Source organism: Scomber scombrus, chromosome 19 (assembly GCF_963691925.1).
Source record: "Scomber scombrus chromosome 19, fScoSco1.1, whole genome shotgun sequence".
In the NCBI taxonomy this organism is placed as follows: Eukaryota; Metazoa; Chordata; class Actinopteri; order Scombriformes; family Scombridae; genus Scomber; species Scomber scombrus.
Window position 1 is genome coordinate 26597363 of NC_084988.1, and position 144179 is coordinate 26741541.

General features: G+C 39.2%; 1 protein-coding gene and 1 pseudogene across 1 annotated transcript; both read right to left on the minus strand.

Annotated features, from left to right (window-relative positions):
• Nucleotides 1–4606: 4606 nt before the first annotated feature.
• gabrr2a (gamma-aminobutyric acid type A receptor subunit rho2a) lies at nucleotides 4607–79361 on the minus strand. Its single transcript, XM_062440949.1, is given in 10 exon segments — nucleotides 4607–4942; nucleotides 13698–13906; nucleotides 19279–19431; nucleotides 22844–22984; nucleotides 27902–27984; nucleotides 46411–46634; nucleotides 49977–50044; nucleotides 75527–75633; nucleotides 79190–79307; nucleotides 79310–79361. Coding segments are annotated over 10 exon segments (1491 nt in total).
• A 13359-nt stretch (nucleotides 79362–92720) lies between these two features.
• Nucleotides 92721–94528, minus strand: LOC134000476 (uncharacterized protein K02A2.6-like; annotated as a pseudogene).
• Between the last annotated feature and the right edge of the window lie 49651 nt (nucleotides 94529–144179).

Sequence of the window (144179 nt, forward strand, 5' to 3'; positions counted from 1 at the left end):
GTGCTGGTTGGTTTAATTATAAATGGCTAAACTACAACGTAATATACAAAATCATTATATTTTTTGTAAAGCGTATAAAACCTTCATCATTACAATATATTGTTTAACACAACCGGTATGTTTCAAATGTCACTTTAATAAAATATGAATAAATCAAAAAAAGTCTAAAAGAACTGTGTACACATGTTACTCCAAATAAATTGTACGGTTATTTACAATTTAAAGGAATCATTTCACAATGATTCTACGAAAGTAACTGAAAGTGGAAGTAACTGATCGGACCTGTAGTACCGATCAGTTACTTGTCAGGCTTTACCTGATATTTCGCTTTGATAGAACTGTTCTGGTGTTAAAGTGCAAAACAAAATATCAAAGAACAAGTCAACACAGCTAAGTAGTACAGTGGCTCACTGTTGCCTCACAGTAGTAAGTTCCAAGGTAAGGCTGCAACTTATGATTATATTATATTATTATTTTCATTTTCAATTAACCTGTCAAATATTTTCTTGATGAATCAGTTATTCTATGAATTGTTGTAAAAAAAAAATGACAATGAAAAAAAATCATAATGACAAAAATTCCCAATTGCCTAAATGGTACTGCCTTCAACTTCCAAAACATTAAAAAAACATTCAATTTACTCATGTGTGACAAAGAAAAACAGCATTTCAACAGCAACTCAAGTGTGTTTGACAGTTTCACTATTAAAAAAAAATTTCTGTCAATTAAATGCCTCTATCTGGATACGTATGTGGCAATAAAAAAATGAATGGACAGAAATAAATTAAACATGACAGAAGACACAACAACCTTTCAGAAAGCGTGACACTTCAGAAACCAGACGATGCTCTCTTTTTCATCCTTAATTCTGACTGAACTTGTTTTCATATTGTTTAAGACATCATCGTCAAATGCTGTAAGCTCTTCGGGTCTATGTCAGAGCCTTTTTCAAAGGGAATTAATAACCAGTATGTTAAATCTGGCAGCGCATGAAACTTTAAATACACCATACATAACTTCTTTCTGTTATCAGTCTGAACATTCATGCTACAGGTTTTCTGTCCAAACGTTCAGATAACTGGATATCTATCACTGTAGTGTTTCTCAAAACTTGAACACCTCACCCTTTTTAAACAGAGTGGTCGTTATTTCAAATATGTAGTAGCTTATTAGTCTTCACATGTTTCATAAGGTGTCCTGTAAAAGCCTCTAAGGAGCAGCGGATGAATGATATGTTCAAATTGTACTAAACAGTACAGTAGTAGATACTCATGGACAGAAAACCGCAGTAACAGTTTCAGCTTTTCAGAAATAAGCCATAAATAAAAAAATAAATAAATACATAAATAAATCAGTAACTGAATGCCTAGCTGACTCTGAGTGGGCAGACACGGACAGAACGTGGTTTATTTGTCTGGGGAATTGTGTTCATTACCACTTATTTAGATTCATTTGAACAAATCTGAAATGTAGACAAATTGGGTCACATTGTTTCAGTAAGTGTTCAAAAGGTCTCTGTTTTAATGAGAAGTTTGTTTTAAGTTTTTTCTTTTCATGAGATTAAATCTGTCAAAAATATTAATGACGGTGAAAGTTCAGATCAATATCCAGAATAGAAAAAAAACATACTTTGAACTATCTTTTGAAGTGAACAACTGCGGATGTACAATCAAAGAGAATTCAAATAGAGACTTCAAGTGTGAAAGAATGTTCACAGTATTAGAAGTGCAATCAACATATCACCAGGCATCTTCGTTTCTGTTGAAGTTCAGAAACAAAAACTCCACATTCTGTGTGGTAAATGTAACATATCCAATGTCTATGTATACTTAATGTTCAATCAATCTGAAATGATATGAATGTCTGCACTCATCAACGATTATACTGTAACTTCCCAACTTCTACAATAAATGACTACAATGACCTTAACAGAAAATGTCTCACTAGCCAACAAACCTTTTAGATATTACAGTATAATATCATATCATAGTCATCATTAATACATCTGTCATTAGTACATATCTCTGTCACATGCTAAGGCGACTAGCAATACATAAGACTGTCCTTTAACCTTTGTGTAGTCCTCCCGGGTCAAATTGACCCCCGTCTGTTTTCACTGTTCCTTCTTTCCTCCCTTCCTTCTGTCTGTCCTCCCTCCCTCGCTCCTTCTCTTTTTTTCCTTCCTCTCTCTTTCCTCCCTTCCTTCTTTCCTTCCTCCATCCCCCTTTCTTCCTTGCTTCTGTACTTCTTTCCTTCCTCCTTCCCTCCTTCTTTTCTTCCTTCCTTTCCTCCCTCCTTTCCTTCCCGTCCTCCCTCCTTCTCTCTTTCTTTCCTCCCCGTACCTTCCTTCCTTCCTCCCTCCCTCCTTTCCTTCCTTCTTCCTCCCTTCCTTCCTCCTTTCCTTCCTTCTTCCTTCCTTACTTCTTTCATTCCTCCTTTCCTTCCGTCTTCCTTCCTCCCTCCCTCCTTTCCTTCCTTCTTCCTCCCTTCCTACCTTGACTCAAGGACAACAGGAGGGTTAATGAATCCAGTGTTATGTTATGTGCACATTACCTTTGCTATGAATGTTCACCAAGAGGCCAGTTTCTCAAAAAGTCATTGTAGTCTTCTTAATACACCAAACATGAAAATAAACTGCAACCAGAAAACCAACTTGGAGGAAAATACATGATTTGCATGATCAGTATTACGGATGTAGAGATGGCTACTAATATTTTTTTTAGGCCTGTTATCTCGAGGTCATTACTTACTTATCAGATTTCCTCAAGAGAGAGAGAGAGAGAGAGAGAGAGAGAGAGAGAGAGAGAGAGAGAGAGAGAGAGAGAGAGAGGAGAGAGAGAGAGAGAGAGAGAGAGAAGAGAGAGAGAGAGAGAGAGAGAGAGAGTGTAGTAATAAAGATCTCTTTATCCTCAGATATTAAACCATCATGTCTGTTATCACAAATGATTCTATCCTTAAATTGCTGTCGTAGTTTATGCCCTTTCTACTCTATCACTTTTCCTCTGTTTATGCTGCTTATGGGGTGCCTTTGTGTCAAAGCTGAGAGAAATGAGTCAATGATGAAATGTCCTCAAATAAAGATGCATTAAAGTCATGATGATCACTAGAAAACTATTTTTAGCCGTGCTGGCGGTGGGGCTCTAGGGATAGCAGTGTTGACCCATCAGTCCATTACTTTGGTCCAGGCTGACATATCTCTAGATTGCCATGTAATATTGTGCAGACATTTATTTTCTCTAGTGGATGAATTTTAATGACTTTGTTGATCTAACTTAAGCTCCATAAGCTGACATCTCCTGTTTTGAGTGAAATATTTGGACAACTGTGGGATTGATTAACATGAAAATTTGTACAGACATTCAAGGTCTATAGATGATAAATCAAACAGATTTAGTTAATCCCTTGACTGAGTGTCTCAAATGAGTATACTATCTCCATAACTATGGTCACGAGCTTTGGGAAGTGAACGAAAGAATGAGATCACGGATACAAGCGGCCAAAATGAATTTCCTCCAGAGAGTGTCTGGGTTCAGCCTTAGAGATAGGGTCAGGAGCTCAGACATCTGGGGGAGACTAGGAGTAGAGCCACTGCTCCTTCACATGGAAAGGAGCCAGCTGAGGTGGTACAGGCACCTGGTCAGGATGCCTCCTGGATGCCTCCTTTAAGAGGTGTTCCAGGTACGTCCAACTGGGAGGAGACTCCAGGGCAGACCCAGAACATGCTGGAGGGATTAAACATATCTCTCCTGGTCTGGGAACGCCTTGGGATCCTGCAGGAGGAGCTGATGAGCATGGCTGGGGAGAAGGATGTCTGGGTTTCATTGCTCAGCCTAATGCAAATGCGACCCGGCCCCTGATAAGCAGCAAGAAAAAGGATGTATGGATCTCCACAACTTTTGAACAGATTGAACAGAACTCATGTTCCACATTAAGCACACATCCAACATAAAGTTGAAATATCATTTTTTTGAGACAACCGGCTTAAAAATAGGGTCAGTTATGAGTCATGAGATAATAAAGACTACATTGTGAAGTCTATAAGTCATGGTGGATGGAGAAAATGGGCCTAAAAACCATATAACCCTGGTGATTCTCAGCCTGATGATCATTACAAATGAAATATAAATACAGAGACCCATCAGCTGAGTAGTTCACAGCATGGACACCAGTAAACTTTGAGACTTTTTTCACAGCCAAAGCTAACATCATCTCAGAAACTCCAGGGACAGCGGTCATGAGGACTAAGAGCTTTTCAACAGCAGTTAACAATTGACGAAGCTGAAAAAGACTGAGAATGAGCATCAGTAGTTTAAAAACACCATTCAAATGATTATTTTTTTGTTTTGTTTTAGTTTAAACAGCATTAATGAACATTCAAATTGCTGCATGAGGAAAAAAAAACAACTGAAAAGTGTTGTGATCAATATCAAAGTCTTAATGTTTAAGTCTCTGTTACTGTCCAAGGCCTTAACCTAAAGATCTATCAGCACCAGACATACAGTACAACACCACTCGTATCCAGTCTAGAAGTGTCCCATTATGATGCAGCATTTATATTGTCTGTGTGTCAATCACAATGGCCTCAGTCCTGACTCAGGAGTGTCTTTCAGCAGTAGACAGACCAATAGATAAGGTTGAAAAAGATGTATGAACCAGGGAAAATCATCCGGGAGTATTTGTCAATGGCGTGCGTGTTCTGGATGATGTTAAGGGCACGCAGGCTCTTCTTTTTCTTGGTGGTGGTGGACTCACTGCTGACAGACAGATGGACCACCATGTGTTCAGGTTTCTCTGGAACCTCGTGCATCTCTTCCTGCTCCTCCTCTGGCACCATGGGCTCCTCGGTGTAGCCAGCCAGGCTGTTGGTATCAGCCTCGCTGTAGGTGCCATCCAACATGGTCATGGTTCTTGTCCCGGAGATCCCACAGGTGCAGGGCAATGACTGTCAGGAGAGAAATATACAACGTAATCGTTATTATGTATGGAATTTTGAAGGAATATATCAAAGTTTACACATTATCAAGCATCCCATGCTGAAAGTGTTCTCAACAGATGGTCGACTTCAGTGATCCGCATTAATACCTTTTACCTTTTTAGGTCCAATAATTATGGGGACTATTAATCTGTTGGTTGCTTCAACACATAGGCCTAGAGGGTGAATCATCACAAACATCTACAGGCAAGAATGCCATAATGTTTGATATGACTAATCATTGTCCTTAGAGGGTACTGTGGTGATCAACTTCTATTTAGAACCAGCATGAGGTCAACATTTCCTCATGCTCAATGCTTTCATCCATGAAAAGTATCTAAAAGTATCTAAAAAAACTCAAACTAACTCAGTGTAACCTGTGCTGCAGAAAACCAGACTAATGATGGCAATGACTGTTGATCTATTGGTTGCGCTTACTACTAGAACCAGAGTAAGAATTCTCAACAACTACAGGTAAGTATGCTATGAAATGTGATTGATTCCACTATAATCTCTTTTAATCATAATATAGTATTATGTTATGTAGTAAATACAGTTTTTTTTAAGCCTCAATAATTTCCTAAAACAGCTGTTACTCAAACAGGAAGACACAGGAAGAAAGTGCATTTGTTGGGAATACTTTCAGTGGCAGATTCATCTGTATCTGTTAATGTAATGACAGAATATATCATCCAGCCAACTGTAATGATGTGGCTCACAGATGAGTTGTTAATGGCACAGAGTAAGAACATAGACAGTATTAGGTTTTAATACACACACAAAACATATTATCAGATCAATTCATAATTGGTGTGGGTCTGCACATGGGATTCACTGAGATGCTCACGAATCATTTAACCCTCCTGTTGTCCTAAGATCAAGGAAGGGAGGGAGGAAGGAAGGAAGGAAAAGAGTAAGGAGGAAGGAAGGAAGGAAGGAAAGGAGTAAGGAGGGAGGGAGGAAGGAAGGAAGGAAGGAAGGAAGGAAGGAAGCAAAGGAGTAAGGAGGGAAGGAGGAAGGAAGGAAGGAAGGAAGGAAGGAAAGGAGTAAGGAGGGAGGGAGGGAGGAAGGAAGGAAGGAAGGAAAGGAGGAAGGAGGAAGGAAGGAAGGAAAGGAGTAAGGAGGGAGGGAAGGAAAGAGGAAGGAAGGAAGGAAGGAAGGAAGGAAGGAAGGAAGGAAGGAGTAAGGAAGGAAGGAAGGAAGGAGTAAGGATGGAGGGAGGGAAGAAAAGAGGAAGGAAGTAAGGAGAGAAGGAAGGGAGGAAGGACAGGAGTAAGGAGGGAGGGAGGAAGGAAGGAAAGGAGTAAGGAGGGAGGGAGGAAGGAAGGAAGGACAAGAGTAAGGAGGAAGGAAGGAAAGGAGTAAGAAGGGAGGGAGGGAAGAAAAGAGGAAGGAAGGAAGGAAGGAATGAAGGAAGGAAGCAGTAAGGAGGGAAGGAGGGAGGAAAAGAGGAAGGAAGTAAGGAGAGAAGGAAGGGAGGATGGAAGGAAGGAAGGAAGGAAGGAAGGAAGGAAGGAAGGAAGGAAGGAAGGAAAGGAGGAAGGAAGGAAGGAAAGAAGGAAAGAAGGAAGGAAGTGAGGAAAGAAGTATGGAAGGAGGGGAAGATCGAAGGAAAAATTAAAGAAAGAGGGAGGAAAGAAGGAACAGTCAAAAGAGATGGGGTAAATTTGACCCGCGAGGACGACAGGAGGGTTAATCGTTTCTTACCATGAGTTATTTGATCAAATAAAATGAACACAGACAAACCAGTCCATGAGTGTTTGGAATGCAGTAAATGTGTCATATCTTTTTATTCCCTTAATGTACAGACATCAAACAGTGGATCAGTCAGTGTGGAAACAGCAATGGTCATTGATCCACTGATAGTGTCAGACTGTGTAGTACTCAATAATTCAAATGCCTACACTGAGATCCCCAGATAACCCCAACAGTTCTCACTGGTTTAGTGCTGCAGTGAGACAAATTTGACATTAAACATTATTTTTTTGAAGAAATCAATATCAAATTATTGATGCAAATTAAGTTTTTTTTTCATTTTTGTTCCTAATGTGACTCAAAATGACACAACAATAAATAGACACTACAATTATAATAATCCTGATCATCCCTATTCCTTTGTCATATTGGCCTAATTAAGATAAATAATCATAAATAAAACAGAAAACATTCATATTTCTAATCTTGGGGCATACACATTGATTTAAAGGTCATTTGCATCCACTAGCTAAATTCCCAAAACTGGATTGGTTGCGTTGGTCTCTTGGTGGCTCAGTATGTATCTACAATGTATAATTGTCATACTAAAGGCTAATATTAGTCTGTAAACCTTAATATATTTTAGATAATGAGTCCATGGATAGATACCATGGTTACTGTGGAGGCATGAAAACTATTCAAACGTCATTTTAAATTCAAGGTCTAAACATTTCTTAAATTGTATGAAAGACTTATTTTATGTAATGTTGGGCAAACTGAATGAGAATATACAATATCCTGTATTTATCCTTAGTTTTGTGTCTTTGTTAATGTTTTATTCTGTGTCCCAAAATGTAACTTTTTCCACAGGGATGCTGGAAGTTAAGGGTGGAGAGAGATACTACATACTAAATGTTGTGTAGCATACTGAGTGTTTGTATTAATGGCAAGGATGACTCATATACAGTATAACATTTACTATAATGTACGCACAGAATGCTTTACTAATGGTTCTCAACCTTTTGGGTTTGTGACCCCCCCACGCCAGTGAAGCCTCATTGTGGTGATGAGTTGTCAGATTTGTCACTTAGAGGCTTTAAAAGGTGAAAGAATCCAATATTTCACAAGACAAAGCAAACATTTGAGGAAAAAAATAACTGTTTTCTGTAGCAGATGTTTTGTCACTATCGGTTTTATCATCTGGTCCTGACCTCCAGGTTAGAAACCAATGGTGGTTTCGGTGACGGTGAAATTCTGTTTAAACAGCAGTATTCTTAACTTCCAACTCTGCCAAACCTTCAAACTTTGGATCAACCTCTACAATAGATCAAAAGATATAACAAAGTCAATACATCTTAACAAAATGTGGTTTATTTTGTACAAATGGCCTATATGTGATTAATGCACAGCTGTGATAATTAAAAATAAAACCATATTAACATTATCTTATGTTCTCTCCAGAGACAGACATCATGTCTCATTAAGTTGCATTAAGTACGTAGAATTTGTCTCTTTCTCATTGACTCCCCTTTGGTCATTTTTAAAAAAAATGTAATCATTTTTTGGGCGTTTTTGCCTTTATTGGACGGTTGGTGGCAGAGAGGCCAACAGGAAAAATGGAGAGAGAGAGAAAATTGGGCATGACATGCAAAAAAGTTCCCTTGCCGGACTTGAAGCAGGGACGTTGCGGGTATATGGCATGTGCTGTAACCATATTACAGCACCACTTGGCAACAAGAGCGCTCCCCTTTGGTTATTTTGATTGAGTGCACTTTCCCTGCAGTGAAACTGCCCACAATAGAACAACTTTGATCTTTTGAGAATGTATATCAACAACTGCCACTTATCAATGGGAAGAAAATGATAAACTTGATAATAGTTATATATATAATAAAAGATATATAAAACCAATATAAAAAGCTGGAATTCATGTACCAACCTACACACAAATTTAGTAAATAGGGACGAAAATGACGCTGTAGCAACCTTAGAATGCATGCTTTTTGTATCCATGCATTAGCATTGCTTTATTATGTAAAATATAGCCTACACTTAACTATGTGTTTCCAGTTTCAGACAAGATAAGATAAGATATTCCTTTATTAGTCCCACAGTGGGGAACTTTACATTCTTAAGAGCTGACGTTATGCTAAGCTGAAGTTAACTAATACACCAAACTCATAATAAGTATAATATAAAAAAACAATTACAGAACACATCGAAGTTGTTAAACCTCCCTTTTGAAAACATTAATCATTTTCCTGCCATTTGCAATGACAATATCTTACCACAGACTAGTGAGATGTGTGTGCCTGTCTGTCATTATACAGATTCTCACTTCTTGGACTTATAATTCACAGGCAGATTCTAATGTCATTTTCCACATGCAAATGTGTCCTGTGCTTAGTCTTCATCGTTGTCAGTGTGGAGAAGGATTAGTCACACAGGTAAATAGTAGGGAAAGGGAGTCAAATTTTCATTGGCCTCAGAAGTGAGTTCAGAATACTCTGTATGAGACACCTGCTGGAATTTCACCTGCAGTGTCTGGACACAGGATTACTCTTCTTCTTAACCAGCAAGGCCACTAGAAGCTGTTGCAGCTGGGGTGAAAGGATTGCACATACCAAACATCAGTGTTCAAATCAGAGAACTATGAGCTGCAGTAGTAGCTCAGTGCAGTAAGGTGAGAGGAGATTACTTCATTCACTACATCCAAAGACATGTCTGTGACTTCCTTTTCCATTCTTCTTCTGGCTCAGTTTTTTTCATAAATGCAGCAATTTTGTCACTGATTTCCAGGATGGATGTGTAGCCTTCTTTGAAGGACAGATTGAGGCTGTTGAGAGAGTTGAATATATCCTCCAGATAGGCCAATTCCAAAAATTCTGGTTAGAAAAAGTTTTGCCATGTCAGGTTTCAGGACATCTTGCTGCATAGCTTGATTACCCACTGCAGGGACAGCCACCACGCTTCAGAGTAAAACAACAGTGTGTCATGGCCAGCACCCATCTCCCTGCAAAGCTGGCCAAACAAACGTGACTGTAATGCTCGACTTCACAAAATTCACTGTGGCAACAACTGTGTTCAAAAGTGTAAAGCTCTGCCTCCGTGCCTTTGATGGCAACTTGGCAGTGCAGCAAACAATGTGTCTCCACGACATTTGTGTTGACAGACTTTATCCTTGCAATAACTTCATTTTTGCCACACACATTTTTTGACAGCTCAGTCCAGCTTCTGTCCTGAATGCGTTCAGCAGTTTGAATAATTCCTCAACCAATGTTCTATTGGGCACTTCCTTCCAGAAGAAAAAATCCTCAAAGTTTCAAACAGCACTGTATAATATTGAGTGATATGTATTGCACATTTTGTATTTTACACTAAAATAAATGTATATCATTTATAGGTGCAGTGGGTTTCATAGTGTCAAGGGGTACTGTACATGTCCACAGTCAAGTTAACTGTTCATAACTGTTCCTGTGTCTGGAGGTTTTGATGTAAAGGAACAGGTTGTGTCCTGTCAGTAAATGGTAAATGAACTGTACTTATATAATGCTTGTCTAGCCTTTTTGACCCCTCAAAGTGCTTTTACACTACATGTCACATTCACCCATTCACACACTGATGACAGGGTGCCAACCTGTTCATCAAATGATCACAGATCACACACATTCATTCACAATTAACCACCACCATTCACTAGGAACAGATGAGGGTTAAGTATCTTTCCCAAGGACACATCAACATATGGACTCTACCTCCTGAGCCACAGCCACCCCAGTGATTTTGTTTTTCAAATTAGTGAAGGGTCCATAGTGATTTTCCCTGCCCCTTTCCTGACTCTGGTCATGTAAAGGTCCTGGATGATGGGCACGTCAGCACTGATTACCTTTGATGAAGGGCTCCTCCTGAAGTCCACTGTCATCTCCACAATTTGAGATTGTGCAGCTCCAGGTTGTTGTGACTATCTGTACACAGACTCTTCTCCGTCCCAGATGAGACTGATGATTGTTGTGTTGGCTGCAAATTTCAGGAGATGAACAGATGGGTCTCCTGAGGTGCAGTCGTTGGTGTAGAAGAAGAACAGCAGTGGGAAGAACACTCATCCCTGAGGGACACCAGTGCTGACTGTCTCCCAGTCTTCCAGTCTCACCTGCTGCTTCCTGTCTGCCAGGAAGTTTGTGATCCACTGACAGCTGGAGGTGGTTACAGTGAGCTGGGTGAGTTTGGAGAGGAGGACTTCTGGGATGATGGTGTTGAACGCTTCTTGGGTATGTTCCTGGGGAGTTGATGTGTTGCAGAATGTGGAGCAGTCCCATGTTGACTGCATCATCCACTGACCTGTTTGTCCAGTAGGCAACCTGCAGGAGGTCCAGTAAGGGGCCTGTGATGTCCTTTAGTTGGTCAACACCAGTCTGTCAAAGTACTTCATGACCATAGACATCCGGGTGATGGGACTGTAGTCGTTCAGTAAAGTGATGGAAGTTTCTTGGGGACAGGTATGACAGTGGAGCGATTGAAGCAAGAGGGGACTTCACACATCTCCAATGATCTGTTGAAGGTCTGTGTGTACATGTCTAGGCCTGGTACCTTCCTGATCTTCTGTCTCTAAAAGAGCTCACACACATCCTCTTCACACACACTGTGAGTGATAGTACACAGTCAAGAAGGAGGAAGTAGGTGATAGAATAGTGTGTAGTTGGTTGAGTGTGTGTGTTTACTGGCATGCTCCGGGTGTTGCATTGTCAGATGGTACTTTAGCTTGGCTGGCTTCATGGCTTTGTTTGCTGGCAACTGAAGACAGATTCCTGTTGCTGCTCTCCATAAAGCCAAACTCAATAGAGCCATAATCATATTTTCTCATGTTGTACAACAGCAGTCATAGCAACACTGACGTGGTGACGTGTTGCAACATATCAGAATTACCATTTGTTCAAAGCTAGCAGGGGGGGAGTAAGTACCACAATAGCGTGTTTGCCTTGATGCACAGTGTGCTGCTAGAGGTGTTTACGTGTATACATTCCAGTTTTATGTGACAGTGGACCAATCACACACACACACATTTTCTAGCTCTGGGTGCAAAAAGGATCGATTGAAGGTATTGTTTGATGGGAGACGTTTCGATACTACTTGGATACTACCTAACTCTCACCAATAAATCCCTCCTCATAGATGACCACATCTTGGACAAGGGGCTTGATTTCATCAGTTGTAATCACTGACTCCACTCCCATCAAAACTCTACAGGTTTATGATCTGGGTGATTTAGGTGGATTTCACATTCCTGTCACCCCTTGCTGAACTAAACCTATAAGTGTCAGATGCTTTTTCAGAAGTGGAGAAACTCCCATATCTGTATCTAGTGCGGTACAAATTAAATGTATTATTATCATTAAATGGTTTGAATGCATGTTGAAATAGGACAAAAGGCTGAAAATGCACAAGCACTAAAAAGTAGTCTATATGTTGCCAACTGCTGGTTGGACAGACAGCAGCCCAGAGAGGGCCAAATATCACTACAGTACAACAGTAACCATTTGTACAATTTGTCTTTTTTCTGAAGCCAGCTAAACAATTAGCAGCTGCAGGGTCACTGATAATTCATCCCTATGAGCAACACTGTCATTTGATACATTGTTATGATAGAAATACTGATTACAGCCACTTTAAAGATACACCATCGGTATTCTGAATACATCGTCTCCACATTTCCAAAAACCTCTGTGTTTTCCCTCTGATGAACATCTGTTTATAGCTGGAAAGTACTATGAGTTGAAGAGTTGGTGTTTGTGAGAATTCTATCTTAATTTTTTGTTAACAATTTGGATTCCACAGGAAATGTTCCCAGGACACAAGTGAGGCTAAATAAATCATTTAGCCAGTAATATCACTGCATTTCTTATGCCTACTTTGACTGTGAAATCAATTTCAGCTGACATTCAAAGCAAGTACAGTAACCACACACTTTGCTTTGATAGACCCTCTACAGCAGTCAACTGTGTGCTACAACAAAAACAGTATATGTGTGTCCTGGTGTCAATTCTGTGTTACAGTTCCCATTTCCTTTCAAATTGAAATCAATTTCAAAGAGTTTCAGATGTTGCATTCTGATGAACTTTTTAGCGCCCATGAGTCAAAATGAACAGAAACGTCATTAAACTCTTTACCCACTGTCATTTCTCATCTAAACTCTGAGGAATATGTGATGAACACATAAACTACACCTATCCAGTAAATATTAAATGATCTATTATTTGATATGTTTATCTTAATTTAATATCCTGTGACCCTGCGTCCTCATATGGGGACATTATATTTTAGGTTTGCTGGACCTCATGCTTCATTCTGCTGAACTTGGACCTGTTGTCCTCCTTCGTACACATGTTTGTGCTACCTAGTGGTAGCAAAAGCACATTACATTCTTCAGTGTAAAAACCAGATGTCAGGCATTTGGCTAAGTCAATATAATAATATAATAATGTTTTGTAGTTTTGATGTGCTAAACAAATTTGATTAATTTGAGCAACAACAACAAACTACGACACTGCTTATCAGGAAGTACTCGTTTGAGGACGTTGGGACTTTATTACCCTCGGTGTAAATGTAAGGAAACAGTTGGTGAATTAAGAAACTGAAAACCAATATATGAAGTTTGGATCATTGTTTTAAATTTTGCTAATTTTAAATTCAATCAATAAAAGGCCATTAGATGTGATTTAGGAATTAATAACTGTTTCAAACAAAACTGTCTTACTGAAGCCATGTAGTTAACAGTTAGTTACAAACATTAACTTCTCTTCCTCCACCAAGCTCTTTGTTTGGATGCTGCTGTTGTTTTCTCGTTTGCATCCTGTAGTCACTCTTGTAAATAAATTTACACAAAGTCAGTGAGAGTGCAGCTTCTGGAGTGACTGTTCTGGCTCATGAACAGAGAGAGGCATTCCTTTTTTCATTAATATTGCATGGCAGTCTGGAGTTTATCCTCAAAGTGCTGAACAACAATGAAGTAGAAACAAAGCCGGTGAGTGGTTACCTGTGATCGTGCCCTCTCTCTCATCTTGCGCTCCCGGCGGTCCTGGGCGGTGGAAAGGTAGTTGACAGCAGCGTACTCCAATACAGACAAGAAGACAAAAACGAAGCTGACCCAGAGGTAAATGTCTACCGCCTTGATGTAGGACACCCGGGGCATGGATGCATTCACGCCAGTGATGATGGTGGACATGGTCAGCACAGTGGTGATGCCTAGACACAAGATGCACAACATTGTGGTTAGGTCACATTTGAAAAGCACATGTTGTTTGTAACAGATGCCACTGTGCTTGTTATTTTTACTTTCAGTTGTACGGTGGAGTCACTTTCTACCCCGAGCCAGGCAGCTGACCACTGTAAGGGAGAACTCAATAACATGAACGCTGATGCAACATGCTCCAACAGCACTGTAATAAATATCAACCCAGTGAGGCTTCCAGTCAGCATGGATTCAGAGTTTTAAATGAGAGAAGACTTCCAGGGTCTAACCTGAGTGGAAGCCGCTTGTATCTTAATGAAGTGCAACAGGTCATTTATTGCATCTGCTGCATCTTGAAATGTGATGATGGAAGTGCTGGTCAAACAGAAGTTATATGCCAGACAGTTTTTCAGTTTGCAACAAAATCTAGTCTGAAGACAGGAAACCTTCATCGCATTCGTATATGATCTGTATCAGCAGAGGGAGTTGCCAAGTTGTCATGCAACTGCTGATGTTTACTTTCCTTTCCTTTAACGACTTCTTGCTCCCTTCAAGATTTCTTATCCAGAATTCCATGACAACTTGGCAATTCCATCTGCTGCAGAACAGCTACTACTGTTAAAGGTACTTTATTTGTCACACATACAGTTGGACAGTGAGATTCAGTATCTGTATTTAAGTACTAGTAGCAGTGGGAAGCCACTGTGCAGCATCTGGGAATCAACTCCAGTTCTATGTCAGTACCTTGGTCAGTGACAGGAGAGTTAATCTAACATACATGTTTCTGACAATGGGAGGAAACCCGTGAAAGCATGGAGAGAACATGCTAACTCCACACAGAAAGACCCCAGCTGGGTATTACACCCAAAACCTTCTTACTATGAGGCAACAGTGTTAACCACTGAGCCACCATGCTGCCCACAGTGCTGTGTATGAACACACACAGAACAGACAGCTAGTGGACTGTGAAGAGATATTCACTGAATTTGACAAAAAGTGTATTGGATAAGAACAGCTGACTCTACCTTTAAAGGCAGCTTGTCATTTACCAGGGCTCTCGAATCATGTGCACTGCAAAAACCTTCTTACTGTGAGGCAATAGCGCTAACCACTGAGCCACCATACCTTGTGGGGAAATCATGTGTGTTAACTACTGTTTCCAAGGTGAAAACTCAACTTTCATTACGAAAATAAACATACAGGCTTTTCCCAGAGCTTTCGGCCAAGTCTTACAGTCTTCCTCAGCAGAGTGTGCTCATTGTCATCACATAACCAAAGTATGAAACTTCGAGCAAGTGATATCAGGTAGTTAAAACCTCGCAAAAAGTTAGTGAGTTCATACTTTTTGTCAAAGTTTGTCCAAAGTTGAGAATGACCTTTAACACTTAAAACATTCTAGTTTTAGAGTACTATACTATACTACTCTATACTTACTATAAAACAGGCAATTGTTGGCAGTAGAACCTCATTTTCTTTGTAAAGGTAAATGTTCTTTATTTGTCACACATACAGTTGTACAGTGAAATTCAGTCTCTGCATTTAACCCATCCTAAGTACTAAGTACATGTACGTCATTGTTGCATACATGGGGACATGAAACTGTCTTTAAAAATAAACTGAAACCGCTACAAGTAGTAGTTAAAGTATGGTGGCTGAGAGGTGCCAACCCAAGGACTGAAGGTTATCCAATTGCTGCTTTTCTGGAGAGATGACACGTGTCAACACTGCTAAATAAGAGGTGGCACATCTTGACACATTGTCGAGTCCCACAATGTGAAGGTGCTGCCAGTGTGGGAGCTTACATGACTAATAATAAGTGTTTTGACATGTGTCATATGCTGCCAGTGTGTGTGTGTGTGTGTGTGTATAAAGTGATATTACATGGGGATTGAGTGTCGGCTGTGGTTGCATTTCTTAAAGCAGTGATTATAAGTGAATGCTGTGTATCAACTGAAAACCTGGATGTTATTTTACATTATTAAAATACAGCCTGACCTCACTCATATATGGGCCATTCTACCGTATTGATGCAAAGTCAGAGTAGAAAAAATCTCGAAAAAATCTTTTTATGTGTGCAAATTATATAATATCTCAGGTTCACATTTCTAATAATTGTACAGTTAATCCTCACATTGTATTTTCAGAAAGTTTGGAATATTTTTCCTTTTCCAAAATGTGTCACTACCGAAACACAGAACATGTAGTATAATAAAAAGGGTTATATTAACTTATAAATGTCATTTTTTGCAATTTTATTAAAAGGTGTTCGGGGGTAAAACAATAACAATTAAGATTTAAAATCAGGTAAAATATATGTACTTTTTGGACTTTATTTTCAAAGATATCAAAAAGATTTACTTTGAAACAACAATGGAAAAAATTGGCAAAAATGATTTCAGTATCATTTTCACTGGTTGAAATGTAAGGGTTAGGGTTGGGGACAGCCAATAGAAAGTACCTAGAAATGATGATTTTATATATATTAAACTGCTATCTCAAATATTATTTTGGGTTTCAATAGATAATAGCAGGATCTTTGTTAACATCTAAGATTTATACTATATATACTTTTAAATTATTTTTTTGTTGGGGGAGAGCAGTTTGCACCAATTCTGTAGAATGGTCCATATATGTTCTTCTAAATGCATAAAGCTTTATAACCTGCTCACACATTATTTCATATCTTTTTTTTTTTTTTTAATGGTTCAGTAATTAAATAATCTACAGTAGCTTTACAATTATAGTTATTTTCACTTCAGGTGCAAATGGCATAATTACAGTTCAGCTGCAGGGCTTTTAAGCAGAGTAAACAGGTTTTAAGGTTCTTTCAGTCACTTATTAAGCCACTAAATGGTCTGACTCCTCAATGCAGTATATCTCAGACATTTTATCCCCTGTACGACCCTGTTCACACTCTGAGATCCTCAGGCAGGTTTCTTCTATCATTTCCACACTTTGGGCTAAAGACTGAGGGAGCAGAGCTTTAGAAATAAGAGCCCTGAGGACCTAGAACAGCCTGCAGGAGGAAATAAGACCGGCTGAGTCAGAGGCTTCTTTTATATCTGAGCTCAAAATTTACTTTTCTTGCTCTGCCTTCCCTGATTTCACCTGATTTTAGTTTTTATTCAATGTTATGGTTTTTACTATTTTTATAATGCTCATTTATTCTGTTATTTCTGTGTTTTTATTTGTTTTTATGTGAAACACTTTCTAACTTGATTTTAATCATTTCTATTTAAATGAAGAAAATCAGCTGGTCACTGTATTTTTTTTTTAGCAAAAGTCATTGAGATAAACCAGTGCAGCTGTGTTCCTCCTGATGTGTTTTTTTAGTTTCTGGACAACAACACAGAACATCAGATATCTCAGGCTTTGATACACACACAATACACGTTAGCTCAGCTTATTGTTGGTTTGGCTCTGAACACGAGATCTGTTGACTAGAAGAAAAATATAGAATATCAGCAGACTTTAAAGGCTTGTAGATCCTTTTTTCTATTGAGGTTGTAACTTCACAGACAGAAATTCTTGGCAACAGAACGCCACACACTTTTTTTTTTATCTTATTCTGTCACCCACACCAGTCAGTGTGTGTGTGTGTGTGTGTGTGTGTGTGTGTGTGTGTGTGTGTGTGTGTGTGTGTGTGTGTGTGTGTGTGTGTGTGTGTGTGTGTGTGTGTGTGTGTGTGTGTGTGTGTGTGTACTGCAGACATGAACATGAAAGAGGAACAACAGAGCAACTGGTTCTGCACTGTTTCTATAAGCTAACACTATATTGAATTTTGAAGCTGTACATTATAAATGATTGACTGGGCTGATTCTCTAAATACACTGATTTCAAAGAATAATGGATTTTGTTGGAAAGGCTGAAAGAAACTACAGCTTGATCATAAGAAGAAAAACATTATCATTATTATTTTTTATTATTTAAACTGAGTCTAAAGTCTGATTTTGAGATGACTCAGTGACAGTTTCACCTCAAATTAAATTAGTAGAATACAAAGATGCACCTTTATGTGTAAGGAGATTTTCTCTTCTCATGCTGCTCCGCTTTAAGAGTGACACTGTCAGTCTCTGTCTGAATCATACATTGTGTACATGCAGAATGGATTAGAAACACATTAACATGGCTGAGAAATCTGCTTTCTACAAGAGAAATATAGCAGGAAACCAGGTTGCTATACTGTTTTTGCCTTTGTTTATATGATATGGAAGAAATCAGGATGCTGCAGAAAGCTAAAAGCATGTAAACAAATAATACAAGTGTGGAGCTCTCCTTAAAGGATGAGTTCAAAACATTTCAAGTCTGTCCTAACAGTGAGTTTTCCAAATGAGCATTAAAGCTGTTTTTCTTGCTGTAATCATTCTTACTGACCTCTAATATGAAGCTTCAGCGTCCAAATGAGTCAAATCTTCATCTTCTATGTTTCAACGTTACAGTGTTTTTAGTACCAAAGTCTTCTTGTTACTATACTTCCACCACAGCTCAACAGGGAAACACTAAGAGGGAATCTGATGCTAAAAAGACTGTAAATGTGTCAGATATCATTGATATGACTAACTCACACTGATGAAGCTCAATAGAAGCTGATCATTTACTTTTAAATGACTGTGTGGACACACTGTGGATTTTGTCCTCCATCACTTTACATTGAAAGCACATTTGAAGGAGATCTTTTAATAGTCAGTATGAACAGGAGGAATGATTACAGCAAAAATATTATGAAGTGATCCTTTAAGGTGAGCACAGAGAAACTTTCCCTTTTCAATAGATGAGAATGAAAATAATCTCTGTATGTATGTCATTGTGCACAGTGAAGGTCAAAAATCATGATCAACCAACAATGAGACAAAAATGCCTTTGGAGAGGAAGGTACTTTAAACTGTTACCATGGCTTCATGTTGAATACTCTGTGTGTGTGTGTGTGTGTGTATATATATAGATAGATAGATATAATTACCAGTCAAACATTCAGACACACTTTTTCATTCAAGTGTATGGGGAGGTGTGTACAAACCTTTAACTGACACTGTATGATAAAATGCACACAAGAGCAGAGAAAAATCAAACAGTGCATTTATGATATAAAAATCTAAAAGCAACTTGTAAAAACATCCCATAATAACAGTTGAGTTTAATCAGAGTATTGAGATGAGCCATGACAAGTAGAGCAGCAGCCCCTATACAGCAAATAATTCAAAAGAAAAGTGAGAGTGTTGGTGCGTGGGAGGTTTGTGTGTTCCCACGTCATGCATGTGTGTGTTCCCAATTGGTGGAACCATGTCAGAGCCAGCTTTCATCATTTCACACAGACAGATTTACCTCAGGCTCGCACAATTTCTTCAAAGGACACTTGACATGAGATTTTTTTTTTTTTTTTTTTTACCCAGGGAAACTCTGGCCGGCACCGCCCGACGGTCGATCCAGAACGACACCCAGGAAAGCATCACCATGAGAGTGGCAGGGAAATACGTCTGCAGCAGGAAGAAGAAGATGTGGCGTCGCAGAGTGAAGTTGATGTACAGACGATTGTACCAGCCTGCAAACAGAGAGAGAGAGAGAAAGAGAGAGAGAGAGAGAGAGAGAGAGAGAGAGAGAGAGAGAGAGAGAGACACACACAGAGAGAGAGAAAGAGAGAGAGAAAGAGAGAGACACAGAGAGAGAGAGAAAGAGAGAGAGAGACACAGAGAGAGAGAGAGAGAGAGAGAGACAGAGACACAGAGAGAGAGAGAAAGAGAGAGAGAGAGAGAGAGAGAGAGAGAGAGAGAGAGAGAGAGAGAGAGAGAGAGAGAGAGAGAGAGAGAGAGAGAGAGAGAGAGAGAGAGAAAACAGCTCAGATGAGGAGGAGTGCTAAAAGATTCAGCAATGCAGGAATTCTGTCATAACATGAGGTTTCACTTCATATATTTTAAGAAATGAAGTTACTAACAATTTCATTTCCCAGTGATAAAAATGTTTTAAGATAAGACTAATTAATGTCTAATAAATGAATGAATGGAATGATTCTACTGGTGGAGGAGCTACAGTTTGACTTAACATGGTTCAACATGCTGCAACAGGAAGCACATGTCTCTTGTGTTGTTTTAAAGAACTATGTTTAAATCTCATAAATAGATCATCTAATTCAAGTGACACATTTTAGACTTACTTAAATCTTCTGGCTTACATCAAATGAATGATAATAATGTATTTACATCACAGCTGGAATGTATTACCCTGATATTTTGTGAACTTGTCCCCACAGCAGTTTATAAGAACCTTGAAATCACTTATTATAACTAACCAGTACTGTCCTTTTAACTGCATACTGAATCTGAGTCCAGTAAATATTTTTCATGTTCATATAACAGATAAATGACTTATTTTACAGTTTGTGTTTATCTTTATTTTATTAAAGAAAACGATGTTCAGAATGACAATCTGCAAACCCCTGGAAGGTTTTTCAGCAATTCTCCCTCATTTTCCTCTCTACTTATTATTACTGTGTATTTTTAATTGTTCTATATGTGTAAAAAACAAACAAACAAACAAACAAATTCATCACTACTACACATGTTTATATGCAAATTTCAAAGATTTGCATCATTGCAATTTTTCAATTTAACAGAATATTTGAAAAAACGAAAACAAAACAGACACAGTTCATCTGATTTGCATAAATAACATCTGGTGCTGACTCTGTTAGGCACGCTTCTGTAGAGAAAGTGTTTCTGCAGATTCTGCTGCAAGGCTTGGAAAGACTTGAACTTGAACTTGAAAAGAAGACATCTTTGTGTATATTCATCACACAGAGGATAGTTATAGTGTTGTCAGCTCAACAAGAACATCAGTGGTTTCATTGAAAAGGCTTCTCAGAGTCATTTGAAAGCTTTGAAACAAGATTACCAATCAATCAATCAATCAACCAATCAATCAATCAATCAATCAATCAATCAATCAATCAATCAATCAATCTTTATTTGTATAGTGCCAAATCACAACAAAAGTCATCTGAAGGCACTTTACACATAGAGCATAAACTGTACTCTTTAATTTAATTTAAAGAGACCCAACATTTCCACATGAGCAGCACGTGGCGACAGTGTCAAGAAATGATTGATTCATCTGTTGATTATTTTCTCGAGTTTGATTTAAAAATGTCAGAAATTGTAAGAAATCTCACTCATACCTTCCCAAAGCCCGACACACAACCTCAGATGTTTTCTTTTGTCCTGACCAACATGATATATAGTATCTAATTAGTTGATAACTATTTTTCTATTGATTGATTGGTTGATTCATTGTCTCATAAATCGGTGTCACAGATTCCTGCTGCAGTGGTCAGTCAGCAGTGTGTGTATTTGTGTACATTTACATTTCCTCAGACTGGCGCCAGTATGTTAGAAATACTCTGGAGGTTTGGAGCATGCCACATCATCAGAGCATCCCTGGTTTGACTCTGGCAAGGGACGTTTCAGCCCTGGTTCTCTCCCTGTTTCCTGTCAGCCTCTATACCAAGGTACTTTCAAAAATAAAGGCAAAAAAATACTGCTGTCCTGACACACCAAAGAAAAAAATAAAATCTCCAAACAGCCGAAAGCATTTGTGTTTTTTTGTTTTTTTTACCTGTTCAGTTACATTTTAAGGTGTAAATCTTCTTTCAAAGTCTGATTATGGTGAACTAAAATAAGATATATGGGTCAATGACGTATAAGGATTTTCAACAACTCAATTTTAAATAATAAAAACAAGCATGTCTAATGCAGTAGTTCAAACATTCAGAATGTTGTGTACCTGACAATTCATATTACAATTTGAAAGTGATTTTAGTGGGTTTTTCAAGATTAATTGGCACTGGCCTGAAAAAAAAGTCATGTGGTGCGACCATGATTCATCTTGAAATATCTTATATAAATAAAAGACCATCATTTACAAAGATTTAAAAAAAAATGCAAATACTTTGTTTCCAAACACTTTATATTACTGAAAACTTAAAAAAAGATGTGAAGCGTGTTAAGTAAATTAATTTATTTCAAGATGAATCATGGTCGCACCACATGACTTTTTTTAAAGGCCAGTGCCAATTAATCTTGAAAAACCCACTAAAATCACTTAATTTCAAATGTATAATATGGAGCTTCAGGTACACAACATTCTGAATGTTTGAACTACTGCATTAGATATGCTTGTTTTTATTATTCTACAATTGAGTTGTTCTAAATCCTTATACGTCATTGACCCATAAACCAATACAAAATGTATAACACTGCTGCATTAAACTGGTAAAACCTTAAATTCATTTATTTTTATAGAATAGAATAGATACTTTATACAATACAACAAAACAAAAGTTCAGCAGCATTTCATATAGCAGCATCCTAATTGTCTCGAAATATGTCTTAAAATCAATAAGGGTCCTAAATGAAATAATTGCCTTAAAATAGTCATAATAAATAATCATTGTCAATCTTTCAATAATTCAGTTATAAAAAAAATAGAGAGAATATTTGATGTTTTAGGGCTTAAAGAAAAGCAATAAATCCTCAATAAAGATCCTCATCGTCAGTATGTCTCCACTGTACGTACTGTTATGATCTAATGTACATGTACACTCTGCTTGACTATTCCTTGGGGAGTCTGTAGGTGGGTGAGAGCTGTATGTGTTTGTGTTATGTGTCAGCTACCCTGTAAGTGCCCGAGGTCGACTCAGTGAAAAAATAATTAGATTTGAGCTCATGATGCTCCATGATATTAAATAAATAAATAAAAGCTTTAAAAGAAAACCTTGCCAGCAGTGAAGCTCAGAGCATCAAGTCTGTCTCATAGCTTATAAAAATAAAAAAAAGTTCTGAGGCACAATTGGAAACAGATTCATTCAAGAGTGAGTCATGATTTTGTACACAAAAATTTAACATCTAACGAGAATCATTGCGTGGATAACTTATGGAATGGAAACACGTGCGCTTGTGTACCTGTGCTGCTGTAGAAGGCCAAGCGAGATGTGGTGTGGAACTTCTGGATGAGGAACTGGGATAAGGAAATGCGATCGTCAGTGCTGAGGGACTCATCTCCGCTCTTCCAGTAGAGCATCAGGTCTTCATCTGTGTAGGCATCTGCAAAAACATCACACAGTCCACTTCATTCTAATCTTTTCACACACGGTCTAATCGCTGACTAATGAGAGGTAATACTTCATGAACACATGTTGGTGGGAGCTGACATTACTTTCCACTGAGATGAAATGTGCATCTTTTGACGGCCGACCACTGAGCAGCAGCCTGAGGCACGAGTAAAACAATCTGCACCGTGAAGCGAGCAGTGGAAGACAATGGCAGCATATGCTAACAGTGTGAATTATTACAGTACTAAGTGGTGTCACTGTCTAATCATCATGAACGTCTTTCAGAATGAACACAAAGAGTCACATCCAATAATCACACCATTTATACAGTCAAAAGCTCAATTCTGCTTTAAAGGATAAGACACATTCCATTTGTTTTTTCTTGTCTGCTAATCCCATGTGACACAACCAACAATGAATTATTATTAATAAGCATTGTCTGTGTATCTGAGTCTGATATATGTTGTTCCTCTGTGCTGTAGAGCCCCACTTTTGTCCAAATAATGAATGCTAACATCAGCATGTTAATGACCAGGGCTGGATATCGGTACTCGATAAACTCGATATTGGTACTCCATAAACTGAGTAGTATCAAAACGTCTCCCGTCAAACGATATCTCCAATTGATCCTTTTTGCACCAATGGCCTAGAAAATATGAGTATTTGTATGGACTCTCTCAGAGCCAATCGACACAAGCATTCTTCTTAATAAATATTCATCATTTGAAGACTTTGAAAATACATTTGTGTAAAAAGTACTCAGTTGGTATCAGTATCACTTTAAGGGTACTTGGATTGGTACTGGTATTTTAAATGATACCCAGCCCTTCTAATGACAATTCTAACAAGCTGATGTTTACCAGGTATAATGTTTACCATGTTCATCTTCTTACTGGACAAAATTAGATTTTAAATTATGATGCATCTAGATGAAAGGTCATCCATACCTAAACCACATTTCATGGTCTTTGGGATGTATCCTCTGTGGACCATGAATATCTTTAACAACACTTCATGGAAATTCATCAAACAGCTGTCAAGATATTTGAATTTGGACCAAATTGACTGTCAATCCTAAAGCTACGCCGCTAGCATGGCTAAAAATATTAAAAACACATCAGTGAGTGTGTACTAGGTGACGTGTTCCTTCATTACTATGAACACACACACTGTGGTTTATTTTGACTGAATCCCACACACACCATCCTGCTGCCAGAAATACTACAACACTAAATTTAATTAATACATTTTCAATCAATTCCCAACAATACAGTGAAACAGAAAAAGCAGCTTTACCCTTTAATGATTTTTTGATTTATTTAGCATTTCAGTTGCAGTGCTAAATACTACATCTTATACTGCTGCTATCTTTGGTTTTTAAGTTTCTGGTTCAATGTGGACTGATGCTTTTGTCAATATGTTATTATGTTATTGATATTAATATCAGCCAGTTATCAGACAGACATAGTAATGGCTCAAGACTGAGAGTTCAGTTTGATACACTGTTAATAAAGTGCTGTTGATACAGGTGTGTGTTTCAGTCAGGAACACTCATCATAGATCAAACCTCCACTCTAAGATGCTCCCTGGATTAGCCAGCAGCATGCTGAGCTAAAACAAGCAGCACAATGTGAAACCCTGCAGAGTGGGCCGATAGTAAGACATGGATTTCAGATTTACCCTTGAGCCATGATGGGACCCTGAACCAGAGAGGTGGAGCCTGGGGTGGTGGAGGCAAACTTAACCAGCAGCAGCAGTATGACTGACAGCATTGGTGTAGCAGGGATCAGTGTAGGTGGGAGTCATATTTAAATGGACCGCCTTGTTGTTAGAATGGCTGTGATTGGTGTGTGACTGATAACAAATGATTACAGCTGGCTATGACATCATACCCTGTATGAACTAACACTGCTTCATTTATTAAAAGAACAGAGGAAATCCACTTTATTCATGAATTACTGTCCAGACTCTAAAGGCGTGCACATCCAGTCGAAATGAAATTAACTAAAGCTCTATAATAGGCTTAATGATGTAACTGTGATGTTTTGAGAGAGAATATTACCACAGCTCAGTCAGATTAACTTGTTTCTGCACTTCCTGCTGCCAACTTCCTCTTTGCTTAAGAAACCCATGAATCTTCCTGAAAGTCCGACCCCTTTACTAGGAGCAGATCTATTACCTTAAAGAGCTGGAAAAGTTTGTGAATTGCTTTTATTTTTACACTCTGTAATTTTGAGTCGTTCCCAATAGCAACCCTGAATCCCCAACTGTCTTCCCAGCTGACTGTTGATGTTTTGAAGCTTCCCAGTTGACTTTTTAAAACACGAGAAGGTACATCTTTAATCTTAAATGTATGGGGACGCTCTTGACGCTTGTGCTGGGTCTTCCTAGGTATATCTTTCATGTCCCATAAAAAAACACACAGATAAGTCCCTCTTGCTCAGTATCTCTTCAAGTATGACCCACCCTCTTATCATCATACATCACCAGAGAACAGTAAGCTAGTTAGTTATAAGAGGACTCCAGAGGCAGTGATAGACGTGTTTCATCTTGACATGTCATACTGTAGTAGGACAATCAAATGTGTTAATTAATGATAGCTCTGATCTATTCAAGCATCCCCGTAAACCAAGAAAGTGTGACAGTGAGTCAGCATGTGTAGTAGCAGGACCCTGACACTGATGCAGCTTCATGGAATTCAGCCATCACTCATTGCATTATTTATACGTCTGGTTTTCCTAAAGTGACAAGTCGGCATAACTTCCATGAAAATAGGGGCTATTGTGTACAGTACAGTATGTTCCCTGTTACCTGCATTAAGTACACAACATGAGGACAGGCACAGTGTGAGGATACAACACTGAGATCCTAAAGCAGAGCCTGACACCTCCAAAATAAACCTCCAGACATGTGATGAGGTGAAAATGCAGGAATAACAAAATAATCCAAACAATTGTGGAGTAGTCACCACAGACGGCTGGCTTCTCATGGCTGTCCACTCTGTAACACATCTGTCTCACAGTGGACATGTTGACTTGTTAAACGCAGGTGTAGCTAATAAGGATAATTAAAGAAAAAGATTGTTGATATTTCAACAAAACCATTCATCAAATACACCCCTCCCTTTGTGCTCCACCCAAATTCATGCAATTCATTACCAAGGTAATGACCAGGCAAACTGGTTTAATTAGATTTTTGAACCAAAAAGGTTTGCATGTTGGCTCCACAGGAAGAAATCAACAGTGTTTGTATTTATTGATTCACTGATACAGTTAATAAGTTGACCACACACAGCTGGATATTAATGTGATGTACACAGCTGCCTGATCAGATTATGTTTCACTGAATGTGAGAGAAACAGACTCAGAGAGTAAACATGTGTCAGGTCTCCATGAGACTGTCTCAGATTCAGTGTGGATTGATGTATTTAATATAATTGAATTTTATCTGTTCAGTGAGAACACACTTTAATGTGAACTGACCACAGCCCTCCTCCACCATTCAGCAGGTACTGGAGACAGAAGACTGTCATGTCCTCACACAGACAGCTGCTCTGGTGACTTCTCCCTGTCGCCCCCTGCTGTTGATTGGAACAACAACTTGGTCAGTGACAGGAGAGTTAACCTAACATACATGTTTTTGACAATGTGAGGAAACCCGTGAAAGCATGGAGAGAACATGCTAACTCCACACAGAAAGACCCCAGCTGGGTATTACACCCAAAAACCTTCTTACTGTGAGGCAACAGCGTTAACCACTGAGCCACCATGCTGCCCACAGTGCTGTGTATGAACACACACAGAACAGACAGCTAGTGGACTGTGAAGAGATATTCACTGAATTTGACAAAAAAGTGTATTGGATAAGAACCGCTGACTCTACCTTTAAAGGCAGCTTGTCATTTACCAGGGCTCTCGAATCATGTGCACTGCATTACTGACCAACAGGTACAGCAGCATCATTTAAGCAACACATACTCCTCAGTAACCTTTTACATTATTTTCGGGCTTGTGCATAAAAACGAGGTGCCTGATGAGAGTTTAAAAACTGTAGCAGAGTGACAGTATGTCCTGTATGCAAAACTACTCATCTCTGATAACTTGTGACATAATGAGGTCTTGGTCACATGATGTCAGGTATGATGATACACAGTGCTGTGATACTTTGACAGGTTGACACAGTGTCAGCATCTAAGTTTAAGCACTGATAGAAAATTGCCACTGCTGAGAGGTAAGCCCTTATGAAAACAGTTCTCACAACATCTAACCAGCTATAATATATCAGTATATCAGTAATTTGACACTGATCATGTTTCCTCTGGCATTAGTTTAGAACTGCTACTTTGACGTGTTCTTCTGTGTTTGTCTCCAGAATTGATTGGTTCTGCTCTCTTTTCTGTTACCATCTGCTCTGCTGTGCTTTGGCTCAGTGTGTGGATGGTAATTGAGTGAGTGCTGCTGCCTCGGGGTTTTAATTCATTTGCTATTTTTATAAGCATTTTAGCTGGATTAACTCTCAAACTTTTACTCTATGTTTTTTTTTTTTAAAGAGCATTTTATTGCTGTTCTCATCTCTGGTGTGTTTGCCTGCTTGGATGCAGCCTTTTTCATTCACTGCACATGGTGGCCATTCAGTGCACTTTACCTTCTTTTCCATGTGTGTGTGTGTGTGTGTGTGTGTCTGTGTGTGTGTGTGTGTGTGTGTGTGTGTGTGTGTGTGTGTGTGTGTGTGTGCGTGTGTGTGTTCCCTCTCATTCATTTTCATATATGTTTTTCCCTTTTGAAAGTGACAGTCTAGGTCTGTCCTCATTTACAAAAGTGATTAATACGGTCAGTTCATATTTATTTGTCCAGGGCGGAGCAGGTGTGTGATATCTTAAAGCATGAATGAAAGAGTCTACTTTACTCACAGCTCTCCAGCTCCAGCGAACAGGTCTGAGAGTCCAGAGGAAATCGGCTGAAGTCCATGTTACAGGCTGCCGTCACCGTCACTCTGTTAAACAACAGACAACATGGTGAGAACAGTCATGGCGCTGCATACATTCACTAATGTCACTTTGACTTATTTGAAATCGGCCGCACGTTGAGCTGGAAACATCTCCGCAGTAACACAGTAAGTATCAGGATTAGGTTTCGCGTGTGTCGTCCCAGCGTTCGCTTATTTTCTCTGGACTGAATCATAATACAAAGATTAACTTCATGGTGTTAGTTTTGCTTTTTGTTGATTTAGGCTCAGAATTGCAACGCTAATCAGGAACAGACAGAAGCAGCACATACTGATTGGAGAGTTTTGGACGTCTTCCCATATTGAAGGATATGGATTCCTGTAATTTGCTATGTTAATTATACTAATAATAATAATAATAATTATTATTATTATTTTATCATTACAACAAAATAAAATACATACACCAAGTGTTTCACATTAAAAAGACTTAAAAGGAGCATAGAGCAATTTTTAAAAAAGAACAAAAAAGAAAGAGGATAGAAAAAGAAACAAAGATGAAAAATATAAAATATGTAAAATTTGAAAAAGCAATCATCTTTAAAATAATACATAGTAAAAGTAGCTCAAAATAAAATAAATACAATATATAAAGTCAAGTTAAATACAACATTTTAAAAGAAGTTCAGTAGTGCATCAGTGTAGAGATGACTGTCATAAAAGCTAATTAAAGGCTAAAGTGAAGAGATGAGTTTTTAGCTTTCCTTTAAAATGATTAGGAGGCTGCTTCTCTGATATCTATCAGTAGTGTGTTTCATAGATTTGAATGTAATTAACAAAGACTGCATCCATGATTTTCTTCCTGCTGTTGAAACCTCAAATAAAGCAGCAGCAGATGATCACACATAGTTAACATGGAGTTAGCCATGTAGCTTGATCCTAGCTCTTAGTATGGAAGGAGGAGGAGCTAAAAGTCAGTTCTGAAACTTACAGGAAGTCAGTACAGAGCAGCTTAAACTGGACTGATGTGTGAAACATTCTGAGGTTCTCCTCAACACATGAACACACAGCTGATCAACCTGCCAGCACCACAGATGAAGGATAAAAGGATAAGTCAGTTTTATTAGACCTTGGTTATTGTTTTCAGAGTTCAGTCAGGTTGTAAACGAGATTCAAGCTTAGCCAAACTTTCCTTTGTCCCACTTCAGCCTGCTCACTGTGTGTACACTGATTTCTTATACAATGAGGGATTATCAGCATCAGTTCAGTGCACTCACTTTCATTTTGACTTCCAAATAAAGTGGTTCAGATCATCTGGATAGATTGTTGATAGTAAGTTGGTGTTGTGTTTGGTGTTGCCTTGCAATACTTAATACCCAGTTGTCGTGATGTCACCATGTTTTCTGATCTCAGCAATTACTGTGGTGATTAAGATGTTATCATGATGGACATGATGCTAAAAACTACGAGGACAGGACACATGATGTAATGAACTGGGATTATCCTCCAGTCAGGAATGTTATTCTCATCACAGTGCAGAATAATATACTGTATGCACACATGTTTGTTTCCCATTCATTTCCTGTCACATTCTCTATGCTCACCTTAAATGTGAGGGGTGGTGAGATGATTAATGGGAGAGGAAAGAAGAAAAAAACTAAGTTCTGATACACAAATGTGTTTTCAGTTTTTGGACTTTTTCTCTAATCTTTGATTTTTGCTGAAATATTGGATCATTTGAACATTTATTGAAATGAAAGCATGTGAGAAGTTTAGAGGTAAAAATCACTATTTGATGGAGCTGTTAACAACTCATAGACATCTGAAATGTGAGCCGACTACACACTGCTTTTTGGTTTCATCTTTAACAATGTGTTGTATTTATAAAGCTTGTTATATTATCCATTGTGTCAAATCTGCATCTGAAAAGTAACTAAAGCTGTCAAATAAATGTAGTGGAGTAGAGATGTAGAAAGTAGCATCACATGGAAATACTACAGTAAAGTACAAGTACCTCAAATTGTACTACAGTAAAGTACAAGTACCTCAAACTGTACTACAGTAAAGTACAAGTACCTCAAACTGTACTACAGTAAAGTATAAGTACCTCAAACTGTACTGCAGTAAAGTACAAGTACCTCAAATTGTACTACAGTAAAGTACAAGTACCTCAAACTACTACAGTAAAGTACAAGTACCTCAAACTGTACTACAGTAAAGTACAAGTACCTCAAACTGTACTACAGTAAAGTATAAGTACCTCAAACTGTACTGCAGTAAAGTACAAGTACCTCAAATTGTACTACAGTAAAGTACAAGTACCTCAAACTGTACTACAGTAAAGTACAAGTACCTCAAATTGTACTACAGTAAAGTACAAGTACCTCAAACTGTACTACAGTAAAGTATAAGTACCTCAAACTGTACTGCAGTAAAGTACAAGTACCTCAAATTGTACTACAGTAAAGTACAAGTACCTCAAACTACTACAGTAAAGTACAAGTACCTCAAACTGTACTACAGTAAAGTACAAGTACCTCAAACTGTACTACAGTAAAGTATAAGTACCTCAAACTGTACTGCAGTAAAGTACAAGTACCTCAAATTGTACTACAGTAAAGTACAAGTACCTCAAACTGTACTACAGTAAAGTACAAGTACCTCAAATTGTACTACAGTAAAGTACAAGTACCTCAAACTGTACTACAGTAAAGTATAAGTACCTCAAACTGTACTACAGTAAAGTATAAGTACCTCAAAATGTACTACAGTAAAGTACAAGTACCTCAAACTGTACTGCAGTAAAGTACTAGTACCTCAAACTGTACTACAGTAAAGTATAAGTACCTCAAACTGTACTACAGTAAAGTATAAGTACCTCAAATGTACTACAGTAAAGTATAAGTACCTCAAATTGTACTACAGTAAAGTACAAGTACCTCAAACTGTACTATAGTAAAGTATAAGTACCTCAAATTGTACTACAGTAAAGTACAAGTACCTCACATTGTACTACAGTAAAGTATAAGTACCTCAAACTGTACTACAGTAAAGTACAAGTACCTCAAACTGTACTACAGTAAAGTATAAGTACCTCAAACTGTACTACAGTAAAGTACAAGTACCTCAAATGTACTACAGTAAAGTATAAGTACCTCAAATTGTACTACAGTAAAGTACAAGTACCTCAAACTGTACTATAGTAAAGTATAAGTACTTCAAATTGTACTACAGTAAAGTACAAGTAACTCAAACTGTACTACAGTAAAGTACAAGTACCTCAAACTGTACTACAGTAAAGTACAAGTACCTCAAACTGTACTACAGTAAAGTAAAAGTACCTCAAACTGTACTGCAGTAAAGTACAAGTACCTCAAGCTGTACTACAGTAAAGTACAAGTACCTCAAACTGTACTACAGTAAAGTATAAGTACCTCAAAATTATACTAAAAAGCAGTACTTGAGTAAATGTACTTAGTTACTTTCAGGCCTGGTGCACTAAGAATGGAGTTTTTTTGAAGTAGGAGAAATGAACAATATTTTTAGATGGTAGAGGGAGTAAGTTGGAATGTAATAAGATAATAATGAAACTCACAGCAGAGTATTTTACATGTGTTACAGGTCTGGAGGAGTTGGACCTCCAGCTTTGATTCAGAGTTAGCTTCAACACAGTTTGAACAGCTGTAACTTAGTTAAAAAAAGGTTGTACCAATTAAAGTGGAACTTAAAGAATACGCCTACTCTCAGTACAATGAGTGATTCAGAGTGAGACAACACCTCCTCCGCTTCTACACAGCAGTAATTGAAAGGATCCTTACATCCTCCACAACAGTCTGGTACATCAGCTCAGACTCCAGTGGATTGTAACAAGTCAACTCAAATCCTTTTCTATCAGTTTCCATCCATTTCTCCTCTCATCTTCACATTCATTTTCAATCTTATTTTACTCATTTTAACTATATTAGTGAGAGAATATGACAATTTATTCATGCTTAAAATAAACACAATTATCCACAGGGACCTTTACTGCAGGTCATTCCCATTCCTGTCAGCCTCAATGCCATCCAAAAAATAAGCCTTAAAAAACACATGAATAAACACAATTACGGTAACCAGGTTTCTCATTTAGATGCTGTTCAAGAAATCATCTGACTGGAGAACATGTGGTGAAACATTACACATCACCAGCACACGCTGACCAACTAACAGACGACGACGTGATCAGAAACCGTTCAGTTCTTCCAACGTTGTGGGTGAGCGGTAAAATCAAACAGCCTCAAACTGAAGCGGTACTTCTTTGTGACGTGCAGCGTCTCTGATTAGATTTCAGATCCTGCCTCCGTACAATACCCCACTGAACTTTTTTTTTGATTCACACAATGTTGAAATAAATCTCATTCTGCTTGCTTTCTAACCGTGTCATCATCTCTCTAAAATCCTCTCCTGTCTCATCGCTCTCTTTCCCACATCCTGCTGCTCCGCTCTCCAATCTGCTGTCCTGAAAAAAATAAAAAATAAAAAAAAAATCTCAAAACCGAATGTGAGAAAGACTTTCATCTGCGGGCAATAAACCAGCTGAGTCTTCATCAGTAATATGTCTGTCTCGTATGATGAATTTGTGCTTTCGCTTTTAGCCGCTGGCACCGCTGCTGTGATGTTGACAAATCTACAGACTTGAAACTGTTGTGTGCTTTTAATGTTTTTCCTCTGGATTAGAATATAAAATCACATCTAAACTGCAAATATGCCTGATCCAAAAAATGAGCCTGCAGGATGGGGTGTATTGTGTAGGAGGTGCTCATTAAAGTGAGCTGTCAGACTGAAATATGACTCATGAAATGGGAGAAATCTTCTCTTAATCTTAAAATAATTCATGAGTCCCCCCCCCCCGCGCTGCATTACTCCCCAAAAAAAGTTAAGCGTCACCTGACAAGATGAAAAATGAGAAAGCAATTAAAGGAGAAATTGAGCAAAAACGAGTGTGTGAGAGAATGAAAATACATGAGTTAACTCATAACAGGACAGTCTAGACACATCGATTTCCAGACTGAACAATAACTCAACATACAGATGTGATTGTACATTGATTTGTTAGCTGCTGTAAATGAAGTCTGCAGGGCTTTATTACATACTGACACAAACACAGTGTTATAATATTATTATATAATGTACTTAAGCACTTACTGAAGAGTTGAATGCATTTAGAAAATAGCATAGCCCGAAAAATTCATAAAGTGTGCCTGTGTGATATACAGGTTTTTACTCTCAGTATTAGTATATGCCTTTTTTTTTACTTTAAAATCTGTGCAATATCGAGATGAAACTATATTATCATTCAACACCAATATTATTCTTGTACATGAAGTTACTTTTTTAAACTATATTTTGACTACTATGTTTTTTATTGCTTGTGTACTTATTATTTATTGTTCTTTATTTTTTTTTATTAATGCTTTTTCTATTTTTACTGTCGACTTGCTGCTGTAATACTTTACATTTCCCCACCGTGAGACTAATAAAGGAATATCTTATGTCATCTTATCCATCGTATCAATACCAGGTTATTGGTTTTGTTTAGCTTTGCTTAGCGACATGAAAAGAGAACACTGAACAAACTGCTGGCCATTTGGGATGAAGTCAGCCATCCTCTGCCCCCCCCGTCATCATCAAACAGAGGAGCTTGTTCAGTGACAGGCTGCTGCTTCCTTAGGGAGGGGAGGGCGAGGGAGGTCATAAGGCTTGTCTATAAAATACTTTAACTTGCACTTTTAATCAGTACAATGTTTTTTTTTTCCATCCATCCATCTATCTATCTATCTATCTATCTATCTATCTATCTATCTATCTATCTATCTATCTATCTATCTATCTATCTATCTATCTATCTATCTATCTATCTATCTATCTATCTATCTATCTATCTATCTATCTATCTATCTATCTATCTATCTATCTATCTATCTATCTATCTATCCATCCATCCATCCATCCATCCATCCATCCATCCATCCATCCATCCATCCATCCATCCATCCATCCATCTATCTATCTATCTATCTATCTATCTATCTATCTATGTGATAGCAGAGGCGAGCTGCAGCATTATTATTTCTTCATTTAATACAGCAGTGGATTCCTCATTAGCATTATAGCATATCTGTTGCAAGAAAACTTTGTCAAACCTTAAGTTGAAATAACTACAATACTCACTGAACGTCTGCAGCACTGGACATGCAACTACATCACATCAGATTTCCTAATATCAATGACATGTTTTAAGTTAAGCCTGTTACTATTTGCACACAGCAAAAAAAAACCGATATTGTGTCACTTACTTAAATGAAGTAAGCATCATGTATCCAACAATATAGCAAAGTTTAACACAATAGGCTGCACCAGCAGGTCCCATTTTATAAAATGACTTCTACCATCAAAAAACACATTACTATGAATTACAGGTGTCAGCACATCCTCAAGGTTTACATCAATAAGAAACATGCAGTGAGCTCTGATGTGTCATTTCCAACGCTTCCAGACTTTAGCACAATTCAATAAAAATCAGAGAGGAGACACAGACATGTAGCTGCAGGATTTTAGTGAAATAAACTGGCAATATTTGCACATTACAGTACACACAGGAGCAACTGCTTACTGCAGGTTCCACATTGCTCCAAATCCAATACAAAGACTTATATATTTATCACAAAAGTCATAAAAAAAATATCCCCAGACAGAGCGGATATTATTATGATATATAACTGAGCTAAGAATGTATTTTTAAGTTTCATCCCATAAAAAGACATAATGAATAACACCTCACTGCCTGTTGAAATCAGTCTCTGAAAGATCTGATGTACTTACAGACACACACATCATTCAGCAGAGTTGGATGTTAGGTGAGAAACTGTAGCTAACTCATCCAGGAAATCACTCCAGCTGAGTGTGAAATCCACATATCATATTATATTTCTGCACAAGGCCACAGACCACCAGAGCTTATACTCTGATACAGGTTTGATCTCTACATTAAAGGACCAATATGTAATATATTTACTATACTAACTCATAGAAATGAGCATGATATGTTAACATAGATTAAGCAAAGGCAATTCGGTCCAATATTTTGAATTTGTACTGCAGCACCAATTTTATACTGTTGTTACATCAGTGTTATATATTTGTCCTTTAACCCTCACACACCATCCAGGGTCAGATTTGACCCATTTCCACATTTGAGAGCTGTAAAAACACCATATATTCTTTTTAGCCTGACTTTTCCTAATGTGAGCCACAGTATACAAAAATGTAAAATGCATCATTTGTTTTATTTGTGCAGCTGATACACATTTTATATATGCAAATGTACAAGTTTGACCTGTGTTTATTAAAAAAAGAAAAGAAAAAAGAAAAATCAGTATTCAAACATGTTGTATTCGTTATATTCTATAAAATGTTCTCCTGGATCATAAAATAATGATTGTGAATGTGTTTTTTCCCATATGATTAATCTTTATTTATTAACGACTGATGTGGGGTAACAAGTTTATGAATGTGAATTGGTGTAGAGACCAGGCGGGGAGTTCCGGTCCTCTGAAATGATGCGAACGCGGAAGTAACTTAAAACTGCATTCTATCAAAAGGCCACCAGGGGGCGACTGTTTTGGTGTCAAAAGGACTTCCGTCTCTATGCAAGTTAATGGAGAATTCACCAACTTCTCACTTGATTTCTAACCTCAGTAAACGTTTTCAAAATGTGTTTATGGTCTCAATCGCTAGTGTAAAGCCTTCTTCAATGCAGTATGATGTTCATTTGTGACATTTTGGCCTCCCTGATTTTATATGTGACGATAAAGCAGGGTATGCATTAGGGCGTGGCTACGTGGTGATTGACAGGTTGATTGGTTCACAGGTTCAGGAGGGCGCCTCTTCTTCCTCCTGATGCCCATATAAGTAGAATCCGTGTTTTGTTTTTTTACCCGGCATGCACCGGAAATTTTCAAGATGGCGCTGCTCAGATCCGAAACTATTCGCTTCCAAGCAGCAGTCCACAAGCCAATGGGTGAAGTCACGGATGTTACGTCCATTTTATATACAGTCTATGGTTGAGACTAACTATCAGAATATGAACAGTATGTAAGGGTTAACAGATAAAAACCTTGCATTCACGTCAAAAAGATGCACCATGCACTTATACAACTCCATTTATATGTTTGAGATGTAAAATATACCCATGAAGGCAAACAGTATACTTAGTTATTACATTTAAACAACACAGCTTGAAGACAAGTGGTGAATGAAGACACTTTCAGGACCAACCAGCAGAGTTCTGCTCAGGCCTCAAACAATACAAATCAAAGACAAGCAGCAGGTGATTTAACAAGCAGCCAAGTATTTATTCAAAGTCTCGACGGGCTCCACAGACAGCAGCAACAACACAACAGCTTCAGTGTCCAGAGAAACTGCAAACAGAGCAGAATAAGAGCTGCAAACCATCAGCAACAACACAGCAAAGAGTTAAATATGGTTACACACAAAGAGTCAGAGCGGGACATTTAACCATCAGGGAAGAAGCCGAGGAGAGCAAAGACACATACAGACAGACACTACTCATTTTTGAAAACCGATTTCTGATGTCCACTTTGGCTACTGCCAAAAACAACCACGACAAACAACATCAGGCTGTCAGGCAGGCTGAGACAGTTTGTCACAGGTCAAAAATGACATCAATCAGGGCGGGGCGGGACAGCTGTCAGTGACTCAGTGGGCAAAGAGTTCAGAAAGCACAGTCTGGTCTGGCTGTGGTTTTTATCATTATTCTGTGTGTGCCAGATTTTGGTGGCACGGGCACACCTGGACACACATGTGGTGACCAGTTACTGTACATATGGTATGTAAGTGTTTGTAACTGTATGCAAAGATTAACAACACTTACTAAGACACATAACTATTTCCACCAATATACAAGACGAGTTCCCCCTTTTTAAATCTCTGCCTTAAAACAACAGTCAGGAGCCCAAAAAAACACTAAAACCTGTTTTTCTTGTTGTAATCATTCCTCCTGTTCATACTGACCATTAGAAGATCCCTTCATAATGTTTACTGTAATGATTCCTCCTGTTCTTACTGACCATTAGAAGATCCCTTCATAATGTTTACTGTAATGATTCCTCCTGTTCATACTGACCATTAGAAGATCCCTTCATAATGTTCTTACAATGGAAGTGATGGAGGACTAAACCCACAGTCCTCCTTCTGTGTAAACATGTATTTAAAAGTTGATGTGAAGCTAATATGAAGCTTCAGTCGTCTGAATGAGTCAAATCTTCATCTTCTATGTTTCAACGTTACAGTGTTTTTAGTAGCAAAGTCTTTTTGTTTCTATATTTCCACCACAGCTCAACAGGGAAACACTAAGAGGGAATTTGATGCTAAAAAGACAGTAAATGTGTCAGATATCACTTGATATGACTAACTCACACTGATGAAGCTCAATAGAAGCTGATCATCTACTTTTAAATGACTGTGTGGACACACTGTGGATTTTGTCCTCCATCACTTTACATTGAAAGCACATTTGAAGAGGATATGAGAGCGCTGAGAATGAACCACAACAGTAAAGTTGCATCCTGACAGCTAAACAATGAGCTGAAACTCACTTTAAAGCTCTGTGAAGCTGAGGGGAGCTGAAGAGTCACTGATAATTCTCTGTAGGCTGATCACTACTTACCACAACTAACACATTACACACTGACAGACATTATTATTATAGAGAATATCAATTATAGCCTCTTTAAGAAGCCCCAACATTCTATTTCTGGTTATCTGGGTTTAGTGGGAGGGGGTCTCTGCTATATAAAAGCCAGACCTGAGACAGAACCTCTCCACAGTGACATGTTGTATGTCTTGTTGTTCTAGTTGAAGCCTCAGGTAGCGCACAGCATCCTGTCTTTCTTTTTGTCTTCTCAGATGCACTTGTCCCTCAAGACACACGTTTTCTTTGAATGTGTTATTATCCGTGCAGCTCTGTCTGCCACCTGACATCAGTGCAGTGCAGTGCAGTAAATCCACTGATTATTCTCAGCAGACGACAGAGAACTTCAGCATTAACAGAACAAAAGGAACAGCAGAAGAAAGGGCCATGTAGATGCAGATAAAGATTCAATAACGGAGGCATTTTAGACCTGGAAGAAGATAAGGAGGCCGTTTAGGATAAGAATAAAACTGGCAAAGAATAATTGAACCCTTATGGCTCCCACAATATGGGCTACAAATATGGGTCCCAAGTGGGTTTGTCCACAGTTTCCATGGTGGCCCCACCTGTGTTTGCCCATATGGGCTTCAAGTGGGTTCTGTCTGGGTTTCAGGTGGGGCCCAACTGGATGACACCCAGTAGGTCCCACATGTTTGCCCGTATGGGGTCTAAGTGGAATCAGAATCTACCTTAAATGGGGCCCATTTAGTCAGTCCACATGGACTTCACATGTGGGGCCCATGTTTCTGAAACAATAAGGGGCCCAAACAATTTGCCCTGTTTATGCCCATGCCCGCTTAGCCCACTTACATCCCTTATGGGGCTCATACAGTCAGCCCATGTGGGCTTCAGATGTTGGGCCCAGGTTACTGAAACCATGTGGGACCTGCAAAATTTGCCCAGTTCAAGCCCATGCCCACTCAGTACCAACGCAGCCCACATTTAACCTATGCGGGGCCCACATGGACATGCTGGCTGGGATCCTTCAAAGCAGATTTCCTGGATAGAGAACAAGGTCAACTTAAATAGAATACATTTTACTTTAGTGAAGTTAATACTGAACTAAACCACCATCCACATCGTGTATTTGTCTTAAAAACAAAGTTTACTAAAAAAAACCATTTCCAGATATTTGATCTAATGATTCTAACAACCTGCTTTCTGAGGATACAGCACATAAGGCACAATATTTTTTGTCATTTTATAAAACCCCAGATAAAAAGCTAATTAATGGTGAAAACATCTAATGAAGTCAGCTGGACTGGACTTCGGTATTGGCTTTTGAATTTAGTCCAAATGTATTGGTGACACTCAGAAACCAGGACATTTTTACCAATAACAGAACCACAAAGTTTTAAATAGAACAGAATCTGTGACCACCCACTGAGACCTGGGTCAGCTTCATACTGTGGAACATGCTGGAATCATTAAGTCCTCTGACGCATGGTCGGATAGGCTCAATGTTAAAACAGCTTTTGAAAAAGTTGTCAAAAACAAGGAATGATGGTACCTTATAGGTCTATTCTTGCATTACAAAATGAGCCAATTAGACTCTAATAGATTAAAGGTGGTTCAGATCTCTTGGGGCTACATATCAGTGTGTGTGTTGGGGAGAACTACTGTATATGTGTAAGTCAGTGTTGGTTGAAACTGAAGACCACAAGTTTGAAAAAGACCATAAATCGAGAGGTGCGGAATTAGAAAAACATAATGTTAGTAAACGTGCTATGGAGTGAAATGCGTATAGATGCATTGTGAGTAATGTAGTTTTTACAGGGAAGAAGAAGGCATGCCATTAAAAAAAGACATGATATCATGTTTCTGCTGCATTGATTTTGATCTATTTTGTTCCAATGTTACAGGTGTGCAATGCTTAATCAGTACAGTAATCTTTTATGGGTGAATTTATAATAAACCAAATTAGAAATTATTTTAATATCATGTTAACATCAAATTAAAAAGGAGGAATTAATAAAGCTTTGACCTGCTGTACACATACTCTACTGACAACAGCAGGCACAGAGTGTAAAACACTTATTATTATCATCATTATTATTATTACAAAATCCATCTTAACAAGGCGCTTAATAAAGATAGAATGAATGGAACCAAAATGAGCTTAATGCTGATGTAATTATGACATAATGAGTCATAGTGAGGGAGCAAAATAATAACGTCAGTGTTCACTAAAGCTGCCATTAACAGAGCTTAACAGAGTCCAACATAATGTTGTTTTTAGGAATCCTGCAGTCCTGCTGGAGTCCTGAGCAGCTTCTCACAAAGCATACTGAGAAGTGCAGACTGGCAAGCATGTCAAATATAATTATATGTTCCTAGAATATCCTGCTGAGAGCGCATCATGTTTCTTTTCATGATGAACCATCATGTTGGAGACACTGGAAAAACCTCATCCCTTGTTTGCTACTGAGCATCTACAGTATAACCACGTCTGCAGTCAAAGCTGCAATAATCAACATTTTTATATCAACAATGGATCGATGTGTTGGGATGAACTCGAAGAGAATCATCACCAGCTGTGCAGTTCATTTCAGCATCTTTTAGCTCATCGTCTTTGTTTGGCTTTCATCACTCCCTACTGACAACTCGCTCAGCACTAAACAGCACACAGACAAAGCTATTGACTAGCTGGTGAACATAATGGAACATTATGGAGCTAAACAGCCAGTAAGCAGAGCTGAAAGGAGAGGAGACTATTCATCCAGCGGACACGAGCACGATTCCAAATTTAATGTTGATCCATTTCTACTGGTAACTAGGCAACTGTTTGGGAACATTTGTAAGGCCATACCATGTTAAATGATTGTGATGTTCAGCTTGTTGTGGAGTTCTGGTCCAAAGTGGCCAAAGAAAAATTAAATGCAGTTTTAACCATCACAAACTGTTCTGGTGAGATTTGACCTATTTTAACATTAAAAGCATCATTATTTTAGCCTGAAATCTTATGACTTCTCCTAAAGTGATCTACAATATGTAACCATAAGTATTTCAACTTTTTTATGTTTGTGCAACTCATATTCACATGTATCCTGAGGCTGTTCACATCATTGCAGGGGACTTTAACCAAGCTGATTTAAAGGCAGTGCTCCCTAAATTCCATCAGCACGTTAAATGTGCTACCAGGGGAGCAAACACACTGGACAGGGTCTACTCTAACATCAAGAAGGGCTTTAGGGCTAAGCCATTACGACACCTGGGCCAGTCAGACCACATGTCCCTGCTCTTAATTCCAGCATATACCCCCCTCAGAAAAAGTGCTCTTACCACATCTAGAACTGTTACAACCTGGCCTGAAGGTGCCTCTCAACAGCTGCAGGACTGCTTTGAGTCAACAAACTGGGATGTTTTCGAACATCAGGACCTAGAGCAGTACACAACAGCTGTCCTGGGTTACATCAAGCACTGCATGGACACTGTCACTGTTGACAAATGCATCCGGGTTTATCCCAACAAGAAACCCTGGATGACTAAAGAAGTGCAGTGCCTGCTAAGGAAGAGGAACACCGCCTTCAGGTCTGGTGATGGGGTGCTGTACAGTGCTGCTAGAGCCAATCTGAAGAGAGGCATCAGAGAGGCCAAGGCTGCCTACAGGAGGAGGATTGAGGACTGTCTCCAGAGCAACGACTCCAGGCAGGTGTGGCAGGGGGTCCAGCACATCACCAACTACAGACCCAGTAACATCTCGTCTGTTGTTGGTGACGCCTCACTGGCAGAGGAGCTGAACCACTTCTTCGCCCGCTTTGAGGGGGAGTCACCGGAGGCAGCCACACTAAATCCACCAGCCCACAACAGTCACATCCTCAAGGTGGAGGAGCACGAGGTGAGGTTCACGCTGAGGGCTGTGAACCCGAGGAAAGCTGCAGGACCTGACGGCGTCTCTGGACGGTTGCTGAGGGACTGTGCGGACCAGCTGGCTGGAGTCTTTACCAAGATCTTTAAACCGGTCACTGTCTCAGTCTGCCGTCCCTTCCTGCCTGAAGTCCTCCACAATTGTCCCACTCCCGAAGAAGAACAACATCAGCAGCCTGAGTGATTACCGACCAGTAGCTCTTACACCGATCATTATGAAGTGCTTTGAGACACTGGTCCGGAAGCACATCACTTCAAATCTTCCACCCAAGTTTGACCCTCACCAGTTCGCATACAGAGCCAACAGGTCCACAGAAGACGCTATAGCCACAGCTCTCCACTCTGCTCTGTCCCACCTGGAGCAGCAGGGGAGCTACGCAGGGCTGCTCTTTGTGGACTTCAGTTCCCGAACAGACTGGTGAACAAGATGTCAGACCTGGGAATATCTCACTCCATCTGCCTCTGGATCAAGGACTTCCTGTCTGACCGCTTCAAGAGGGTGAGAGTAGGCCCCCACATCTCCTCAGCGCTCAGCCTAAATACTGGATCACCTCAGGGCTGTGTGCTGAGCCCCCTACTCTACACACTCTACACCCACGACTGCACCCCCGTCCACTCCAGCAACAGCATCATCAAGTTGGCTGATGATACCACTGTGGTGGGGCTCATCTCTGGGGGGGATGAGTCTGCATATCGGGACGAGGTGGAGCAGTTGTCAGTGTGGTGCACTGAACACTACCAAGACAAAGGAGCTGGTCATAGACTACAGGAGAAATAAAACCAACACTCCGCCCCTGTTCATCGGCGTGGTATATGTGGAGAGGGTCACAGACTTCTGGTTTCTGGGAGTTCACATAGAGGAAGACCTGACCTGGAGCATCAACACCACTGCTATCATTAAGAAGGAACAGCAGAGATTGTACTTCCTGAGAGTACTCAGGAATAACCAACTCTCACAAAAACTGCTTGTGTCCTTTTATTGTTGCTCCATTGAGAGCATTTTGACCTACTGCATGTGTGTGTGGTTCTCCAGCTGCACAGCTGCAGAGAGGATAGCGTTCCAGAGGGTCATCACCACAGCTCAGAAGATTATCGCTGCCCTCTCCCCTCCCTGAAAGATCTGTACAGTTCCCGCTGTTTCAGGAAAGCTCGCCATATTCTCAGGGACTCATCTCACCCAGGACACTCGCTGTTTGAGCTGCTGCCCTCAGGCAAACGCTACAGGACATTGAGAGTACGCACAAATAGATTACACAACAGCTTTTACGCTAAAGCCATAAATGCACTAAACTGCATTAAATAATGGTAATTATTTATTTATTTATTTATTTTTGTTTCTGCACTTTAAAGACGGCATCTCAATTTCGTTGTGCTTTGTACAATGACAATAAAGACTATCTATTCTATTCTATTTTACAGCCTACATACAGGGTGTTCTGGATTTATTGTGAGACATATTTATTCAGAAATTCAAAACATGTTCATATTCAATAATATTCTTTAAAATCATGATTGGTTTTATGTTCTCCTGTTCATGTCACATAATATACCATCATAATATGTGACTTCGGATGTCTTTTCTCCATAAACAAGTAAATAATACACTCTATCTCTTCCCTTTACATACTGTTTTTTTTTTTTTTTTTTTTACATTTAAGAGCTGTAAAAACACCATTCACATTTCTTATAGGTGGACTTTTCCTAATGAATATACACATTTGTGTGTGTGTGTGTGTGTGTGTGTGTGTGTGTGTGTGTGTGTGTGTGTGTGTGTGTGTGTGTGTGTGTGTGTGTGCGTGCAGCTGATAAACATTTTTATGTATGCAAATGACCAAATTTGTTTATTAAAACATTCCAAAAATCAGCATTCAAACATGTTGTTGTATTCTTTATATTCTACTGGACCATAATATAGTAATTGTGAATGTATTTTACACTGTGTTTGCTCTCTGACAGCTTCATTAAAGATGAATCAAACATTTATTTATCATTCACAGGGAATTAATGAATGTGAATTGGTGTAGGGACTAATTATGAGTCAGAATATGAACAGCATGTGAGGGTTGAGGAATAATTACAAATGTATTGATGACTAAAGAAGTATTTATGACTGAAAAATAGATATGAGAAGTTTGATATACGGACGAATTATGACAGGGTTCTGTGGAAGGTCATAAGATAAACAGCATGTAAGGATTAAGCACTTTATAACAAATCAAATGTCAGCATCAAATCACAGCATACTTCATCATCTCTTTATCTCTTCATCATTACCAGATGAAACCAAAAACTACAACACCTGTGATTGAATCTCTCTGTCACAGGAGTCTCTATAAAACACATCTCACATCAGTTGGAAAGCAGCATTGCACTGGCCCATCTATACTGATACTCTCCTCTAGTGTTACACACTGTGTCATGTCAGGCCACTATATTACCAAGTGCTCTTGTAGGTGAAAGAAACTCTCATGCCTTCTCCTGATGAAATTACCACTCTACCAGCACAAGGCCTCTTGCTATTGATCTGTACCAGCATGGAAACAGGACCCTCACTGAATAGCCTATGTTCTGTCAACATTGTTTGCAAATGAAACTATTTCAATTATAAGACATGACAAGTATTCAGAGCTTTTTTCATCAGAGTGTAATTCTTATAAATGTTTCTGAAGAAGCGCTTGTACAGTACAGAGATGCTTAAAAACTCAATTGTCATTCTTCAGGGCTAGCAGCTCTTTCAGGTACTCTATTGTATAGCAAGAGACAAATAGTCTTCATGATGGAAATGTGGGTTTACATCACAGAAAAAAATCACAGCGTTTTTTTAGACTCAGGGACAAGTGAGAAATAGAAAAGCTCCTTTTTTTCATCTGAGAAACAGATGGGAAAAAAGTTTTGGCTGGTGACAACTTTTCTTTTCTTTTCTTTTTTTTTGGTGTTGTTGTAAGACTCAAATGTATAGTCCTTAAAGACTTAGTATAATGATGTTTATTCAGCCATAAAAAAAGCTTATTATGGAGTGTTAATGTCAGGAGTGTCATTTGTTCAGCTCCAGATGTGTCATTAGACATGCGAGCCATCTCTGAGCCATCTCTCTTTATATTGAGGGGGCATGTCCTTGCTTCTCTTCTTGAAAGAGAACAGGGTGATAATGATTTTAATTATGCAGCCCATACATCAATGGAGAGAGTAGACAGGAGTCCAGGATGTCTTGCATTGAAAAGGTTTATTTACTTGATCAAGGAGAAATGAGCGAATGATCAGTACACGTTATGTTCTGATGCTCCCTTCAATTCTGAAGTTTCTCTCCTCCGGGGATAGACTTTAAACCACACAGATAATGCCCAAGGTTGAGCCATGCCCAAATATGGGCAGACCAACACATCTACAATATACAGAATGTAGTCTACTGGTCTATAGACAAAACATTGCTTAGACCTCACTCAGGACCTTTGTCCTACATCCAACACTATATCAAACCTCTGACTCCAGTTACCTTTACCCCATTCAGGGTAAACAGTCAAACACATATCTGACCTCTGCTGCTATAGCAACACTATCAGAATGCCTCCTGTTTTCCCCAAAAGGAGCAAACTCACTGCTTACCACTATCTCAAGGGGAGACAGTGTCTAAACCCAATATTTGGTGTGGCCTTGCTATGACCGCAAAGCCTAGTTTGACCCAGTGCATATTAGTTATGGAAAATTCCCTAACACAGGGGTCTGTACTACAAGCAGGATTTGGGGTTAGTGAGGTAACTTCAGGTTTAACTCTGGGTTTCAGTCTTACAACGATGGTTTACTTCTTACTGGGTCACATCACCATGGTAACTGATTCGGAACAGTTCGGAGGATCAGATCACAACATGTCAACACTCTAACCACTGACCAATCAGATCACTGGAAAAAAAGAGTCATCATTCCTACAGGATCCCGACATGGACAAAAAGTCAGAATAACATGCGACACTAAACTAATAATCCACACTGTTAATTGGCTCCAATGATTATAAATGTAACACTTGGGTCAGATAGAACTCATCATTCATTACCTGGTATGTCATGTGTGGTTTATTTTAATTTGACATATTTAGATGATTTCTTCATCATCAACTAAATAGCAAAAAATAATCACTCTAAAATTAAGTTATACATATAAATTATTTCTAGTGTTTCTACATCTTATTTTTCTGTTGTATGATTGTAGGTCGTTGTTAACATGTCATTTAGTTGAATGTGACTTCTTGTGTCTTCTACATCATTAGTTTTCCACAGATACTACCTATACCTATATCACATGTACTTCATTCATGGTTCTGATGGTGTCTCATGTAATTAACAACCCCCTAACAGCCTCTTTCACATGGACACACATAGCTGGATAGGAAAACTCGGAGTTTACTAAGCAGCTTGATAACCAGCTTAATAGTTCAGGTTATCTGGACGGCCAGTGTTGCTCAGTGAAGCCTGATAATGATAAAGATATCTTGGGTATGTTGAACTTGCTTTGTAGTACAGGCCTCTGGTGAAATGTATATCATAATACACAAAGCTTTCAAATGTAGACAAATGAATGGGACCATAGTGATCATTTGCTATTGGAGATTAACACTGGCTAACCTGAGTGAGAAGGTGATGAATTCATTGTCACAGTTTCTGTGGATGTTTTTGAACCATTAAAATGAACTACACTGGAGCAAACTTTCATTACTCTTTACTAGCAGGTCAAATATCTGCTGTTTAAAGGACATGTTGTAAATATTCCTGCTGCATTAACAGGACTTGAATGAATGAACATTTCCACTCAGGCACATCATCATGGGTCCTGAACAATAACTCAGTTGATGAAATGGTACAGACCTCAGACTGTAGAGGACGTGTCCATCAGGAAAGACGCGCAGCATGATGTTGTCCGTGGTGGTGTCATGGATGAAGGACCTCTTAGAGTGGACAAAGAAGACATCGGGGACCCAGATCTTCTTCACCAGACGACCATCGAACGTCATGCTCTTGTTGGTGCTGCTGGTGAACGACAGGCGCTCGTCCTTCCAGTAGTGCCTCAGATACAGAGTCATGGTGAAGTCCTGTGGGAATGTAACAGTAAGGACTGATGGAATAATTGTTCTGCTATCTACCTATGCTCACAAAGTCAATCAATTAATCTTTATTTGTATAGCCCCAAATCACAACAAAAATCATCTCAAGGCACTTTACACATAGAGCAGGTTTAGACCGTACTCTTTCATTTAATTTAAAGAGACCCAACATTCCCCAAAGAGCAAGCACTTGGCGACAGCAGCAAGGAAAAACTGCCTTGAGTTGTTGGGTTGAGAGAGAGTGAATGTGTGAGAGAGAGAAAGAGGAGAGGGAGAGAGGGATAAGAGTGAAAGAAGACAGAGAGGCACAGTTACATCAAGACTGAAAATAATAACAGCAGCAGCAGCAGACATGGCCATCTGTCAGGACCTGGACACCCATGGGACCTGGATGCCTGTCAAGACCTGGACGTTGATGGCATCGGGCCTCTGCAAGTCCCGCCCATTTTTGAGTGATCAAATCAAATCTGTGGATTATCTGTTGAAATAATTGTGCTCTAACTGTTTACTGGAACTTTAAAGCCCGAAAAGGTTATCATAAATTACACAAATAACATTTCCAATTAAAAAAAATAAAAAGTAATACATTCAGTGTATCCAAATGAAAAGAGCTGTTGAGTTCAAAATATATTATACAAGATATTGACTGGGCAATGTGGAGTTTTGACATTAATATAACATGTGGTGTGGGATTTTGATGATATGTATAAAACCCAGTGCAACAGATGCACAGGCATAACGCTGTGGAACCAAATATAAGACTTGCAGCCACAGTGAAGAACAAGGGAAATCTGTCTGCTGTTTACACCATCAACAAGCCCATCAGCAGAGAGAACCTGCCACTGTTTAACCATGTTGTCAACATTTAATTAGATTTCCTCACTTTTGTGTTTCCCTTCCCACTGACTGCATGTGATGAGTTCTTCTTGCTGCCCAAGAGACCAAAACTGATTCCAGCCAATCAAAGCTGGAAGCTTCTCAGCTCTGAGTATGAAACACTACGAACAAAATCTGTATGTTGTTGATTTCACTTTAAGGTAAGAGATGTAATTACTAAATGTTCTGATGCTGATCCAGATCTATGCACAAGGAACTAGTTACGGTTCAACTTCCTAACACTAGATCAGAGCTGTGTTATGTTACTGCTAATGCAAGCTGAATATTTTTTACTGCAGCTGCTTCACATTAAAAGCATCTAACAACACAAAACAAAGTGTGGCTTTTATTGTGAAGCAAAAAAGTTTGTGGTAGACGCGTGCACATCAAGAGAAAGAAAGCAGCTGCTGGACAAAATAACACTTTTCATGTGTACATACATATGTGTACATAGGTACGCATACATTAAATGAATGTACATATGTACACCTGAAAAGTGCTGAGTGGGATTTGCACATCATGGGACTATCAGGTGACCATGGCCTTTTGTGAATTGAAGATGGCGACTATCTAGTTGATTTTTAGTCTGAAGAAGAGCACTGAGCTCATGATGTCACTGGTGATATCCTATTAAATCTACCTGCACTGGGAACTGCAGTGTGTGGACTTTTTTTCTTGCTTTTATTGTGAAAGTCACAGGAAACCAGAGCTGCAACTAAGGATTATTTTCATTAAATAATCTGTTAATTTTTTTTTTTTGTTAATCAATTAGTTGATTGGTCTATAAAATGTCAGAAAATAATAAAACATGTCTATCACAGTTTCCCAAAGTCCAAGATGACATCATTTTGCCCACACATTTACTTTACTGTCATAATAACTAAAGAAACCAGAAAAGATTCACATTTGAGAAACTGGAATCAGAGAAATCCTTCCTCTTAAAAAAATAAACTTAAATAATGAATTGATTGTCAAAATACTTTCTGTTGGCAAGTTATTAATTAATCGACAAATCATCGGGAAATGCGATGGACTCGTCTCCAAGAATAATACTAATAGTGATCATTCATCAAAACAAGAACCAGCAGCCACAGTGAGATGAAGAGTAACAGTGACGGGCTGCACAGTCTTGTTACCTGTTCTGAGCTCTCTGCTGTGTGTGGAAAGCTACTTGTACTGAGCGCAGGATGAAATCTGATGAAGGCTGCAAATATTCATGACTGCCTTCAGCGATTGAACAACGTGCATTTGGCTGCACTGTAAACAAAATACACCTGCTGATCTTCTGTAACTGCTCACAGTGGTTGCTGTAGTATTAAACTCCACAACCAGGACTGTTAGGTTGTATTTGGTCAGATGACATACATGTTTGAAATATTGAATGGGCACTTTGGACAACAGACAGATGAAACATGTAAACAGAGGACATAGTGTTACAATTGTCCAACAAAATGAACCTAATACATTTCAGTTGTGGACCTTTATCATACATCAAATTCATGGATAAATCTGATGCTTTATGAATATCAATGAGCAACATTTGGATTGAATTTTTTTAAATTCATTAACATGTTGTACTTAAGATAATGAATCAGTGTTGTTTATATGTTTTACCCCTTCTTTCAATGGGAGAGATTGTATATGATTATATATGAGGTGGCTGTGGCTCAGGAAGTAGAGCAGGTCGTCCACTAATCGTAATCGGCACTTTGATTTCCGGCTCCTCCATATCAACATGTCCTTGGCCAAGATACTTAACCCCAAAATTGCTCCGCTGTGTGTATGAATGTGTATGAGTAGTTAGTTATCTCCTGATGTGTGGTAGCTCCTGTCATCAGTGTATAAATGTGTGTGAATGGGTGAATGTGACATGTAGTGTAAAGACTATAAAAGTGCTATAGAAGTACAGTCTATTTACATATGATTATCTGCATATGAATATTATAAATGATTACTGAACACTTTCACAGTGACATGAAATCTTCACCTATTCCAAAAAGAGTGAAACCATACATTCATATAATTAATGCAGACCATCTTCACTCACAGGTCCAGTCCTGACTTGGTCTACTATTCAGATAATAAGCATTATATCAAAACCCTTGATGGGGTGTTTGATTCAAGCTTTACAATTTTAGCAAGGACATTTGATTTAGAGCTTCTTCCAACTAAGGCCCATTACCGGAACCTGTTAAATGTTTAGTAGTAAAGGCAGTGAATCCATCTACAGTACTTGTTTCTGCTAGGTAGACTTTTGTTCTGTGTGTTTGTTTTTTCTTAATATTTCATTGATCCTCATTGGGTTTTGGTTACATGGTCCATTTTTTATTGTTAACTTGGCTTTTACCTTATTTTTTTTATTGTTTCATGTTTTCCTTTTGTAAAACATTCTGTATAAATAAATCTGATCTTCATCTCATGCGGTAGGCAGTGTGGATAAACAGGTCTTCTTACCATATCAACTTCAGAGATGCTGTCCAAACTCTCCACCTGAACATCTACTCCAACTGGGATGGCAGGACCTGTCAAACAAAAGACCATCATGAACTACTGGATTTGAAAGCACAATCATTCACTCATTCATTTAATTTAATTTAGGTGTTTAAGTGGCCCAAAATGTACAAAAATGAAAATATTTTAAAATGTTAGACTTTTATATACAGTAGGTGCTGCAAATGTTTGTACAATGAGGCTGTTCTGGGTCAAATTATCTCTGTATCTATTGACATGTGTTTTAGTGAAATGAATAGTTAATAGTTTTAATAAGATAGTAGTTATGAGGATTTCTTTTTATGATGTAGCAGTGAAGACTGATGGTTCTAATGGTTATACAATAAACCCCACACTTCCATAAAGTTATAAAATACATTTCCATCATTATTGCTATGTTATATTTTCATGTCTTAGGTAAAATAGGACATGATATTGTATGATACTGTTTTTGGTGTAAAAGCTAAAAAATACACTCTCTCTGCTCTCTGAAACATGAATCAAGGTTTAATCACATTTATTGATCAGTCAGATCCACTATTGATGCTTTCTAAACACATCTGTGCTTCAACATTTGGTATAGACTCTTTTTATGAGAGGATTCTAAGACGGGGTCAAGATTGAACATAATGCGAGGGTGTAGAATATGAACAGTATGTGAAAGTAAAAATCTTGGAAAAACACATTTATGGAGAACCTTCATTTTCAGTGCTGATGTACAGACATACAATAAATAAAAACACAATAGCAATAAAAGAAGAATACATGGCTATTGACCATCATTTCCAAAAATATGTGTAAACACAGAACTGGATTATCATTTAAACCGTATGCTTTATAAACAGTCAAACCAGACCGGCTCCATTTTGACCCCAGGGGGACAAAGCAGTTGCTTGGTTGACAGGAAGACAACAGGGAGGTTAACTGTGTGAATGTTTGGTGCTTGCAGGGTGAGCTACGTCTGTGAGTGGGAACAATGGCGACCAACATTCTAAGAAAGCAGGGCTGAGAGATAAAGGGGAGCTTTTGTAAAAAAAAAAGCTGTAGTAATGCTAATTCCTCCTCACAGAGCAGGGAGGTCAGCTTTTTGATACAGTAGGCAATTGTATGATCCATAACTATCTTCAGTAATGAATCTTAATGTGGAGTGATACACTGCATCTAAAGGTTTGAGAGTGGAAATGGCTGCCAGCACATAAATAACATCTCTGTAGTCCAGTACAGAGAGGAAAACTGCTTTAACTAGCCTTTTTATTGTCAATAAAGGAAAGCAAGATTTATTTTCTAAAAAGAAAGGTGGATTTTAATCTCAACTTTGGGAACAGTATACAACATATAGACTTTAACAGTATGTTTTTTATTGACCCAAATGCCTAGACAGGTATAGTATTGCACTCTCTCTACTATGATGAACCCATCACAAAACTACCACAGTCAATATTTCTTGCATTCAAAAACAATATCCATGTTGTCTTTGTATAGTTTAGGATTAGAGTTAGGGTTTTAAATGATGAAGGTGTTTTTGAAGGAGATTAAATGATAGTTAGATAGATAGATTTCCAGTGGCAGCATGAATAGAATCTACACGGGAATAAAGGACAGTGTCATCTGTATAGTTGAACACTTTCTACCTGTCCAGAACTAAAGCATTACAAAGTCCCTGTAACTCATGTCATTCCTACTGAAATCTGAAGATATTTTGATGAATGCTAAACAATGAATACGTTATAGGAATTACATGTAGAAATAAGAATGTTTCCATCAGGTTGTGTGCTGCTGATTTACATTTTTTTAGTGTTGCTTGGTAGCAGCAGGTCTAATGGAGGGTGATGTCCCTCTATGCTTCATCATTTTGGCGCAGAACAAGAACATCTGGATACCTGCAGCTGAAAGGCTTTTCTCCAATGCCACCATCACATCCAAATGACTCCCTGACCAAGTAGTAAGTGGACAAAAAACTGTGATAGTGCAGCCTCTGGTTGGCAAACTACCAGACCTGCTTTAAAAAAAATCAAAGAAAAATGATCATCATGGTTAATTTTTTAATTTTAAATCATGACTACTTGCTATTTGAGATGAGAGGCTTTGTAAACATATCATTTAGAAGCCCATCCAGAATACCAAGGAACCTTCACATTATGGAGTTACATTTAACATCACTTATACAGTCTCTACACTATTGACTGGACTTAACACTGTATTCAACCTCCACTATATTTAATAATTGATTACACGTTACATTTAATTATTGCTTCCTTTGTAGAGTCAATATTTCATTTATATCTAATGTCAACACTATTACTATTCCATTCAGTGAATAGATTTTAAAATGTAAATTTAATTTTAATATCATTTTGTCTATTTTGTCATTTTTTCTTCCATTTGAATTCTTTATTGCATTTGTAGAAGCAAACACTAACATACATTCATTGTGTGTTCGCATACTAAGATTATAAAACAGAAAGAAAACCTGTTAAAGTTAATTGTCATTAACATTTCATCAGGTTTTTATTTTGTTGTTGGATTTTTTTTTTTAACCTGATATTGAAGAATGACTGGCTGGCTTGATGAGAGAGGAAATGTCTAAAGTTAGGGACTGTCTAACTTTAACTTTGATTTTCATAATTAACAGTCACATAGCTTTTATAGACGTTCAATTTGAACTAACTTTTTTCTTTTCTTTTTTGTAAGAGGGATTCAAATAGAGTTCTTTATTATTTGATGATTTGATTCTTATTCTCTGAACAGTTCAACTTGAACATATGCTGTTAGAATATAAACAGCAGTAGAGAAAGCTCTGCCAGGTTCCTGTGTAAATGACTACAGGTACTGATACTGTAGAAGCTTTGTGTTACACCTGTGATGCCAACAATACATTAATATGGAAATGAAGAACCTGGTTTGTCCCTGAACTCAACTGAACCTTCTCGCTGAGAATTTCTCTAGCTTGAAATACTGATGTGAATTTGTGTCACCCAGGAAGAACCACGATTTAAATTTTAAAAAGTAAAAAAAAAAAGAGAAGGTGTGATGAAACCAGCAAACTCGTCTATCTAACCACTCGAAGTTTCCAAGTTCTCAAAAATAAGGACAAACCTTTGGGGTAATGCCTCCTCCACTGAGTGTAATTCATTAAAAGGAAAAGACCATTTATTTTAGAATGGTGATAAGAAATAACATTAATGTCATAATACAGAGTACATTTGCTGCATATAAATACTCCACACAATATTCAGCCTCAAATAAGGAGCACAGTCTAATTAGTATCAGTTCTAATTCTCAAGCATATGGTCATGAAACCAGTATTCATATTAATGGAATAAAATTGAAGTATAGCATAATATTATCATTACGACATGTTAACATATCTACATGAAAGTGAATGTAACACTGGAGCAGACAATCATACAACAAAGGCTACACATGCTGTCATTTATACAAGACAAGACACATCAGGATCTGTGTGATTCAGCTCAGCAGGTGATACTGATTGATCGATTGATCACACATTTGCTTCTGGGTAATTATTCAGAGCAGCATATTGTGAAAATGATGGTAAAATAACCCCAAAACCTTCAGATGTTTTACCCAATCGTTCACAATCAGTTGAGCATGTGTGCAGAAAAAAACTAAAATGTTTAGGGCCCATGGCTGACAGGGGCCCTAAAAAATAAATATAAGTTAATTTTTTTTATTTACCTATCATCATTCATCATTTATAGATGATAATGTTCATTTATTTTAATTGAAGAGGTTAATTAAAAGATTACATTTAGAGGAGTAACCCTGGTGCATGGACCTATGCTGCAGGTCATTCCTCTCTCTCTCTCTCTCTCTCTCTCTCTCTCTCTCTCTCTCTCTCTCTCTCTCTCTCTCTCTCTCTCTCTCTCTCTCTCTCTCTCTCTCTCTCTCTCTCTCTCTCTCTCTCTCTCTCTACCTGTTTCCTATCGGCCTCTCTGCCATCCACTGTTAAATAAAGGCAAAAAAGCCCTAAAATAAAATATTTAAAAAAAAAAAAAGGTTTCATTTAGAGTGTAAAAGACTAAAGAACATTACTTATAGAGGATATCAGCTTGCATCATTTAGTGAATTATTGAGTATTTTAGAGCTGGGTTTTAAATGGGTCGGTTGGGTTCTGGAGGTGTAGTCGGAGCAGCCTGTGCTTGGTGGTGGGGCCCAATGTGATATCTCTCCACAGGGCCTAAAATCCCTGGCATTGCCCCTGCTCCTGATCATGAACATACCTCCATACCTGTTTAAAAGAGGTAGTGTCCTCTTGTCTTCTGCCTTACACACACATACAGGAAATAAGAACTGCTTTTAGTATCAGCCAGTTTATTTTAGTTGCACATTACTGCAAAAAATTGTTCCGATGAAAACTGGAGAGCGCGTTCTCTGTGGATTATCCAGCGTAACGGACATCGTTCCTGGAAAAATCAAGCTGCTGTAGAGGTTTTTAAATGTCATTTGTTAATGCTGTAAGCACAACAAACTAAATTCCACTTACATCCATTATGTTGGTGTGGAGGTAAAGATATTGGACATCTCAAATAAAACCTAAACTGTGTGCATCAATGGAAACCAGGGGCCCGTTTCAGACAACTCAGAGCTTACTCTAAGCTTACTCACAAATTTTGGATTTTACCAAAAACCTCTAAACCAATGGACTCTAAAGAGACACCAGAACCAGCTGCATCTTCTACCATAAATGTTAGCTTCACAACACCTGCTGGAACTGCTGTCAGCACAAAGCCACCAACACAGACTGACAGAAGAAGCTGGAGAACAGATTTAGAGACCAATGATGACGATAACCCCACCTGACCTTCTTTCTCCCGGCTAATAGGACCAGCAAGCAGTGGAGAAAAAAAATGGAAGACCTTTAATACTATTTGTTCAGGGTGGAAGCTTGGGATGAAGCAAAAACCCTTCTGCTTTCTGAAAAGGTCATCAGCACACACTTATCAGAAGAGTGGATTAACGGGGATGTAATCAGCCATGCACTCAACCAGGTGAACAAAAAAATCGAATAAAATCATGATAGTACAGCACAGAGAAGGCTGTTGAAGTTGCAGCAAACAAGCAAAATGAGACTCTGCCAAACAAGGAACTTGAGGTCAATTCCAAGTTAATGGAAGAAATGCCAGTTTCATTCAGATCCACCTACATGGTCGCCTTAAAAAAAAAAGCTCCTTCTGATGAGCCTTCAGGAGCTCAATGGCACAAAAGTAGTCACTGTACATAAGTCAGATCACTCGTGCTGAATGATAGGATACTGCACGGCAAATGCAGAAGAATATTAAAGAGATCGAAAGAACAGCATCACCATCGATGACAGCACAGCACAAAAATGTGCTCATCTTATTATATACGTGAGATGCGACGTGAGTGGGGAAGAAGATGTGGACGATGTATTTTTAGCCATGGCACAACTGCAGAATCCATTTACACCAGCTTGAGACAGCTTGAGATAAAGCTTCCACCTAGAGGGATCAGACAATGAGTGTTTTTTTGGGAAAACATCTCATCAGCATCGCCACAGATGGAGCTTCAATTCTCAGGGCAAAAACCAATGGAATGATTGAAAGGTTTGAACGTGATTTCCCAAATGCTCAGTCCATACATTGCCTAGCCCATAATACATTCAACACTCATGTAAACATTTTAAAATGATGAGATTGGATAGATCTGACCAGTCTGCAGTTTAAATTCAATTCATTTTAAAGTGTTTTGCCAGTTTTACTCAACTAATGCAAAACGGCACGTTAGTTAATATCATAAGATTTAAGTTTTTCTTTTTTTTCTTTTTGTACATCATTATTGCAAGAATACCCTGGATAATTACTTGGTGTAATATTCTGCATTTTAGATGTTTTCATTGATTAAAATTCCAAACTAAAAAACTACTTTGAACAACAAGTCATTACAGTTTCTACTTTATGAATATGATTTTTGTAAAACGACAGAAGTATATTGCATTCACTTGAACAAAATAAGAGTTGTTTTTATTTTTTATTAACAAGATAATTTTTCCTGTTTTTCTGAATCAATGAGATCATTTAAAACAACAGACGCTTTCATTTCCCTTCTTGAGAGCTCGATTTAATGGAAGCAAACATGGCCGCTTGTTGAGTTGAATCCAGTTTGACTTTGTTTTGGGGTCTTTAAGTCATATAGATGCTATTGTTATTAGTTTGTTGACTTCAGGAACCTCAGGACTTTGTGTTTGTTCAGATCTGCTGGACACTGTGACGTTTCTCCAGGATCAGGACAGATATGGCATGCATCACGGATATAAAATGATGTATATGAAATGCAATTCAGAAAAATAGGAAAAACTATTTAGAAAAACAGGAAAATGATTTATCTATAAATGACAGGAACGTCTGTCTGTCTGTTATAAGTATATATCTCTTGAACTGTTCAGCCGATTGATTTCAAACGTGACAGGTGTCTTGCTACGGGCACGAGTAAGTGCAGTGCCAAGTTTGACTTTGTTTGGATAAGAAATGTAAAAGATATAGATAAATAAATATATGGGTAAAAGAAGCACACATTAGCTGTTGGCTCTCTAGCCGCTGGCCACGCCCCCTCTCACGCAGCACACTGAGCACAGCACAGGACCAGAGTTAGAGAGGCTATAAGGCAGCGGAGCTTTGGCAGCTACAATGTGAAATACACTTCAGACCCTCAAAAAAATGGATGAAACTGAAAACACTTGGAATAGACCAGGCTACTTTGGACTGTCTTTAGACTTTGAATAAACAAACAACAATTCCGACTGCAAGGTCTCAAATTGAAACGAGCGATCGGCCTAATGATCCCGAATTTAAGGACGTTTCAGAATCCCACACATGCAAAGCAACAACCAGCTACACACAACAAGTGGCAGACAGAACGTGAACTTTTGTTGTGTAATTGTAACAATGAGCATTCAAACACATCAAACCAACAATATAGTAAAAACACACGCAAAAACTGATTTTGCACGGGCACTGCACTAGTCGCTTTTTTTCCTCAAGTGAATGCAATACACTTCCATATAAAACAGTAATGTCACACGCCTTTTTTTTTTAAAGAAGTAATCCTTCTTGCTAAAAGCTTTATTCATCCTCTGCAGTCCTACTCTGAGGCAGTAGAGTACTTTGAGTATTTTTAGTCCTAGATTAACTTTTAGATCTCATATCTCGCTCGCAGTAGGTATGAAGCACTGAGGAATAATGTGCATCCGGTTTTGAAGCCTTGAAACTCTGGATTCCAACAGGTTTGATATTCAGCAAACAGAAACAAGAGAACACAAACAACAAGATGATAACAGCAGAAACCACTGAATGACTGACACACTGTGGATAATCCATTAACAACAACTGCTGTCTTCTCTCAATGTGCCAAACATTTCCACACCACTTGCTTCTGTCCCCTGAGCACTCTGTTTGTTCCTTATCTTCATCCCAGCAGCACAACTCTGTCTCCATCACCAGCGGTGGAAGAAGTATTCAGATCCTTCACTTCAGTAAAAGAACCTATAGTGATGTAAAAATCCTCCATTACAAGTAAATGGTCTGCATGAAAAAATCCTACTGAAAGGGTATCTATTGTGCTTTTCTACATTTTCAGTCATATATACACACACACACACACACAGAACATGTCAAATAATGAAGTAAACATGTAGAAATAATCCCTGTGAGTAGAAAGCAGCTTCAGTCTGCTCTGAATGTTCAGTTTGAAATATTTCTGCTTTGATTCAGTGAGACCCACAGGCTCAATAATAACCCCCGAACTATAACAAACATAACATTATCTTAGTCTCCTTAACCATCACCAAGAACACAGAAGTCCTGAAGTGGAAAAGCAGAAAGAACAAGTAAGACCAGTCACCTTTAGAGTAACGTGCTTCTTCTACATGCTATTATCCTCTGAATTACTGAAATGATAAATGTGTAAGTATAACCAGGATGTGTAAAATTACAAAATGTCATGCTGTAATCCAGAATCATTCAATATCAGATATGTGTATTATAATTCTTTATTCTTTATTTATTGCTGAAAGTTAGGTAATGGACAAACAGCTAACATTTACACAACGTTTCACTTTATGTTTACACATGTGTAGCAATCAGCACATGTTTAATATATATAAGTATGACTATATAATAACTGTATGGACTAGATTATAGTTTATGTTGTTTTGTTTATTGACATATGGCTTGTTGCATATGTCCTATACAGTATAAAGTATATGTGGCTATTTGTAGAGCCAATATAATAAATTGCCCAAACATCACTCAAAAACTCAGGCAGCAAATCCAACACAACTACTCTATGGCTGCCAATCATTTATTTAATCAAACTGAAATTTTGTTTACAATTTGCAAAATCAAAATGAATTTTTTTTAATGAAAATTCTATTTAGAGAAAAAACAAACAAGCCTTTGTATTGGCCGGGCTCTGTGAGGGTGCAAAAAATGAGAAAAAAAGAAAACTTTCTTCTTCGTTCTCTTTTTTTATGGACAGTTTAATGATTTGTCACCTTGACAGATTTCACCAAAAAATCTAGTGTAAAGTGAAAACTGCATTTCACATTAGATTACATTCATGTCAATGTGACTGTGGTATGCTTATACAAATAACTGAGTTTGTCTTTATCATCAGCTGCAAACCAGTGGAAAATGAAACATGATTAAATGATTTCAGCTACAGCCTTTCACCCAATACTAGCACATAGTTAGATTCTCATAGCTCCACACATGTAGAGTCTGCAACCATTCATAAGAGGAAAGTTTCTTTCTCTGCCATTTGTCTGTATGTCTTTTCATCTTGTTTCAAGGAGAGACCTCAATATAAAGTGTGTGTGTGTGTGTGTGTGTGTGTGTGTGTGTGTGTGTGTGTGTGTGTGCGTGCGTGTGTGTGTGTGTGTGTGTGTGTGTGTGTGTGTGTGTGTGTGTGTGTGTGTGTGTGTGTGTGTGTGTGTGTGTGTGTGTGTGTGAGCTCTAACATCAATGTGTCTGTCATATCGGGGTGTCTCATATTGATGATCCTGCATCCCAGAACACCTTCCTGGGGTTTTGAGAATTGACATGCTGCATTCTGTTTATTTCAGGGCTCAATCTGTTATACATCCAAACATAAAGGTGACATTATGACAAATACTGTAGCAGGTTTGAACAAACAGTAAGAAATCAAATGTGAAAGATTCATTTTTCTTTAAAGCTGCAGGGTGGAACATTTGTCTCCCCCTACTGGCAGTGACAGTAACTACACAAACACTATCGACATTATCACCACAAACTTCTGATGCTTTTTACATGAGACACAAAGAAGCAACAAGTGTTGAGTTTATCATTTAAATGTATGATTGTGACTGTTTTGGCCTTGTGATTGTGCGTCATTGTGTGTCTGGTAGAATGTGCTCTTTGCTATAGTTAAGAAGTTTACTGCTACTTCCTTCCCTTGCATGTCAGGATAAGATAGAAGTTCTGAGTTTTGTGATGTGTGGATGTATGACCACTGCTTGACCCTGTAGGTCTGTGTGTCCTGAGGAATGCTCTCATTGATTACATTAAAGCTGCAGTTGGTAAGTCTTATAAAAGTAACTTTTTGTCATATTTGCTAAGACTGTCACTATGTAAAGACAGCATTACATGAAACTAGTAAACAGGCTCATTTAGCCCCACCTACTGCTCCTACTGCAAATTGCCAGAATCCACCGCGACCGGACAAAAAGAACCAATCAGAGCCAGGATGGTGTCTGATGGAGTGTCTGACAGCTGTCAATCACTGCTCATGCACACAGCCCCCTCCCCCTTCCTCCTCAGCTCTGGAGAGCGGCTTCAGTAGTGTAGAGAAAGTAATGACGCAGTAACAACCATCAGCGAGGACAAAACTACTGATACCTCCGTTACCAACAACAGCACGTCAGCCTCCTCTGGGGGAGGGACTTTGGAGGCAGAGCAGGAGTGCAGCAGAGAGGGAGGGGGAGAGATCTGAAAGTTGTACTTCTTCAAATTTGATGCTAAGTCCTCTCTCACCTCAAAGTTACCAACTGCAGCTTTAAGGGGTCTGATGGTTACCAAGTTTTGGTAATAGGCATAATCAGCATTGTCTGAAGTTGTTTGTCAGGCATTTGGTTCAGTTCTGTATAAAAGCCTCAAAACCTTCAACTAACTGACACTTAAATTATCACTTTTACGTCAAAATTCTGGCAGGCAGGAACTATTAACAACATGTTGTAGATTCATATTTTGTCTATCTTACCCAGCCAGCATGTCCATGTGGGCCCCATAACTGTTAAATGTGGGCTACAAATATGGGTCCCAACTGGGTGAGTTATATATGTGGGGCTCATGTTTCTGAAACAATATGGGGCCAATACAATTTGCCCTGTTTATGCCCATGCCCGCTTAGCCCACTTACATGGGCTTCACATGTGGGGCCCATGTTACTGAAATCATGTGGGACCTGCAAAATTTGCCCAGTTCAAGCCCATGACCACTCAGTACCCAAGTAGCCCATACTTAACTCATGTGGGGCCCACATGATCATGCTGGCTGGGTTAACATACATGAAGGCAAATATTACTCCATCACACCACCCACTACCACCTCAATAATAAACATAAAGTAGAACTATCACTTCTCTGACAATGTCAGCAAAGACTGGAAATGTATAAGCTTCATAACAGTAGAATTTATAGCAGAGCTGTTTGTATTGGATTGCATTAGACTGCACAGGTGTTCCTAATAAAATGCTCAGTGAGTGCACAGCGTAGTGCTTTGAGCTGAGGCAGAGAGGAAATGAAACTACCAGATGTTTGCCCCGAAAGCAGCTTTTCAGAGGAATTGATTAAGGCTTTGAATATAATATCAGTAAAAATGACATGTTGCCTTACATCAGATGTTTGGTTGATCTCATAAATAAATCCCATGTATTTCTGTCTCTCTAATTCTCTCCGTTGTCATTTGTTTTGTGCTTCAGTGCAGTCAGTCAAACTAATTTCTCATGAACAAATCAGTTCAGTTAAGCGCTGTATAACAATATAAAAGTTTTTGGCTCAAAGCTGTTGAATGCTAACAGCAGGTTTATTATTCTTGGCAGCAGCAAACCACAAGATGTTCACATACTTACTATTCAATAAAACCAATGTCTGCAAGATTGAATACATTCTGAAAGCACCAGTCCATAATTATTTTTGCCCACATATATAAATCAAGAGTTTGACTGAGAGATGAAGAATCTGCATTTTATGTTTTTTTGTTTCTCAACTGATCATAATGAAGAAAAAAGGCATTTCTCCTGCTGTCTTCACAAACACTGGTAATAAACAAACCATAAACAAAAAGATTGAGTTGTTGTCTAGTATAATAAAAGATAATCATTGTAGGAATGATGGCAGGTTTCAGTGTTGTGACCTGCAGCTGCTCTGCATCCCTGCAGCTCAGACAGAAGCCAGCTGCTGGTACATTTCACAAAGTATTTTATTTAGTGATCAAATGAAGCTATCCAATGGTTGAAGATATAAAGTAAAGATGCTACGGATCATCACACAGAAGCCAGCCACACACTGCCAGAGGAGTCATTACATATCCTGATATTAACTGACCACAGCAAGCAGACTGATCAGCTGCTGTGTGACATCAGTAACACTAGCATTAGAGACTAGCATTGCATTGTATGAACTATAACAAAAAGTGGTCTAACACTGCAATATGCAAGCCACTGTCCATTTTTGGATGCTTGTCATCTTTCCCAACATCATGCATTTACATCATGCTGTTAAATTCACACACACATTGACTCCAGACTTACAACAACCTTACCAATTTCCCATATCAAATTGCCATCCTTTCCAATGATACACCACATGCCAAAACATATCTGCCAATAATCCTGAGAGTGACAGTGGCCAAACTGGCACTGCTGAAAATAACCAGCACTGTAGCTGTGTGTTTGGCTGTTGATCAGTTAACAGATAGTTTAAAGAACATATATTCTGCACATTTCCACCTATATATTTTTTATTCTGAGGCTCTACTGGAATATCTTTGCCTCACTTACAGTTTAAAACAAATCCTCATTAACTTGTGCTGGCCCTTTATGCAGCCCCCTCGGTTCAGCCTCTGTCTAAAACAGACTGTTTGGCTCTTTAAAGACCCCTTCCTGACCCCCTCTGTTCTGACAAGGCAGAAAAAAGTTGTAAAAACAACATTTATATATTTGTATCTTTTAATGTTGTCATTGTTATTTAATCACAATCATTTTGAGTCATGCTCGTGTCCATCAGATAAATGTAAGTCCAATATTCTCTGCTGGATCATTAGCTGCTAAATGTTCCACTACGTTCACCAGCTACTGTAGTCTCTAACTGTGTGTGAATGTTAGCTGATGAGCTGTTAATGTATCAGAGGGTTTATCATACCTTTTTTTTATTATTATCTGAAAGCAGCTGCCTGAGAGCGTTTTTAATATCAGTGACACCTTTTACATTATAGTCATCTGGTCCTTTGTTCATATATCATTTGAAGTGATATATGAGGCAAGGTCATAATACTTTAGTCTCCGTCTACCTTAAGAAATGTAGACTCCTAGAGCCTCCTAGGCCTTTCCAAAGACTTCAGACTAAATAAACAGGTCCAGACACACAGGCGGTATTCCCAGTGCAATGGCTGTTCACTGTATGTTCAGTACAACACACTGTGATACACTGCAGCATTTATTGACTGCTAACCTTTCCCTCTGCTCTGCTCATGTTCACCATCACTACCGCTCTCTTAACCACACACTGGCTATGCAGACACACATTATACACTGTGCTATTCCTTTTTTTTTTAGAGCTGTGCTACCAAGAGTTTCCCAGGCAACAACACAGAGGTTGAAACATTTCTAAACAGTGATACACACAGCTATTGATTTCTGTAATGAAAGGATATTTAGCATTTTTTTTGGCATTAAAAAATGATTTTTTTTTTTTGGCCTGGTGAGGGCTTTCATTGAGTGGACTGGCAGAGCTGTAGATTTACAGGGGAAACACTGCACAGTGAATAAAGAGATTACAATGTTCTTGTGACGCTGGGATTATGTTAGTGTCACCTTAATTAAATCTACTTCGGGTCATGGGTAAGAAACAGCACGATGACAGCTTCTTCAGAGAGCAACTTGTGTACTTTTAATGCCCCCCCCCCCCCAAAAAAAAAAAAAAATGGCACTGCTATAACACTGACAGCAAACTTAATAAATGACTCCACTGTGTGGCGTGTCACTGCACCTAATCTAAACTAATAAACTAAACACTAAACTAATAGTTCCACATTTTAGACCTGTCATGATAACTACTTTTATTGGATGATATATTGTCTCAGAAATAGTCAGGAACCTCGGCCTCCTTTCGACTCCACTCTCATCTTTGATGCTCACATTAAATCCCTCACCAAGACATCCTTCTTTCACCTCCGTAACATTGCACGCCTCCGCCCATTTCTCTCAAATTCTGATGCTCAGACCCTGGTTCACGCGTTCATCATGTCCCGCATCGACTACTGTAATTCCCTTTTCATTGGTCTCCCTGCAAAATCCGCCCAAAAACTTCAGCATCAGTCCAGAACTCATCAGTCAGAATCCTCACTCACAATTCACGCACGGCCAACATCACCCCCATCCTCTCTCAGCAGCACTGGCTACCAGTTTTGTCTCCGATAAAATTCAAAATCCTACTTTCTCACCTTCAAAGCCCTCCATAACCTGGCTCCTGTATACCTCGGCGAACTCCTGACTCCCTATCCTCCCTCTCAGTCTCTCAGATCCTCCACCTCCAACCTCCTCACAGTCCCACGCACCAAACTGTCCACCTTGCAGGCCAGTCTTTCAGCGTCACGGCCCCCAAGCTCTGGAATTCTCTCCCTCTATCCCTCCGCGACTGTCCATCCTTTTCCATATTCAAGTCTCAGTTAAAAACTTTTCTTTTCAATGAACATTTCTCTTCATCCTCCTCTGCATAGTCTTGTTTTGATCTGTTTTGTTTGATTTTCTTTTTTCGTTCCCTCTTTAAAGCGTCCTTGGGTATGTGAAAAGCGCTATAAAAAATAAACGTATTATTATTATTATTATTATTATTATTAATCTCCCTTTGAACATCCACACTGGAGTCTGGATGTACTTTTACAGTTTTACAGTTAGTTCTGGACTTCCTAATATTCGTGTGTCTCTTCCTCAGTTGGGACAGTGTCATTTGCAGGGTAACAGCTGTCCGATGGCGTAACAGATTGATGCCTGTGCTAATCTAAGCTGTAAACAGGAGGAACTGCTGCCAGCTTAATCTGCTCATCACTGCTGCAGCGGGGCCTGCCGTGCAGCTAGGCACAGCTAGCCTAACACCGCAGGGCCGGCTGAGACACTGGGTGAAGCTAGCGGCTAAAGCTACACTCCAGTCACCACGAATTAAGCCGACATCTCCAGATGGTATCTGGGTGCTACTGACCCATCCGTCAGGGAGCACTGCTTAAAGCTTTAGCAACAAAAACAAGGAGGAAAAAAAAGGAGAGTAAAACTGTGGTGATTATCATTGTGACGTTCCCCTGAGCTCGTGTCCTCTCACAGATGATAGCGTGTCACTTTGGTGTTCAGGGATAAAGCAAGTGACAAGTTCCTGCTGTTCATAATATTACATAAACTCATTTCAACACAGACAACCACTTACCTATGAACACATTTAGCAGTAGTAGCATTTCATTAGCTCTGGAATATTAAAGCAGCACTGAGCCTAAATCAATGCATTTTTTCCCTCCTTTTTTCCCCCCTTTGAAGTAGCGAGCACGGTACAATCTTGTAATTGAATCTCAACAGTTCTGACATCAAACTCTATCAGCAGCAGTCACAGGCCTGATATTTGGTGAATATCAAGCCACTCTATTTTCAGACTTAAGGGGGGATGGTATTCAGAGAGCCTCTAAATGGAATATAATAAATATTCTGCCTTTATGTGCATGGCAGTGATTCATCCATCACTTTTTAACCTTTTCATCAAAAGAGTAGAAAGTGTTGGCGTAGGTGTGTGGATGAGGGTGCAAGAGTGCTTCGCTGGACAAGACCCCAGAGCTTTGTTGACTTCCTTGGATGAATAAAGAGCAGTAATAAAGAAAGCACTCTTCTGTGAAAGTTTTTACCTTCTCTATAAGACGGTAATCCTACTGTCAAGTTTGCTGTCGGTTATGATAAAGATAAGCTCTGCTGTCCCTTTGCTTTAGATCATGTAAAAAATTGTTAAAACTACATTTATAGATTTTTTTGGCCATCTAGAGACTGTATAGTGAGCTGGAAATATTACATTTGATGTATAAGTTTAAAAAGTTTTTATGGAGAGCAGAAATTAAACCAGACAAGACAGTCTTTAATTATTTTTAACCTCCTGAGACCCGAGCTCCAACTCCTAGATATTTGGGGTTAGTAGGATCTGATAAGTACAAAAACTAAGCATTGTCTTTGAACAGGAAGTAGTTTTTTCAAATGAATAATGTCCGCATATAATAAGTTATTTTACTGTAAAACACAATTAATTCACAGGTGTATAAAACTGTTTATTTCCTTATATGATAATAAAGTCCCAACGTCCTCAAACGAGTACTTCCTGATTAGCAGTGCCGTAGCTAGTTGCTATTGCTAAAATTTGTTAAATTATTTCGCATATCAAACTACAAACAATATTAAGCATAAATAAACTAATTAAAAATAAGTTTCAACCATAGAATGTGATCAGGTTTTGTACCTGCTCCACTTTTATCTCGGGATCGACTGTTAATTGACTTAGCCAAGATGCCTGCCATCTGGTTTTTACACTGATTTTTACACTGTAATGTGCTTTTGTGACCACTAGGTGACACAATAAGGCGTGTACGAATGAGGACAACAGGTCAAAGTTAAGCAGAATTAAGTATCAGTTCCATCAAAGCCTAAATGTGATATGAGGACGCAGGGTCACAGGAAGTTAAAGTTTAATAATATGGTTTGGTTAATATGTAACACACTGACACAGCTGAAGATGATAGTACTGCACATTACTTTCCGGTAGACTTGTTAGCTTGTCTTATTGTATTGTAAGAAAAGTGCATGTCTATCATCATGAAGATTTTTTTCCACTACAGATTACAGACTACATTTTACTCAAGCTGACAACAACTACGCTTGTTACTGTAAGTGCATCAAAACCTTCATGATTAAAAAGACAATCAGCTCTTTATCAAACTACCTGTTCAACAAGTGGAAACGTGTAAAAGAGATATTTCCAACTTTATGTCTGCAGTGTCTCATCCACTGAGACATATGTTTTACACCACCACAGCAGCCTGGTTAATAACACAAAAGCTGTTTGTATCCCTCATTGACTGTTACCATGGAGACAGAGACAGACTGCTTTGCGTTAGGTCAGAACATTTTTTATTTACCATTATATTATTATTTACTAATTCAATTAGCTGGTTCAGTGAATTCATGTCAGTCATTAATTCCACTTTAACAGATCGGCTTCTTTTGATGAAGTGGAAGTTTGAGTTTCAGATTGTCTCTTCTGAGTTGTTAAATAAATCCTTGGTTTTGCATTGTTACTTCAGTTAGCCTCATGTTTTTCCTTGTATTTTTCCTTCCATGTATTTCCAATTGTTCCTCCTTCCCTAGATATTTTCGGGGTCGTAACAGCAATAAATAAAATGTTGCTTTTTTGTGTGTGTTTGTTTGTTTTTTAGTGGAAATAGGGATCAAAATGATTCACCAAATGTAATATTGACTGTACAAAGGAAATATGGATTGTGCTATGGACAAAGAAATTAAATATATGATGGTGACAAGAGGAACAATGAAATATGACGTGCATAAATAATTCAATAGTGTAACAGTGGAGGTTGAATGTCCAAAGTCCAGTTTGATGAAATATATGAACCTGACAAGTCCAGGGATTAAATGAGGGACCTGAAATGTAAAGTATGGAGATCTTTATTGGATGACTTATCTCAATATTAAGGAGGGAGATTCTGTTTTCACGAAGATGATTTCATATTGAATATCCACAACCACGTATTATTGAAAACATCTTACATCTTACATTTTACAATCACAGGCTGTAAAACACCTTTTTTTTAAACAGATATAGCAGCATTTGGATTTGGATTGCGGCCAACTGGCAGCAATTTGAAATGGAATGAAGCCCACTGTGTGACAGCTGATAACACACATAGTGGTCAAAAGCACCACATCTGCCCACATTTCTCAGAATGGATGGAAAAATCATTAAAACTGCTTTCCATAATATGTTTTTGTGTTGAGAAATGTTAGTGATTTCATCAAAAATCAACGCTGAGGAAAATACTTCCCAACAGCAGGTAATCCCGTCCATCTACACAAATCTATTTCATGACTATTTCACAAACTGCTGACATACTGGGTTGAGATATCATAGGATAACAGGGAACCCAAAGTTCAAATGATATACATGTGCTGCTGGGTAGCTGTAGTTTTCCTGTTGTAACAAATGAAGTCACAAATGTTTCTAATTCTAATAGAACGTGCTGTATAGATCATATCTTCTCTACTAATGTGGAGAATGTTTCACTTTCTCAGAAAGAGCAATGAAAGAAGTGCTCAGTAGATTGTGTTACAGAAGCTAGTGGAACAGTAACTAGTATGAACGTAGCATTAATATTTAAGTCTCTATGGATAATGAGTTTGCTTATCTACACACCAAGTATACACCTAGTAGCAACATGAGCGTAGCTGGCTCTGGTTTACCAGCTAGTTATCAACTGTGTCTGTGTGCTGCTTGGTGCTGAGCAGATAGTGTACAGATAGTGTACAGTTAGTGTACAGATAGTGTACAGTTAGTGTACAGTTAGTGTACAGATAGTGTACAGTTAGTGTACAGATAGTGTACAGTTAGTGTACAGTTAGTGTACAGATAGTGTACAGATAGTGTACAGATAGTGTACAGTTAGTGTACAGTGGCTTTATATGAGCTTTTTTGGCTAAAAACAGGTTGATGAAAACATAAAATATGTTAAAGAGGCTGTAAAGCTCTGTAGAGATAGTGCTGGGTGATATGGGCAGGATTAAATATCACTATATTTTGATCAAATACCTCCATATTGATATTTTGACAACATTGTAGGGACGACTGTTTACACAATGAGATTTGTGATAAATAATCATCAGTAATGTGGATATAATGACTAAGTGGGTAAAGGCAGATAAGAGAACAGTGTGTTAAACTTTTTTTTTTTTTTTACTGTAATACAGCCTTTAACCCTCCTGTTGTCCTCGAGTCAAGGAAGGAAGGGAGGAGGAAGGAAGGGAGGAAGAAGGAAGAAAAGGAGGGAGGAAGGAAGGAAAGGAAAGGAAAAGGGAAGGGAGGAAAGGAAGGTAGGACGGAGGGAGGAAAGAAGGAAGGAGGGAGGGAGGGAGAAAGGAAAAGAGGAAGGAAAGAAAGAAGGACAGAGGAAAGAAGGAAGGGAGGAAGGTATGGGGGGAGGAAAGAAAGAGAGAAGGAGGGAGGGAGGAAGGAAGGACAGAAGGAAGGAAGAAAGGGGGATGGAGGGAGGAAAGAAAGAGAGAAGGAGGGAGGGAGGGAGGAAGGAAGGACAGAAGGAAGGAAGAAAGGGGGATGGAGGGAGGAAAGAAGGAGACGAGGAGGGAGGGAGGACAGACGGAAGGAAGCAAGGGCGGAAAGGAGGAACAGTCAAAACAGACGGGGTCAATTTGACCTGGGAGGACGACAGGAGGGTTAAAAGCAGGAAAAGACTCTTATTCCATATCACCATATTACCATATTACCATATTACCATATTACCATATTACCATATTCAAAATCTAAGACGATATCTATAAATGATCTCAATATTGATATAATAATCATCTATAGCCCAGCCCTTTGTAGATTCCCTGTTGGTTTATTTGTGCAACAAAATAAAGTGTCATCATCAAAGGGGCTACACCTGTTTATAGTTTCTATACATTCTGTGCTTTTAGATTGTTCTAAGACAGACCTATTTTCACTGAATCCAACAGTGTGCATTTAATAGTTAAGAGTTAGCGTAGAGAAAATATTAAAGTAATAGGCTGCATGAAACAACCCCACCTCTGACTTTATGACCTCTGGTAAATCCACTACACTGCTAAGCCACCACATTTTTCTGAAAAGCACACAGTGGCTTTAGAATACAGTTAACAGATCATAACATCCCTCACTACTGCCCATACATCAAATGATCTAGCCCACAGGCTTTCTCTCTCTCTCTCTCTCTCTCTCTCTCTCCCTTCTGCATGGATTAGCAACAAGCTTAATGTGTTATTTTACAGAGGATTAAGAGCAATAATACACCCCACACGTTAGCCCCCCCACCCACCCTCTGTCCAGTGACAGACATCAACATCTGACTTTGATACTGATTGTTTTAAATATGTTCATGTGTACAACTGTGTACATATAGAATGTGATACATCCAGTACATACAGTAGATAGATCTGTCCAGATAGTCATTATATTCCGTATAGCTATGTATGTTCCTCTGAAGACATCTCTAAATCATTTTGGTGATCTCAGTCCTTTCAGTCATCAGTGGCTCAAAAAACAAACTCTTCAATTCGATAAACAAAATATTACATTTTTAAGCCAAAATTTCTGGTTAATTTCCATGACCCAAAGTGGATAGTCCTACTTCTGGATGACTGTCTGATCTTTTCTCTCCCATCTTCATCAAGGAAAGCTTAACAGGTTCAACTATTCAACTCTTAGGAGAATATTTCCATTTTAAGCTGCTTTTTTTTTACCACGCACCACACACACACACACACACACACAGTCACACACACCATGTTTCCATCACTTCAGGGGACATTACATTGACTTACATTCATTTACTGGACACTTATCCTAACCGTAACCATAACCACTACATGCCTAATCTTAACCCTTATCCTAAACTTAACATAACCCTAAACTTATATTAACTTTAAATCAAGTCTTCACCCTAAAATAAATCATTTACCTTAAGGGGACTTGCTTTTTGTCCCCATAAGACAGGCGAGTCCCCATAACATAACTGTGTGAACAGATTTAAGTCCCCACAACATTAGGAATACCTAGTACACACACACAGACGCTAGCACACACACACACACACACGCACACACACACACACACGCACGCACGCACGCACGCACGCACACACACACACACACACACACACACACACACACACACAGTGACACACACACACACGCACGCACACACACACACACACTAAACTGGAGAAGGATGTGTGCTCTTTATCCAGCTTCTTTGCTTCACATGTTTCCATTTAGCAGTAAGATATCTGAAAATCTATTAGCCGCATGGCCGTGACATTCTGAGAACATTAATGCTCCAGAGGGGGATAAACCCTTTCACTTTTTAAGTATGCAACCATTGAAAAATACAAGGGTGATGTAACATAAAACCCTTAGCAGTATATTTTACACAGTATAATGACTTGTGACATCATACAGGCTGTTAGTTGCATGGACTAAAACCTCAGAGTGATCAGTATTAGTGGAAAATTAGAGTTTCCTTAACCATGGATTTATTCTGGTAGCTTTCTTGTTACACTGTCCTCACATTAAGAACTGCTGAATTGCAAACGGTACAATTATTACCCATAAACCCATACTGTGAACATACAACACAGTTTATAGACTGACGTTGGACTTCAGGGTTGTGCACACATAGTCGATAGCTTGCTTGCTCTTCTTACACCTTTCAGTAAACAATAAGAACTCTCAATAAGAACTTTGGTGAGTAGAATGTTATCCTGAGCAGTTCTAGGAACCACATATATTAAGCCTATTGTAATAAAACACGGCATGTGGAACTGCCGGCTGCCTTATTATAGCAGTGTGATATTTATCTCCCTTATCTTCCATGCTAGTAGATGGCTCATTGCAGGACAGCTCAGAGCTGCGTCCCTGCTGTAGCTGCCTACAATAGAATAATAATAGTTTTAATAATAGTCTATTAAGGTAAATACAAGATTACTGCAAGTCTTGTAACATAGAAATAACTTATGGTTGGTACAAAATAATACAATTAGCTAATATAGCTTCATGCCTGATTTAGTACCAAACCACTTTGTGTCGTTAAAATACAATGTGGACAGCTTTTAAGAATTAGAGGAACAGTTCAACTTTAAAATCTGAGCTTTAAAAGGCCCTAAACAGTTAACATGACTCTGGTTTTGACTTTGACCTTTCATCTTCATCTTCCTCTTCCTCCTTGCTGCTGGTGGATGCTTTTATCCAGGAGAGCAGAGAGCTGCTTCCCTGGGCTTTCTTTTCTTACCCTCTCCTTTCTAGGCATTATGCTGCAATTAGTAAATAAAAAGAGACCAAAAGTATGAATAAGACTGTTTGGTAACATTACAACAAGGCAGAAAGCTACTTTTTCTGCAGGCAATTGGGAATTTCCTGTTTGTCATTTAGCAAATAAATTAGGCTACTGCAAGTGTTAATGATGTAGCCTAATGTAAACCTACACAATACTAAATATTCAGCTTAAGTATACTGATAGATTCACATGCTGTACCAATGGCAAACTCTACCGACATTAGTTGTGTGGTTGTCATCACGTCATATCTATTATTGATTTGGGCTAGCGTCGCTATAGCTTGGCTACTGAGGTTTAGGGTGCAAACAATACACTCGACTCGATTCATTTATGTGTTACCTGGCTGGTGGGGCAGGGGAGGAGGTGTGTGTGTGTGTGTGTGTTCAATTGTCAGCCTTTTTCATTCTGATGCAGCTCAGCCAGTAGCTTACTGATCTGTTTTGGTGGAAAAGCCATGTTACAGTATTATTCAATGTAAGAAAAAAAAAGTAAGGGTTTAAACACATCTGGAGGGGCCAGTCCTTTGTAGGGAAACAGAGTGGAGTATGAGACTCTTTATACTAATGCCACCAGAGCTGTGTATCCTCTGCTGGGACTCTGTGAGCTATTTTAGTGCCATTTCCAGTGTGACCTCCTGCTACATGCCCTGCCTTTCTCTGAAGTAGCAATCGTTTGAACAGGGCAGAAGTTCACTTAAAGCTGCAGTCGGTAACTTTGAGGAGAGAGAGGACTTAGCATCAAATTTGAAGAAGTACAACTTTCAGATCCCTCCCCCTCCCTCTCTGCTGCACTCCTGCTCTGCCTCCAAAGTCCCTCCCCCAGAGGAGGCTGACGTGCGCGACGGCACGCGACCGTGTATGCTGCTGTTGGTAATTAATCAAGGTTTAATCACATTTATTGATCAGTCAGATCCACTATTGATGCTTTCTAAACACATCTGTGCTTCAAAATGTGGTATAAACACTTTTTATGAGGGGATTCGTAGACCGGGTCAAAACTGACCCAGAACATACTGCGAGGGTGTAGAATATGAACAGTATGTAAGAGATAACAAAGGTAGGAGGTAGTAGTTCAGAAGAAGTTTTTTTCCCCTCCCTCCCTATTCCAGAGCAGGAATGTGGGTGTATCTTGGTGCAACATCTAAATATCATTATGAAAGCTCATTTGAGTTTTGAGCAGAACCGACAAGTTTCATTTGACTGCTCAACAGAGACACAAGAGAATCAACAAAGAACCAGCCTTGAGCTACCGTGTGAAGTACTCCAATGATAAAACAGCACTAGCTTTAGATTGAACCCATGCCTTAAAAAGACATTAAGATATGCAGCGTGTGTGAACTGCAGTCTTTAGATCACACAGCGACACACTAGCGGGGAACAACTTCTAAATGCTCGAGCATCTTCAGCACCAAGATATTCATCTTTTTAAAAAAAAAAACAAGAATGGAAGATTAATGACATCGTCGACCTGAAAAAAACTGTTAGATCTACTTTTTTTCTTCTGATCCAGTAGAACAAAAATAAAAATAAAAATGTCTGTTTACTGCGGTCACATCCAGGTGACAGAGCAGGATTCATATGACGTGTGTGTGTGTGTGTGTGTGTGTGTGTGTGTGTGGGCTAGAGATGCTTCATGGTTTGAGATCATTCCAGGAGAGGGATGGATACTCTCAACTGGTATAACATCAAAGAGCACTTCATATCAGAGGTTGTGGACACCAAGGACCAATCAATTAGAAGACATGAGGGCAGACAGGAGTGCTGACATGCAGTTGGGGTTTTTTCAAGCTTGAGGGAGGACAGGGGGACAACCGCTGCTTCCAATTTTCGTCTTTTCTCAGGTTGTTTCCAGGCCCAGGTGACACATGCAGCACTGGGTTAAAGTCACACTCCATCAACACATGAAGGTCAGAGTACTTGTCATGAGGAGAACCACTCAGTGTGTGAAAATAGCTGCTTAATGTCTTCTGTGTCTCTAAAGGAGCTTGGCGAATGGAGTTTGGCAGAATGAAATGTGCTATTGATTTTTCACTGAGGGAAATGTAGGACTCAGCAGTTTTTTGGAGCGTGGCTCATATAAAAGACTAAAAGTCAGGATATCTCTGCCTCTGCTGCATCATTTAACATTTTTTTTACTTCTAGGACTGTAAATAACCATTAATTTCATTTCAAATTCATCTGTGAGTCAAGCCAGGAAATGGGAAATGAAAATCGATCGATCACTGTTTCCCACAGCTCAGATAAATGTCTCAACAACAGTGCATAACCCCAACAATATTCAGTTTACTGTCACAAAGGACTAAAGAAACCAGAAAGTATTCACATTTGAGAAGCTTCAAAAAGAGAATTTTGGCATTTTTCTCTTAAAAAAAGATTAATCTGACACCTGTAAGTCCTCAAACCTTGCACAAAAATGAATATATTATTGCAACATTTAATCCCTGCAGAGCAACTTTAAGTTTAAGCTTCTCAGACAAATCTATATTAATAAAGATTATGGAGTCTATTAAAAACTCTGTAATGGAGACACTGCTTTGAAATGACTTCAAATATATCTTTGTTGTTTTATAATGACGATATAAGCCCTAATTTAATTGCAATATACTATACTGTCTGATATATGAAAGGCATATGTATCTATTTATTTATTTATGATGTATAAGTCTAGCTCTTCAGTTTTGTTGGGTACACGTGATGAAAATGTTCATGTTTGATTTCTCAGAATTCATACACATGTTGGTGTATAAACATGAACTAAATTTCTGTAATTCTAGAGCTCTAAATCTGATGACTGATAGAATCTCAATAACAATTTGAAATATCACTCATCAGCAAAGAAAAGTTTACGGCATCTATTTTCATTTTACTTCAGGAAGACAGTCACTTTATTTATTTTTTTTTAATTTAACTTTTATTCTTACCTGATTTTTTTTTCTTTCTTTATTGTAAAAGAACACAGTATTCAGAACAGTATATAAAGGATATAGACAGAGGAATAGCCAGGGGTACATTACACAAAGATATTCAATGATGTACAAACATTGAGGGTTTATAGAGAGATCAGATTTATATATTGATCAATATATATATTGATCAGTCTCTTGGAGAAAAAAATGCAAAGTGAGGTTTTTTACTGCTGAATTTACATTTATGAATGTAGAACTTTGCCAGCAGCATGGCCGTAGCTACCATTGAGGACACCGAGGTCATGTCCTCGGTATTTTTTTCTTGAAGTTTCGTTTAATTGTGAAGTGAAAATAGCCGACGAGACAATTATCCTTGCATTAACGTCAACCGTCATGAGACGGACGAAGATTCCGCTGCCATGTCAAAAAAAAAAAGGATCCGGCTATAGCCAGCGGTGGAGTGAAGCCTTGAAATCGCCAGAAATATGTTGTCTACATTTGTGAATTGGATTTGACCCGATTGTGCAAACTGTTCATTCATTGGATGAGCCCTGTTCTCCCTTTCCCAGCAGGCCGTGCTCCATTCCACATTTTAAGAACAAACAAAGAAAATAATATATTGCAGTTATAATTTTTAAATATACAACCATGGAAGTTGTAGAATACTGAAATAGGAGTTGATTTAAGTTGCAAAATTGGAAATGATAAGAAAGAACTGGACCACAAGAGTGACCATGACTGAAAAATGCACAACAAGAAAGCAGTATAAATACATCATGGATTAAACCAAACAGTCATATAAATTGTGGTCTTATTTTTGACCTCGGTATTTGAAAAATCCTGGCTACAGCCTTGGCCAGCAGAATCATCACATTTATTACAAAGTCCTAATCTTCTTTCTAAATACTACATTCTTCCACCTTAAAGCAAAATCACACAGTCAGTTGTAAATGTACTGAAGTCTTGCCTCAACTTTTTGGTGTGTGTTTCTGGGCGGTTCTCACAAAAAGAACACTTTTATGTCTCTTTTGAATTTCACCATGTAGTGATGAACAGGTTAATATTAATGAATGATTCTAAACCACTTCCTTCACCTTATTCACAATTGAGTATTCATGAGGAATCACCCAGCCCGTCACTTACAGAAGTGTCCATATATGTGTTTATATACATGAAGACACCCACAGAAATGATGAGAAAGCGCAGGACACCTACCTCCGAACGCCGGCCTCATAGTGAAGTCATGATCATCTACTTGGAGCAGATTTTCTGTCTTCGGTTTGCGAGACTTGGTCACATCTGGAGGCTTCTTCGTTAAAGAGCTAAAATAAGCAGAAGACATTTACTGTCAGAGGATAGTGGAGTGAAAGACCGGCCTTTGAAGAGATAAAAAGCAAAGCCTGGAAAATTCTGATTAAATCTGCTGCCAACTGAGAACAAGAAGTGCATGATCAGATCATTTACGTACAACCTGTTTCTTTTTTTTTTTCCTACTTTCAATTTTTCTAAAGCACAAAAGATGAAAGTGTCGTTTCTCGTATCAGCATTCCAAACATCAGACGACCGCGCTTAAAATGTCACGCAGAAACTAATCGAAAATGACATGCACATTTATTTTAGAAAAAATCTGACACCTAGAATAAATCTTTCTGCAGACGTGCCACTCCTGAAATTCTATTTGTGTGCGTGGTTGAATAGAGAGTCAAGCTGTGGTAATTGTCAGTGGTATGGACTGTGAGAATGTTGATGGAGGTTGGACTTGTGTGGACCACATGCTGTGTTAAATCACCTCTGTAGACAGATGGATTCAACGCAGCGAGGCCAGAACTAGACCAGACAGATATTTGTATCTCCACCAGCGAGCAGAAAAAGAAATAGAGATAAATGTACTGCCCTCCTGCACCCGTGTCCATTTAGACTAATGTTTGAATGCAGCACTTTTCCTGCCTCAGACTTTGAAACATAAGCAGTAGTGAGAAACCCTGAGTTAGATTCCTCCAGTAGGAGCAAGTTGGAGTGAGTCACTGTTGCATGTGCTGCTTGTATGGTTTTTGATTTCCATATCTTCCTCCTTCTCCTTTCATCTGACATACATTATGATCTGCAGTTTGTGCTTTGCATGGCAATTATTCTAAAAAGAGATAACAGTTTCATCACTGTTCCTAAGCTGTCACTGCGCTCTGACAGAGGTCAGGCTCTTGCTCGGACATGAAACACAATCAAACCTGCTGCATTCTGCATCTTAATGTACAGAGAGAATAAGATACTGCATTGTTCAGGAAACCAAAATGACAGTATGTGTGCATGGAACACCACACAGGTCCCAAAACACAAATACATGTCACAATACTAAATTCAAGCTGCAAGCAGCGAAGTCTGTCGGATAAAATCTCTAGGAGGAGTACGGTAAAATACGAGGTGTGGAAATTTGCGAAAATTGTGCCAAAAATGGCAAATTCGAATCAAAATTGCTGACTTCCTGTTGGAGTTCAGGTATGGGTCCAAGTGACTTTTTTTTTCTTTACATGATATATATATATATTTACATACCAAATTGTGTTCATCTACGTCAATCTGGAGCGAGGGACTCAATTTTCATGACTTTTTGGGCATGTTTAGACTGTCAAAAATGCCTTTATTTTTGACCAAGAATAATTCCTACAGATCCAATAGGGCCATCACACTGATGGTGCTTGGGTCCAAATTATTGACATCAGTTGCTATACTTTAATCATTATAGTTTAGTCTTTAGCATATGGACATGGTTCTACTACTACTACAAATATTAAGATTAAAACTGAAAACTCCCTGTAATCATCTCCTTGGACTAAATTAAAGGACAGAGGAAATGAGAGTGGACAACCGATTCATCCTGTCACAGCTGCTCCTTTCAAAATAAATAAAGAAATGGGATCTGTGTGTAATATCTAAGTCTGATGTGTAAAAACAGATAAGGTCAGTCACTCTTAGGTATTGACCAATCCTGTCGCCGTATCAGGACGGTTTAATCATTAATGAACTTACTGCTGCTGCCGTGCCACGTGCATAAAACGTGCACATGGCTTCTGTCAGTTTGGACACGCTGATGTTGACGCTGCTGCTGTGTGACAGCTGCAGGTAGAGGGAGGATATGCAAGTTGAATGGAAGTCACTCACTAAACAGACTGTCAGTTTCTGCTAAACAACACATTACAATGACAGTATTGGTAAGAGTCAGCTGTTAAAATACAATGCTGCTGTAGTCATATAATAAAAGATCAAACAGTCTGATCTCTCACAAGAACCTTTGCACCTTTAACAGCTTGGAGCTGGCCCTATCTGACCACCACTGAGAGGATGCATGGAAGCAACTAACAACTACAAAAATGACATGTTTTAAGCCTGAAATGTTTATGACTTTTCCTATAGTGATCTAAAATGTTATGTTATGTTCTCATTTTGGATAACATAAGATCATGATATAGTGTGATTGTGAAAGTATGTTCACTATAATGAATAGTGTCAAATCTAAAGAAAACATGAACACAAAATACATGTGTGGTTCAAAAAAAGCACTTATTATAAAAGAATACTTATAATATAACAGTATGTAAGGGTTAAAAGAAAGAAAGAAAGAAAGAAAGAAAGAAAGAAAGAAAGAAAGAAAGAAAGAAAGAAAGAAAGAAATACTTTTTTGCCCATCCCTCTCTGCAGATGTTGTGGCTCTCTCTCATATGACCACTAGAGCTCTCATATGACCCCACACACACACACACACACACACACACACACACACACACACACACACACACACACACACACACACACACACACACACACACACACACACACACACACACACCTCCTCCCTATACCATAGTTTAGGGGACTGTATCAATGTCATCTTACTTCATCCTTTCCTCCTGACAGGCTCGAGTCCTATTCACACAACAAGTCAGATCTTTGTGTGGTAAATGTGAATGTTTGGACACATTACATTTCCAAAACATCTCACCAAAGTGTCCTTGAGCAAGACACCGAGCCCCTGACTGCTCCCTGTGAACAGGTCAGTGTAGAACACTGCAGGCAGCAGTGAATATCACTACAACCCGTTTACCACTTCAACTACAGCCTGTGAAATATTAGCCGTTACAACTTCAGCACGTTTAGGATTTCCACTCGTCCTGTGTCAGATTAATCGCTACACTTTGTTATAATCTTGTCCTCAAGTGTCAACAATGTATTATTCTGCACTGAGGCCAAAGAGATCCCCCCCCCCCCTGACCACACCTCATTTATGCAGTGCACAGTGGAGAAAGTACACACTTGAACTGTTGCTTTTCATCAAAAAAATAAAAAGTAAGTAAATACTACATTAACAGTGAGAAGAATGAATGAAATAAACTAATCACTAATCACATGGCATTACACCATTCTGATAAAGCAGCTATTTCACAAAACTGACTACATCATTACTATTATTATCATTATCATTATTATTATTATTATTATTATCATCATTATTATTATTATTATTATTATTATAACTATTTGCACACAGCTGTGCCTCAATAGCTTTCTATTGACTTCTTCTTTTATCATAAATGTTTTTATCTATTCTGTTTTCTCTTTTTTTTAATGAAGCAAAATGTTTATGATTTTTCAACTGACCCATGAGCTCCTCTGAGTTCAGTCATCTTACAGCCAGGGCTTCATAGAAAGCATTTAAAGAATGTCCACACTACCCAACATTAAATACTAGAGTGTGTAATAACCTGTGCAATGTATTCATGATGGTTAATGAATGAAAGTATGAGTTATCTATTAGAGATCTGCGCTTCTCTCCGCATTCACACGTGTTTTCATCCTGACTTCATCTCCTCTGGATGGTTTACTTACGTGCCATGCTTTTGGGTCTCCACTGTACCGGTCCATCTCCGTACCCGGTGTCTACGGCATTCCCCGGTAACGAGCAGACATAGAAGTATAATCAAAGCTTTGGTCAAATAAGGCATCTTGACGGCGCAAATCCACAGGTGAGTCCCTTAAAAGCCTCCGTCAGTCGGTTCATTCCAGCAGGGCTCAGCCGGTAGCGCATGGTTCTCAGCAGAGGATGGATGTGGATGCGTCCTCAGTCATGGCACCAGACTTTCTGCAGAGAAGAGAGGCTGCAGGAGAGGAACATGTGTGTGTGCGTGTGTGTGTGTGTGTGTGTGCGATCCTATACACTGTCTGCACTTATCCCCCCACGAGAGAGAGAGAGAGAGAGAGAGAGAGAGAGAAAGAGAGAGAGAGAGAGGATGAACATCTGTAGCCTACATGCACCGAGGGAGGGGAAAAAACCCCACACAGGGATTATTTGCAGCCCAGCATGACACAACAAGAGAGGCAGATTATTCCTCCCTGTTGTCAATAAAAAACCTCATCTCAGGAATCACGTTTCATTCAACTCAGGGAACATGGTGGAGCAGTTTAAATGTAACCCCTGTTGTCACTTAGTGCAGGGCCGGATCCAGGGTTACTGAGCACTGGGGATAACCCCAACCCCCCCCCCCCCCCCCCCCCACCACCACCACCACCATTCCTTGAATCAAAAACGAGCATACGGATATCGATGTCATGTGTGTGGACATGGTTAGCTTAGCTTTGCATAAAAAAACTGAAAGCAGGGGGAAACAACTGGCCCCTCACTCTTTACTGTTAAAATACACACTGTGTTTCCTACATAATGATGATGATGATGTAAAAAGACAGTTTGTGTTTGTAAATTCTGTAGATTATCCGCTTATTCAAATCTATATTCAATATCATGTCAGTATATCTTAACATGTCAAAAACATGTTAGGTTAGTTTAATTCTCCTACAAGGTACCAACATAGAACTGGATCTGACTGATCAATAAATGTGATTAAACCTTGATTCATGTTTCAGAGAGCAGAGAGAGTGTATTTTTTAGCTTTTACACCAACAACAGTATCACACAATATCATGTCCTATTTTACCTAAGACATGAAAATATAACATAGCAATAATGATGGAAATGTATTTTATAACTTTATGGAAGTGTGGGGTTTATTGTATAACCATTAGAGCCATCAGTCTTCACTGCTACATCATAAAAAGAAATCCTCATAACTACTATCTTATTAAAACTATTAACTATTCATTTCACTAAAACACATGTCAATAGTTTCATTTTTGTACATTTTGGGCCACTTTAGGAAAGTGTAAAAGACATTTGTGGTGTTTTTACAGCTGTTAAATTTGACCCGAACAATATGTAAGGGTTAAATAAGAGATTTTCATTGTTCAACTGTATGTATGACTAATAAAGAACATTTACTTGTTTATAATATATTATATATATAAACACTTGAAGGGGTGTGCATAAGACTGACATGACACCTGACATGAACATAAGGGAAGTTTTATTTATGGCTATTTTCATTATTAATGCAAAGCTGACAGTGTTTGAGATGTCTGTCATGACAATGTGACACTAACAAAGTCTAATTATCAGACTTATAGAAGCTATTTATCTTTAACATTACATCAAACTGTCACATGTGGTTTGTTTTGACATTGGCTGTCCATATTCCAAGAATATTTTCCTTGATCTCAACTACAAGATACATTTGTACTTTGGAAAAAACCTGTTGACTACTTGGATTATTTGTTCTTCCTCAAACAGAGGATTCAACATATTCTCAGCATGTACATTTAGTACTTTAGGGAAAAAACAGGATTATTTGTTCTCTTTGAAAAAAACAATGTGCTTCCAAACATCTTTAAGTGTACTTATACATTACTGGAAGGAGTTTTCCACTTTTTCAGCCATCTCCTTTGTTCCAGGCCTCCTCTATAGCTCTGTGAACAGGTAGATCTTGTTATCTTCGTCTCCAGGTAGCAGCTCCTTGAACGTGTCTCAGAATGTGATCACTACCTCAGCTGTTTTCTTTAGGTCTTTTTCACGGCTCCAAACTTTATGAATCTCGTCAGAGCCTCCTTGTAGCGGCGGGTGATTCCATCCATTGTGGTCACTTGACAAAAAAAGGACCCCAAAAAAAAACACAACCCCTTTTTCAGCAACTATTTCCAGGCATGGACTGTTGATGTTGGCACCCTGCAGGTATAGTACTAGCAGATAAGAAAGGTTTCTACTCACCCCGCTGCTTCACTGTGCATCCTCTTCCAGGCTGGTTATATTTGATTTGACTCCTTTCTTATCTTCCTCTGAGGCTGTAGCAATATCTGCCATTACCAGCCTAGAAGGAGGATGCACAGGGAACCAGTACAGTAAGAAGAAGGCTTAATATATGTGATACAACCAGAGCATAACCTGAGGAGAATAAGGGAGCTATTACACTGATTTTTAGAGTGAATACTCAAATATAAAAATCAATATGTTACATGGATATAATGTCCTATCTGATTATTATTAACTATGCCCAAGTTAGCAGCTGCTTCTTATACATTAATGAACCATAGAAGACAGTTAAGTAATGGGCAACTTCAGGATGAGAAGCCATTTCATTATAAAGATGATCAATACCTGTATTTACTTCTTGAACGGCTGCGTGAATCAGAGTGTTTTGGTCTTCTTCTTTTTCTTCTTCTGACGATGATGAGAAGCCGGAGTCTAACGAGGAAGATGAGGGGGAACCTAGAGCAGTAACTAGTTCCATGAAACGGCGTTATGTAATTTAATTATAAAATAAGTGTAACTGTAATCTGTTACAATGTTGATAATTACAAATGAGGTTACATCTGAAGTCACACTTTTAAGATTTTGCTCAGGAGGGTTTTTTTCCTAATTTTTAAAATATTTAACATGTTACTGAATACATATATTACTGTTTTTTTATTCCTTGAAATCAATATTTTTATATGTTTTATAAATAAATCATGACATGGGCTTAAATGGAGTCACAGTGCCAATTAAACTCATGCCAGACTTTTGACTTTTTTCATCAAATATCTTTATTTTATATTCCAAAATCTACATGAACTAATGAATACATTTTAAATGAGAGATAAATGTTGCTTTATAAGAAATGATCTCTCTTATAAATCATGTCAGTATCCATGAAAAACAGCTGGACTTAGATTTTGGTGCTTAATGGGAACATTTACCCTAACAGCTGAAAACATTGGTTAGACAATTACAAAAGTCATTAAATGTAATAAGTTACATTACTTTGATTAAGTAATTGAAATAGTTACATTACTTTTTACATTATAAATAGAGTAACTAGTAATCTGTAACCTATTACATTTCCTAAGTAACCTTCCTAACCCAGGGGTTGGAGGTGTATAAGTAAACAGAGCTACTTTATCAACCCAGACTCACTCTTAATGCTCATACTGTACATGATGATTGTTGGTTAATGAGTTATTTTTTAGTCTTTTATAGCCAACATTTTTTTTTACTACTATAAGAGGCAACCTAATGCTCAACTGGAGGTATGGATATATCATATGAAATATTACTGTCATATAGTAAACATTCCAAATCGGGCATAGATGAAATAGCTCTCCATAAATTCTCATTCTCACAGATAAGTCATGAGTGAACACATTATTGTTGTGAATGTGTATATTATGTTTACTTATTGTTTATCAGTGAGAATGACAACTTATGGAGATCGTGTTAGAATACTTGCAGAGGCGCTACCTCAACCACCTTGACTACTTTCACATTTTGTTGTACAACAAACTGATTCAAAGATTAATTTTTTATTTTGTATGTTTTTAATTTAAAGTGAAAAATTAAATTCTTGAAATGTATGGTGTAAGAAATAGAATTATATACCAGACAAGTCTATCTTATTATTATATTAAATACTGGCCCCCTGGCTTCATTGGAACTAACATGTAGGGTAAATATTAGTTCACATGTTGTTGTTTTTTTTTTTTTACTATTAGTCTTCATTTTTTACTAGGTTCCATAAGCAACTAATTAGATAGGAGGTATAAGTACAAGTAAGTATAAGTAATTACGGTATAAGTGAGGTGTAAGTACTAGCTGGTGCTGGAATTTTTGTTCCCTCCACTTTCAGGTGTTACGGTAATAACGTAATGATGTCTAAGCCAGGTATTACGGTCAAAGTTATAGTATCTAAGCTTACTCTAACATGTTGGACCTTCAAATCCATTTATTACCAAACCACTGTGTAATTCAAATGAAATGAAAGCGATCTGACTTCCAAGAAAAATCACACGTCCCCATGCAGCAGTGTTGTTACAGAGAGAAGCGAAAACTGCTCACGTCCACACACTTCCACCTTAGGCCAAAATGTATCTTGGAGAAAGTAGACCCTTTGATTTTTCTTGATTAGATGAGTCCCCACACAGTGTTGAGTATCTTCCACAAATAATTGAACATGCCAGGTTTTCAGAAAACTGGTTATGTGGTTATGAGACACAGAAATTTGATTGCACCACTAAAATAAATAGCAGGTGTTATTGTTGTGCACCTGTATTACACTAAAGTGGTCGTTCACTGTGGTTGTAACAGCCATAAAAAAAATAATACAAAAAACTGCCACCATTTTATCTGAAAGTACCCTGATGAGAAGAGTAAATGCATTTCTTACTATAATTTAATTGTATAATAAAAGGCTAGGCTGAGATTGAAAGGAAGTTGATGTGAATAAGTTCACTAGTCACTATTACTTCATCCACATCAGAACTCATTCCGATGAGCGACAGTTGAATATTGTACATTTTTCTTATTTTCAACAAATCACTATTGTATTCAAATGTATTGTGTGTATCTAAATCATGAAGCTATTTATTACAATGGCCTTGGAGATGAGTGGCACACACAGGTGTAGTGAAATCAGAAAATATTGAGAGGTGAACACATTGTGATGTTGGTGAACATTGAACAGGGTAACTGATCTCCCCACATAAAAATGATGGATGAAGCCAGCACAAAGCAATTTTGCTAAGCTCCTCCCAAACAAAATGCCTTCATCTTGGTGATGGACATCATCATGTTGGAAACCTTAGCTGAGTCATCAATAAATATACACACATACCACAATCGCAGCAGAGGCTCCACCTGCAGCACTGGATACAGATGCTTCTTCATGATGTTGATGACTCACCTAGCAATCACTGACTCAACCTCCAATTCCCTTCATCACCCACTCACTCATCACCCACTGTGCAGCGTCTCCAACAAATGCAGCTTATCCTGGATTTCACTCCCAATCGTGACCCCCCCCCCAATCAGCCACTTTATGATCTGGCTCGTCACCGACATCGCCACGGGATGCAATGAATTATGTAAAAACTTTATAGTGGCGTCTCCATATTAAAATGGGATGAACCCTTCTGGTTAATTTATCTGCAGAGCTCTCAGTGCCTACCCCAGCCGTTCTGTTTGTCTGTGTTAATAGGTTTTGTCATGGTTCCATGTGGAGCTCAACAAAAGCTCTGTGAATGGAGCGCTGCACATGTTGCTCTTTACAGTACTGTATCTGATTCTCAGGAGTTATGGTATGCGTGTGTTAAAAAATATTTTTACTGTACGGGCTGTACAGCAGACTTAGTACACAGAGGGTGCTGCACTGTTGACTGGTGCACATCTGTATTTCCCTAATGCTCTTTCCTGGGTATTGATTTTGTTTCATTACCTTAGCTGCATATTCCCTGATTCATGTGTAATTTCTACACCATGAAGTCTAAGATTTATCCATGTAAGGTCTTATATAGTGTTGCAATACTATATATTCATTGTTTATGGTATATGTGGTATTTGTTTATGACACTAACATCTATCTAGGTCCGATGAGCAGTTGTCTTGAATAATTCAGGGAGTGAATTAATGTATGGTTGAACAGTGACAATTTATTGCCTCAAACTGTATAAACAATAATGCACAATGCTGTAATTCTTTTGAAAAGAATGGAAAAATTACAAATCAAATAAATAAATCAACAGAAATAGTCTGTTATGGAAGTGGAAAACCTCCAATGAAATGTCCTTTAGTTTACTGATTGTTCCTTTAAAGTCTTATAAAAGTAACTTTTTGTCATATTTGCTAAGACTGTCACTATGTAGACAGCATTACATGAAACTAGTAATCTGTAAAAAAAAACAAAAAACAAAAAAAAACAAAAAAAAAACAGGCTCATTTAGCCCCACCTACTGCTCCTACTACAAATTGCCAGAATCCACCGCGACCAGACAAAAAGAACCAATCAGAGCCAGGATGGTGTTTAGATGGAGTGTCTGACAGCTGTCAATCACTGCTCACACAGCCCCCTCCCCCTTCCTCCTCATCTCGGGAGAGCGGCTTCAGGAGTGTAGAGGAAGTAATGGCGCATCAACAACCATCAGCGAGGACAAAACTACCGGTACCTCCATTACCAACAACAGCACGTCAGCCTCCTCTGGGGGAGGGACTTTGGAGGCAGAGCAGGAGTGCAGCAGAGAGGGAGGGGGAGGGATCTGAAAGTTGTACTTCTTTAAATTTGACGCTAAATCCTCTCTCTTCTCAAAGTTACAGACTGCAGCTTTAATCCACAGGTATTCCTTATGATTAAAGAGCTCAAGAGTTCAGTTCAAAGTTGTTTGTGTTGTATCTGTTCCAAGTGTTCACTACTAATACTACTACTAGTAGAATAATAAGTGTTTGTGTCTCATCTGTAACCCACTGAAACTTTACACTTTAAATCAGATGTCCTCTGAGGCCAGTTCCTACGGTTGGCCAACACCGTTTCTCCAACCGTCCACAGGGTCGTGGGCTGGGCTCGCCATCTTTGATTCTATCTGGTCACAAAAAAAACAACCTACACAGAAAACTAACCTACAAAAGTTATTTGGTTCTCTTTATGTGTCTTAGATGAGATCTCATTAAATTATTTTTTTCTTTCAGAATATCATACATCATATAACCAACAATAAAGGATACACTTGTTGTACTACAATGACCTTATTTTAACAACTGGTAATTTTAACATGAACCATTTACCATGAATTGTCTTTTTAACTTTAACAATACATTATTTACAATGAATCTTCCCTCTGTCACATCAACATTTGTATTCTTACCGTAACCGATTGCTTGATATGCATTTCTTATGTCACAACAATTACTATTTTAACATTCACCTAAATTATTTGCTGTATTGTTAATTTTTTATGCACCACTTCAATGTACTGTTAACTTAATCATGAAAATGAACAAAAATATCCTTTACGATTCTCTTAACATTTCTAGCAACCAAAACCAGTTAAATTACCATTTAATGGCATTACAAAGCATTAAAGTGCACACATCCAATTACAACATAACGATTGTAATGTTAGAAAACGCAATTGTTCTTTAAAGTTTTGACACAGTCAGTCGCTCCATTAGCCAGAGCTAGCGATTAGCTTATCCATTAGCGATTAGCCGTTAGCGATGTTTTCAGACTATAAATACAATGATACAGTTGCACCAAAGCATTTAATAAACATTAGACCACATTTCACAATCACCGGTTGGTTTTTATGAGAAATATCTTGACTCAACTGCAAGTTTAATGCAGCTTCCTACATGGTGGCTAACAACAGACTAGCATACACTGTGTCAACTCACCGGAGTTTCTCTTTTTGGTATTTGGTTACAAACCAAAGAACTGGACAAATTGTGCCTCTGACATAATGAAGACTATAGATTAGGCTGACCAAACGTCCTCTTTTCCCCGGACATGTCCACTTTTTACGTCCCGTCCGGGGCGTCCGGTTTTTTTTAAATTAATTGATGATAATGTCCGGTTTTCCTTCTGTGCGTGTATATGTGTGTATATGTGTGTGCCCCCCCTCCCCCGGTTGTCATTGTGGGTTAGCGTGTGTGACGTAATCCCCGAGAGGCTGCCCTGTGGGCTAGGGTGACCAAACGTCCCCGATTTCCGTCGTATGACGTACAGACGTTATCAGGACGTACGACCAGACGCGGCAGCGTCAACAACAACAATCTAGAGGCGGCAAAAAGGAAAGAAAAGAAGATCAGCGGTCATAAATGGTATGTTGTGTATGAACTTATTTATTTTGTGTGAATTGGCAGTAGACTTGGCTGTTTGTGTGTGTGTGTGTGTGTGTGTGTGTGTGTGTGAGTGTGTGTGAGAGAGAGATAAGTGATGTAACGTTAAAGTAAGTTGTTTTATTTTGATTTATTAACCAGGTCCTTTTGTGTAATAAAAGCTGGTTAAAATACATGAAAAAGTACTTACTACTACCATTTTTTATTTCATAATGATAATATTTAATGATTTTTCACCGCCGCATTGAAAATGTCCCCGATTTTCATTTCAGAAATCTGGTCACCTTACTGTGGGCGGATTTCCAAAACAGAAGAAAAGCAGCAGACACCGGCGGTGCAGCTGAAGGGTTCAAGATGCCAAAGCGCAAATGCACGTTCACAGATGAACTGCGAAAAAAATTCCCAGTTTACCGACCCGGTCGGGACTGGCTGAGTGCATCGTGTGCAAAGCTTGTACATATGTGTCTGTGTCCAATAAAGGTGCCGGGGACCTCACAGCTCATATGGACACAGAGAAGCATAAAAAGGTGAGAGTAGTTCAGCAAAGTTGACTGAGTTCTTTGTGAAACCTGGAAAAACAGAGGATGCTGTAAATGCAGCGGAGGGTGCGTTGGCATTTCATACTGGGATACACCACCACAGCTACAGGTCTATGTATGCACTAGTGTCTTGTTAAAAACGGCATTTCCAGACTCTGACACCGCCAAGAAGTTAAGTAGTGCCCGCACTAAGACCGAAGCCATTGTGAACAAATTTTGGAGGAATCCGACGAAATGAAGAGGGAAATAATGTGTTTGCAAATTTGAAGACGTTGCTGCAGAACAATACTCTGATCGGTGTGGGTTGCCCAGCACACATATTGAATAATTGTGTTCATCATGGGGCAGACACAATAGATGTTGACCTTGAGAATATCATGTTCAAAATCTACCAGTACTTCCACATTTACACTGTGTGCACTGAGAATCTGAAGCAGTACTGTGATTTTGTTGACATCGAGTACAGAAGGATGCTTTCTCACAGCAAAGCAAGGTGGCTGTCATTGTTCCCAGGCATTGAGAGGATGATACAGATGTTTTAAAAGCATTCTTTCTGTCTCAAGAAAAGCCTCCCATAGTGATAAAGAAGTTTTTTCGAAAACGACTTCAGTGAGATCTACCTCTGGCACATGCACTCATTCATGTCCGTCTTCCACACCCACATTCAAGCCATGGAAAAGGAGAACAACTCCATTATGGAGGTGAAGAAAATACTGAACAGCGTCCACACCATTCTTCTTGAACGCAAGAGCAACAGCTTCATGTCCCTTAAAGTTAAGGGACTAATGGCAGAAAAGCGCAGAGACGGACTTGGTGAGGGCTGAGACCAGTTCTGTGCTGATGTGCAGGGCCTGTACAGTGCATGTCTGGAGTATCTGGAGAAGTGGATGACTCCCATGGAAGAGTTCTCGACATTTATGTGGATGGATCTGAATGAGCCACCAGATTGGAATGATGTGGAGGCCTACATCAAGTACCTTGGAGAGAAGGGGGTGCCAATTGATGATGTCAAGTGTTTTGACCAGGTCACCAATCTGAAGAAATTCACAGAAAGGTGCAACAGTGATGATGAGTTCATTGGCCTGCAGGTGCACCAGAAATGGACCAAATATTTTGAGAAAGCCAAAAGCATTGCATGTTACTCAGAACTACTGAAGATTGCACAGTTTGTCTTTGCACTTCCTTCTCACAATGCAAATGTTGAGAGGGTTTTCTCACTGATGCAGAGCCAGTGGACAAAGGAGAGGAACCAGCTCTCTGCTGCATCACTGAAAGGGATTCTATTTGTGCAATACAATTTTAAGGAATATTCTTGCAAAGACTTTCATGCTTACATGTTGAGCAACCGAAAACTGCTGGGAAAGATCAGCTCTACTGCAAAATATGGATGGGTAGACAAGGAGGATGAAGAAGATAACTAAAGATTTTGTTTTTTGTTTGTTGAAGTAATATCTTGTGAGGGTACTTTTTATTTTTTTTACATCACACTGAACATTTAGTGAGAAATATATTCTTAAAGTTGGATTTTCTAATACAGAAGAGGTATCATTTAGAACATTATTTCATATTATTTATTTATTTATTTGTCCACTAAGACTTGAAAGAGAGCTATTATTTTACTAGTTGATTTTTCTAAACACAGAAGAGACATTATTTCTATCATTATTTTATTCCAGAGATTTTACATTTATTTATATTTATTTTTTTTGTTATTTTTTTTTTTTTTTTTTTTTTACAATTGAGGCATAATAAAGAAAGTTCAGTAACCTTTATGAAGCATATCTGAATTTCTGTCTTTGAGAGATATTATTTTGTAATATAACTATATTCTATATATTCTATCCATACATATAAACTTTAAATATATTAAAATTATAGGGAATCTTTGAGTAAACTGCGAGTATCATTTAAGTAGGCTATCTCGTGGCCGGGCTGAGTGTCCTCTTTTTTGGAAATCAAAATATGGTCACCCTAGTATAGATGAAAAGGCAGTTTCAAGGTAATGCATCAAATAATCCCTCAAAACCACAAATGTTTTCACCTCATGGTGATGGTATGAACATAAAAATACAATAAAAATACAATAAAATGGACAATTAAACATTTTTTTTAAAAAAAGCATCTGTCTTGTTTCTTTTCAATTTTCTTCAGACTTTAGTCATCTTCTTCATCTATTATCTCATAATCATCATCATTATTAGCCAGATGTTTTAAGGTTTGGTTGATCTGATATTTGAACACTGTTGCATTGTTTTATCGAGGGAGGCTTTTCGGTAGTTGGATGTTGTCTTGAAGTAGCATGGGATCATGGGAGGGGAGCGTGTCTATTATTGTTTAATAATAAAATAAAGACTTTTACCTGTCTTTCAAGCATTTTCATAGATGAAAAAAAAAAAAAGATCCTCCTCCCGCCCATTCTCGTTAGCGTGATGTCTAAGGGACACCTTGACAGAATTGCTTCAAATTTAGTACCAACATCCACTGGGACTCAACAATTAACTGTTTAGATTTTGGTGATCAAAGGTCAAAGGTCAAGGTCACTGTGACATCACAACGCTCTGCCTCACTCACGTTAGCGTGATGTCTAAGGGAGCGCTTTGACTGAATTACTTCAAATTTGGTACCAACATCCACTGGGCCTCAACAATGAACTGTTTAGATTTTGGTGGTCAAAGGTCAAGATCACTGTGACTTCACGGCGGTCCACTAGTAGCTATAATCTGGCGTACTTACATCTCATGTAGATCCCTCAAAAAAACTAATCAAATCATATACATAACTGTAAAATGTAATTGTGCTTTCTGTAACAAACATGCACAAGTGCATAACTGGTACAGCTGCAATTACTCTGAATGTGAAATGTGCACCTGTACCGGGACTTGCAGAGCCTGTTCTGGGCCTAATTTGGTGGAAAATCCTTAACAAGTGAACATAAGGCTGAGGGAACATAGGGCCTTATTTTGATGGGAGGAAATGTATTAGAAATGAGGGAACATAGGGCTATGGGAACATAGGGATTATCCCCATGGGGGTTGTTGTCTTAATTGTTAAACCTTCATCATTGTGTCCTTGGGTTTGTGAAAGGCGCTATATAAATCACACCTATTATTATTATTTATTTATTTTTTAGGTTAGGATTCCTTCAAAGTTCACTGTTCATGAGGTTTTTACCAATTATCCACAAAGGACTCCTCCTCTCCAAAACAAATGGATAATTTAAACTGGTAAAAAACAGTGAATAAAGCAGGTTCACATTAAAAATCAATGTTTCTCCAACACTTCTAAGTAGACACAAGAGGTCTGGAGGGCCTGCGAGCTGTTTGCTCAGCTTGTTTTTAGGTTAGGATTCCTTCAGTGCTCAGCATTCACAAGGTTTTTACCAGGAGCTGAATTAACCCTCATCCTCCTCTCCCAAACAGACCTGGTAATTAAAACCAGTAAAAACACTTGAGATACATTTAGGATAATGTAAGTACACAACTAAACAAAAGATATCCTAAAGGTTTAGTCCTTTTTAGACATTATAATGCCTTTCAGTGGCATGACTGACTTCAAAAGCAATATAGAGTAGCAGCCCAGCCAGCACGTCCATGTGGGCCCCACATGGGTTTAATGCGGGCTATGTGGGTACTGAGTGGGCATGGGCTTGAACTGGGCAAATTTTGCGGGTCCCACATGGTTTCAGTAACATGGGCCCCACATGTGAAGCCCATGTGGGCTGGCTAAATGGGCCCTATTTAATGTTAATTCTGATCCTACTTAGATCCCATATGGACAAACACAGGTGGGGCCACCATGGAAACTGCGGACAAACCCACTTGGGACCCATATTTGCAGCGTAAATTAAACCCTTATGGGGCCCACATGGACATGTTGGCTGGGGGGCAAGACAAACAAGTGCTGAAACAACACTCCATGTCAATAAATCAGCATCATACAATCAGCATGAAAAGCAGCTCACGCTAACAAAAAGTCATGTGTCTACTTTGCTTCCCAGCAACAAGCGGGGAAACCATTTGGACTTAAGTTGGCAAACCCAAATGCAAATGTGTGGCCTCATTACCTGTCCTGACAACTCCTGACACACATGTACACACAGAAAAGCATTAAGTGACAGTTTAGTTTTTGCTTTCATAAAATAGGCTCCCCTAAACTGGATGCAAGGCACCTTACATCAATAGAGCGAGGAGTACTGTAAGGAAAATAAAAGTAGTGGACTGGAAATGTTTAATGTGTGCATATGAAACACTCAGACTGTGCACTTTTAAATATGCAGGACCAGGGTGAGAGTATTTTTACTTATAGTATTAGTGTGCCTGATGAACAATGAATATTTTTTAGGTAACCTCAAACAATAAAAAAAAACAAGTGTCTCTCCAGTATGTTAGATAAATACACAGTTAACTAAGCAATGCAGTGTGTGGATTGTTGGACTTGAGCTCTCTTTACTTGCTAATCTTACACTATGTGTGAGCTCAGTCCGCGTGTTTGTTTAATAAAGCAATAGGAGAAGATATTCGGTCTCAACACGTGTAGTAACTCAACGGGAGGCTTCTTACTGAACAATGGGGGTTTATTTTATTCTTGACGAACACATTTATATCTCTCAGTTACCCCATTTCTCCACAGTCTTCAGTACAGACTTCTTCTTCTATCCTCTGTCGGACTCCCCAACAGGTTACTCTCCAGCCAACTCCAGCCAACGCCACCTAGTGGACTGGCAGACATCTACATATTATTTCAATTACACAGTTACAACATCCCTTCCCCCTTAAGCATTTTCTATACATATCACCGGAACATTATAACTGTTTAACTCTGTCCAATTACCCACAACAGTCTTAATCAGTCTGTCTTAGTTCGACTGAAAGTCTTTAAGGTAACTGGGCAACTTAGTTTCCCTTCTTGACTGTCTCCTTACTGGAGTTGTATTTGTTACAGTTTTTCGTTCAGTCTCTGAGCTTTCAACAGCTTCCGTAGCTGCTGGCTCCTCCAACTTGTCACCCCTGAGTACCACCTCCTCAGCTTCCAGCCATGCTTCGTTTTTTTCGTTGGCCTGACTTAGCTGAATAGCAGCAGCTTGTTGGTTGTCGTTGCATTCTTGTGATCTCTGGTGGCGAGTGTGAATCTGATCCACATGTCTCCTCACTACTCTCCCATCCCCCAGCATCACTTTATAGGACACCGGTCCTGTCACCGACTCAATAATTCCCGGAATCCACTTGGGCCCTAGACTGAAGTTCTGGGTCAGCACTGAGTCTCCTGTTCTGAACCAGCGTTCTTTCGCCCTTTTGTTGTGATCATTTATCTGTCTTTCTTGTCTTTCCTTCACTTTCCTGCTCAGGTCTGGATGGATTGAATCGAGTGTGCAACGTAGCTTCCTCCCGAGAAGCAACCCTGCTGGGGATAGTTCTGTAGTGGTGTAAGGAGTCACTCTGTAGCTAAATAACACTCTGGCTACCTTAGCTGTGAGTGTGCCCTCTGGACATTTTTTCATCATTCTCTTGAATGTTTGTACCCCTCTCTCTGCTAACCCGTTACTGGCAGCGTGGTAGGGTGAAGAGGTCACATGACGGATACCATTTTTGCTCAGAAAGTCTTTGAACTCTGTGCTGGTGAAACAAGTGCCATTATCAGACACCAACAACTCAGGCAGTCCATGATTACTGAAACTGGTACGCAGACACTCAATTGTAGTGGCTGAAGTGACAGAGTTCACTGCACATGTCCATCCATTTTTAATGTGCATCAATGAGCACTAAAAACATTTTCTCCATGAACGGTCTGGCATGATCGACATGGAGACAGCATCAAGGTTTGTCCGGCCACTCCCAGGGGTGTAATGGAGCTGGTGCAGGGATATTACGGTGCTCTTGACATGTTGTACAGCCCTTGACCATATCCTCCAACTCTTTGTCCAACTTTGGCCACCACACATAACTCCTAGCAAGTGCTTTCATTCTGGACACACCTGGGTGGCACTGATGAAGCTGTCTCATATATGTTTTCTTGGCCTGGTTTTGGCACAATCACTCTCCAGCCCCATAACACACATCCATTCTGGATACTGAGTTCATGTTTCCTCACCTCATATGGGGCAAACTCCGCCCCTTTTAGTTTCGCTGACCAGCCATTTTGTACCATCTCCCGCACCCTCAGGAGTACTGGATCTTTGTCTGTCCATGCTTTTACTTGATCAGCTGTCACCAGCGTGATGTCAGAGCTCTCCAGCATGAGAACCCTCTCTTCCAGCCTCTCAACTTCTGCTTCCTCTTCAAAGGGAATCTGGTGATAAGCGTGACTCTGATCTAATTTTGTGAATTTCTTTCCACCTGAAAGTGTGGCAAACAAGTCTTCAATTCTGGGAATTGGGTACTGTTCAAGCTTTGAGATCTGATTTACCGTCAGTTTGTAATCTCCGCATAGTCTTGCGGTGTCATCGGGTTTCAGCACCGGGACCACAGGCGCTGCCCACTCAGCATGTTTAACAGGTTCAATGATCTCTTGGGCGAGGAGACGGTTGAGCTCCTCCTCAACTCTTCCTCTCATAGCATATGGGACGGGCCCGGGCTTTAAAAAACCTGGGGGCTGCTTCTTTGTCCACATATATTTTCGCTCGGGGGCCTTTGAATCTCCCGAGTTCATCTTTGAAAACCTCCCCATACTCCCCCAGTACCTCCTCCAATGTCACTTCTCCCAGATGGTGGATTTGGGATTCTGGTCTCCCCTGTACCTCCTCTGAGGTCTCTTCCTGGATGTGATGGACCTGGGGTGCTGATCTCCACTGTAAACCTAGCCTCCTAATCCAGTACCTGCCTACCAGACTGGGGCCTGAACCCGCTACAACTACCACAGGTAAGTCTTGTACTAGCCCTTTGTGCTGCACCTTAACCACAGCTGCTCCCAAGACTCTATGGCCTGTGTATGTTCTGAGTCTCACTCGACATGGGCGTAACTTTGGTGCCTCCTTCCCCCCTAAGGTTTTGAACACCAAGTGGTTTATTACTGTTACCCCACACCCTGAGTCCATCTCAAACTGTGTGTCTGTCTCCTTAACTGTCAATGTCTCTACAAATGGCTCCTCTGCTGGTACATCAAGTTCATCTATTTTGTACAGTGTGAACATGACTTCATCTGTATCAACGCCATCTTTTTCATCTTGCCCCTTTCTGACATAATTTGCTCCCTGTGTTCTCCCCTGCTTTCCTGAGTGAACTCCACCCCTCTAGCCTTTGAAGTAGCTTGTGTTGAAAATAGACTAGGCAGGTATGTTTAGTTGAGCTGCCTCGGAAAGCTTCTGAAATGCATCGTGGTGTGCCCAATGGGATTGCAAACATTGACTAGATTGACCACAACCAGCTCCGGTGGCCATGCTGGAACTTAAACATGGTGCATGTGCAGAGCAGCCTCCAAATTCTTTAAAACAGCCCCCAGCAAAGCCCAGTCCTGCTTCTCAGACTCACGCACCAAGCAGCACCCCAATTACATCAGTTTTCAACCCTCAAGCTGCCCCAACCAACATCGGGCCTGGCCTGCCACCTCATGTAATGCCACCCAGTGACCTTCCTACCACCAACACCCTGCTCCAGGTTTGATGCTAACTATTTTTTATTCTACTTTCAAATATGTCTGGCTGATTTGATTTGATGTAGTCATAATTATGTGTGTCCTTTTCCAGGTTTCCTTCCTTATCAGCCTTTCCAGCTTCATCTTTGCCCGTCAGCAGACCCTCAGCCTTCCTTCCTCCAGGTCCCTCTTTGCCAACTGCTAACTTATCTGGACCTCTGCCATAGCCTTTTCCATCGCCCCCAGGAGGCATGACCCCAATGCCAAGCAACAATTAAAAATTTTGTTTTCACAACATTCAGGCGTTTTTTTCCCACACCCCATTTTTGACTAGAGTAGAATTTCTTTTTGTCCTGCACAACAGATAGAATCATCCGTCTGTGGAAGAACATCTTTTCATCTGTGAAATATAAATTGCAGCAACTGCTTTCCATATTATTTAAATTTCCATATTTATTCAGCAAGGTGCCAAAATCTGTTTTTCTCATGTGATCAAATTCCAAGCTTCACCACTGAGTTATTTAGAGGTGTTTATTTGTGTGTATATGGTGTATAGGGATAGCAGTATTACAAGTTATGCACAGCAAGTTCCATACCTATAATCAGTAAAGTATAAGTCAGAGGTTGAAACAAAGTTCTATATAGTTGAACGATATAGTATAGAATAACACCACAGGAGGCTAATTAAGTACCTATCTATATGTAATCTACTTAGATAAGTAATTATGTAACGAATGATCTATGTTATTATCTAAGCATTTTATGTAACTATTAATTAAAGCTATTATTAAAGCAAAAAACGAAAAACAAAGAAAAGAAAGACAAGAGAGAACTGAGAGGGGTACAATATGTCACCCAAAGTTTCATAAAAAGGTGGTTTTAGTCCATGAGTGGAAATGAACCTGTTAGTTAAGCTTCCATCCATAGTGAAACACATTAATGTTACTTTTGCTCCTCAAACATTAGTTACTGCTAATATCATAGAACATTCTGAGTGTTTGCTTTTTATCCCTGTTTTATCTGACATTTAATCAATGCAGGTAAATGTTTATCAAGCTATTCATACTAAGTCAGTTGTCTGTGCTCCTGGTACCAGGACCAATAATGAGCCAACTCTATTTCTAATTGTAGAAAGAGGTGAGAAGCATTGTGTTGAATGTCATGTCACTGAACATTACTGTAGGCCGTCCCTTAGAATTTATTTTATTATTATGAGAAAAAAAAATCATTCTCAATATAAAAAATTGGTTGTATACTTAGTTGGTATGAAGATAGATAGATAGATAGATAGATGACTTTATTCATCCCCATAGGGGAAATTCATGTATCCAATAGCTCAAACATAAACACAAATACATACATAAATAAGAACAAATAATATGTACAAAAAAAACAAAACCCTAAAAGTTATAAAAACCAAGCAAAAATATATAAAAACTTTATTAACTTGGTTAAAAAATGTACTGCTGATTTTATTTTGTTGTTATATCATTCAATAGAAAAAAATTCCCATTTAAGAATTTTAACATTAAAATTACATTTAGACTGTAACAGCTGGCCTTCAGCAAATCACTTATAAGGGGTGTCAGTCTTGTATCAAGTAGTGAATTCCACTGTATGCAGAATGCTGCCTGCATGTCTACACAGTGTTATATTTTATGTATTGTATGTATTTATGTATGTATTAGACTGCAGGAGAGTTACAAGCCTACACAGGTAGTTACAGCAGATGGTTACAGCAGTTGTGCATGTTTGGTGTGGCCTATGTGGTGGGAACAATTTCATATCTTTTCATAGCGGCCCAAAATCCCTGGTGGCACCCCTAAGTATAACCATCATCTGCACGAGATGTAACGGATGAGAGACGATGTATAAATATCAGCCTAAATGTCACAGAAACATCGAGCAGCAACATCTCAGCTGTAATGGGGCAGTGAGCAAACAATCAAAAAAACTGCTCTCTCCAAATGCATTTTGATAACATCACTATTACGTCATAGCCATGTATATGGGCTCACTGGGTTATTTCTGTGTGTAACATCCTTAACATCTGTAATGTACGAAAGCGCAGTAATGTGCAGTGAGGTCCATGGCTGGGTAGGTAGCTTAAATCGCATTCAAAAATATATATTATGTAGAACTCAATATTGAAACCACTGCAAAGTCAGTCAAAATGCCATTGTAAAAAATGTAGCTAGTTACTGACGTCAGCGTATTATAGCGCACACACAATTATTGCCAATTAATTTTCTGAGACATACATTCACCTGCATTTCTACAGGATTTACAGCATAGGAGCACCCAAAGATAAGAGCACAACAAGAAATCACCTGTATCTCAACAACAGCGGTGACAACAGCATCGCGAGACCTTGGGGGGGGGTTCGGGAAGCCAACCCGCTGTGGAGGCAGAGAAGCGTTGTGCCTCAATGATGCCCACTGAAGACAGCGTAAGAACAGACTACGCATGCGCGAACCTCCTAAACTGTTTGCGTTCATTTCACACGCAGCAGAGAGGCAGAGGTTGAGTCTACCTCAGCCTCATGTATTCACATACGCCAGCTTTGGAAACAAGCTCTCCAGCGTAGTGGCATTCCTTATATCGTTAAAACAACACATTTCACGTTTTCATTTTTACAACAATAAATCAACAATCCATCCATCCATCCATCTTCTTTCCGCTTATCCGGGGTCGGGTCGCGGGGGCAGCAGCCTAAGCAGGGAAACCCAGACTTCCCTCTCCCCAGCCACTTCGTCCAGCTCTTCCCGGGGGATCCCGAGGCGTTCCCAGGCCAGCCGAGAGACATAGTCTCTCCAGCGTGTCCTGGGTCTTCCCCGGGGTCTCCTACCGGTGGGACGTGCCCTGAACACCTCACCCGGGAGGCGTCCGGGAGGCATCCTAACTAGATGCCCGAGCCACCTCATCTGGCTCTTCTCAACGCGGAGGAGCAGCGGGTCTACTCCGAGCTCCTCCCGGATGGCCGAGCTTCTCACCCTATCTCTAAGGGAGAGCCCAGCCACCCTACGGAGGAAGCTCATTTCGGCCGCTTGTACCCGCGATCTCGTTCTTTCGGTCACTACCCAAAGCTCATGACCATAGGTGAGGGTAGGAACGAAGATCGACTGGTAAATCGAGAGCTTCGCCTTTCGGTTTACAACAACAATCAAAACAAAATTATAAAAAAAATATTTTATTTTTGTTTAGTTGAATCCAGTTTGACTTTGCTTCGGGTTTGAGACACTGGGAGATGCTCCTGTCTTTAAGTCATATAGATGCTATTGTTAGGACTTTGCGGTTGTTCAGATCTGCTGGACACTGCAATGTTTCCCAAAGATCAGGACAGATATGACATGTTCCACAGATACAAGATGATGCATAAGAAATGATATTTTTTTCAAAAAAAAAGGAAAAATGATCTTGAGCGTCCTGTCTCAAGTCACTCACTGTGCAGAGATCAATATCACTAATAGAGAACTCAGTATTTCTTTACAAATATACACTTTACAAAGTGATCAAATAAAACATTAAGTTGACCATAAAATGTTAAGTCAACCACGTCATTCGCTGTGTACATACATCTACTGATGCCTAGTCTGGACGCATCCTCAGTGATGTTCCTGGGCTCATAGGGCGTTTCGGGTCTTTCAACATCATACGCCCTCCTCCAGGTGACCCAGCCAGGGCTGATCAGACCCCAGCTTGCGTCCAGACGGCTAGCTAACTACCATGACTCCATGGCTCCCCTCTTTTGAGCCAAAGCCATCTTGAGGCTCTTTCTGCCGCTTCGGTGGTGCTGCGGATGGCTCTCCTCTTTCTCTCTCCCTTGATGCCTAAGTTACTGAAGGCTCTGGCCAATGATCGGGCTGCGAAACCCCTGCATCCAACCTCCACAGGGAAACACCTTGCTCTCCAGCCAGCCTGCTGGCAGTCGCTGACCAGTCCCGAGTATTTGGAGAGCTTCCTTTCAAAGGCTTCTTCCAGGCGGTCTTCCCACGGGACTGTCAGCTCCAGCAGCACTGCTTGCTTGGTGGACTCCGAGACAAGAACTATGTCTGGTCGCAGACATAGTTCGGTCATTAAACAATGAATCCCATGAATAAAATCCTATGGCTGTAATACTCCCCTTTTATTAATTTGAGAAATGACATTTCCCCTCTGACATTAACTTATTAACATCAGGTTTGACAGCTGTTAGATATATTCACAAGTAGTCCTCCAAAGATTGATTTGACTCTCTGTTCCTCTCATTCATCTTGATAATGTCATCTTTGAGAACACAGATTCACATGTATAGATTGACCAGAACCATGATGAGCACATACATAGCCAACATCTTTCATGATGCCATAGTCTTAGGGAGATGCCACCCAAAAAATGCTGGAGCTTTCAGCAGAGCAGAGAGCAGCTTTCATTTTGCTGGGGGCCTTGATGTCAGCTAGCTCACTTTGATTGTGAATGGGTCATGCGCAAATTCAGTGACATCCCTGGAAATGTTAAAGTCATCAAATCTGGCAGAGAAATTCTTCCTCTGCTGTGTGATGAATTTCTTCATATTCTCTGTGACATTGCTCACACCCACTGTCTCCAATGTGTTGAAGTGAAGCAGCCTACCAGATAACAAATCTGCTGGGAAGAGATGAAGTTTGTTCCTGAAGGCATCAAGCTTTTTCATCATGCCCATCACAGATTTTTATTTCCCCTGTAGTTGCAGATTGAGTGCATTCAAGTGGGAAAGCATGTCTGCAAAAAATGCAACATTGCACATATATTCTCTGTCTTTCAGCATAATATACCTGCATGATACGTAGGTACTGTAGTCAGCTGCTCCTTTTGATTTACTTAGCTTCAAACAATCCACAACATGATCCCTGAGGTCATTGAAGCACTCTAAAGCTTTGCCCTGACTCAGCCAGCACACACCATTGTGGAATAAAAGGTCATTGTGAGCAGTTTGAGATTCCAGCACACATTTACGTAAAAGGCCATGCTGCATACTTGAATTCTGTGTCTGATAAAGTTGATTTTCTTCATTGTTTTATCCATAACCTCTTCCAGAGCCTGACTCAGTTTGGCACCTAGCACACTTTGGTCAATTAGACAGTGAAGTGCAGTAGTTTTGGGAGCGACATTCTTAATTCTGCTCACCACACCCTTGTTTTTGAAGACCATGACAGGAGTTAATCCGGTGCACCAGATGTTACACAAAAACCTCTGAGAAGTCGTCCTTGGAAACAGTTTGGAAAAGGGCAGGCACTTTCAAAAAAACTTGGTGGGTTGGTTGGATGAAACATTTGTCTATCACTGTCTATCAAGAGCAGGGTTGTGAAGGTTACTTTGGAAATGTAATAGGTTACAGATTAATAGTTACTCTATTTATAATGTAATAAGTAATGTAACTATTTCAATGACTTCATCAAAGTAATGTAACTTATTACATTTGATGACTTTTTGATGACTTTTGTATTTTCTAACCAATGTTTTCAGCTGTTAGGGTAAGTGTTTCCCATTAAGCACCAACATCTAAGTCCAGCTGTTTTTCATGGATACTGACATGATTTATAAAAGAGATTTCTTATAAAATATATATAACCATTAATCCCTAATCCCAGTATAGGTGTGAGGAGTATATTCACATTGATATGAACTAATAAAAATAACATTAGTTTTATAGGAAAGTGAAAATAAATAATAATAATTCATTAGACCTATATATATATGTATACTGCCTGCAAAATTCTGGTCCTTGGACAAATGTAGTTGATGACCCCTTCTTTACACTGTGATTCAACACATGAAAATAGTATGTGTAGACACATTGATGGGTCTCATCCTGACCATACATATTTTTAGTTTTGGCTGTTGAAGTGGTGAGATTGGATGAGGTAATGAGTACTTGGAGCCTTTTCAAGTTGCCCACCATCAAAGTGGGACTGGAGTGGAGGATGCCATCCTCTTTGCTTAGCAGCAGTGCTATGTTCCAACTCGGAGATTACTGCCAGCTCAGACATTTTCTCTTTCAAGTGCATTCAACACTATCCAAAGCAGTTTGCATTCGTCCAAACCCGACTGCATTCACAATGACAAACTGGACTCATAATTATCTGAGTAGCAGACCACAAAATGTGCAGCTGCATGACATTTCAGGCATTCACCATGATAAGACTAACAATGAAACGAATTGTTAATTACTGAATGATCAATGAGTGTGTTGTGTTTAAATGACAGCCACTAGTATCATTCCTGGTTATTACAGATAGTCCTGTTGGAATCATCTTTGATAGAAAGTAGATTCAGCTTGTGAACATCATTTATGTTAACTGTGTGAAATGATGGATCACTAAATGATGGCATGTAGCTCTGTAATTAATAAGGTGATATAATAGTGGTATCCACCTTATGTTGGGGTCTTGATCTTCTGGGGCTTAATTATAGACCATCTAGACATGATTATGATGATGTATGAACTGCATTGTAAATTAGTCTATTGACTGCTTTTCTACTACTCAAAGCTCTCATGCTAACATCCCCCATTTAAACACTCATTCATACACTTATGGCAGAAGCAGCCATGCATTAATCCAAAGTGCTTTACAATGTTTCTAAATACTCATTCACCCATTGACACACACACACACACACACACACACACACACACACACACACACACACACACACACACACACACACACACACACACACACACACAATTTGGGGTTTAATATCAATGTGGACTGTAGGAGCAGGGGACCTTGAGAGGTTTGTTGTTTTTGTATATTTGGACATCTTATTGCATTACATCATCAGTACTTAGACAGTATTTACAGAAAAAGCTCCAAAACTATTATCAGTGTGTTTCTTTTCATCACAATCAATCAGATTATTTAACAGTTGAATAAAGTGTACCAAAAGAATCAATTTTAGGACCTTTACATTTCTCTATTTTTATTAATGATCTTCTAAAGATTTGCTCTAATTAGTCTGTTCGGTTATATGCAGATGACAAAGTAATATACACCTGACTCCACTATAACCAAAATTTAAAGCTTTCTGAAATCTGAATTTTCTGTTCAAAAATGTTTTCTCAGAGAACTCCACTGTATTCAATACTGGCTCATTCTTTGCCATCACATTCTACATTAATGCACATCATAGCATCTTGTAGTGTGTTATCTTGTATATATGCTGCTCAGAAAATCTCCTTTGAACTGTTAACAGATGTAGACCCAAGATTAGTCGACTCATCTGAAATGAACCACCTGAGAACGCAGGAGTAAAATGTGAAACACTGTTTTATCAGATACACACACAGAGGGAGACAGACTATTGACCTTATGCATTTCAGCAAGTGTTCTGACTCTGTAATTTTGTCCTTTAAAGTTATTCAGAAGGAATTTTAATGTTGTGTTCATTTCAGCGGACCCTGAGTACAAAAGCAGATCATCTCCCAGTATGAGGACTGCATTCTCATGAGCTCCACCACCTTATGTTGTAAAGATCTTGGCTCGTGCGTGCATTTTCAAAAAAATGATTGTGTTAATTATTAATTCACAATTATAATACGACAATAGTGAAACATACTTAACTTTGTTCCATTCATACAGCTCAATGTGGTAGCTTTTTGCTGGGTTGTGTATAGGTCATAGACTGTATATAAGAAATGGACGTAACATCCGTGACGTCACCCATTGGTTTGTGGACTGCTGCTCGGAGGCCAATAGTATCGGATCTGAGCAGCGCCATTTTGAAAATTTCAGGTGCATGCTGGGAAAAATAAAAACACTGATTCTACTTATATGGGCATCAGAAGGAGCAAGAGGCGCCCTCCTGAACCTGTGAACCAATCAACCTGTCAATCACGACGTAGACACGCCCTAATGCATACCCTGCTTTATCGTCAAATATAACATCAGGCTAAAATGTCCCAAATGAACATCATACTGCATTGAAGAAGGCTTTACACTAGCGATTGAGACCATAAACACATTTTGAAAATGTTTACTGAGGTTAGAAATCAAGTGAGAAGTTGGTGAATTCTCCATTGACTTGAATTGAGACGGAAGTCCTTTTGACACCAAAACGGTCGCCCCCTGGTGGCCTTTTGATAGAATGCCGTTTTAAGTTACTTCCATGTTGGCATCAACATGGAAGTTGGGGGGGGGGGTGGATCCGGCGAGTCAAAACAGGGGTTGGAGGTAACGGAACAAAAACAAATTTACACTACCTACGTAGCTTCTCTGACAAAAAAAACCCTAAACAACGCTGTGTGTACATCAGGGCAATGCTTAGTTTTATTTCAGAACATGTAACACTGCACTGCATGGGTGCAAAATGTTAAAAAAAAACTAAACAATCGTTTTCACAAGCAGCAATTATCCATCGGACTATTAAATTAACCAAAACACCCACTGGATGAGACAAACACTCCATCATGTGACCCAGAGGTGTTCACAAGTCATTTCTTACAAGTCCAAGTCAAGTCTCAAGTCTTTGAGTTAGAGTTCAAGTCAAGTCTCAAGTCTCTGGTCAAGAGTCTGAGTCAAGTCTCTCGCCAACACTAAATCAAATTCAAATTCTGACCTTAGAGCTGTATAATCCTTCATCCTGATCAGTTAGCCTTGCGAGCACCTGCCCATGTCTGTTTTTGTGGTGTTTTAACTGTCTGCTGTCACTGAAGTTTGTATGTAAGTATCTGTTTGTATGTTGAGATGCCCTCTCCTGAGACTGTTACCAAATCTACCTTCGGCTATTACCTTGACCTAGACCTTGATATAGGACAGTATGAAAATTGATCAATTGTAGGTTCACTATAGAGAATCTACTGCAATGTGATGTGAAGAAACATACACTAAGAATTATTTCAATTCCATAACTGTATTTTCTTCAACAAAAAATAATTATTTTAACAATGTTGTAAAATATAACAAAATGAACAAAACATGAACATCACAGAAACATTGCACTGCAGTTTAACACTGTGGTACAAACACATGTTCATTATTTTTTTCTCCAAGCTGCCTTTTATCTGCTGCTTAACCCTTAGATGCATAAGTGGGGTCAAAAATGACCCCAGCAGTTGTTTTTTTGCAATATCTTTGTAATTTAAAATTTTTATCGTTTAATCTTCCATGTATTCCTCAAATAGGTTGTCTTTGACACGAGGCCATTTGGATTTGTATCTAATTGTTATATTTTTTAAGTAATTGCATTTTTTGTATCAGTACCACACTCTTCCATACGTGGGGTCAAAAATGACCCCAATCATTTTCTATGGAATTTCAAGGGTTAAACCCTAGGAACCTTTGATTTTTATCAACTGTGACTGTCCGGTATTTACTGTCGATCCACACATCTAATGTCAGCAGTCTCACCACCCTAAAGACTATTTTTACACAGCAACATACATGTAAGTATTATCATCATTTTTATACCTCAGAATATATATGCTGTTATAAAGTGTTATATGAGTGTTGTGTTATCATCATCAAATTGTAAAGAGTCCTTGGGTATGTGAAAGCCACTATATAAATTGCACCTATTATTATTATTATCAAATTAATACTTTGTAGTTAGCTAACACTAGCTAACTAAGCTAGCTAACATTACTGCATTTGTTGTGTAGAGAAGCAGACTCACTATGATATTTATAGCTTCCTTGTAATAAAATCTAACCCATTAAGTGGCCTATTATACTATTATTGATTACTCAATGAAATCATAAGAGTGTGTGTGTGTGTGTGCATGCGTGAGCCGCAGGGTGCTCCACAAGCATGCGCGCGCGTGTGTGTGTCTGTTTGTATGTGTGTGTGTGTGTGTGTGTGTGCGTGCTTGCGCTTGTATTTCTGTGCATGTACTTATACAGCTACATATTGATTCATAGTTTTGTGTGCCATTCAAAAAAAAATGTTTATGTTCTCATCTAGAGTATCATGGCTGCTAGGATGCCTGCTAGGATTCCCATAGACCTTGCCATACAAATGATAATGGACGCTGAAGAGCCTATCATGGGATTTGACTCAGGATCTGACATCTCAGATGAAGAGGACCCAATAGAGGACCCAGACTATTGTCCTCCTGGAGATGTCAGGCCACCTAGAAATGTCAATCAACCTCCCCCTGATGAACAAGATCAGTCGGACACAGAAGAGTCTTCTGATGAGTCCTCCGAAGAGGAAGAGGAAAAAGATAGGCCTATCGTGTCCAACAGAATGAGCCGCAAGGGCTCTTACTGGGCAGAGTTACCTCCCAGCCAGGGTAAAACACCAAGCCACAATATTGTGAGAAGCCGGCCAGGACCAGCACCCGGGCTTTCCAACATCTCACCTAAAGATGCATGGAGGCTGTTTATCACTGATAATATAATAGAAGAGGCGCTGAAATGCACAAACATGGAGGGACGAAGAGTAGCTACAGGTAGAGGAAAAGAGTGGAAAAATGTAAGCACAGATGAACTCATGGCCTTCATTGGATTGACCATTCTTGCAGGAAGTGAGAAGAACTGGGATGTATCAATCTGTGAGCTCTTTGGGAGTCCTCTACATAACCCCATGTACAAGGCCACTATGTCAATTGGAAGATTTGAAGATATTCCAGAGCCACCCGACTGGAAACAGACCACTTGGCAGCCTTCCGCTACATATGGGACCTGCTCCTGGTCAACTGCAGGCAGAGATTCATCCCCAGTGATTGTATCACAGTGGACGAACAACTTGTGCAATTCAGAGGGAGGACCAAGTTTAAGCAATATATAAAGAGCAAGCCCGCCAAGTATGGCATAAAGATCTTCTGGGTATGTGATGCAAAAAAAAAACCCTACGCAATTGATGGGATTGTGTACACCGGGAGACAACCAGAGGAAGGAGTCAAAAAGAATCTGGGTTTTAACATTGTCAGTCAGTTGTGCAGTGGATTCAGACACACAGGTCGCAACATCACCACAGACAACTTTTTCACCAGTGTGCCTCTTGCAGAGCATCTCTTGGAGAAGGGTCTGACTATTGTGGGAACATTGCGACAAAACAAGCCAGACATCCCTCCTGTGATGAAGGCTTCCAATACCAGGAAGCTCTTCAGCACTGAATTTGGGTTCAATGGCAGCATGACCATGGTCAGCTATGTCGGAAAAAAGGAAAAGGCTGTTATGCTCCTCAGCACAATGCACCACAGCAAAACGGTGGATGAAAACACCCAGAAGAAAAAACCAGAAGTGATCCACTTCTACAACCAGACGAAAGGAGGTGTAGATATCGTGGACCAGATGGTTGGCACCTACACCTGTAAACGCCAAACGCAGAGGTGGCCCATGCTGCTGTGGTACAACATGATTGATATTGCCACGCTGAATGCCTACTCCTTTTTCAAGGCTCAGCACCCTGAATTTGATGCAGGTATCACGTCGGCGCTTTCTCACAGAGCTCTCATATGAGCTTGTGACGCCTTATATGAGAAGTCGACTGGAAGGAAACACATGCCTACCAACTTACATCACTGAAGCAATGGGAAGGTGTGGAACGACAAAACCTGCAATCCAGTCACAGGAGAGAAGCAGAAAGGGCCAACAGAAGAGAAAGAGGTGTAAGATGTGTCCAAGAAACAAAGATCGCAAAGCCAGCAATAGTTGTTGGAAATGCAGTGACCCTGTGTGCAGTGCTCACAGCCAGAAACTGGTAGTTTGTAACAGCTGCTCACAGTGAGAAGAGAGAAGATGCACATGTGTGTACGTGCATAGACAGACAGACGGACACACAAACAATGAATGTTGACGTTTTGATAGCATGTCAGACATGAAATAATTCTTGTGTTATAATATTGCATTAAATAAATTAATTCTGATTGGGATACTTTTTAGAGGTTTACTGTTTTTGACCTTTTTAAAAGCTGTTTTGTGATTACATGTTAATAAAAATTGATAAATGAACATGTCAAACATGAAATAATTCTTTTGTTGACCAAAATATAATAAAAATCATCATCTTTAACCAAAATGAAAGAAATGTCTTAAGTTTACAGCATAAAACGCATTCATTCTAATTGGGGTCATTTTTGACCCCACTCATGGAAGAGTGTAGGTAAGGGTAGGTCATGCATCTAAGGGTTAACACAACACACAGCAGGAAATGTGTGGGGATATTATAAAATATATATATATATAAAATGACCATATTTAACGCCACGTTGTGTTTTTTAATAATTAGTAGCGGAGCCACTAAGTTAGTGGCACTAACTAACGGAGTCGCGGTGGTTGCCTGTCTGAGCTTTCAAAATAAAACCTTTGCTATTGTGCGCTTCTTCTTATTATTAACAAACTAATTTGGGGCTTGTCAATTACGGGAGAAATGACGGGAGGGCGGCGGGAGATGGGTTCAAAATATGGGAGAACCAGGGAAAACGGGAGTGTGAAGTTATCGTATCCAAACGTAATGATCCCATGCATTCCTGGTGAACTTGTCGCACTCGCCATTGTCAATGTCTGATACTGAAGATGCACGCTTCACACATGGCGCATGCGTGTGGCATGACGTTGGTGTTTACATCTAGCTCAGAGCTAGAGATCATGCAAAAAGATGAATGACAGATAAATAATGAGAATAATAATAATAACATGAAATAAAGGTTGTTCACAAGTCTTGGGCGAGTCTTGAGCCTCGAGTCAAGTCAAGTCTTAAGTCTTTTGAGGTCGAGTCCAAGACGAGTCTGAAGTCACAGTTTAGTGAGACTTAAGTGCAACTCGAGTCAGAGTCCCCAGCTCCGGTGACCATGACCATGTAAACAGCAACAGGCTACTTGTGGGACTTATGATTTAAATATACACATAAAAATTAAACCATATATATATAGGCTATATATTGCAATAATCAATAATCAACACAAACCCAGCACGGAATAATTGCGATTTCTTCCTACCGTCATTAGCCTATTTGTCCAAAAAGGCCCATACAGCATCCATACAGCCGCGCCTGTGTACACCGTGGTCTCCACAGTCTTGATCGGCGGAAACTATTTTTTTCTTTTTTGGCCAGCGTATTTGAAAAACTTAAGCAAACTTTGTTGTCTTTTTGACATTTTTCGCATGTGTCACTTGAAGTGCCTCCCCTCCCTTCGTACCTCTCCCCCCTCTGTCTTACCCCGAAAATTCATCTCAAAACTCATCCAAAATGCAAACACAAGATTTTTGTGGAACTTCAATGGGGAATAAAGACTAACAAGACAGATAACAACATTGAACACTACACAAACAGTCATTTAGGTTTTTCACTTAGGTGATTCATTTTTCATAGTGACACAGGAGGTGCCGGATCCAATAAAAAAGGTTCCGGATCCAACGTCGGAGGTGCCGGATCATGTTCCGGCTCAAATTAAGCCCTGTATGTAAGAGAAGAATGTAAGCATATGTCAGTGAGAGTATAGTGGAAACAGAATGAGTATAGTGGAAACGGAAGGCTGGTACAGTAGGTTGTTGTATACACCTACTAAGCAATGGTTGCAACCCGCCATAAAATGTATCACTCTGTGATTGGCTGAGAAGCTCAAGTCAAGCAGAGTTATGTTCAGGTCAGGTCACGATCAGTATGGAGGGGGGAGATGAGACGCAGGCACTTCAGCAAGCTATTGGGGTATTAAGAAATATTTTGTCAGCCCCTGTCACATCCTTGTTCTCGTCCCTTGAGAGGCAGAGGACAGGCTCAGCTGCACCTAACGTTACTCACAGCGCAGTGGAAAGTGAGATGCGAGAACTTTTCAGACCAGGCAACTCCCAAGTTCATTCAGCAGTCCAAGCAGCAGCTAATGAGACACAAGGCCAAACTGGAGGACCGCAGCGGCCGTCATTGCGATATCAGACTCACCAACACTTTGGCAACTGGAACTCCCGGTCAAGGAAAAGGTGAGAACAACGTAACGTTAAACTAACATTAAATCCTAAATGTACTCCTGCTAATTTAGCAACACACTTTGGCAACACAGTCAAAGCTGGTTAGTTAATGTTTTTTATAAAACATGTCGGTAGTCTAAACAATACAGGCAAATAAAAGTTATTTAAATACAGAAAATACCGGAGGCTGTTTTGAACTTGTGAGCCGTTTTATAAAAGGGACAAATGTAACTGTTATGCCCAGCTTGTTTGAGAGCACAACAAAGCAGGGAGGACCACACGGCAAGAGCTCAAATGAAAGTAATTTATTAAAGATAACAAAATGGAATCAAACAATAGTTTTAACATCAAAACTAACATGAACCAAGGCTACTTCTTAACACAATCAAACAAAACCAAAAATAAGGAGCCTGAAAGGCACCAGCCTTCCAGGAGGGCCAGAGAGTGAGAGAGAGAGACATCTTGGCACTCCAGGATTTAAAAAGGCTCCCAACAGGTGATCAATCTGTATCAAAATATGTCAGAATTTATGTTAAATGCAACATAGACTAAACAACTATTGTTTTTTCCATATGTGCTGGCTTGGCTTGACTCCATTACAACAGGGCTACCCGCTTGAAGGTGTGTGTATTTAACTGATGAGAGCTGGTCTTGAGTAAAAGCAGCGCTGTTTACTGCAAGCAGTGATCAAATGAGCGGCTGTGAAACGGTGGCTATATTGTTTTGAGTGTCACAATCTCCGTGAAATGACTCGTTTCGCTAACAGAATTTAGTTAGCCGGTGAGTCCCTGAATTAGCCACAGTAAACAGTGATAAATGCATTCAATTTCCTGTACATTCTTCACAATTAAAATCCTCCGTTATTTTGTTATTTAAAGGCTATTAATATGAAGCAACAAAAGCAGGAAATGGTGTGTTTTGATCAGCAGTAACTTAACGCGGCTCTGATACGGCTGCAAGTAATCAGGAAACGGTAACTTAAAACAGAAATGTGAAAGTACAAACAGGGACGCAGGAGAGAAACTAAACTTCAAGCCACAGAGATTGAGTTAGAAGCTACAAAAGCACACAGAGACTTTTAAAAACGTCTTTCTCTCTGGTCTCCAGCACAGACGTGAGCAACTACAGACCACTGTCACATTGTTTAGCCCTAAGTGACAGTAACATTAGCAACCTTCTTAAGATATTGACAGTGCTTTATTTTAAGTAAAAAAAGAGCGTTATTGTAGTTTGTTGTAGTACAGCCTATTCTGGTTCAGCAAGGCAGCTGCGCTCCTCATCTCTAAAACGAAATAGACGCTCATTTGCATCTTCAGACGGTTTCACCGGCCGAATGACTGCCTCCCCACCAACCTGTACTTCTGCAGTTCAACTTTTTGCCTCATCACCTGGGTGTGCTCAAGCTCACCCTACCAGAGCAGCACTCCAGCAAGTCTTTGTTCTGTGTTACCCTCTACCTCAACAAACTATGATAACTAGCTTTCAGTAATGGTTGCACTGTCTGACACGTCTTCTGATGATGAGGAATTGAACCAGGCTATACTAGCAAGCCTACAGAGTGAAAGGTTAGTACAAAATGCAAATGTTTTATGGTAGCCACTTCCAAAGACAGTTTTGTTGCATTATTAGTGAATTCAGGTGCCATACCTGCTCATATGTTTATATTCATATATAACGTGTATATTGGCCCTTGACAGTACTGCAGGGTTTCCCACAGCACTTTACAGCTTAGGCGGCCGCTTAAGCAACACACGCCTGCCGCCTTAACTAAAATCTTCAAAAACAAAAAATAAATAAATATATTGATATATATATGTGTGTATATATATATGAGCGATATCCGCCGTGTTACTCTGTCCCGTTTTCTCCCTTTCATTCCAAACCATGACCAACGGCAGTCTCCCTTCTCTGCAGAACGCAGTTTTTTTTTTTAAACAAAGAAAAACGTGTCATGGATTGGAAAAGAATCCGTTTTTAACATCTTTAAATACGCCAATGTGATATGCCTCGGAGATGCGTCCTAACAGCGGCATCTGGTGGTTGAATGTCATCAGTCTTTATCCGGGGAAAAAAATAAAAAAAATTTTGGGGAAAACGTTCATCTCTCATCTTGGATAGCCGACAATCAACCTGTCGCATCAAGGTAAGAGAATTATTCATCTAAATTCTATAAATACTAGAATAACCCGTCAACTGTTCGCTCGTAGAAGGCTATCGCAAATTGGCTGTCTTATTGCCTACTTTTGACGATTGCACGTGATTTTCTCTCGCCTTGTACACAGCCAAATGGACCGAAAAACCCAACCAAAAATTGCGGGCCTCTTCATACGATGAAGCAGGCCTACTTCACCATCCGCAGCGCCTCCCCCCCACCACTACCACCATCACCTCCACCGCCGGATCCCCGGCAACCCGCCATAAAATGTATCGCTCTGTGATTGGCTGAGAAGCTCAAGTCAAGCAGAGTTAAGTTCAGGTCAGGTCACGATCAGTATGGAGGGGGGAGATGAGACGCAGGCACTTCAGCAAGCTATTGGGGTATTAAGAAATATTTTGTCATCCCCTGAAACTGTCACATCCTTGTCCTCGTCCCTTGAGAGGCAGAGGACAGGCTCAGCTGCACCTAACGTTACTCACAGCGCAGTGGAAAGTGAGATGCGAGAACTTTTCAGACCAGGCAATTCCCAAGTCCCTTCTGCAGTCCAAGCAGCAGCTAATGAGACACAAGGCCAAACTGGAGGACCGCAGCGGCCGTCATTGCGATATCAGACTCAGCAACACTTTGGCAACTGGAACTCCCGGTCTAGGAAAAGGTAAATAGGCAAATAAAAGTTATTTAAATACAGAAAATACCGGAGGCTGTTTTGAACTTGTGAGCCGTTTTATAAAAGGGACAAATGTAGCTAACCAGAGAAAATGTCCGCTAGCCGTCATGTTCATTTTAGCCATGTTCAACTCAGTTCGAGCAGTGACAGACCTATTTCAGATCCTTTATTTTTTTTTTTTAACTCGCCAACACAGTGGAGTTTTGAGATTGTACATAGCAAAAATTAATGACACATTTTAGTTTGCAGCAAACTGTGGCGCTAATGCTAATGCTGCTAGTTCAATCAGGTAGAGGGAAGATCTTTCAGCAATAAGTCGATCTGTATCAAAATATGTCAGAATTTATGTTAAATGCAACATAGACTAAACAACTATTGTTTTTTCCATATGTGCTGGCTTGGCTTGACTCCATTACAACAGGGCTACCCGCTTGAAGGTGTGTGTATTTAACTGATGAGAGTAATTACTGTAGTAGCAGCACAACTAAACGGCCCTATTTTGTTAACCGTCAAAAATAGAAATGCTGCGGATTGATAGTGCTGCGGTGCGGAGAGGTTGCTGACACGCTCCTAGTGGAAATACTCTCATTGAATATAGTGGCACCTATCAGCTCCGGTGACCACGGCGCAGCCGTAACGTGCCGCTCACGGACCCGGTGGAAATTTGGCTTGACAGCCTGCATGAAAATCACGATAAATGGTCCACCTGTGAAAGAGTTCAACTACAAAAGGGCCCTTGAGTTGTTCTTTGAAAAAACAAGTAGGATAGCCTGTAGCGATGCTAGATGTCAGCTCTGCCATAAGTAGTGACTGACCACCTTTGCAAATGTTTTGCAGTTTTAGTTAAAATTGCACAAATTCTTCTTGTTTCAGTTGTTTAGCACTTTATTTATTTATATTTGTATAGTAAAGGTACATTTTCTATATTTTTTATTATTGTCAACAAATGTTGTGCAGAGCCAAACCAACAATATACAAATGTCTACTTAGAAGAACGGTACCTGTATCCAAAGCCTGATATATGTTATTCTTCTGTGCTGTTCAGCTCCGTTGTTGTCCAAAAACTATTAAAAAACACTTCAGTAAGCCACACATGTTGCACTTTGGCTTTGTGTATGTGTGATTAAAGAATACATATATGTGTGAGTAATATAGAAAAGTAAAGTGTATATATATGTGAGAAGTATATATGTGTATGTGAAAGGAGAATGTATGTGTGTGAGAGTGAAAATATATGTATGTGAAAGGAGAATGTATACGGAGACCGTAAAGGATCATGGTAAAAAAAAAAAAAAATTAAATTGTGGCCACAATATAGCTATAACGTGCGCACAAAAAACTAATTCGTGGCCACGAGATACTAATTCGTGCGCACGTTATAGCCTACTTATTTCGTGGCCACGAAATAGGTATAACGTGCGCACAAAATACTAATTAATAATATTAATATCATTCCTGGGTGCTCGGTACACTCTCAATGCCTCCCGTATTTCTGGTGACAGCTGCACATTGTAGAGCTCTGAAACTTTAAACTTGATGCAGCTGATTTAAACATTATGCTCAAGCCCTGACACTGTCCTATGAAATCACTTTAGTATTTGGCAAATCAAAGTGGAATGATTTTTATTGATCAGATATTATCTGTGGTAATAAAGGATTGCGCAATTTTCTAATCAGGGTTCTATTAGCTGTAATATAGCAGTGTAAAACGGACTTCAGCAAATCAGGACCAAGCATAAAGATCATCAAAGTGATAACATAATGGTTTAAAGGAATTATAGCACATTTCATCAGACTGATCAATAATATAGTGAACTTTTAATCTTCTGTGATTTTATTGAAGGACAAATGTCCAGAGAACACTACAGACACATTCAGTAGTTCAGTCAGAGCAACAACAACCTGCAAATCAATAGAAACTACATTCTGATCACTGATAGGCTGATAGGTTCCCTTGGCAACGTGATACATACAGTGAGCGTTATTGTAACTGCACGGCTTCGTCCGGTGGCATCATTAAACGCTGCGGTTCATATAACCTATGTATTCCCTCAGCTGAGAGTCTGACACACATGATGTTACTTTCAAAGGAGATGATCAGGGACAAAGGCAGTTTTTAAGATGATTTCAAGCTGAAACTGTGAACAGAATTTGGTCCGGACGTAGGCTATTGCAGGTTCTAGAGAAGGTGCGCTCGATTTGCTTACCCAGCTGTCCAGGAATGATATTAATATTATGAATTAGTATTTCGTGCGCACGTTATACCTATTTCGTGGCCACAAATTAGTATTTCGTGGCCACGTATTAGTATTTTGTGCGCACGTTATAGCTATATTGTGGCCACAATTCAATAAAACGTGCACACGAGTTAATAAAACATGCACACAAGTTAATAAAACGTGCACGCGAGTTAATAACGTACACACGAATTAATAAAACGTTAGCACGAGTTAATTAAATGTGCTCACGTTTTATTAAATCGTGTGAACAAGTTAATAAAACGTGCGCTCGATTCCGTCAACATTAAAAAGATATTGCATGATCCTTTACGGGCTCCGTAAATGTATGTGTGTGAGAGTGAAAATATATGTATGTGTAAGGAGAATGTATGTGTGTGAGAGGACCAGAATGAATTATGGCTTGTACGGCCCCTCATATTAAGTTGCTCATTTAACTCCTTTTGGCTCACATACTGTGTGTAATGTGTTTAACTGGATATATCTATACATTCATTCAACAGCTGGCATGACTGAAAATGTGAAATATAGAGAAGGCATGCTGGTCTGATTATTACTGTCGGTGTGAGAGGGTTTTTTAATCTCCTTTTCCTCAGTGACACTTTTCTAGAAAGATCTGATAAGATCAATCCCCTTAACGCCTTAAAAGTGTCTCTTTCACAGTGTTTCAAAGTTCATTAAAGTGATTTTGTGCATAAGAGATGATTATTAAGATATTACATTTCTTACAGTGATGTTAGAAGGCGAAACAAGATGCAAGTCAGATTAACATGAGGATCTAAAAGAGACTGAACACAGTGGAACGGTGTGTTCAAGACACAACAGCTGTTTGTCTAATTTTATTATTATTCTATGCAGCTGTTGTCCCTGATAGATAGTCTGATATCTACTAAAAGCATGAAACAGCCTTTGCTGATTTAAAGTTTGCACCAACCACTTTGCATGTGTGTTGTGTCTGCATTTGTTTTCCATTTCAAAAAATAATAATTGTATTGTTCTGTGAAGCATTTTTAATTAACTTGGTATGAAAATTTGCTCAACAAATAAACATGAACTTGATCACCAAACAAGCCAAACATATACAGAAACACTGTACAGAGTGGAACATTGTCTAGTGTCAAATTATCATTACAATTTGTTTCCATACACTGATAATAATTTATACATGTGAATTAGTATTTCATAATTACCATTAATTGCATTAATTACCTCTTCCCTAAAGCATTTCAGTATACTCCCACACACCAAATGTGCATGTCAGGTGAACTGTAGACTCTAGTCCAGTCTATGTGGCTATGGCTAACACTTAACTATAATACGTAGGGCTGTCAATCGATTCAAATATTTAATCGCAAATTAATCACTTTTTTTTTTTAATTTCTAAATGTAGTTTGAAGGGATATTTTTTTTTAGTTTTTAATACTCATTAACATATGCTTGCTTTATGCAAATGTATGTTTATTATTTTTGAAATAATCCAGAACAATGAAATACTGCATGCTCCAAAAATCTGCTGTCAGTTATGATATCAGTTAGAAACTATATATTCACTCACCTGTTCACACAAAACGTCTCTCTCTCTCTCTCTCTCTCTCTCTCTCTCTCTCTCTCTCTCTCTCTCTCTCTCTCTCTCTCTCTCTCTCTCTCTCTCTCTCTCTCTCTCTCTCTCTCTCTCTCTCTCTCTCTCACACACCTTTATTGAGCATGAGGAGGTCTCTGTATCAGCTGCTTGGCCAGCGACTGGTATTGAGACTCGACGTACTGTGTAATGTAAATAACTTTGTTCTTGTGTAGAACATCTGGCAGGCTTTTGGAGCTTCATACAACTCTTTATCCATTTCTGCTTGTTATCCTAAACGTTACTGCTGCATCGCTTCCTTATTTCCAAACTACATGCCAGGACAAGGGTCAAACACAATATGCACGCTTGGGTTAAGTAATGATATGATGAGTGTGTACCAACATGCCATGTTTACCTGGTTTTTGGCATTAGTGTACAAGTCATGGGCCTTCTTGTTCTTACCCCTTTACCTTACATTTTCAGTCTGATTCTGTCATTCACATGACTAGAGCATACTTTAGCATATCGTAACAGTTCCTCAAGAATCTCCCGAAACAATGCTGCTGTACGGGCGACCTCAAGACTGAAAAATCACCATCACAAGCTACAGTGATTGCACAAGAGTTCCATACTATAAATGAAGCCAAATGCTAGCTGCTAGCTACCTTTTGGTCTTTCAGCTAGTATCAGTGTTTAGATATAATACACCATCAGATACAAAAATCAACTCACGTTACTTCTGTTAGTGAACAGATTCTAAAATAATCCGGATAAAGTTGTTTGACTGCCTTTATAGAGTTGCAAAAGTAAGCTCTGCATTCACAGACATTCTTACACAACATAGATATTTAAATGGAGTTCTGTTCGAAGCTGTATGTATAAAGTGCCCTTTTCACAACAGATGTTCTGTAAATAGGTGTTATAAACAGTATTGCATTAGAATTATATAACTTAATGGCACAGAGAGGCAACATGGACAGCTGCTACTTATGCTCAGACTCTGACTTCAAACACTGTTCCAGTAGTCTATGTCTTACAGTACACATTAAGCGTGACCAAGCCGCTATGATCAGCTTTGCCTTCAATGCAAATGGCTCATATGTTCCATTTAGCTCCATAATGTAACACATCAGTACATTGATCCTGTGTATATTGCACTATAAAGAACTAAAAGCCAGTGTGTGTAATACCCTCCTATACATGTTTTACATTACGCCTGGGTATTACAAAAGAGGAACGCTGATTAAGAGCATTAAACATTAAGAACAAAATGGTCTGTACATGAAGTATAATTCATCTGCAGTTCATGTTGTATAATGGAAAATCCCATATTTCAGGGTATTTGGAAATAATTTCATTGCCCTAAGATGTAGAATGCTATTGAGTGAGCCAAAGGGTCAGCTTCTATTATCCAACGTGTACAATAACCATTTAAAGAGGAAGTCAAGAGACAGAGACAGCTTGCCTTCAAAATAAAAGTTGCATGTTTTGAAGCACGCCAGCTGCAGCGGAGAGCTGAACCAAATAAATAACCAAAGAGTCTTCATAATGAATGGAATTCATAACTTTTTTCACACCCTTTGGAGATGAATCTGTTAAGTAAAACTATGTGTTATGCAGACGATCTGAGCTGCTTTTAGAAAGTCCTACTTCTGTTTGTTTGTGGTCTTGTGTGCATGATTTTAGCGAGTTAACCTCTCACACCAAACACCATTTACTCACATCATTACTAACACTAAATGATATGTAGGTAAGCTAGCTGTTTTATCCTAACATTATTTGTTTATTATCAACTGCTTTACACTGTTTTCATTGTTTTAAGACAATGAAATGAAAAATGGGATGTTTTATTATACAGCATAAACAACTGCAGATGAATTATTTTTCATGCGACGACACAAAATAAATCAAAAGCACAAAAGAGCATTTCAGACACATGATGACAGAGCTGCAGTTGTTCAGTCCCTCTTCTTGCATATAATGGAGATTTTGGCCACAGCTCTGTGATATTTCAGAAACACAATGACAGATGCCAGAATACAAAGATTATATCTATAATACATGTAAATAATGTTTCCTCTTTTGAGCAATTGTTCTTTTCATCAACAATTTGTCAAAACAGTGCACTGCTCAACATGACACATGATTACATTGATGAGTGGTTCACCAGAAATTCCTCACATTGCAGCAGGTTCCTGGTAGGGACTGAGCACTACAAAGGTTGTGCTTTTTTTAAAATCAGTTCTGTTAATGATTTTATGCACAGAACATTTAAGAAAGTGAGCGGTTTGCCAACGATCACTTCATCAGAATGTGACCTCCAGCATGCACTGCAGTGGTTCAGTTCCATTCCATTTTTAATTCAATACCAAAAAGTCATACACCAAAAGAGAGAAATTTCTATTTTTAATTCTTTGGCATCATGAAGGCTCCATCTAGTTTTACATTGATTTGATGGAATATAGCTCTATTATTTGTCTGTATAGATGAGTTATGATTTCAATAGAGAAAATTCAGTCTTGCCAAGAAAAGCAGTGGGGTCTATATTAACTCATCATAAGCAGAGCAGGCAGTCACACTGAGCCTGATAGCATCCTGCTACACAAGAGCCACAGACTCTGAACCACAACTCACCAAACAAACATTCACCATGCACTGCTAATCTTGTGTAATCGTGTTACATGCTGGTTTGGTAATTGCTTTTCAGAATCCTTGTTAGAGAAACACTGTCTGTCCATGACATGCTTACTTTGTCTGTTACAGTGTAACCCACAATATATAGAGCAAGTGGCTGTGTCACATTTAGTACTTTTGTTGGTTTTATATAATTTGAAATGACATTTGCACAATTTTTTTACCAAAAGTAAGACTGAATGCTCCTGAAAATGTCAAATTGTGTAACCACAAAATGATAAATATTAAACATTTTATCCACCTAGAGTGTATTTAAGTGGACTTATAAAAATAATTACTTTATTTTAAAATTTTAAAATATATATTTTTTGGAGTATTCCTTCATTTACATTTTAAAGCATTTTGTCAATATTGAGCAGGATATATCCTAAAAACTCCCATTGTTTCTAAATAACTGTGACAAATAATGTAAAATGTGTTAAAACCACAGTGTAATTGGAAAAGTGGATTATATTTATTCCACATTTAAGTTCACATTTATTTTCCTGTATAATCGAAAAAATACTGCTTACACTGATCAGACAATGGGTTGCATCAATTGGTGCAAGCAGAATTTTTGAAAATAAAAATCGGATACACTGCCTGACCATGTTTCTTCTACAGTCAAACACCGCATTGTTGAAGAAATGGACACTGCAAATATGAATATGAAGTTTGGATGGTTACACCACTTAGACATTTTTGCCATAATCCCCTAATATATTCTCTCAAAATGGATTAAAAGCAAGATACAGTCTGTTTAAACAGTCTTCTGCTTTATGTGATCACACACATACACTGTGTTTTATGGAGCTGAATTCAAGACATTGTTCTCATTTACATATTTCTCTCAGTTCATAAATACCCTTTAACCAGGAGTCAATATCAAAATTCTATTCCATAGATAAAGCTGAGGTTTTCTAGGGTCACTGCATCATCTGACAAAACAAACAGAAATACAGGTTGATGACAGCAGCTGTGTTGTGAGATTGACTCCATTGAAATTCTAAAGGAGAAAGTCAACGACTACGAAGGGTTCAGTCACAAGCATTTAAATGAACAATGCAAAATGCATATTTACACTACATTTATTATACATACTGTTCACTTTTCTGCACAGTACAGTTATTCTTGCAATATGTAAACTGGCACAAACCATTTTATTTGTCTCCTACTACTTCTCTGCCATAAACATAAGCTATCCACAGTCAACCATGATAAATAACACCAAGCTATGTTTTCTGCACAACAGACTCCTCTCTCCAACTCTGTCATGGCTGAATTTAGCAAAACAGTAAAGAAAATGTCTTATTTCTCTGTATGGTCCTTACAATAATGTTCTCAGACATTTATAATAATAGTCTGAGCCTGTCAGTGGATGTACATTGATGGGACACTTTTGCCTCGCTCTCGCTCAATATTGGACCAAATCTAAACTTGCTGTCCCCGTTAGTCACTTAGACACAAAATGATGGGAAAACAAGGTCCAGGTTGAAAACTACCAAGGCTTCTCTTTAAGTAATGCTACATTGTACAAAGACTTTCTAATTCGTCTTAAAGACTTCTGTCTGACAAGTGTTGAAGCAAGAATGTTCTTCATACGTCATTAATGGTTTGAGCTTTTAGGCTCTATTGAATACTATACATATATCACACAATGAGGCTAAACATTATCAGGTAGAATATAGCTAGCTGGAAATGGAAACATGGTATGATTCATATCAGACCTCATGTTTATGAAGTCCTCTTTCCTGTATTGCCTCTTCAAACACAATAGAAGCTGCATCAGTATTCTAATAAAAGAGAACATCTAGATGGAGTCTGTAGATAAGATGATAATAAGCTCACTAACTGATTTTTGAAAGCACAAAAATAAAAAAAAATATCATGTCTAGTATGTATTGTATAGAATAGAGGCATAGAAGTAAAGACAACAGACCTGAAGTGCAAAAGACATGGATTAAATTAATCATGAAACAAGTTAGTTGCTATGGTGATTCACCATGTTATACTTCACAGTTGGCTATGAGCAAGACGTAAGTGTCTTAACGCTGTCTCCACTGAAAATCAAGTTCTTTTCATTATACTCCATTTTCAGTAAAAGCACTTAGCTGAAAAACAAAGTTGATTTAGTATTCACATAATCTCCCACATGTTCTGAAACTGCAGTCAACTGCAACTTCCCTTGGATGGAGTTTCTGAGAGAGTTAATTAGTTTAAGTTTATCTTCGCAGTAATGGGGCTACTTATCTCATTTTGTGTAAAATAAATCACATTATTAATTATGAAACAGAAACAAACCTCTAAAGCCTTCGAGACTGATACTTTCCAAGTGGATATGTTCTCTCTGTGCTCAGGGGTTTTAAAAAATTCTATATTAAAGGACCAGTGTGTTAGATTTAGTGAAATCTAGTGGTGAGGTTGCAGATGGCCATGAAACCCTCATAAAACATGAAAGGCCCTCTCTAGAGACAGTGTTTGGTTTGTCCCTTCTGGGCTACTGTAGAAACAATGGAATGCAACATGGAGGGCTCAATGGAAGAAGACCAGCTCCCCATGTAGATATAAAGGGCTCATTCAAAGGTAACAAAAATAAAATCATTATGATTTTCAGGTGATTATGCACTAATTAAAACAATTAGGAATATTATATTCCATTTTTACCAAGTCTGTTCCGCTAGATGCTACTAAATTCTACACCCTGCACCTTTAATTGAAGGAATTACAACTAAATATAAACCCTTAAATACTGTTCATATTATCATACTCATAATTAGTCTCTAAACCAATTCACATTCAACATTAATCATCATTAATTAATGTTAAATGTAATCCTTATAGAATATGATGAAGATAACAGTGTTTCAATAGTTTTTTTTTTAAAAGTTTGTACATTTGCATATTAAAAAAATGTGTATCAGCTGCACACAAAATAAAAAAATATGCATTTTATTTCCATGTTTGTAAACTGTGGGTCACATTAGGAAAAGTTCAGCTAAAAGAAATGTGCATATTGTGTTTTTACAGCTCTGAAATGTAAAAATGGGTCAAATTTGACCCTGAACAGTATGTAAGGGTTAAAGCCCTGAAACAAAACATAGACTCAAAAGTGGAGTAAAAAACTGATTACGTTTATTTAATCGGGCACCTGAAAACTGACATCATGTCTGATGGTTTCCAGTATTTCACAGTCGTTGACCATTAGCTCCGATTGCATCCTCGTTTCCAACATTCTTGTTTTTAACACTGTTGCTGCAGTATTTCCATACTTGTTGCTGCTGTTTCCAGAGGTATACCTCTGGAGAGGTATAACAGACTTTACCTCATGACTAGGGTCACAAGTTCCATACTTTAGTTTCATCTCAAGTATTTCAGGCAGAAGTTTTAAATTAAATGCAATCTGCTCTTTATTAACACGTCAGCTAAAGTGCATCACTGTGATTTTAGAACTGTGTTTAATAAATAATGGATTATATGTTTTTTATAAATCCCCTGGTAAAGAAAAGATGAAAGTCTTGGGTATTGAGTTTTTAATATAGCTGACAATGTACATGCACAGGCCTTAAATATTGAAGGTGGTTGCATTTAAAAAAAAAAAAAAAAAAAAACTTATTAAAGCAAAAAAAGAAAAATTCAGTGGTCGTTTTAGTTAGATGCTGCATCAACTTCTGTGTATAATATTCATCAGTCGCTATACATTCCATTGAATAAGCTAAACAACTACCTCAGATAATGTTATTGTTGGCTACACAACCACAACTGTTTAGATATTCTTTCTCCTACTTTTTGGAGTTTTTAAGCTGTGGTATTAAGACTGTATGAAGCTATTACATAGTAAATCAATCCAGCAGTGTTCTGGTGCATCATGAACTTTTTTTTCTCAACTTACTACACCAAGTAAAGTTAGTTTTTTCCTTCACCTCCTGCCTTCAACTTGCCCCCAGCAAACTGTGTGCCTTCATTGGATGGATGCTGCCTCTCTGTTGCAGTTCATCATCAGGGTACAGTCAGGACTCGAAGCACATTGCTTTAGGTGTCCATCAGAGTTTGCTATACAGCACTTTGCAGGTTAGTGTCACTGCAGGGGCGGCAGCTGGAAGGAAATGCTGCTTAAACCTGGAGAGGCGAGTTTCCAAAAGGTACATATATAGACATTTCATATAAAATCTAAATGTTGACCTATAAACAGCATGGTAGCTCAGTGGGACCCATCTATAGGGAGTTTGCATGTTCTCAAGTCTGTGTGAGATTCCTCCACCTTTTCTTCAACAGTCAAGAGACACAGTTGGCGTGGTAATGAGAATTTTACAAAACGAAAATGGGGATTTGAAGAGACTACATCCTTAGAGAAATAGACTACTACAGCTGTATGAACTCAGAGCAGCTCCCTTGCCATTATCTTCCTCCATAGTCCTCCAATTGAAACATCAAATACATCCTCTGTACCTTGGTGTTTTCTGACCTGACGTCTCTATCAGTAGTCTGTGGCTCACAAAACCATTAAAAATCACTCAAATCACATCCCTCTCAGTGCTCTCATAGCATGGTTTTGGGCCACAGCAGGCACCTGTCAGAGAAATAGCTGTAAAAAGCCACTGTACACTACTTGCTCAGCACTAAACAGCAAACAGACACAATGAGCTGTAGATTAGCTGGTGAACATAGTGGAGCAGTTAGAGGCTAAAGAGTCAGACTATAGCTGTTCAAACTCTGTGGTTGCCCTCCAAAAACACTCCCATAAATCCCAACGTGTTATCCAGTTTTGAGCCAATTTTTTACAATCTACTTGTAGTCATTGGTCGTTTTTAATTGTATCTTTTAACTGGATGAAGGATTTTAGTTGTTGTGGATTTTTACGCTTTTAGAGAAATGAGCTCAACTGCAGCTCAACTCACAGCCATTCCCCAAAGTGCACTAACTCAACGCTGATTTGTACGGTGGCCGACCGGGGCCAACAGCTTCATTTGGGGGAAGAACAGCTGCAAGTAACGAAACGATGAAAACTCCAAAACACAAACAAAAGTCAAAACAAATACGACTACAAAATCGCGCTGCAAATAAAAAACACGCCTCAAGAAAACCAAAACAAATGCATAAATGTCAAACGCGCTGCAAATAAGGAAATGATGCAAAGCCAGAAACGATGCAAATCAAGAAAACACCTGCATTAAGAGAAACGCTGCATAAACCAGTCACTACAACGGAAGTGCCCCAAACCTACAGGGGGCGCATCCTGAAAACAGGATGTCCGATAATAACGTCCCTCCGACATTATCGGCTGATATTTACTTAAAAATGTAATATCAGGAAGTATCGGTATCGGGTTTTTATAACCGATATTTGTTCTGTAGGCTTCAGCATTTCCGAGCCTGCATGAACGCAGCATGGGAGTCCGGTGGGTCTTATCTGGGTCCTATATGGGTCCTACTCTGCTGGAGACACAACAGCTGAGAGGACCGAGTGAGAGGACGTTCCTATAAAAGGTCCCGCCTCCAGAAACGGGGCTTATGTCTGTGGTTTGGAACTATTTCCAAGTGTGTCCTATAATAAATATGGCAGTGCCATATTGGCACTTTTTTTCTATAACTTAGATTGAAGTTGTCTTATTTTGCACAGACAGTGTTTACATCTTGAAAGCCATGTTGCATTTATGTATGAATCCAGTGGGGCATCACAATAAAATTAGGCATAATGTGTTAATTCAACAATAGGAGATATGTTATGTTGTTACCTAATAGTTTTGGTGTAAAAAGCCTGCAAATATCGGTATCGGGTGATATCGGTATGGGAAATTAAGAGTTGGACAATATCGGAATATCGGATATCGGCAGAAAAGTCAATATCGAGCATCCCTACTACATCATGTCATTTTGGGGCACCATCCTGTCGTTTGTCTTGTGAGGGCAGCCTCTCCTTTACCCAGGACTTTGTGTCAGTCAGCTCATGTCAGTACTTGAGACCACTCTGCAGTCCTCATGCTCCAGCAAGTGTTTTCTTCATCTTTGCTTAGACCTGCTCTCACGTCAAGTGTTTTCTGCAGTTAAACTGTTTTATACTTCCTTATCTTCCCCCCACCTCTCTCTCTCTCTCTCTCTCTCTCTCTCTCTCTCTCTCTCTCTCTGAGTGAATGGCGGAGTGAGCGTGTTGAGCGTTGTGAGAACGGCTGTGAGTGCGTTTTCTATCTTTTCTACTTATCTTTTTTTCTTATAAATATATGTTGTACATAGTGTAGTTTATAGGTGTTTTTGGGTGTTAGGTTTTGTTTTGTGTATAGGAGGTTAGGGGGGGTTTTTCTTTCGGCCAGCGTTTTTTCGCTGGTCATCGTGGTAAACTCCGACAATGGAGTTTACTAAACTCAGCAGAAAGAATGGCTTTAAAATATCTGCTGGCTTTCACTGTTCTGTGGAGGACTGTAGTTTGGCAGTGGGGGAAATTGTGGGTCACAGTAGTATTAAATCTGCTGCGAGGATGAACGGCGCTGTGGTGATTTTTGTTGATAGTGTGGATAAAGTTAATAAAGTGATCGAGACCGGAGTTGTTATTAATGATACCTTCGTAGCGGTGTCTCCTCTCACTACACCTGCTAAACAGATCACTATCTCTAATATTCCTCCGTTCATCAGTGATGATGTTTTATTAAGAGAACTAACAAGACATGGGAAGATAGTTTCCCCGATCAGGAAACTGCCGTCGGGATGTAAATCTCCGCTTTTGAAACACGTTGTTTCACACAGAAGACAAGTTCTTATGATCCTTAATAAAAAGGATGAGGAACTTAGTCTGGTTTTTAATGTGAGGGTGGATGAGTTTGATTATGTGGTGTTTGTAAACTCCGGGACGTTAAAGTGTTTCGGCTGCAGGAAGGAGGGTCATTTAATCCGAGCTTGTCCTGATAGAGTCTCCTCTGGTAACTCACAGAGAAAGGCTGGGAAAGACGGTGAGGGGAAAGAAAAGACTCAACAGACTCAAGTAGACTCTGAAACTGAGAAGCACAGACAGGAAGAAGTACCTGTCAGTCAGGATGGGGAAAACAAAAGTGATGACGGTGACAGTACAGCAGGGGTGGAGCCCACTGTGTTAACCACTGCAGACACAGCAGCAGAGGACACAGTGAGGGACAGTGATGATGAAGACATGATGGAAGGGAATGACTTTAAAGTCCCTATTCTCAAACGAAAAAAGATAAACGGTGATAGTGGCTCCCAAGCTAAGAAGGGAGCAGTAAGCTTCAGGGAGGAGCTGAAGGAGGTGCAGCCAGAGTCTGAGTCTAGCATGGAGGAGGAGGAGGAGGAGGAGGAGGAGAAGGGGGAGGAGGTAGAGGAGGAGGAGGACTGTGCTGCAGACAGCCAGCCTTTCACTGACTCACAGCTGTCTGTTGGGTCACAACAGGAGGAAAAATATGATGTCCAACTAATTAAAACTTTTCTGCAAACAACAAAAAACATGAAAAATGTCAGAATTGAAGAATACTTTACAGACAACAAACTGTTCTTACGTTCAGTAAGATCACAAATGAACAGCAGCGGAAACGGAGGCTATACAGTCCAAGAAGTCTATCGGTTGAGGAAAATAGTAGGAAAACTAATGAAACTCAATCAAGAGCTAAATAATGATGACTCAGAAACAGTGTAAGGCAGTCTTTGTTCTGTCTGGTTTATTGTGTGTGCTGCTTCTCACATTACAATCCATGAGTGATTTTACAGTATCCACTCTTAACTTAAATGGAGCCAGAGATGTGAGTAAGAGAGCAAGTCTGTTCCAACTCATGAAACTGAAGAGCATACATGTGATGATGCTTCAGGAAACGCACAGCGACACTTTAAATGAGACTGACTGGAGGAGGGAATGGGATGGGGAAGTGATTTTAAGTCATCTCAGTAGAAACAGTGGAGGAGTGGCACTCCTGTTTTCTAGAAACTTTCTGCCACAGTCTCATGAGGTGGAAGAAGTAGTGAAGGGGAGACTGATGGTGGTTAGAGCCAAATATGAGCTTTTTACTATTGTTTTTATTAATTTATATGCTCCCAACACAGGACCTGCCAGAGTTCAGTTTTTAAATGAACTAGGTGTGGTTTTAAATCAGTGTGGGCCAGAGGAGTTTTTATTTTTAGGAGGTGATTTTAACTGTACGGAGAATGATCAGCTGGACAGGAATCACATAGAACCTCATGCTGCATCACAACGAGCACTGATGCAGCTCATAGCAGCTCAAAGCTTAACAGACGTTTGGAGAACAATACATGGCACACAGAGACAATACACGTGGGTCCAGACTAGAGAAGAGTTTTTTTCTATGGCCCGATTAGACCGGTTTTATTGTTTTAAGCATCATTTTAGTGTTTTTAAAGGATGCAGAATAATTCCGGTGGGTTTTTCTGATCATTCTATGGTGTCATGTACTGTTTTTATTGCAAACGTGAAACATAAGTCTGCATATTGGCATTTTAACACTGCTTTGTTATTAGATGAACATTTTAAAGAAACGTTTTTATTTTTTTGGAAAGTTTTTAGAACAAGAAAAGAGGATTTTATATCATTGAAGCAGTGGTGGGATCGTGGAAAAGTTGAGATCAGGCAGTTTTGTCAACAGTACACTTTCAATGTCTCTCGTGAAGTCACCAAATCTATCAAAGATCTAGAGATTGAAATAGTGGAGCTGCAAAATGCTGCAGGGTCCACAGGAGATCGAGGTCGTTTTGGAGATCTCAAAACCAAGAAAGCCGTACTGGCAGACCTGCTGGGCTCTAAAGCACAAGGGGCATTGGTCAGGTCTCGCTTTGAAAGCGCTACCCTGATGGACTCACCATCTCAGTTTTTTTTTGGACTAGAGAAGAAGAATGGGCAAAGCAGATTCATCCATGCTCTGCAGTCAGGCACAGGAAACCTGCTTACCGAGGCTGGTAAGATCCGTCAGAGGGCTGTGGATTTTTACTCCCAGCTGTATAGAAGTGAATATACTGAGGATGACGGGGCGTTTGACTCCTTCTGTAGTGGGCTGCCCAGGGTCTCGGAGGAGGCCAATGAAGAACTAGAGGGTCCTCTGACAACAGATGAAATTCTTACTGCACTGCAGAGTATGCAGGGGGGGAGGGCCCCTGGGATCGATGGGCTCCCACCGGAGTTCTACAAGGCTTTTTGGTGTGTTCTTCAGAGTGACATTATGGAGATCTACAATGAGAGTTTTAGTGACTCGTCTCTGCCCCAGAGTTGTAGGAGGGCAGTGTTGACTCTGTTGCCTAAGAAGGGGGATCTGCAGGACATAAAAAACTGGCGACCGGTCTCTCTTTTATGCACGGATTATAAAATGCTTTCTAAAGTCTTGGCGAACAGACTAAAAAAGGTGATGGATCAGGTCGTTCACAGGACTCAGACATATTGTGTGCCCGGCAGGTCTATAGTTGACAATGTGTCACTAATTCGTGATTTTTTGGAAGTCTCTGGTTCGTTGGGCTTTGATGCTGGTCTGATTTCACTGGATCAGGAAAAGGCTTTTGACCGGGTTGAGCACCGTTACCTTTGGAAAGTTTTGCAAAGGTTCGGCCTCAGCCCTGGTTTCATTGCCAAGATTAAGGTCTTATATGAGGACATTGAGAGTGTACTGAAAATTAATGGTGGTTTGTGTAAACCGTTTCCAGTAACTCGGGGGATAAGGCAGGGCTGTTCGATGTCTGGGATGTTATATGCACTGTCACTTGAACCAATGTTGCACAATATACGTTTTTTTATTGATGGTTTGTTTTTATCTGGTTTTGATACATGTTTTAATTTATCTGCATATGCAGATGATATTATTGTTATTGTACAGAATCAAGATGATGTCACAACGTTGGGTAACATTGTTGAAGCTTTTGGTGCTATCTCAGCAGCAAGAGTCAACTGGGCCAAGAGTGAGGCTTTGGCAGTTGGGAGGTGGTCTGCCGGTCTTCCTAAACTGTCAGGAGGGTTAAGCTGGAAGAGGGGAGGCCTGAAGTATCTTGGGGTTTATGTAGGGGATGATCACACTGTAAATAAGAACTGGGAAGGAGTGGTGGAGAAGGTGGAGGGGAGGTTGGCCAAATGGAAATGGCTATTACCTAATATGTCGTACAGGGGAAGGATTCTAGTCATTAATAATTTAGTGGCATCAACTTTATGGCATAGATTAAAATGTATGGAGCCCCCTGCTGGATTGCTACAAAAAGTGCAGACCATTATGGTCAATTTTTTCTGGGATAATTTGCACTGGGTTCCTCAGAGTGTGCTTTACCTGCCGAAGGAAGAGGGGGGGCAGGGGTTGGTACACCTGGGGAGCAGAGTAGCAGCTTTTAGATTACAGTTTATCCAACGGTACCTCACAGGCAATGATGACGTGGTATGGAAACCTGTTACGAGCATCATTTTAAGGGGTATTGCAGGTCTGAATTTAGATGCATCCTTGTTTTTAATGAATTGTAGTTTTATACGTTTGTGTGATCTGACTCCATTTTATCAGGGACTTTTTAAGGCATGGACTCTTTTTAAGTGGAACAGACTGGAACCTGCAGCTTCACTGTTCTGGCTCCTGGAGGAGCCTCTAATCCACGGGGCCCGATTGGATGTTCAAGACAACAGTAGACCTGGTCTCACCCGGCGTTTGTGTTCAGCTGGGTCAGTGAAGTTGAGACGCGTAGTGGACGCTGCAGGTGCAGGACTCAACAACATAGAGGCAGTAGCTTCTCTGTTGGGCCTGCAGTCGCATCGTCACACCAGAGACATTTTGAACACTTGGACTAACAGACTGAGTGGTGCAGAAATGGAAATGCTACAGGACTATTTTTCTGGAATAGACACTCCCGATGGAGGGGATCCATTCCCTGAACTGGGTCTTACGATAGACCACACTGGATTGACGGGACCGTTGTTGGTTTACAACAATGCTGCTCCTGCAGACCTCTACATGTTGAACGGGAAAGCTCTGTATAAATATTGTGTTCAAGCTTTGAACAAGAGAAAGTTGAGTGGGAGAACAGATAATGTGTGGAGAGTGAGACTAAAGGTGCAGGACTGTAAACCAGTGTGGAGGCTTTTTTATAAACCGCCTTTAAATAAGCGATCAGGTGATCTGCAGTGGAGAATCCTGCAGGGGGCGCTGGCTGTCAACAGCTTGGTTTCTAAAATAAATCCTACAGTGTCCATTACATGTCCTTTTTGTCAGGAACCAGAAACTGTCTTTCATTGTTTCCTGGACTGTAAAAGACTTGAAGTTCTGTTTGAAACTCTGAAAACTGTGTTTTTAAGATGTGGTGAGTGTTGGTGTGAAACTGCTTTTATTTTCGGTGCTGGTTACCAGAAAGAAAATGCAAAGAAGTGGCAGCTGTTGAACTTTGTAGTTGGACAGGCCAAACTGTCCATTTATAAAAGCAGGAAGTGTCGAGTAGACGGTGTTTCAGGAAGAGAGCTGATGCCAGTGTTTAAGGCGTTGGTGAAAGCCAGAATCAGAGTAGACTTCAGATTTTATTCACTCATGAATAATGTTGATGGTTTTATGTCTCAGTGGTGTTTCAATGCAGCTCTCTGTTCTGTTGTTGAGGAGCAGCTGATTTTTAACTCTGTGTTTCTATGAGTTTTTAAAAAACAAAAAAACAACAACATAGTTTTGTTGTTTTGTTTTAATCTGATAAATATGTATTGTTGATGTAGTCATATTTATTGGAAAATAAAGGTTTTATAAAAATCAAAAAAAAAAAAAAAATCTCTCTCTCTCTCTCTCTCTCTCTCTCTCTCTCTCTCTCTCTCTCTCTCTCTCTCTCTCTCTCTCTCTCTCTCTCTCTCTCTCTCTCTCTCTCTCTCTCTCTCTCTCTCTCTCTCTCTCTCTCTCTCAGAAAACCCCTCTCTCAGAGGGTGTAATATGCTGTAAGGACTGTAAGCTCTTTGTGATTACATGCTGTGTTTGTGATTTTAGTCTATTATCAAAATTGATTTGACTCAACTTGATGCTGCTATAACATCATCTGTGAAGATCAGTTGATACAAAAGAGAGACCCTTACTTATATAGGCTGAGGAAATAGTCGCTTGTCCTGTTAAATATGCAAATTCCAACCTGTTGGCATTGATGCCTGTCCTCAGAGAATCAGGAATCTAGAGAGTGTTCTAAGCCTGTTTCAGTTTGGCACATACTAGGTGTTGGCATAGCTGATAACTTGTTTATAGATTCTGTTTCCTGCACTCAGATTGCAGTAGATAAACCTGGATGCATTGTTATATATTTCATATTAATGTTTCCTGTAGTGAAAATAAGCCAATCAGAAGTCTAGGTCAGTGCTCCATGTTCCAAGAGCTTTGTTCAGGCCTGGAGTCTTGTAGCAGCCAAAAATGACTCGGCTGAACATGAACCAAAGCCATGTGGCTATATTTATTTCCTGAGCAGAAAGCTATGACTAAAGCCTCTCCACATATCACAGCTGGAGGTCACCTCTCTGGCTCTGCTCTCTGTGTTTGCACTGAGTTGTGTGGTACTCTTCTTTAGACATCTATAGCCTCTGCTGTTTAATGAATTCCAAAAGTTGTGATGAAGTGCCGTAATTTCTCTTTTTACATCTGCCTGAATTTACTACTTCAACTTCTGTTAGAAATGTCCTGCTATTCTCAGAGCATCCGTCCCAGAAATGGTTCTCTGGGTTCTTCAATGAAAGCAATAACAAGAAGTTTGTTTGCCAGGGTAATGCCTAAAACATTAAAACAGGCATTTGCATTCACATACTACCCACAACACATCTGCCAAGATATAATCTGCAACTGCTTTGCATTCTTCATGACTGAGAAACTCATTGGTACTGGAATTGGTATTTCCGTCTCTTCCACAGTGGATTTCTCCCTGTATGATTTTCCCAGCAGCATCATGAGGCTCTGTGCATCTGCACAAAAATTGGTTTTATAGATGAATAACAGCAGAAAAAATATATCCGACAAGGTTTAAAGAAAAACGCTGTATTCTTTATTTGTGTGTTTTGGTGGATTAGTGGGTAGTTTCAAATCCATACTGTGTTAGTGAAGGAGCATTACCATATTCCCCTCTGGTGTTGATTGGATGTGCAGTGCAAGGCTGATCTCCATAACCCCAGGTTATTATCTCAGATGAAGAAGTTTAGATTCATGAATTCTGTGTATTCAATTTTTTTTTTCTTTTTTTTTTTTTTTTTTTGTGCATGTGTCTTTTTCAAATTCAGATTCCAGGCAATGACATGCTGAACCTCACAAACCTGGGACTATACCTCAGTAAAAATATGCTAATATCTAATCATCATGTCCTTATCAAAATGTCTGTCACACATTCAGTGAGCAGTGATGTTTTTCATGATATAAAATAAGTGGAAAAAACTACATTTGGGGCTATATTATAGTAACTGGATTATGACATAAGAGATTAAACTACTAGTCAATACCAGTCTTAAAGGTGGGTGTGGCTAAGCGGAGACCAAATATCTTGTTTCTGTATCAGAGTTATTTTCTTCATCACCATCAACTTGCTAGTTAAACCAATATGGAGCAATATGTTGACTTAATATTCCTTCAAAGGAAGCATCACTTTTCACTGAGTATCCTTCTTTCATTATATTCTGCATCATTTGACATATCACATGATTGATATGACAGATCAAGAGAAAGCAGTACTACAGTGGAGTTTAATATATTAAATAACATTAGTCTGTAATATCATGAAAGTATCACACACTAAAGGCTGATTTAAGAAGTGGCCACAGAAAATTCGGTGTATAATTGTCTGTGTCATACCTGGGAAGGGACTAGAGACACTAATAACCATTCAGGTTCATTTCACCGCGACAAAACACGACGCGATGGACAGACGCAGAGCTTCTAAAGGTGCACGACGGCGTCGGGGCACCGGCGTAGTTACGGCGTGGAGGTTACGTAGAAGCATAAATCAGTAAGCCAAACCCAGTGGTGGAAAGTGACTTAGTACATTTACTCAAGTACTGCACTTAAGTACAATTTTGAGCTACTTGTAATTGACTGTAGTATTTCCATGTGATGTTACTTTCTACATTTCAGAGGGAAATATTGTACTTTCTACTCCACTACATTTCTGACAGCTGTTGTTAGTTCTCAAATACAATTTTTACATTAAGTAATATATCATAAGTTAATCAATAAAATTTAAAAAAAAGTTTAACCTTTTTAGTGTGTGACCCCTGTGTGTAGTTGTGGCTCCTTTTCATATCACACATTTGAGTTATTAATAGTTCTACAAACGACATAATTGTTAAAGGCCCAAAGAGGTCAAAGTTTACAACTACAACAAACAACAAAACAAAAAAACTCATTTAGACACAGTCTGAAAAATAAATCTAATTTGTGGCAGAACTTAGTTTTTTCTTCTTTCTTATAGCCGGTTTATATTAGTCACAGTCACAGCATCTGATTTTCTGCTAAACTAGTATTTTACTTTTAATACTCTAAATACATTGAGCTGATAACAATTCTGTACTTTTACTTAAATATGGTCTTAGACGAAGGGATTTTACTGGTGATGGTGTAAGTTTTACATTGCAGTATTGCTACTTTTACTAAAGTAAAGGATGAGAACTTTTTTCCATCACTGCCAAACTGTAACAAAGACATCTAAAGCTTCCTGTATACATCACCATGTGTGTAAAAGCAAATGGGCTGCCTGTAAAATCAGACTTTACTGGCACTGTTCACAGCTGTCTGACTTCTGTGTGTCTAGAAGACACAGTTCCATCCAACTCTCCAACATGCCTGGTTATGACACTCAGCCATCATGTGGCTGGTTTGACTCTGACAGTCAGTCAGATATCTGATCTCATACAAATCAGGTTACAACATCATCTGCTCTGAATCTTATTTATTCACATTATCTTGAAGATGGGATGGGGAAGCAGGCATTTGTAGCCTTTCGAGCTGGTACCTGTATCTATTACACTGTAGTTTACATTCACTATCAATTTGTACATACAAGTACTGTTTATATAAAAGCTGTAGTACAACTTATTCTGAAAGTAATAATATATGGCAAGTCTGTCTCATAAGTTTAAGGACAATGTTAAAAGCAGTAAAGGGTTGAAAACTGGCCATAAATGACAGGGTTCAAAAGGTTAAGGTTTTAATAAAAGTGGACCCTATTTAATACTTTACACACTTTTAGTTATTAATAATGAAACTATTCTTTAGATTATTTTGATAGATATGGGAAGAGGAATTTTCTCTCTTCCCAAAGAAAATATTCATAACACTCAGAAAGTTTTTCTTTTTTCTAACGTGAAGCATAGATTCAGCCTCCCCCAACATTTCTATACAGTCCCTTAAATCAAATATCAGTAACCTTAACTCTCGCCCTTATGTTAACATTATTAGCCTTTGCTGTCACTTTTCATAGTTGCTTACGTTGAGTTTATTGTTCTTTTTTTTTATTCAGTCATCTGCTTCATTTTAGTCTTCACCCTTTCACTGTGGTATTGACCCAGTTTTATGTACAGGGATCAATGACATTTCATTTCAGGGGAATGTGGAGATACTGTATGTCAGTTCACAGATGCAAACATGATGCTTCATTACATAAAAAAAATCCTCAAGCAAATGTCTTGTGTGCATTGTATTTACTTTCATTTTAAGTAAATATATTAACAAGGTGTATATTGTTCAGGTGAGAATAGTGTGGGTCTGTATGTCTCTTTGAAGGAATGTACCACCTCCTCCTTTTCATCTCCTCACATACCATAGAACATATATAACACAGATGGAAGCCAAGTACAAACAGATCTCTTGCTCAGTGAAGGGAAGATTTTGTGCTGCAGTGGGATTTGTGACAGTGCAATGTTTTCTCTTGTCAAAAAGAGGGATAAAAAAATACAGTAACAACCTTGGCACCATTGCATTGTATACTCTGAATTGGCAGTGTGACCATTTTTACAACTGAAAGACAGAAAGGTCTGTCTGAAAACAAAATGATTTGTTCTTATCTTCAGATTCAGGATGTGACATTACTTTAATTGTTTTAAATCCCTCAGCTGTCTTCAACAAAATCAGTCGCTCCATCTTCTTGGACTTCAAAAGGCCCCATGAAATGACAAATACATTTTCCCGGTTTTAATCCTCTGTCCCTTTGTTAAATCATCATTATCATTAGCCAAATATGAGCAACAAATCAGTATCAGAATATTTCTTTCATCAAAGCCCTGTCTCTTCTCCTCCTGTAAAACGGTTTCAAATGTTTGATGACTCATTCTGCCCTCAAGTGCGTTTAGAAAGATTCATCCAATTCATCCACACCACTCATATTTAACCACACTTCACCGTGTGTTATTCTTAGTGGCTAACAGTGCAATATGGAAAAAGATAGGAAGATATGTTTGTTTGGATGTTAGATGTCAAAAAAGTTGTTTTCATTTCCGAAACACTGTGACTGTGAAGGATTTGATTTAAATCCCCGTCCACCACTCAAATATTCCATTTCACTGGGAGATATGTCACAGTACAAAAGCTCAAGACGCTCTAACTTCCATTTCATGGGTCTTCAATCATGTTGTTTGCATTCAGGAATATGCCCTTCAGAAGTTTGCTTCCTAACTCCAAGACTGATCAGCATCATCTCCTGTGGACCCAGCCAGCATGTCCATGTGGGCCCCACATGGGTTAAATGCAGGCTAAATGGGTACTGAGTGGGCATGGGCTTGAACTGGGCAAATTCTGCAGGTCCCACATGGTTTCAGTAACATGGGCCCAACATGTGAAGCCCACATGGGCTGACTGTATGAGCCCCATAAGGGATGTAAGTGGGCTAAGCGGTGACACGACCTGGCTCAAAAAGCCGTATCAAAACAGAGGAAGCACACGGTTTAAGAGGTACCAAAGAAATATTTAATTTATTTACAATAATCCAAAAAGGTGCTGCTGTCCTCAGGAAGAGAAAGCGACCAAATGAGAGACAGGGCTTTTATCATCCCCCACACGACACTGGCCAGGTGAACGTAGTTGTCTCCAATCAGAGCCCCGTGCTTCAACCAATCAGGATCTAAAGCCCAATTTCCACTGGGTCCGTCAGCGGCACGGTCACCGGAGCTGATAGGTAACACTATAATTTCCACAGGGAGCGTGTCAGCAACGTCCCAGCAGCGGCTCTCCGCGCCGCAGCGCTATCAATCCGCAGCATTTCTATTTTTCACGGACACGTTTCTAACTCGCGACAAGCTCAACAGAGCAGATTGCACCAGACAGGAAGTCAGACACAGAATCGGCATAATAAAACTTCCGTCCCCTTTCAAAATAAAACACAATGCGCAGATCACAACCTCACATCCACATTACGTCATAACCGGTGGCCCCAGGTCAGCAGTCAATCGATCACAGGGTCTCGTTTCACGTCCGAGAAGCAAAGAAACCAGTTGTTTCTTGTTGTTGACTTTATACACCCAGTTCGCGGGAATACTGCTGGCTCGCAAGGCACCGCTCCGCTGCTGTAACGCTCCCGGTGTGAGTTGACGCTGGGCAGAGGACGGAGCTAAACTGTGGCGCAGCTGTAAGGTGCCGCTGACGGACCCGGTGGAAATCCCGGGTAAGGAGAGAGAGACACAAAGAAAGAGAAGACACACCAGAGTGCCCAGCACAGGTCCAAAGGACATCCAAAGGGGCCGTGACTGCGGGCATGGGCATAAACAGGGCAAATATTATGGGCCCCATATTGTTTCAGAAACATGGGCCCCACATGTGAAACCCAGTCAGAACCCACTTGAAGCCCAAATGGGAAAACACAGGTCGGGCCACCATGGAAACTTGCCGACAAAGCCACTTGGGACCTATATTGGCAGCCCAAATTTAACCCCTTATGGGGCCCACATGGAAATGCTGGCTGGGTAATACCACAAGGCTCCACATTAAGCCCTATTTTGGGTCATTATAATCTTTCCTCCTGTCTAAACTGGCCTTCATAGAGCTTCTACATTGTCATTAATGGGTGACAAAATCCACAGCTTTGTCCTGGTAGTCTAAGAGGATTAGATAAGTAAGCAGATATCTTACATGCAACTACCAGGATACATCATTCCAAGGGAGGAGAGGACAAAAGAGGGAATGTTGTACTAAAATGACCATGCCTTTGCAAGTCACCCACTCGATTTGTGAATACTGCATTAAGATAGACTTGAAAAAATGTAAACCTGTCCTTTAAGACCACTCTATCACAAAGCATCTGTAGCTTCTGTAATGAAATGTATTTCCCAGCATAATGAAGCATGTACAAGTCCACAATAAGATTCTATACATTACAAAATATATTATTGGACCACTAAAATGTGGCTTAAATCAGATCTCAGACACATTCTTTTGGAAATGTATTGATCTGCTAACTACTACAACCAACACATGGTCAAGTGCAGTTTAAAAAATGGATTTGGTTGCCTGGTTACCCAAAATCACTTATGCCTGGATACATTTTTGAGTTCAAGATGGCTCATCAAACACATGACAACATTTTACACGAAGAAAGAAGATGTAGTGTAGTACGAAAACACTCAAAAATGCTTTGTTCACATATATTTGGCATATAATAAAAGATAACAGAACAATTAACAACACAGGGACACTAGAGAACTATGTATTGTTAATCATCTGTGTCTTTAAGGCAAAAACAGAGAAAACTGAACAGCCAGAGAAAAGCTGCATGGACTCAGCTTGTACTCGGTCCACAAAGCCTGTCTCACTGTGAGCTGCTGGCTGCTGTTATTAAATATTAAACATTAAATCAGCTTTGGCTTCCGCTCTTTGAAAATAAAACGACCTGGTCATTTACACTGATACATGCTACACACTTCTGCAAACCTGTGTTGTTGAACGAGTGTTTCATTAGGTCAGTTTGGCCTCATTTGAGCTGCTTTTACTCCCACGCAGCAATCAGGTAGACTTCTTTCTACCATCCTATTACTGTAGAAATAGAAAGCAGACAATGCATACAGTTCCTATTCATCTATGCTTTTTATATCTCTCATATCTTCCCTTCACCTGAACCTCATCTGACCTTGCTCTTTCATCCATTTCTTTACCTTTTGTACAGGTGCAGGTAATGGGTGCAAACCATGTTCTGTACTCTAACCCTTACACCTGCACACTAGCAGGACCACATCTTTTCTTTTGTGCCTTCCAAAATGAAAATGAGTCATTATAGGTTTGGGTTCCGGAAAGTTCATGGTGTGAATTAAGATACGTTCTTTGTTAAGATTAGAGAAACATTGATGAGGACAGTCTCTTTCAACTGCAAGCCTCCATCAGCACCATCAACACATACATCTAGCAGGATGCTGTGTTTCAATAGGCTCGGATGTAATGCTGGAACACAGATAAGGTCAAAAGAGATGTATAAAAAAGAACTGTGATCTGTGTTTCTGTTGTCTGTTGTTGACAGTCTACAAATACTTGTGTAACATCTATGCTGGGGGTTTTTTTCCTGGTGTTTCGAGGATGTTATAGTTCAAAACAATAATCATAAGTTGATGTATTTCAGATCTCTCTTATCCAACATAAGCTTCTTTTGAATGCTCACAAAACAAAATGTATCTATGGTCACTCAGGACAATCCTGCCTACTGCTCACATCCATACCTTCACTGTTCTGTTTTTAAATGTTACAAATGAATGGGCACATTTTTGTTAATTGTAAGGAAAATGAATCTGCAATTACTTGTACACCTGATTGTGATGAATTGTATATATGCCGTGCCTTCCTCTTCAGTTTAAAGCCTCTTGACTGTTCTCAACAGTGCACTGTACTTTATCACAGCTGGGGCCCTATTTTAACCCTGCAAGCACAACAAGCACCATGTGGGAGGTCTTGGGTGCATTCACAGTGTGGGCGTCTCCATGCTAACCCGTGCAAAGTCTTGCAGACCATTTTACTAAATGATAAATGGTAAATGGTAAATAGACTCTACTTATACAGCACTTTTCTAATCTTTTTGACCACTCAAAGCACTTTTACACTACATGTCACATTCACCCATTTACACACATTCATACACTGATGACAGGAGCTACCACACAGGGTGCCAACCTGCTCATCAGATGGAAGCTAACCATTTACATACATTCATTCAATGTTGATGCAGCCATCAGGAGCAATTTGGGGTTAAGCCCAAGGACATGTGGACTGGAGGAGCCGGGAATCGAACCCCCTCTACTGATTGGTGGACGACCTGCTCTACCTCCTGAGTCACAGCCACCCTACGGCCCCATGTTACTACAGCAGGACCCCAACACTGTAATGTTACACAACAGTGTTTGCACTGCAACGTATTTCAAGAACAAAACATGAGATGCTACTTTGAAGAGGCTAACAAGACCTTCTAATCAAACATCTCCTTCACAAACAGGCAGAATGTTGAGTTATAACCAACCATTCTGTTGTGTGTATGGGTGTGTGTGGTTATTATGTCATTGTTTTCAGGTGATCTAATAAGGATGAAGAAAGGGGGACAGCTGTGTGTAACATCACTTCTCTAATTGGAGGGATCAGGGCTTTAAATAACTGAAGGAGCTTTTCATACAGTATAAAGCAGCTGTGGACAACAGGTACTTTAACAATCCCCCACATTCATGTATAGATCAGTGCAGACTGATTTACCGACTTCCTGCTTTAACTACATTATTTTCTTTGCTGATTTTATTTGGAGAAAGATTGAGATCATTCATTTATATTTTGAGCATCAATCTGTTATTGCAGCATGTTTTCAGCAAGTATTTAGGTTGATCCTAAAGATAAAATCACTAAAGAAGCAACAGACATGGAGATTTTGACCATGAAACTTGTTTTAATTAATTGTTAAAACAAACACACACTGTCATTATAGTGGATTTTCTACATCAATTGCCACTTTATCTTTATCGTCATCCTGCCAACTTACAGTAAAAGGTTAGAATACCTGTATATGTTATCTAAATTGTTTGAAAATTATGACTGAAGGCAAATCTGAACACCTGAGCTGCAACCAACTGCTACGAACTGCGTCGACAACAAGAGGAGTCTGGACGGCAACAGGAGCCCCTCATCCAAGATGTTTCCACCAGGTGGAACTCCATTCTGAGCATGATCACCCGGCTTCTTAGAAACAAGGATGCAGTCAGAGCTACACTTGAGCTTTTGAAGCACTCCTTGAACCGTGTAGGAAATCTACTTAAAAAATCAACAACAAATATTTTGAATTTATTTTGTTGAAAATGTATTATTTTCTCTTTGATCGCTGGTAATTTATTGCAAAAAGTAAATTATGCTGCTGTTGTAGTTTCAACAGTTGTGGTGGTTATAATTAATTTTAAAAAACATTGCAAGATGAAAAGGAGGAAGGCCTACACACTGTTAGGCTCTAAAAATGAATTTTTTAATTTGATTTCTCTGGAGCTTAACAATGTGCAGGACTTCCTCCTTTTTCTCTCTTTTATAACTGGCAATTACTTTATTACACTTTATTTTTCATGGCAGGTATGTGACTGAGCTTTTGGGAGGAGAACAGTACATATCCTGCTCCATGGTCCTGTCTGCACTGTGCCATTTGTTCCGGGTGATGGAGGTTTCTGACGATGATCCAGGCTATGTGCTCCGGTTTAAAGCGGCCTTCACATCTGACCTGTCAAAGCGAAAAGAAAGCACCAATGTCCAGTGGTTGAAAGTGGCAACGGTACTTGACCCCAGATTTAAGGATCTGAAATGTCTTCCCAGATCTGAAAGGGAGGAAGTCTGGAAGTTGATTAAAGAAGAGAATGCTCAGCAGCCTGAGCCTCACAGAGAAACAGAGCCAGATCCACCTAAAAAGAAGATGAACCTCCTGTTTGCTGCATCAGATTCAGACGAAGAAGGGGACCCAGCATCTGACATGTCTGTGGATCGGTACAGAGGTGAGCCCAGCATCTCCATAGAGGACTGTCCACCGAAATGGTGGTCTGGACACGCAGGGGCCTACCCAAGCTTGGCACCTCTGGCACAGAAATGTCTGGCTAAACCTGCAACGACAGTACCGTGTGAAAGACTGTTCTCACTCTCTGGTCACATCGTGCAAAAGAAGAGAGCAGCACTATCCACTGATAATGTCACCACACTGGTCTGTGTTAGCAATTGGCTCAAAGAAAAAAATAGGTCAAAAAGGAAATTCTTTATCTGTGTTCATTTGATTCCTACGGAGCCCATGAAGGGCATGCGCGCATGATGTCTGAAAGAGGAGACATTATGCATATGGCTTCATTCAGTTAAACTAAGTCTATTCCTGTGAGCGTGAATGATCACTCGAAGTGATCGAGTCTTTTTCACACAAGTATCTAGTACTGCATACTACACAGGCATGACTCAGAAGAACAAGCTTGCACGTTTTAATCATAGTGTGTTGTGTTAATTGATCGTCTGTGTTGTGTTTTACCGTTGCACAGCATGCGAACACACACCTGTGCATGTTTTATGAGAGTAACCTGTCTGCTTATGTTTTAGTGAATATCAGTTCATCTCAGTCGGTCTTGTTCAGTCAGTAACTTTCTCTCAAGATCACAAGATCACACGTTCACATACATTCAGGAAGCTAGCACTTACCTTAACATTCGCTAACACTCGGAAATGAGTGCTTCAACAGAATAGTATCTTTCCTGAGTGTCTGTTTACGCATCTTGAGAGCGAGTGACTCAACAGAGTAGACAACATACGATTGGCTGGCTCTTTCAGTCCCTCCTCTTCACCACTCTGATAACTTAACAGTGAAGACAGCGAACGAAAGAACGAGAGAGAAGTGACGGGGAATCAGGTCAGTTCGTTCGTTTTAAAGTCTTTCTTTCGAACTGATTGGTTCGCGAATGGGCCATCTCTAGTAGGGGAGGGGGGACATTCGTGCTTCAGCACGGTAGGGAACAACTGGCCCTAGTGTGAGTGCGCCCTGAAAGACATTTTGAAGTCTTGTAGTCTGTGTCGGCGCAAGGGATGCACCACCTTGGATCGCATAGTTAATTTCATTCATGAACAGTTACAAACATCTGGCCAGCTCTGTGGATATAGGTGGATGTACACAAAATGCAAGGAGAATTAGGAAATTAGGCTATACATGTATTGCTTACTTTATGTGACTAAAGTTAACATTTATCTTCACCTTATCATCTTTTAGTTTGTTGATGACACTTTCAGGTATATTTAGCATTTGGAGGAAAGAGAATAAATCCACTTCTGCTGCCATTCTTTGAGCAGCCTGGAGGCTTAAGCACAGGAGGCACAACTATCCTTAATTAGGCTACCTTGGATTTCTCGTGAGCATGAGAAAAGAATCTCGTGCTCACCAGAAAAGTATCTCATGCTCACCAGAAATGTTTCTCGTGCTCACGGGAAACCAACGTTTTATTTTATTTTCACCATGTCCCTTTACGGGCTCCGTAGATTCCCAATTAAGACACTCGCACAATGCTTTACATTATTTGAACATGCAATTCAAAATGCGATTAATCGTGATTAACTATGGAAATTCTGCAATTAATCTCGATTTTCCTAATCACAATACATGAACATAACAACAAGTATCAAAGAGGGATTTTCTTAAAATTAACTAGAAATAAAAATCAAACAAACAATAAAACAAAATAAAATTAATGATCAACAGATGCTGTTATCTTCTCCATTTCATAAACGTCCATTGTAATTTCCAACCATGCATTTAGATTTGAGCTTTCTTGGCACAACCATTTTCTGGTAAGAGTCTCTTTACTCGACGCCAGCAGAGCATTTATTAAATATTTGTCTATCTTTGGCAATTCTTCAGGTGTATAGCCAAAGTATATTATCTTAGTTTCCACTGTTTTTCAATTTAAATGACATCACTACATTTTAACCTATGTGTTAATGTATTAGATTGTTGACTCATCATGGTATCTAGCCAGTCACATTATGTACACCAGGCTGTGGCTCAGGAGGCAGAGCGGGTTATCCACTAATTGGAAGATCAACGGTTCAATTGAATACTTGTGACAACACCTGAAAGCGTAAAGACCAGACTACACACACACACACAAAATAGGCAACGTTGGATGCTTGGTGACGTAGTGACTATTCGCAGTGGTTGATGAACATATGTAGTCAACACATCAGCCAGCAGGGAACATGCAAGTCAAATTTGTGTGTGGAGTGTGTTTGTGAAGCAGAATTCACCAGACACTCCAGTTCTGTATGTTATTTCCCTCCTCTTATTTTTCCTCACATCGTTCAACTTGCCAGACACACCCCCCCACCCCATGTTACACATTTTCCACTGTGTGGGAGGGGGTTTCAGGCAGTATTAGACTCATGATGTCTTTAGCACTGCATGGTTAGAATAGCAGGCCATGGATATTTTGGTCAGATGAAGAGGAACCTGATGAAACCATGACATGTCTGCCTGACACAACACACAGGCTTTTATAAGAACCCCATTCATTTTGTTTTAACCCAATTTAATTTGGGGTGTACAGCAGCTGGCTGATGCTTCACATAGACATGTTTTTTTTGGGTGGGGGCTTGCTTTAACGTAAACACCACTTCCTGAAATACACTCTGTAACCAGATTTCCGTCCTGCGTGAAGCTGTGTGAGTGTGAAATTGTAATCATACATTGGGCACATGTGCAGGAATACGTTTGTGAGAAGGAGATTATTTCTTAAATGAAGATATTTAAATAAATCCCTAAAAGCTGTTGGAGATCCTGACTGGCAGACTGTACTAGTTTCCACTTCACATGATACAAGCTTGCAAAGAGTCTGATAGTTGGTAAATCTATACACCTTTAGCCAATATACAGCCTGCCAGTGTATGATGATGATGAGAGAATGAATATACAGTGCATGCTTATAAATGTACGGTTGTTTGCATGATGTTAATAACTCTCATCATAATAATATCTAGATCATTTCCATTTATTTACAACAACAGCAGCATGCTGTGACAGTGTGGAAGAGCAATAATAGTATGGATGAGATATTTGTCCTTAATTAAAGGCCATGTTAATTCAGTTTCTGCATAAATACCTGCTATAACAGCTGCTGGAACAGTCTGCAGGATTTCCAGATGTTTGAACCACAGTTGCTTTAGTGAGGTCCAACACTGACACTGCGTGATAAGGCGACTGCCAGAAACCGATTCTTCCATCAGAGAAGTGTGATTCATCGCTGCAGACGTTTCCTCTGATCCACAGTCCAATGGCAGTTTGCACAATTCCAAGTGTCTGAGGTGAGTCATGTAAAGCACGCTGCCATGGATCTCAGGGCTGTATGCTGCTGCTGGGCCACAGAAACCCATGTTATGATACTGTACAGTTCTTGTACTGACGCTTCTTTTTAAGTGGTCTGGAACACTGTTGGGGAATGTTCACTAAAAAGTAACTAGTTACATTACAGCATTACCCTCTGAGAACAGTAAGTAGTTAGAGTACTTTAGTGTTACTTTGTGATTCCTCATGTAGTTTTAGTCCAGACCTCCTTTAAATATAATGACTGTACCATCATCACACAGACAAGTCTGGATCATCATCTGTAAATCTTTACACTAATAGCAGGAATGACACACACAGTGTTCCATTTTACAAGTGGCTTCTCAAACATAAGCCCACATACA